The sequence below is a fragment of the Talpa occidentalis genome, unplaced genomic scaffold, assembly GCF_014898055.3.
Source record: "Talpa occidentalis isolate TD23 unplaced genomic scaffold, MPIMG_talOcc4v2.1 talOcc4.16, whole genome shotgun sequence".
Lineage (NCBI taxonomy): Eukaryota > Metazoa > Chordata > Mammalia > Eulipotyphla > Talpidae > Talpa > Talpa occidentalis.
The window spans coordinates 31151881-31296059 of NW_023601653.1; the positions used below are offsets into that span (position 1 = coordinate 31151881).

A 144179-nucleotide genomic window follows, 5' to 3' on the forward strand; every position below is an offset into this window, starting at 1 on the left:
AAAGAGAATGAAATGAGTAAAATAATTAATGAACTGAAGAATGAAATTGAGTCCCTAAAGAAAGAAATGAAAGAAACGCAGATCATCAAAAGATCAATGGAGCTGCTAAAGAGCTCTGGGAAAAGCAATGAAAACAGAATCGATGAAATGGAAGAATGGATCAGTACTCTTGGAGATACAGAAAAAGAACCAAAAAAGAAAAGGAGAGAGAAGTACAAATGAAGAAGAGGAGGAGAGAGACAAAGGAACCAAGAAATTATTCAAGGAGATAATTGGAGAGAACTTCCCAAACATGAAAAAGGAGATGAATATAGACACAAGAAGCAAGAACAACACCAATGAAAATAAAACTACAGCAAGACACATAATAGTGAAGCTTGCAAGAGTACAGGACAAGAGTACAAGACAAGGAAAAAGATAATGAAACTGACAAGGGGGAAGAAACAGATAACCTATAAAGGAAAACCAATCAGGCTGACATCAGATCTCTCTGAAGAAACACTATGGCAAGAAGAGAATGGAGTAACATATTCAACAAACTTTAAGACAGCAATGCCAACCAACAATACTTTATCCTGCAAAGCTCTCCTTCCTCTATGAAGAAAAAATAAGGACCTTCTCAGACGAACAGAAACTCCAGAAATTCATTACAACTAAACCTCCACTCCAAAAAATTCTACAAGTCCTAAAGCCAAAACTGACAGAGGAATGAATAAGAATAAAGCAAGGAATAAAATCACATTTTTCTCAAGAGCACACAGATCATTCTCCAGAATTGATCCTATACTGGGCCACAAGACAAACATCAACAGATACATTAGATCAAAATCATTCCAACTCTCTTCTGTGATTGTAAAGGCATCAAACTAGAAATAAATCAGGAAAGAAAACAAGGAACCCTCCCACTCCATGGAGATTGAAATCCACACTACTGGAAGACCACTGGACTAAAGAGGAGATCAAAGAAGAAATTAAAAAAATACTTTGAGTTGAATGACAATGAGGACAACAATTTCCAGAATGTATGGGATGCAGCAAAAGCAATAAGAGGAAAATATATAGCAATACAGGCTCACATCAACAAACAAGAAAGAACTCAAAGAAACAACCTGATCTCAAAGAACTAGAAAAAGAACAACCAAAATAACCTAAAACCAGTAAAGGAAATAATAAAAATCAAAGCAGAAATAAGCAAAATAGAAAATTAAAAAACAATCTAAGAGAAAAATGAAACTAAAAGTTGGTTCTTTGAAAAAATAAACAAAATAGGCAAACCCCTAGCCAGGCTCACAAAGAAAAATAGGAGAAAACATAAATAGGATCATAAACAAAAGAGGAGAAATCATAACAGGCTCTGTTGAAATCAAAAGAATAATCAGATTATTATGAACACTTTTATGCAAACATTCAACAACCTAGAAGAGATGGACAAATTGCTAGAATGATATAATAATCTAAAGCTAGATAAAGAAGAAACAGAACACCTAAACAGACCAATTACAAGCAATGAAAATGAAGCAGTAATCAAAACCCTCCCCAAAAACAAAAGCCCAAGACCAGATGGCTTCACAAATGAATTCTACCACATGTTCAGAAATGAATTAGTGCCTATCCTACACAAACTCTCAAAAAATTGAAAAAGAAGGACTACTACCAAATATGTTCTATGAAGCCAGCATTACACTAATACCAAAACCAAACAAAGACAACACACAAAAGAGAAAATTATAGGCCAATCGCCCCACTGAACACTAATGCAAAAATCTTCAACAAAATCCTTGCCAACAGAATCTAACAATGTATCAAAGAGATGATACACCACAATCAAGTGGGAATTATCCCAGGGGGAAAAGATTAGTTCAACATATGAAAATCAATTAATGTAATACAACACATCAATAAAAAGAAAAATAAAAACCATATGATCATATCAATAGATCCTGAGAAAGCATTCAACAAAGCCCAATATCCATTTATGATGAAGGCCCTTGAAACTCTCAGGATAGAAGGAATATATCTTAACATGATAAAAGCCATATACAACAAACACACAGCCAATATTATTCTCATTAGTGAAAAGCTGAAGCCCTTTTCTTTAAGATCAGGAACAAGACAAGGATGTCCTCTTGCCACTGTTCTTCAATACAATTCTGGAGGCCCTAGCCAGAGCAGTAAGACAAGAAAAAGACATACAAGGAGAAGAAGGGAAAGAAGTAAAACTATCACTATTTGCAGATATGATAATATACATAAAGAACCCTTAAAAACTCCACAGAAAACCTAATTAAAATAATCAACCAGTTTAGTAAAGTAGCAGCATACAAAATCAACACACAAAAATCAGTAGCCTTCCTATACACAATCAATGTGAAGAAGAAATCAAGAAAAACATCCCTTTTATAATTGAAACAAAAAAAAATCAAATACTTTGGAATAACCCTAACAAAAAAGGTGAAGGGCCTATACAAAGAAAATTATAAAATTCTGTTAAAAGTAATAGAAGAAGGCACAAAGAAATGGAAAGACATTCCGCTGCTCATGGATTGGAGGAATTAACATTATTAAAATGGCCATCCTACCAAAAACAATTTAGAGTCAATGCTATTCTTATAAAAATCTAAGTAACATTCTTCAAAGAAATAAAATACTGATGAAATTCATATGGAACCACAAAAAAACACAAATAGCCAAAGTCCTACTGACAAAAACAAAGGAGAATGGAGGTATCACAATTCCAAACTTCAAGCTATACTACAAAGCCAGAATAATTAAAGCAGTGTGATACTGGAAAAAAAATAGACACACAGACCAGTGGAACCAAATAGAAAGCCAAGAAATAAAGCCACACATATATGGACAACTAATCTTGGACAAAGGAGCAAAGAATATGCAATGGAACAAGTACAGTTTATTCAATAAATGGTCCTGGGAAAACTGGACTAACACATCAAAAGAATGAAACTAGACCCCTACCTCTCACCGTGCACAAAAATCAACTCAAAATGGATAAAAGATCTGGACATAAGACCTGAAACCATAAAATACAAAGAAGAAAATATAGGTAAAACCCTACATACATACATCTCAGTAACATCTTTAAAGACTCATTGCCACCTTACCCCAGTGAGAATGGCACATATCAAAAAAACTAGCAACAACAAATATTGGCAAGGGTGTGGAGAAAAAGGAACTCTCCTACATTGCTGGTGGGAGTGCAAATTGGTCCAACCACTATGGAAAGCTGTGTGGAGGTTCCTCAGTCTACTAAAAATGGAGCTACCATACCACCTGACAATTCCACTGTTAGGGATCTACCTAAAGGACACAAACAACATTGATTCAAAAGCACACCTGTACCCCTATGTTTATTGCAGCACTATTTACAATAGGCAAAACCTGGAAACAGCCCAAATGCCCAAAAATCGATAACTGGATCAAGAAGATGGGGTATATATACACAATGGAATACTATTCAGCAATCAAAAGATAAATTAATGCCATTCACAGCAACATGGATGACGCTAGAAGGAATTATGCTCAGTGAAATACGTCAAAAGGAAAAAGAAAAATATTGGATGGTTTCACTTACAGGAGGAATATAGGGGGACTAAGTAAGACATTAGGGAAAAAAATAATACAGAACAAAAGAGACAATTATAAACCAGAGGTATCCTGCAGGGGAGGGAGAGTGATCAGAGGGAGGGACAGAGTAGCATAGGGGATGGTGGTGATGGTGCACGGGGGAGTTGGTGGAGGGAATTCTATGGGGACTACACCTGAGCGGGGAGGCAAACATTGTTTAAAAATGAACAGTGATGTAAAATATATATAAATAGTTTTTTAAAATGCAGAGTTAAATATATAGGGTTATAAAGGAAACTGCTTACTTTGATCATTAAAATGTGATAGAAGTCTAATTTCAAAACAGTGAACAAAAACTTGGAGATCTGCAGCAACTAGAACATAAAATGAAAATATCTGACATTTGGGCCTCCCTGGTAGTGCAGGAGTTAAAGATGGCACTATCAAGCTATCCCCAGCCACTAAAGCATGAGTTCAATCCTCAGCCAGGCAGGAAGCTACCCACATGGTGTAGCAGACCTCTCCTTTCTTGCCCCCTGCTCTCCTCAGCAGTGTATTTCAGTAGATCTGCCTGTTCTGCTCTCCATTCTCGTTGGTGAATCCTACCACCCCCTCACACCTCTGGCTTACACCCCAGTTCTTTATATGTATAAATAAGTCTTTAAAAAAAAGAAGAAAATATCTGACACTTACAGAGATCCAGGTAGTGCAAATGCAAAGTCACAGGTATTGCAATCATGAATGTGGAGTGTTTTCTTCATTTGTAATGAAATATATTCAGTATGGATTAGTAAACATCAAGATGTAACTTTAGGACCTCTCTGGTAGCACAAGGGGTTAAGACGCAAACTGTGAAGCTGTCCACAGCCACTGCAGCACGAATTCCATCCCCAGTTGGCCAGGGAGCAACCCACATGGCACAGCAGACCTCTCCTGACTCGCCTGCTGCTCCCCTCAGCAGTGTATTTCAGTCAGTCTGCCTGTTCTATTCCCCACTCTGTCTGTGGTGAATCCTCTCACACACCTCCCACATACACCTCTGGCCTGTACCTCAGTTCTTGCATGCTTAAATAAATAAATCTTTTAAAAAAAAAGATGTAACTTTATTCTTATTCATGTTCATGGGTTCCCTTCTAGCTCCAAAGTTAAGAACTTTTAAGAGACATTACTTTGGATTGTAATTTTATTGCAAAAACATCTCATTTCCAACCCAAAACATATGTTCTAATGTCATTTCACCTCAAGTTAGTTTAGATTGCTCCAGAAATTAATAGTACCTTTGTATTTTAACTGTGTACCAGGGAAAATATACCATGGAAAATTCAAAGGAATGTAGCAGAGATTCTCATAGCAATTATGATAGATGTCTGTTATTCATTAATAGATGAAAGTTAATCATTGCCATATAGTTCATAATTAAAAAGCGTAATACTCATTTAGTTGTTTAAGTGCTACCATTTGTGAGTTCTAGAGAAATGACAAATCATCTTGGGAGAACCATAAAAATGGAAGGGTCTTCGTTCGTCTAGATGGGAGTAAAACAAGGGGTCCCAAAACATTCTGTGCAATAAAGCAGAAAGTTTTAGTGTTTTCCCCTCTGTAGGGTAAATGGTTTTCAGGCTTTTCTGCCCTCCCACCATTAGGAGTGCCCTAATGCAGTTGTTACATTGTTGTAAGCTGTGTTGTTTACTTCTGTTGGCCATGGGAGGAGTATGGAGATAGTCACCAAGAGAAGCAGAAGCAGGAGAGGAGGCAGGAGAAAGGGGAGAAAGAAGCCCAGAGTGAAGACTTGCCCTGGGTTTTGAGGCCTGCCAGCCTCCTGGCACCCCCTGCACCCCTGCCTGCCATGTACCCCTGCCATGTACCCCATTGTTGCACTACATGTAAAAGCTCAATAAAAGCCTGAGAAAGCCACCAAAGGTTCCAGAATTCTCCTTTACCCGGTCTGCTTGAATCATAGAAAACCTGCTCTGTGGCCATCCTGCCACTATATCCTGGTTATCTGAGAGATAAAGGATTGGGGCCTAAGATTCTGGAAATGAAAAAAGATCCTTTCAAGGAGAGGACAGGGGTCCCGAAGGCAGTGGTGGCCTAAGTACTTAGGTACTGCACTAGGGTATAGTCGAGGTTGTCATTTCCTCTCTTCTAATTTACTCTTGAGGGAAGGTTTATGATACATTGTAGCTTTGCTCAGTGGGTCCCAAGGGAATGAAGAAGAGAGCCATGTATCTCAGATAAGGAGTTTCACAGAATGCAGATCAGAGAGATTGGAAGGAGCCAAGAGAAGGTGACAAAAATGTCCTCAAGAGTCCATGACTCCAGGGCCTCCCCTGGTGGCGAAGGCGGTTGAGCACCGCGCTGGGAAGCTGTCTGCAGCCTCTGCAGCGCCTGTTTGATCCCGACCAGTGGGCGAGGGTCCCACGCGGCGTGGCAGACCTCTCCTGTCGCGCCTGCTGCTTCCCTCAGCAGTACTTTCAGTCCATCTGCCTGTTCTGCTCCCTGCTCTGTCTCTGGTGAATCCTCTCACCCTCCTGCGCATCTGGCCTGTACCCTGGCTCTTGTATAAATAAATAAATAAATAAATAAATAAATAAATAAATAAATAAATAAAATCTTTGAAAAAAAAGTGCATGACTCCAGAGCTTGAGTTACAGGTGACTGGGGAATTAACCACTCCACACTCCATTGTGATGAAATCTCAGAAATATTGGGGAAGATATTGTACTTAGTGAACTGAAAAGATGTAATTAGAAAAATAAGCAGGCCATATGATTCACAGAAGCAATGGGGGCTGAAAATGTTTTGTGTATGCAAGAAAAGAGAATCTTAGAAGTGTCTGTGTATCCTCCCCCTAGGCCCTCTAACCCATTTTCCATACCTCACACAGAACGATCCCCAAATTTCGAGCAAGTTTTGCCACTTCTTTGCTTAATACTTGGATGGTCTCTCCTGTGATGCGAATAAAGTTAAACTTGCCACGGACAAGGCCTGCAACATCCAAGCTCCTCCACAACCCCCGTCTCATTCCTTGACCCCAGCACCCCATCTTCTCTCCAACCCCGAATCCTTGCATAAGAGCTTTGTTGCTCTTTTCCCCATCAGAGATCAGTTCCTGAAATGCTTTACCTGTCTGGTTCCTTTTCATTCTTATTTCCTAAGTTTAAATACATCACAGGAAGCCCTTCCCTGATCATTTTATGTCAAATAAGGACTTGCCTATTCCGCTCCCCTCCCCCAGAGCAGGAACTATGTCTGAGTTGTTCTGCAAAGCTCAGTAAACACTGACATTAAATGCCTGAGGTTGTGCATTCTTTATAGAAACAATGTAACTTTGGTTATAAGTTTTTACAATTTAATATTGTTTATAACTGAAGGCAAGGAAAGTGAGTCTACACCAGAAGAATTCACATTAATACCCTGTAGGGTAAATGGTTTTCAGGCTTTTCTGCCCTCCCACCATTATGAGTGCCCTGCCTGATGGGGCTGCAGTTGTTACACTGCTGTATTGTTTACTTCTGTGGGAGGAGTATTGAGGTAGTCACCAAGAGCAACAGAGGTAGGAGAGAGAAGGGGAGAAAGAGGCCAGAGGAACCCAGAGTGAAAACTTGCCTGCTGGCCTCCTTTCACCCCCCCTCCCCACATGTACCTGGCTCTACATGTAACAGCTCAATAAAAGCCTAAGAAAGCCACTGAGGGTTCCAAGACTCTCCTTTACCCATCTGTCAGATCAGAAAACCTGCTCTGTGCTCATCCTGCCCCTACATACCCCATAACAAAAATAATCACCATTGGCAGGCAATGGTACAATGTTGTGGTATTATTACCATATTCAAATAATCTCTGTCCCTGAAGACATGTTAGTCTTGATATTCTTAATATGTATTTTTGTGTGTGTATTTATGTAGTGTCTATGAAGCTTGCACATATATAGAGACACAAAAACTCACCCAAAGAAAAATTTACCAGGATGGTAATGGAGTAAATCTTGAGCAGAGCAACTAAGGGTAATATTAATTCTTATACTTTGTTTTAAAGATTTTCTATAATGAAAATAAACACTTCCAAAATAATTATTTAATATTTAGAAAGACTGATTTGGGCGGGCCTCCCTGGTGGCGCAGGCAGTTGAGCACAGCACTGTGAAGCTGTCTGCAGCCTCTGCAGCACCTGTTGGATCCCCGCTGGCTTCGGAGCAACCCACATGGCGAGCAGACCTCTCCTGTCTGGCCCGCTGCTCCCCTTAGCAGTGTATTTCATCCGTCTGCCTGTTCTGTTCCCTGCACTGTCTCTGGTGACTCCTCTCACCCTCCCGCGCATCTGGCCTGTACCCCAGCTCTTGTATAAATAAAAATAAATCTTTTTTTAAAAAAAAGATTGATTTGGATACTTACGCTGGTCCGTAGTTGCATATAAAATGGGCTGCATTGGAAAACGGAACACCAGAAACTCTAGGACAAAACTGTACTGCACAGCCAACTTTGTAACTATTTGCCCAAACAACCTGAAAGAAAATAGAAAATAAAGATTTTTAACAAGGGGAGACAATAAATGAACATTTGAGTATGAGTAGGCCTTCATAGACATCATCATGGAGCACTTAGGATTAACCTGGAAACAAGACTAATTATTAGGGCAAGGAAGAGGGAAAGAGACTACCATAATTTTCTTAGGGAATCAGGTACACAGGCTCACCAGGCAGGGAGGCTGTCATGGAAGGAGGCAGGCATAGGTCCGCAAGGGGTTTGGGCTGGGTGGTAGGCAGGCAATGGCGCATCCCAGACCCCACAAAACTTTACATTTTCTCTGGGCTCTCTCTGGTGTTCTCTTGTGATCTTGCCTCTTCTGTAGTCACAGAAGAGACTAATCCTCTCATAGCTGTCGCTGCCACAGCTTTTAGCATTGCCCCTAGGCTCAGGTGTGCACACTTGCACATGCATGCACACCCATACTCCAGGTGTCCCCAGTCAGGCACGCATGCCCATGCCCACTCTTCTGCATCAACACCACCAAGGCCACAGGTGATAGCCCCAGAAACTAGTGGCGTATAAAGCCTAATTGTTTCATTTACCCTACACATTATAGAGCAGCAGAAAGGCAATTAGAGCTGGGATCCAATGAGTGGGGGAGAGATGGGGGCAACAAGGAAGGGATTGTGGAGAAGCAGCGAGATCAGTGAATGATATGGGTCATTTTCATCTTAAATCACTTCGGTTGTTTGGAAGTGAATGATCTGCAGAGAGCAAGAGAAGAGAGGGAATTTGGGAGGTGATTTCAATGGTACATAAAGAGAGAAGAACACACTTTCCTGATGGTAGTACAGACCCTGAGAACAGATCAGGTTCATGGTTCTGCTTGGACATAATGCTGGAAGGATTTGCTTTGCTTTTGAGCATGGGGTAAGAGGGGAAAAAGTCAAGTTAGTATTTTGGGCTTGAGCAACATTTACATTAAGGGGGTAGATTAGGGTAGGAGGGTCAGGTGGGAGCATGATGAGGGATTCTGCTCTGCTGAGGTTGCTGTTGAGCTGTCTAATAAACATCCACCTGAAGATGGGCTTTGCTGCTGCAATAACCTCTGCAGGTCAGAAGACAGGTGAAGGCTAGAGAGAAAAATATGGCATCACAGGGCTAGATTAGATCACTTAGTCAAAGAAAATAAAGTTAATAAGATCATGGGATGAAGAAGAAAGGATGTTCAGCCAGTTTCCCGAAAAGGGTCAGAAAGGTTTTCCCCAAGTTGCCCAGAGAAGGCTTTTTCCAATGTGTCACCTTGGTATGGGGACCCAAGGTGAATTGAATCCCAAGTTTCCTCCTCTGGGGAAACTTATTTCTTAAAGAATGCAATTACTGAGTGTAGTGGGCAACCAGGCGCTGGGCAGGCAGGGGGCGGGGACAATGGGGGAAGGTGGCACAAGGGCGGCAGGCCTCCCAGACCCCCGTAAATCCGTGCTCTTTTCTCTTCGGGCTCTTTGGTGTCATCTCTTGCTCCCGCCTCTCTGTAGTCACCCGTCCTCTCGTAGACTTTCTCCACCACAGCTGTCTCCCACTGACTTAGTGGTTATAGCCTCAGGCCCAGGGGTGCACACTCATGCATGCCCACATCACACTCCAGGTGTCCATCAGGCACACGTGCCTCACGCCCACACTTCCAAGCACCTCCTGTATTCAAGGCCACAGGTGGTAGCCACAGAGGCCAGTGTCGTAAAAGCCTGACCAATTCACTTACCCTACAATCCTACCACCTGAGGGTTTTTCACTATACAATATACCCACAAGTTTCCTTCGGTGAATGTGAACCAGCAGCCATGACCCACAAAAGTAAACGATGCAACCGAATACAACAGAATACAACCAAGTCGAGGCACTAAGGTGTTAGGGCACAAACCCAGGGGCAAAAACCCAAAATTATTAGCACCAGCAGATGATCCTTCAAGCCTGCTGCCAAAAGCAATACTCATACAAGAGGGAACCACTAGTCACTCATGGAAGCTGCCTTCACAAGCCTGGAGCCTCAGGCTTCCTGGCCTTCTCCAGCTTTGGTCTCAGCCACAAGCCATACACGTATCCACCCCTAGAACGAACTCACACTCTGAGATTGGCAACATTCTATACTGTTAAGGGGGTAATCACTCAATTACCCCAGGATACCCCAGGGATACTCTCACTGTCACTGCAACACTTGGCCTTCATAGCCACCAATGAGACAAGCAGACTCCTGCACTAAGTTGGCTTTTTTGGTACATCTCTTGCATGGCTTCAGAGTACTTGGCGAGGACTTCCTCAGCCAGCCTTGGGCTGCTCACACGTCTGCCCCCGACCCCTCCCTAACCTGCCCACAGGGGCCCTTGCCACTCCAGGCTGTGGCCCTGGGAGTGCCAGGCCATTGAGGCCCACAGGCCACCCTTGGTTTTCATCTCCTGGGATGTACAAACGGTCCCTTCCACCCCCAGATCCCAGAGACATAACATCAACCTGCCAAAGTTCTCCCACCTTCTGGCAGAACCGTTAGTCCAAGTCCATCAGTTTTTAATTTCATGTCACCACTGGGCGAGCTCCCAATGCTGAACCCTGGTCCTCTTCCCCGGTAAATCTGCTGCCTCAGGGGTCATGGGCTGGTTCTCGGGGGTGTCTTTTCCTCTTCTGGATACCTTGCCCCAAAGTTCCCGGGCCTTGTCCACCTCCTCTGCGCCTGTAGCGTCTTTAGCTCTTTCTGCAGCTCCTCGACTTTGGCCACCCCCTGTGACGCCATGACGCCTCCAGTGTTGTCCTCAACTCCATTTGCAGAGCTGTGAGGGAACTCTTATCCCCGAGCCCTGCCTCCCAGCAGGCACGGTGTCTGTCCACTGTCTTCCCCACTGTGTGCAGAGTCCTCTCTACCTGCACCGGAGACTGTGGAGGCGCCCACAGAGAGGAGGCCGGCCGCCACGCCTCAGGTCTCCCCATCCCCTGCCCGGAGGTCTTCAGAGAGCTCCATACTCATCTGTGTGGCATCAACCTGCTGACTGTGCCAGCTGTAGTGCAGGCAGGCAGAGGGGCCTGGCTCCTGACAAATCTTTATGCTTTTCTCTCTGGGCTCTCCCTGGCGTCCTCTCGTAGCCCTTCTGCCGTAGCCATTTTGTCTGAGTGACACCACCCTTCTAGCTGCAGCCTCCAGGCCCAGCTGTGGCCACTCACGCATGCCCACAGCACACTCCAGGTGGCCACCATCAGGCATGCGTGCCCCGCCCATGCCCCCAGCGCCTTCTGCATTAGCATGATCAAGGCCGCAGGTGATAGCCACAGAGGCCAGAGGTACAAAAGCCTGACTAATTTACCCTACGCTGAGATTCAGCAAAAGCTCCAAAAACAAGCTTTGTATCAAAGAAACCTGCCTTAAGGCAGGGTAATCTCAAGGCGGCAAGGTTTTGTTAGATGAAGTTCCCCTCCTCTCTCCTTGTCACCCCTGCCCTTAACTCAGAATTTATATCCTTTTCTCTGGCTGAAATCAGGACTTGCATAATTTCTCAGCCCGCCCTCCTCCCCCCTCCTTTTCATTGTGAAATTTACTTTTTCCTTTGCTAACCTCTCTGATGTGGTTTTCACTATTTGTCCAACCCAAGAAGAACCAGAGGGAGGGGTTTCTTCCTTGGCACTCCACCAGCAAAGCAGATTGAAAGGAATGGTCAGTGACATGGGAGGAAAGCCATGAACAGAGACGCTTCAGAGAGGGAGCTGGGCAGAGGTGCTCCACATGTAGCTGAATCCAGTGCTGTCACGCATTTAACACCTTTACTGGCATTTTCGCCTTGACTTTTAAACATTTTCATTCTGCATTAAAATTCCACCAATTATCCAGTTGGCCTCAGCCAAGAGTGGTCAGTGTCACAGAAGCCTAAAGAATAAATCTTTAAAATGCTAGTGTCTGGGGCCTCCCCAGTGGCGCAGCGGTTGAGTGCTGGGTTGCAAAGCTGCCCGCAGCCTCTGGCAGCGCTGGTTCGATCCCCGGCCGCCGGTCGAGGGTCCCACATGGCGCGCAGACCTCTCCTGCCGCCCGCTGCTCCCCTCAGCAGTGTCCTTCGGTCCTTCTGCCTGCTCTGCTCCCCGCTCTGGCTCTGGTGAATTCTCTCACCCTCCCGCAATTCTGACTGTACCCCGTGCTCGTATAAATAAATTAATTAAAAAAAATACTGTTTAAAATGCTAGTGTCTGGTGATAAGGCAGCAGTGAAATTACATGCCTTTTTGCAATGAAATTGCACTTTAAAAGTATCAATATTTTTATGCAATTTATTTATTAATAATTCTTAAGCAATTTTGTGCCATCAATTGTGCCAACTATGGGAGAGTCAAAGGTAAATACGGTGGAGCCAGTGGGCTCCTTCACAAACTGTAGAGCATGAAACCCTAGCCAGGAGTTTTGGCCAAGAGAAGGGAAAGCTGAGGGCGCTGAGGAAATACTAAGAGCAGGCAGGGGAGAGGCTGGAGGCTGAGGCTGAGTAGCCCCTGCCCCCTGGGCTGAGCGGGAGTCTCCAGCAGAGGGCAGACCTGAGGCGAGGCCAGGCCAGTGTGGTTGCAGAAAAAGTATATGTTTAGTAAACCAACAGTGTCTCCAGATAGCATTTATAAAAATGCTCCCGCATTTATAAACAGAGCATACGTGTAAGTTATTCTTAGTACAGTCGATGACTCTATAGCACTTGTTGAACACCGGAGAGGTTCCTGACAGTGGGAGGCGTGGGCTTAGAGGGGTGAACAAGTCAGACCCGGCTCCCTGCCCCCCTAGCAGTTGAGTATGAAAGAAAGCACAGTGCAGAAATCAGCGTAGGAAACCGAAAGAAAAACTTGTGTGTTTATAACTGTTTTTCTTATGATGTTTGGGAAAACTTGAACTTTAATAACATTTCCTGTGTTAATTGTCCTATATACATAAACTTGTTAAATTAATCTGACATAAATATATGTATATACTCACACACACACAAACACACACACACACACAAGCTGCTGGGAGGTGATAGTCAAGGAAGGCTGCTGCTCTTTGCATTGTCTCCCTGTTTGGGAACGTGGGGAGGCTATAGGAAGGAAACTTGCTGGTTTCCAAGAGAGCAGTGCTCTCTTTTCTCAAAGGATGGCCCCCGTCCTTGCTGCTTCAAGTGGGGTGTATCGAGGAAAATTTCCCTTGGCACAGACAATGCCAGGTAACCACGTGCTTTGTCTCGCTGTGAGAGCCTCGCTTTATGGGGGCATTTAACATTTAATCCTTGTAGTTTTACTTTCCAATCCTATTTGCATTTATTTCAAAATGTTCTTAATTTCTGTTCGCTGCATTTCAAAGGGTGATTTCAACTGGGATGCTCTCTGCAGATTTCTGTGCCCATCTCAGACCTGCTGAATGACAGTCACTGGCATTGTCAACATCTATATTTTCACAGGTGATTCATAGGCATGCTCATAGGTGGCATGTTTTCTGTATTCCTTTTAGATCACCTTCGCTTATTTTATGATTTTGATCCTTTGGCAATTTTTTCTGTTGGGAGTTTTGTTATATCTTAAGTATACTTACTCTTTGCATCCTCCACCTCACCCCCACCCATGTCCTTAATGATTTATGCTTATCTTTTAGTCTACTTACATATTTTTAGTCTTTTTGTTCCAAGAGTGTGCAAATATTAGTTAGCATTTATTTTGTGTTTTAGTTGGTCTCTTTTTAAAAGTCAAGTTATAATTAATATAATTAACATAAAATCCATCTTTTTGCAGTGTACAGTTCTATGAATTTTGACAATGAACATAGTTGTGTAGCCACCACCATATTCAGCATCTAGAACATTTTTATCACCCCCAAAATTTCCTGTGCCCCTTTGTGATCAATCCCACCAACCCTCTTGGCAGATGACTAATTTATTTTCTGAGTCTGTAATTTTGCTTTTTCCAGAATGTCATATAATTGGAATCTGTTTAAAGGTAGCTTTTAGAAGCTGGCTTTTTTTACTTAATGTAAGAATTTGAGATTCATTTATGTTGTCTAATTCATTAGTCGTCACTCCTTTTTCTTGCTCAGAAATATTTATTGCACGTCTGCTCCAAATTATCCAAGTTGGTGTCTTTTAAAAAATTTTGTGGACATTCAGGTTCTGTGTTAACTTGTGTGCTCTGGAGCTGCAAAGTCTGCATTCCTAGCGTAGCTCAGCACCTCAGTATGTGACCTTGGTCTTAGCTTCCTCATCTCTTAAGTGAGGATGTCAGTACCAACCCCCATATGTTTATTTTGATGTTTAAATGTGCTAATAAGAAAGTACTTAGAACAACTTCTGGAACACAGCATACACTCAGCAAATGTTCACATTTTATTCTCCTATAATTAATTTTCTTCTCCTTTAAAATATATTTTTTAATCAGGGAGAATTCTGTTGTATACTTTCTTTTCATCTTTCTTAATAAGGTAATAATAGGAACTACTCATTGACAATTTACCTCATGCCAGCACTTTACATGAAACATCATGTTAACCTCATAACAAGTCAATAAATAGTAATTGCCCACCATTTTATAGTTAAGAATTGCACCCTGATTCTATTTGATGGCAAAGTCCTGTGAGGACAGTCTACACCCTCAGGAAGTTGCTTCAGATGGCTTCCCTTTTAACAGAACCAAGAAAGAGTCCCTATACCTTTTTCACAAAAACACTGTAGTTGGGAATAGGCATATCTCTCCCTTCTAGCTAAAAAAATTTCAAAAACATGGGGGTAGGGTTCAGGTGGGGATGAAAACAAAACTAAGATTAATATTCCAGGGCCTCCCTGGTGGCGCAGGTAGTTGGGTACAGCGCTGTGAAGCAGTCTACAGCCTCTGCAGTGCTGGTTCGATCCCCGCTGGCCTCGGAGCAACCCACATGGCGAGCAGACCTCTCCTGTCTGGCCCACTGCTCCCTTCAGCAGTGTATTTCAGTCAATCTGCCTGTTCTGTTCCCCGCTGTCTCTGGTGAATCCTCTCACCCTCCCGCACATCTGGCCTATACCCCGGTTCTTGCATAAAAAAAAAAAAAGATTAATATTCCAACTACATTTTTAGAAATATCATAGTTCATTTTAACACTCTTGTACACTAATGCCAGTCAAACAGGTTCAGTAATTTAATCTGTTGTTTCAGCAATGATTGCTAGGCAACCACAGCAAATAAGCAAGATGTGGCCAGGACAGGAAGCAGAAGACAGACTAGAAGACTGTGAAGCTGCTGCCTGGAGACTGGTTTCCATCATGGTGCCAACCTGAGTTAGGGTGAGGAAGCTAAAACCAGCTTGAGTAAAATCATTTGCTCTGAAGCTCTGAAGGTAGCTAATGAGTCTAATATAGATTTGGAGAGCAGAATAGCCACAGGATGGCCTGTAGAAGTTTCCATGTTGACCTATCCAGCGGAACTGGGACTACGTTTTTTGTTCTTCCTCCTTTTGTGGCTTGGCGTAGGATCTCAGCCCATCATTGAAAAGAAAAAAAGCTATGGAAGCATCAATTATTATAATAATAATAAGCCTCTGTCTGAGAGGCTTATTTTTCTAGGGTTTATAGACCCAAAACAACTACCTCAAATTTCATACTTGTAAATCATCAGTCATAATGCTCTTTGATTGTTTATAAATGGAACCAAGTCTATAGGAAGAGCACTTTTTTTTTTTTTAATATTTAATGATGCATACAAGGACTGGGGTGTAGGCCAGAGGTTGGGAGGGGGTGGGGGGGCTTGAGAGGATTCACCAGCGACAGAGTGGGGAACAGAACGGGCAGACTGACTGAAATACACTACTGAGGGGAACACTGGGTGAGGCTGGAGAGGTCTGCTGCGCCATGTTTGTAGCTCCCTGGCTAGGGATCAAACTCGTGCTGTGGAGGCTATGGATTGCTTCATAGTGCTGTGCTTAACCCCTTGCACCACCAGGGAGGCCCAGAAGAGAGCTATTTTCACAATTGTTCCAAGTTAGTCTAGACTGGTGTGTCTTACACCAATGTCCACATAGCTAAACTCTGCTAGTCCTATCTGTTCTGGTATGAGAGTCTGTTCCATTTATTTTGTTTATTTTAATCAAAGAGCCGCAACCTTAGCTTTATTAAGGACAAATAGAATCTGAAACAAATATATCATTTTTTCATTATATTTTGGAGTCTTCCAATGCAGTAGTAAACTTCCCCACATAGCAACACTATCAGGTAGAACCTGTCATCATTTCACAGAACAGGAAACACTGTTTCAGAGACTTTGATTTGACCAAGTTTGCATACTAAGTTTAACCCTTACCCTAGTGCTAATTAACATTAATCCTAACCTAATTCAAGCTTGGATTATAGCCTTAGACTTAAATTTTATCCTTACCTAACACTAGGTCTACGCCGAGACTTAATCCAAATTCTACTCTTAACCCTAAAGCTAACCTTCCCCACACCTGAGTTCTTGGTCAAGCACTAAAGTAGGCTTAATTCAACTCTAGCCTTAATTCCAGCTCTAACAATTTATTTATTTTAAAGTGTGCCTGTAACCCCTAGCGTCTCATATTCACATATGCACTGGCTTACTATATATTTTCTTAACATTGGATTTCAGTTTTCTTCTCATCCTTCAAAAGATGGTTTCAAGAAGGGATAGGGCAAATACTTACCTGAGTATAATGGCCACAGACTCTGGTGCATTTTCTATCTTCGAAGTCATAGTATTCAACTTCACTGTACCAGGATGTGATGGCTGATGACACAGAAAACGCAGATAGAGACCCAGTCCAGATGTTTTCACCCAGTGTATGGAAATTTGTATGTAGCTTCTGGGATAAACGTGGGTTATGTTTAAACAAACATTCTTTTGCCCATGTTTTTGCAATTTGAGCTAAAGCTGGGTCCCAACTCTGCAAAAATAAATATTAAATAATAAGAAGGTTAAGAATAGAAACTATTGGGGTCTCCCTGGTGGCACAAGTTGTTAAGACGCAACCTATGAAGCTATCTGCAGCCACTGCAGCCTAAGTTCGATCTCTGGCCAGGGAGCTACCCACGTGGTGCAGCAGACCTCTTCTGTCTCGCCTGCTGCTCCCCTCATCAGTGTATTTCAGTAGATCTGCCTATTCTGTTCCCCACTCTGTCTCTGGTGAATCCTCTCAGCCCCACACCTCTGGCCTGTACCCCAGTTCTTCTATGCATAAATAAATAAATCTTAAAAAAAAAGTACTGACTGGCACTGGTAAGTAAGACACATGACAATTTTGTTTTATTGAATGTAGAATCAGGTGAGGGACATAGCCTTTACTTTCACTGAAGGCCTATGTAAAACTCTGTGTGCTGTTTTTAATATTTTTATAATTTAATAACCACAATGCCTATATTCTAAGAAGATCAGTAAGGGTAAAAACCAATTCAGAGCCACAGAGCTGAGATTCAAACTCAGGCCTAACTGAGTCAAAATCCCATCCTTAGCCTAGATGACAGGCCGTGTTCCTGAGAAAGTCAGTACTCTGCTGGTCACACACACAAAAAAATTAAGAGATAAAACAATTAAAAACTTCACAAAATATGAGATAAAACAAAGTCACAAAAAAAGTCACAAATTTTAATCACACACACACACACACACACAAATGTATCTATAATCAGAGGAAATGACTTGTCCAGAAACGAAAATGCACTTTTGAGCTTGCTTCTAACAAGAGTTGAGTAGACAGAGCTAAGTTGGGTATGTTTTGATCAGACTGAATTTATTACACACATTAATCACAATGAAAAAGTCATTCAAGATTATGAAGGATTTGCTTCCAAAATCAAATTACATTATAATTGTTTCGACTGACTTATCACAAATACCGATATTTGCCTTACCATGTAGAGCATATCACTGGCTATCGGATTCACCTCTGAGCGGAACTTGTTATGCATTCGAACACAGTCTTTGATAAAATCTTCATTTTCAATATCTGGCAAAGTATTTTCTTTGTGTGCATAACTGGAAGCTAAAGAAATCACCCCAAGTATCCAAACACCTGTGATGTGCATGCTCAGTCAGGCAAGGAGCTGGGAAGCTGGAATCCAGAGCCACTGTAGTTCTGAGTCAGCCTGTCCCAGTTTTGAAAGCACAGTTCACTCTGCTTTGACAAAAAGGAAGCCAGAACGTGAGTACATCACAAGTTTGAACAAACGGTTTTGAACAAACCATATATGGTTTGCAGCTCATTTGTGCTCTTAACCCTATCTCTTCAGTGATTCCCAGTGACACAGCAACTATTGCAACACAGATTTTTACAAGACTGCATCAGCCTTTCTTTAGTTGGGGGATGTTTCCCAAGGAAATTCTGGCATTTCTAGAAATAACAAACTGAACGTTCACAAAGATTTCAGTGGTTAAATAAAAATGTATCTCTTAAATCTACAAATGTCTTACAAAATGCTTTTTGAAAGAATTTTTTAGAGACATATCAGCACTCTGTGGTTAAAATGTCTGGTTAACATTAGAACTTAGGAAAAAAACAAACATTAAAACTTGACGTGGGTCTCCCCGGTGGCTCAGTGGTTGAGCGCTGGGTTGCGACGCTGCCCGCGGCCTCTGCGGCGCCGGTTCAATCCCTGGCTGCTCCCCGGCCACTGGAGGAGGGTCCCACATGGCGCGCAGACCTCTCCTGCCGCCCGCTGCTCCCCTCAGCAGTGTACTTCGGTCCTTCTGCCTGCTCTGCACCCTGCTCTGGCTCTGGTGAATTCTCTCACCCTTCCATGCTTCTGACTGTACCCAGTGCATGTATAAACAAAACAAACAAACAAACAAATAAATAAATAAATAAAACATGCCTCTATTAAAAAAAAAAAAAAAAAAAAAAAAACTTGACGAGAATTCATTCATAGTGGCATGCAGGAGCATGTGTATATGAGTGTATGAGTGTGAGTAAGGGGGTGTGTGTGTGTACTCATAGGAAATCTAAGTGGGATGGGGAGTGAGAGAGAAAGGGAAGAAAGAAAGGAGGAAGGAAAAGAGGAGGAGAGAAAGGGAGGCAGGGAGAGAGAGAATAGTCAAAGAATACAGGTCTCCATTTTAGATTTTAATTTAAGTTTGTTCCTAACTAGCTGTGAGACTGTTACAGGGCAGGGAGAGGCGCACCCCAGACCCCGCAAACCTGCCTGCTCTAAATAGGTTCTGCCATCCTCTGCATCAACACAAAACAAATGAGACTTCAGTGGAAAGGAACTTTAATACAATTAGTGAACAATACAGAAAAGACAAAAAATATGGTTTCTAAATCAAGCACCCAAAGCTATCCGTCCCCTCGGGGGTAAAAGTCCATCCAAAAATGGGATTGGCCCAGAGCAAGGCCCCAAAGCCTGGGGACCCACAGAAAAGGATCAGTACCAACCAGACAAGTCTGAAAGGAAAAGATCAAAATCAAGACAAAAACCACCATTGTCGCCTTCCCACGGGTCTCTCACCCACATCTGTGTCAACCAGGCCACGGCCAAAAGGCAAGTGCAGTTTCTTCAGGCTTCTCAGGGCGCCATGTGTCCTCCAGGTCTCCTCCTGCTCTCCATCCAGCTTCCTTCCTCAATCTCCTCTGCAGCTTTTTCTCTCCCTGCTCAGCTCCACCCTCCTTTTGGGTGGGGCAAGAAACCTGGAACCTCCCCCTTTCCTGGGCACCACCCTGTTACAAGACCTTGCACAAATTACAAAACTCTCTCATAGGACCTTTTGTACCCCCTTAATTGAGTGGGCTTTGGAGTATCAAACGAACTAGATAATATATTAAGTGAGCACATTAAACTACTGTTCTGTGTATTCAATTTTTAAAAAAGATTTATTTATTTATGCATGCAAGAACTGGGGTTAGAGGGGTGGGGGGTGAAAGGATTCACCAGAGACAGAGTGGGGAGCAGAACAGGCAGACGGACGGAAATACACTGCTGAGGGGAGCAGTGAGTGAGACAGGAAAGGTCTGCTGTGCCATTTGGGTCACCACCCTGGCAGGCTGGGGATCAAACTTGCGCTGCAGTGACTGTGATTGCTTGGTAGCGCTGTCTTTAACCCCTGTGCCACCAGGGAGGCCCCTGTGCATTCAATGTAGCATCTGCTGTAACAACCTAGTCAATGCCCTCTAGGATTTCATGGTAGTAATGTCATAGGGCAGCCCTGAAACAAAACAGGGTGCCTGACTGTGGGTCCTCACCCGTGCGCTTAAAAGGACTTATCAATACTCTACTGCAGGCACACACTAAAGGTTAATAAAAGGTTTATTTACAAGGGAAGGGCAAATGAGGAAATGTGCAGCTCGGGGAGAAAAATGGGAGACTAAGTTTTAAATGCGTCCTACCCGATCCGCAGATCTGCAATCCCAAATGGCGCCCTGAGAGCTGGCCGCGAGCCAGGAGCCGGAAGCCAGGAGGCGAGCGAGAGACCCCAAGGCCCACGTGTTTGGTTTTTATACCAAACCTGGCTGCTTAACTCCACCCTCAGGTCCCAGCCACCTTCCCTTTGGTGGTGACAGGATTTGTCTTTCCCAATTTCCTGATGGCTTTGGTCTGGAGTGGGGGTGGAGTCCACAAGGCCTGCATGGGATTAGCTCAGAACATCCTTTCCCCCTAACAGTAAGAGCTGGAGATGGCCATAAAGACAGGCAGAGCTGAGGATCTGGACAGAGGACAGCATAAGGAGCTAAGGACTTATAGGCAAGAGAGCTTTGCCCATTCAGGAAGAGTAAAGATGACTTCCTATAAACTGCCACTGAACTAGAATTAGATTCAACTGAAAACTGACTGGAGAGATAAGGGAACCACATAAGATAAGCAGCTGCATACCTAGTGGTCAAGTTGGTAATACGTTATCAGGGCAGGAAGAGAGAAAGAAGGTATTGTTCCTGGAACAGAATCGGTGTAGACTGGTGGTGTGGGGATGAAAGAATTCACCAGAGACATAGTGGATTTATTGAAATGCATTGCTGAAGGAAGCAGCAGGCAAGGCAGGGGAGGTCTGCTGCCCTCAGAGAGGGTCCCCAGGCCCTATTTACATTCATGGGTTGGTGAGGGTGGCTAATCTCAGGTGGGTCCCTACTGATGATCTGAATTTGCATAACTTATCATCAGATTAAGGGATCATCAGCTTGATGGCCCAAGTTTTCCAGGGCAATCCTCTTCACTCCCTTTATCCATTCAAGCCTCCGAACCCTGCCTGCCAGGCAAGGAATGGTGGCTTAGTTTTTAAATTTAGTAATGATACCAAGACAGGCATTAAAACAAGACAACAATCCAAAGAGAAGCCACCTGTGCCAAGCCCCAGGTTATGAAATGGGCTCTTACTACCTAACTTAATCATCAATTCGGTCTCTCCCTGGAATGGAATCTTAAACCCGTCAGTCTGGATCACCTGGTGAGCACTAGTGAGGTAATCTGCCTGATAGACCCTTGTTGTCCCTAAAGAAAGGTGACCTTGCCACAACCAATCTACTCAGTGGAATTTTGATTTTTGAAAAACTGTTACAGGGCAGCCCCGATGTAAAACGGGGTGCCTGACTGTGGGTCCTCACCCGTGCACTTAAAAGGACTTATTAATACTCTACTGCAGGCACACACGAAAGGTTAATAAAAGGTTTATTTACAAGGGAAGGGCAAATGAGGAAATGTACAACTCAGGAAGAAAAGAGAAAAATAAAGTCTTAAATGCGTCCTACCCTTTCCGCTGCCTTGGAATCCTAATGGCACTCTGAGAGCTGGCCGCGAGCCACCAGCCGTGAAGCCAAGAGGAGAGAGCGACCCCAAGGCCCACGTGTCTGGTTTTTATACCAAACCTGGCAGCTTAACTCCACCCTCAGGTCCCAACAACCTCCCCTTTGGTGCTGATGGGATTGGTCTTTCCCAGTGACCTGATGGCTTTGGTCTGGATTGGGGGTGGATTCCACAAAGCCTGTATGGAATTAGCTCAGGACATCCTTTCCCCCTAACAAAACCACTGCATGTTGTATGTTGTTTATGGTCAGTCTCCAAATATTGCTTCAGGCAGGTAGGAAAACTGAGACCTGCTTTCATGGAATTTAGAATCTAATTTTCTTTCATTCTAAGGAGAAAATAAGAGATTAGGGAGAATTTTTGGATTCTGCCAGTGATTTGGATTTTGTAACAAAGATGATGGAAAGTTATAGGAGGGTTTTAATCTGTTGGCGGGGTGTGATTTTTTTTTAAAAATAACGCCAGTGTTTTAGAAAAGCAGTCTAGACACAGACCTGAGTCTAAATCAAATTTAGAAAAAGCCTTTATGAGCTGGCCAGCGGCCGTCCCTCTCATGGGGAGCAGCCCTGAGCAGGGGGTGATAAGGTTTTTAAAGGCAAAAACCATACCTGGGTGTTTGCAGCTGCCGTAGCAAGCGGGGGTACAGAAGCCAAACTGTGCTATTACAAGCAGCTGAGCTTTTCACCACATCCCATGTTTGAGGTACAAAGGGTGCATACATCTTATTTTTTTTTTTTTAATTAAGTTTCTTTTCTTTTTTTTTTTTTTTAAGATTTATTTATTTATTTATTTATACAAGCACTGGGTACAGTCAGAAGCGCAAGAGGGTGAGAGAATTCACCAGAGCCAGAAAAACAGGCAGACCGACGAAGTACACTGCTGAGGGGAGCAGCGGGCGGCAGGAGAGGTCTGCGAGCCATGTGGGACCCTTGCCCAGCGGCCAGGGATCAAACTGGCACTGCAGAGGCTGCGGGCAGCTTCTCAGCTCAGTACTCAACCGCTGCGCCCACAGGAGAGGTCCCATATCTTATTTTTGACAGGAACCCGGACTCTATTGTTTTGGCCTGGAATTTTCCCACAGCACTTACTTGTCCTCCTGAGCTAACTCAAGCTTAGGCCTTGTGTGATCGGCTACATTTCGCATTGCCTTCAGTTCACATTATGATACCATAATTTCAGGTTTTCAGGCCTAGTCTCCCAGCCAGGAATGGATTCCAGGCTGCAGTGGCAGCGCTGAGTCCCAGCCACTAGGCCACTAGGCCACCACGGGTTGGTGACTCACAGAGTCACAGCAGGAACTTCATTGATGCTCAGGCAAGTGAGCGAAAAGAGGCAGATTTGCTTAAAGAAAAAGTTTTTTGAGGAGAAAGGGACCAGAAATAAAGTGGAACTCCCAGGCTGGTGGAAACAGGGAGAGCTGAAGTGGAGTTGTGCCTCAGCGAATATGTATCTCTTTTCCCTAATTATTCTTTTTTTTTTTCTTTTTAGAGATTTATTTATTTATTTATATTTTTTTTCCTAAATTTTATTTTTATATTTTTATATTCCCCATACAATTACAATCCCCTTATTTTGACCAGCCCCACCTGTCTCTTTGTGATTGGTTAGTTCTCAGTGGTCTCACTCACTGCCCTAATGTCTCTGTACCCAGAACTAAGTCTCTGTTTCCCAGCCCTTATCTTAGCATACTTTTCTTTTTCATTCTTGTTCCAGAATATCCTGTTGCCCCTAGTCCTGGGGTGTTTGATTAGTGCCCTTTGGTATTTGTTTTTCTCGTGTGTGTGATTAATAGGCTTCAATCTGCGGTTGGCTCTCAGAGAGTATTATTGTAGTTGTACAAACACTCAAACTCAAACGGGTAAGCCAACCCAATGTTCCCCAAGTACTTTTGACTGAAGACACTAGACGTGATGTGTCTTAGTTGGATCTTCCTCCTGATACCGGAATTGTCAGGCCTAGTCTCCCAGCCAGGAACGGATCTCAGGCTGCAGGGCAGAGCAGAGCCCCAGCCACTAGACCCCCCAGGGTTGGTGTCTCACAAAGCCGCAGCAGGAACTTCGCAGATGCTCAGGCAAGCAAGCGAGAAGAGGCAGGTTCGTTTATAGAAAGAAAAAAGTTTATTGAGGAGGAAAAGAGCAGAAATAAAGTGGGACTCCCAGGCCAGGGAACCAGGCCTGGGAGGGGCAAGGAAGCCAAAGTGGAGTCGTGTCTTAGGCAATATATACCTTTTTCCCCTCATTATTCTAAAGCTGCCCCAGTCTCTTTGTGATTGGTCAGTTCTCGGCTGTCTCACTTAATTTGCTACTGAGTGGGGGTCTTCACATTCCTTATCTAACAGCTTTCTCTTTCCCCATTTGTTGCATCTTTAAATTTATGGCCCAGTCTTCTGGATGGGCATCCCTGCATTGAAGTTAAACAGCTGCCCTTCTAATGTGACCATAAATTAAACCACTCTCCATTTCTCCAATCTCCGCCTCCCTTTACCACCTGAAGGAAACCAGGACCAGCATTAACAATGTTCTCCTTGGTCCTGGCATGTTTGTTTTTCCTAATGGAATGGGTTACTTTTCCTTGCTTGTCCTTATCTCTGAAGCCTCCCTAAATTTTTCAGAGGTCCCCTCCTGCACTATCCCTAAAACTGCCTAATAACCCTAGCTTGCCCTTTCTCACTCCTAAGTGAAAGTCTTCCGGCTGTGGAAGTCTCTAGGCTCGAGGGTCCAGAGTCTGAACGTTCACGCAGGATGTCAAGCTGGTTTGCTGTGGGTCAACCTGGGGAGCGAGAGGAAGCTCAGTTTCGAGAGCAGCCTGAAATCCAAACAGAGCAGCAAGCTAGACTCAGAATGAGTAGCCTACAGCAAGTCCTTGGAACTTCTGGTCTCTTGGAACTGCTTTGAGTTTGCTTCAGAAATCTGCTCCTTTTATATACCCTCATCAGGCTCGGATTGGGACAACACCTGCTTTATCTGTCTTTAACCCTCAGGATGTGGAGCAACCACTTTTATACAAGGTGTTCACAGGCACCTTAGTATTTTTTTAGTTTCACTTTTGGTCTACATGTTTATATTATTTGTAAGACTTTATATGTTCATTAGAGTTTCACTTATCTCTGGATCCCTCCTTATTCCTCCGAGGCTTTTCCTATTTTATTCTAACCCTATGAGCCACTTGCCCTATGACTCATTCCCCCCTCTATGGACAGAACCCCTAACCACTGCTAGGGGAAGGGGCATTGATCTGATCTATAACTGCTTCCTACTGAACATGGGTATGGAAGGGGGAGTAGTCAGTGTTTCATTGCAGGATGATCTGAGGGATCTTGGAAGAAGGACGGTGGAGGTCCTTCCATTTGAAGGACCTTTTGGAGTTTGATGGCCTCCAGATGATCTCAATGAGGGCATTGAGGATGCAGGGCCAAAGCAAGAGAAAAATGAAAAAAAATTAGTAAGGGAACGATAAAGGGGAGCCGCCAGGACAGAAGTTGTTTTTTGAAGGCTATAAAGTGGCTAAGCCCTTGTCTGGCTTTGCTTTTAAGACTTACTTCCTTAGAATTGTTAATCCAAAACAGTTAAGTTTTATTAGGGAGGACACAAAACTCATGAGCAAGTACAGGACTCTATGGTATTACACAACCCTGGTGACTAGGGAATTTAAGGAGCATTGTTGGACTTTGGCTTGAGGGATATTGTGTAACAGGGTGGTACCCAGGAAAAGGGGAGGTTCCAGGTTCCCTGCCCCACCCAAAGGAGGTTGGAGCTGAGCAGGGAGAAGAAGCTGCAGAGGAGACTGGGGAAGGAAGGTAGCAGGATGGGGAGCCAGAAGGAGACCTGGAGGAAGCACATGGAGCAGAGAGACACATGAAGAAATTGCACTTGCTTTTTGGCCCTGGACTGGTTGAAACAGACGTGGGTGAGAGATCTGTGGGGAGGATCACAATGGCAGCATTTATCTTGATTTTGGTTTGTCTCTTTTCCTGTCTGGGTGTTTCTGATCCTTTTCTGTGGGTCCCCACTAGAAGATGCTTTAGACTTGTGGCAGGCTTTTGGGCCTTGCCCTGGGCCAATCCAGTTTGGGTGGACTTTTACCCACGAGGGGTTGGGTAACTTTGGGTACTTGATTTAGAAATGATATTCTTTGCCTTTCCTGTATTGTTTACTAATTGTATTAATGTTCCTTTTCATTAAAGTCTTATATGTTTTGTGTTGATGCGGCGGATGGCAGAACCTATTTAGAGCAGGCAGGTTTGGGGGTTCTAAGGTAGCCCTCTCCCTGTCCTGTAACAGATTCATAGGAAGATATGAGGTTCTTTTAATTGTACCCTAATAGGGGAGGCAAAGATACCTCAGCTGGGAACTGTAGTGTCCCAAACACCTGGAGGTGCTGTACCAAAATGACAGAATCAGTGAGAACTAGGGCTTCTGTACTATTCCTTTTGCAGCAGCAGCTAGAAGAGCCCATAGTGGCTGGGGAGACTGCTAGTTTGGAATTTAGTACAATGTCCTGTCCCAATGGAAGAAGTTAGGGAAACAAGACTAAAAATGTATAAACATGTGGCCTTGTAGTGAGCAAGGTAGCAGGGCTGTAAAGTGTCCTGGCTCAAGCTGGCCATCAGGACTAGTAAGGGGTACGATTGTCCAAAGAATTGAAGCAAGGCAGAGTAAGTGGCCCCTTCTTCACTGTGGGTCTGCTAATCCTAAGTGGCCTGTTCGGCCACCCTTTTCTTACCTGCAGTTCTGCATTCCTATACAAGGTCAGAACTGCCTGGTCAATCAGTCATATGAGCCAAATCTAACAACGTGCCTTTCAAAATCAACCAAGAGCTTAAAGCTTGATCACTCTGGGAAGGCTATCCATCACGAGGTATGACCAGGAATGCCCGAGGGCTGAGGACTGATGCATACATCAGTCCTTGCATACAAGGGGCCCCAGAAGCTGATCAGTGGAAGGCCTTGTTGATAAAAGATTTTATTGATAGAAGAATTATACAGCATCAGTTGTGAGGGGAAGGAGGACAAACAGAAACGCCTGGGGTGAAACTAGAAAAAACCGTGCTCTGTCATCTCTGGTATCAGGGGTTGTGAGTCTGCCCTCCAGGCATTTCTCATCTGCTGGATGACCTGGTGTTGTAATTGAGATCAAGCTCTAGATCCCCAGCCATGGTTTCAATCCTGCAAAGGGTTCTTCATAGTCAGAGGCAGCTGATGATCAAGCCTGTCCTCCCATTCTGTCCTGTGGTTTGGGCTGGCCCCCTCCCTCTCTGGAGAGCGGGACAGTCCCTCTTTCAGTACACTGTGCGATGGTGTTGTAGAGCAACCCCGATACAAAACGGGGTGCCTGACTGTGGGTCCTCACCCGCGCGCTTAAAAGGACTTATCAATGCTCTACTGCAGGCACACGTGAAAGGTTAATAAAAGGTTTATTTACAACGGAAAGGGAAATGAGGAAATGTACAGCTCTGGGAGAAAAGTGGGAGACAAAGTTTTAAATGCGTCCTACCCGATCCGCCGATCAGGAATCCCAAAATGGCGCTCTCAGAGTTGGCCGCCAGCCAGGAGCGGTGAAGCCAGGAGGCGAGTGATCGCGAGCCAGAGAGAGAGCAAGGCCCACATGTTTGGTTTTTATATCCAACCTGGCTGCCCAACTCCACCCTCAGGTCCCAGCCACCCTCCCCTTGGTGGTGATGGGATTTGTCTTTCCCAATGTCCTGATGGCTTTAGTCTGGAGTTGGGGTGGAGTCCACAAAGCCTGTATGAGATTATCTCAGGACATCCTTTCCCCCTAACAATGGCACTGAAGGCTTGGCCTGGGGACATCTTCTTTAGGAGCTTGCTGCTGAGGTGTCCTGGTTGCTGGCAGTGGAAGCAGCCTGGCAGCCCATTAAGAGGTTGAGGTCCCAAATGCCCTGGGGCGCAAGGGGCCTTGGGTGAATCTGAGGTGGCAGGGCACTGACTATGGTGACTGCCATATACTTGGCCCTTCTTTTGTTTTTCTCCCTTTCTTTTTCTTAGTCTAGCTAGTCCCCTCCATGTCATTGTAGACCTTGAAGGCTGTGTCCAAAACTGTTAAAATGGTCTTGTTAGGGGGAAAGATGACCTGAGCTAATTCCATGCAGGCTTTGTGGACTCCACTCCCACTCCAGACCAAAGCCATCAGGACACTGGGAAAGACAAATCCCGTCACCACCAAAGGGAAGGTGGCTGGGACCTGAGGGTGGAGTTAAGCAGCCAGGTTGGGTATAAAAAACAAACACGTGGGCCTTGGGGGGTTTGCTCTCTCACTCTCTCGCTCACCTCCTGGCTTCATGGCTCCTGGCTCGCGGCCAGCTCTCAGAGTGCCATTTGGGATTCCAAATTCCATTTGGGATTGGGTAGGATGCATTTAAAACTTTGTCTCCCACTTTTCTCCCTGAGTTGTACATTTCCTCATTTGCCCTTCCCTTGTAAATAAACCTTTTATTAACCTTTCACGTGTGCCTGCAGTAGAGCACTGATAAGTCCTTTTAAGCACGCAGGTGAGGACCCACAGTCAGGCAACCCATTTTGTATCGGGGCTGCCCTATAATAGTCTTAGATCCTTGATTTAGTGTCTGGAGCCTGTGCCTGATGTCAGGGCAAGACTGGCTAATGAAGGAGACCGCTAAAATGCTTATCCTTCTGCAGTCTCTGAGTCTAGATTAGTGTACCTTTCATAGCCTCAGCAAATCCAACCTGAAAGGATGTGGGATTTTTGGGCTTCTGAGTGACTTCCCTCAGCCCTTTTATAACTGAATGGCTTAACAATTGCCTTTTGCATGCCCTTGATACCGGAATTGTCAGGTCTAGTCTCCCAGCCAGGAACGGATTCCAGGCTGCAGGGCAGCGCTGAGCCCCAGCCGCTAGACCCCCCATGGGTTGGTGTCTCACAAAGCCGCAGCAGGAACTTCGCAGACGCTCAGGCAAGCAAGGGAGAAGAGGCAGTTTGTTTATAGGAAGAAAAAGTTTATTGAGGAGGAAAAGAGCAGAAATAAAGTGGGACTCCCAGGCCAGGGAACCAGGCCTGGGAGGGGCAAGGAAGCCAAAGTGGAATTGTGTTTCAGGGAATATATACCTTTTTTCCCTCATTATTCTAAAGCTTTACCAGTCTCTCTGTGATTGGTTAGTTCTCGGTTGTCTCACTTAATTTGTTACTGAGTGGGGATCTTTACATTCCTTATCTAACAGCTTTTTCTTTTTCCATTTGTTGCATCTTTAAATTTATGGCCCAGTCTTCTGAATGGGCATCCCTGCATTGAAGTTAAACAGCTGCCCTTCTAATGTGACCATAAATTAAACCACTCTCCATTTCTCCAATCTCCGCCTCCCTTTACCACCTGAAGGAAACCAGGACCAGCATTAACAATGTTCTCCTTGGTCCTGGCATGTTTGTTTTTCCTAATGGAATGGGTTACTTTTCCTTGCTTGTCCTTATCTCTGAAGCCTCCCTAAATTTTTCAGAGGTCCCCTCCTGCACTGTCCCTAAAACTGCCTAATAACCCTAGCTTGCCCTGTCTCACCCTGAAGGAGGCAGGTAATCATATGGTCCCTACTTCTATGACCAGAGTCTTAGAGTTGTGAACCCCACTGGGGTCACACCAGTGTCCAGAATAAAATAGCAAAAGCCTTGGAGGAATAAGGAGGGCTCCAAAGATAAGGGCAACGAATTCCAAAGGGGACTAATCAAACACCCCAGGACTAGGGGCAACAGGACATTCCAGAACAAGGATGATAAAGTATACTAAGATAAGGGCTGGGACACAGAGACTTTAGAGCAGTGAGTGAGACCACGGAGAACTAACCACACACACAGAGACTGGGGGAGCTGTAGGATAATTAGGAAAAGACGGAATGTATTCCCTGAGGCACGACTCATGTCAGCTCTCTTGCCCCCCCCCCCCCCCAGCCCTGCTTGTTTCCACCAGCCTGGGAGTCACATTTTATTTCTGTTCCCTTTCTCCTCAATAAACTTTTTCTTTGTCTAAGCAAATCTGCCTCCTTTTGCTTGCTCACCTGAGCATAAGCGAAGTTCCTGCTGAGGCTTTGTCTTCGTGAGACACCAACCCATGGGGGTCAAGTGGCTGGGACTCAGTGCTGCCACTGCAGCCTGGGGAGATCCATTCCTGGCTGGGAGACTAGCCCTGAAAACCTGAAATTTATGGTATCACTATGATGAGAATTGCCTTCTCTGGGGCTCAGTGGCGATCTTTTATGAAAGGAAAGAAAAATAATGTTCCATTCACCTTTCTAGGTTTTTGCCTGACATGCCTCTGTAATAAAAAGACAGATTAACAGAAGAAAATAATAATTTAACGGTATTTATACTTCCCAGATACATGGGAGATAGCCAGGAAAACTGAATAACTTCCTGAAATGGATAAAATAACTGGACCAAGAACATGACACTAGTAAGATACTGAGGTAGTGTCCATCTGATTGCAAATCCTTTTTGTAGTTGTAAAGAGGACAAGTTCTTTGAACTGACTGGGTTCAAGTCAAGTCCTATGTGATGATTTTGTGACTGCATCTTACTTCTCTACACCTCCCCTTCCTTATCTGTAAAATTGGAATAATAATAGCACCATCTCATTGGATAGGTATGAAATTATTATGAGGTTAATCTTAGAAATTGCCTGGCACACAGTAAGCCCTAGTTATATTAGCTATTATTATTACTTTCCTTCTATTACCCTAGGTATGTATGTATGTATTTAACTGGGACAGCTAAGACTATATTTAATCTAGATCTTCTTCATAATTTATAGCATTACATTTAACTAAGTTAATTTTGGGGAAAAAAAATCTTGAGACTATAAAAATTACTGCTATAGAGTCACAATAAATTTTAATGCATGTTATTCAGAAGGGATTTGGACTTGTTTCTTAATAGATTCTTTCTCTTATCATTTTTCATGCCAGTGCATTTGATATTCATTTGGACTGTCTAAATAAATTATTTTCCTAATTTTAGAAATAAGTGGATGGAATTATATGTTATAATACTCTCTATTTTATTTTCTAAAATTTATGTATTTATGCATACAAGAACAGGGGGATAGGCCAGAGGTGTGGGGGGATAAGAGGATTCACCAGAAACAGAGTGGGAAACAGAACAGGCGGATTGACTGATATACTACTGAGGGGAGCAGCAGGTGAGACAGTAGAGGTCTGCTGCGCCATGTGGGTCAGCAACCTGGCTGGGGATCGAACTTGTGCTGCAGTGTCTGCAAGTAGCTCATAGTGCTAAGACTTAATCCCTTACGCCACTAGGGAAGCCTCTAATTATTTTTTAAAACTTTTGGGAGATTCAGCTAGAAAATGATAAGTAAATGGTCTCCTTATACAAAGACTTTTCATACAAAGACCAGAGAAAAACTCCTATTAATAAATACACTAATTTCTTCTAGAATAATGTAGAATACAGGAATATTGGCATTTTAAATTATTAGATTGAAATACTTCTTTGCTGCTATGCTTTGAACACTATGCTAATACGCTATTTTTAACACTATGAAATATTTCTCTTTTTTTTAAAAGATTTATCTATTTATGCATACAAGAACTAGGGTACAGGCCAGAGGTGTGGGAGGTGAAAGGATTCACCAGAGACAGAGTGGGGAACAGAACAGGTAGATTGACTGAAATACACTGCTGAAGGGAGCAGCGGGCGAGGCAGGAGAGGTCTCCTGCACCATGTGGGTATCTCCCTGGCCAGGGATCAAACTCATGCTGCAGTGGCTTCAAATAGCTTCATAGGTTGTGTCTTAAGCCCTTGCACCACCAGGGAGGCTTAAATATTTCTTTTCTCTACTTGGAAATTGAAGAAGCATTTTCAAAATGCAATATTTTAAATGCTTTAAAACACAACATTCAGTGAAATTTAAAAAAATATTTATGTATTTTTTGCAGCATTGTTCATTTTGTACAATGTTTGATTTCTTCCCTTAGGTATAATCCCCATATAATTCCAACCACCAAATCACCTGTGAATTGTCACCATAGTCTCTTGTGCTCTTCCCTTCCCTGTTTTGACAGTGATATAATTTTCCTCAGTAACACCTAATAGAATTTCCCTTTTCTTTTTCCAACTTCCCTTGTCCTAGCTAAGTTATTTAACATGGTATCTAAAACTGCACCGGCAATTTAGTCTTTCCCATGTGTACAGGAGCTGTACATGCTGTTTATAGCTTTTTTATTTATCAGTTTCTCCGATGCTTGATTATTTACCAATCTAAAACTCATAGGGCTATAGGATGATTATCTTTGTATCCTGACAGTGGCAACAGATATGTACAGCTTTGAAGGGATTTACAGATATTATATATTCTGAAGGATATTTGTTTGACTTCCACTAATGAGTCCCTCACAAATTGAATGAGCCACCAATAAGTTTCAAGTGAATAATATTTATCATGTATCACACACTAGAAGAGGGGAGGCACACAACTTCCCTGAGCCATGCTCTTGGCCTGTGAGGGGTGGAGTCGTGATTTATGGGGTTGGTTAAAAGGGCAGGGAAGCAGGAGCAGCATCTTAGGCTGTTTTAGGTTGGGCTACACTGCGGAACGCGCCCACAGGTTACATGCTTCTTCATACTTTACATGGCTCATTAGCATCTTAAGTCTTCACCCAAGAGTGTGCATTTGGACATGCTAATGAGTCGTCAGGCAAAGTTAGGTCAGGTCCATTGCCATCTACATCTGCACAGCCATCAGGTTCAGCTGCTTTTGCTAGAAAACAGGAAGCTTCAGGGTGGAGGGTCTGCTTCTCATTGGTGATTGATTGACTGGCTGGGGTTTTGTGCTGTTTCTGTTGTCCTGGGGTCATAATAACAGGAAAGTTAGGCAAGCAAGGTCTAGGTCCGAAGCGTCCTGTAATGCAGTGAAGGAGCAGTGTTGGGGAGGGAGGGTATTGGTGGGTGAAAAATTACTAAGAACAAGAGATTAATAAGATCTCAAGCATAAGGGTGGGGAATTGATTAGGTGTGGGGAGAGATCAGCTATCACTGGTAGGGGAGATTCTATCTAAATTGACTTACTGGGATACTTGCTAAGACTGAGCTCTGTGGGTCTGGCAAGGATGGAGGGAACAAGATTGAGGCTTAGTCAGGAACAGGAATTAGAGAAATCTGACTAATTTTGGTCAAGGAAGGTGCCTTGTCAAGATACATATTTAACTATTTACTGTTTCCTCTTCCTTTTCATGCTAGTTAATCACCTCCTAAGCTCGCTGAACTTGAGACATAACATTTGCCTTTGTTGTACTATGACACAGAGTCAGCACCCAAACCAAATACGTAAGTGCAGAATCATTGCTGCTCTTACTTATAGTAGTCACTTTATAAAATATTAACTTGAAGGTATTAATATGAAAATGGAGTAATGTGCATTTCTAAACTCTGACACATTGCCAAACTTGTGTTTCTATAAATATTTCTAAATATTTTCTTTTGCATATTCATTTATTTTTTAAATATTAATTTTTACATGCATTTTTTTGATAAATAGCTTTTTTTTAATTAATTTGTTTATTTATTTATTTATACAAGCACCGGGTACAGTCAGAAGCGCGAAGGTGAGAGAATTCACCAGAGCCAGAGCAGGGAGCAGAGCAGGCAGAAGGACCGAAGTACACTGCTGAGGGGAGCAGTGGGCGGCAGGAGAGGTCTGCGCGCCATGTGGGACCCTCGCCCGGTGGCCGGGGAGCAGCCGGGGATTGAACCAGTGCTGCAGAGGCTGCGGGCAGCTTCGCAACCCTGCACTCAACCGCTGCACCACCGGGGAGGCCCTTTACATGCATTTTTAAAAAAGCTTTATTTTTTTTATTTATACAATAGCTGGGGTGCAGCCAGAGGCGCGGGAAGGTGAGAGAATTTACCAGAGACAGAGCGGGGAACAGAACAGGCAGACGGACCAAAAGCACTGCTGAAGGGAGCAGAGCGGGACAGGAGAGGTCTGTCTTGCCATGTGGGAATCTCCCTTGACAGCCGGGAATCGAACCTGCGCTGCAGCTGACAGCTTCACAGCGCAGTGCTCAACCCACTGCGCCACTGGGGAGGCCCTGCATAGATATTTAAGAGAAAAAAAATTTACTAATTCATATAATTTCGTGAGTCCAAATACGAGTTAACTAAATTTCAGCAGAAAGTGAAACTGGTGGTTAACATTTCTGTTTTACTGTGGAGTAATGTGAGAAGTTCCCTCAGTGATTCTCTGCTAAGGAAACTTCAGAAAATGAGTCATATGCTTCAGCAGTTATGCTGGAAATCTCTCAGTAGCTGAACAAATATCTTTGAACACAAAAGGGAAATTGTGTTTGGGAAAATCAACTCTCATGTGGAGATGCTGGAAAGTGGACAGGCAGTTGCCATAGCAACAAACCAGTTGCATTAAGCTTGTAACCAGACACCAAATGCCAGAGTTTTCTGTGAGTCAATGTGTCTGTTAGTTTTGATCCAAATCAAAGTGACTCAAGAGTTTCACTTCTTTTTTGATCAAAGTCCTACTCAGCCTTACACTCCAACTCAACTATTGCCCTTTTAGTCTTGCATTTTATGACTTCCCTAAATATCCCCATTCTTCTGTGCTCCTTTATTTCCTTCACATACATGTCTTCCTTTTCCATTAAAATATGAGGCAAAAGCAGTCTTTCTTCATTATACTACCTCTTATCTTTCCATCTTAGTCAGCTCTGGCTGCTATAACAAAATATCATAGACTGGGTGACTTAAACAATAAAATGCATTGCTCATACTTTTGGAGAATGGTACATCCCGCCATGTGGGGGCTGGTTGATTTGGTGACTATTGAGGACCTTCCGCTTGGCTTGTTGAGGCTGCTTCTGCACTCTTCATATGACAGGGAGGGGAGAGGGAGAGACTGTTCTGGTCCACTCCTCTTTTTATAAAAACATTAATCCTACCATGTGGGCGGAATTTTCAGGTCTCATCTAATCCTAATTACTTCCCAATGCCCTACCCCTGGATGCCATCACATTGAGACTTGGGACTTCAACATGTAGGTTTGGAAGGGATAGAAACATTCAGTCAATACACCCTCCAATTTTGAATCTCCACATCAAATCATTTTAAATAAACAGAAGCTTACTTGGATAAGATATGTTCTGGTGCTTTTAGTCTTGCATTTTATAACTTCCCTAAAAATCTCCATTCTTTGGTCTGTCTGCTCTGTCTCTGGTAAATTCTCTCACTGAGACACTTGGAAGAGCTCAGTCTTTAAATATGTTTGGTCTGATGTCATAAGTCCTAGCCACAAGGGGTTAGCAAGCACGGCTAACCCTTGAAATAGGGCTCATCTCAGTCGGAAAGTCTTTCAAGTGTAAAATATGCACTGTATTTTAAAGACTTGGCATGGAACAGGAATATTAAGTTTCCCTCGATATATTTTTTATATTGATTACATGTTGAAATATTTCATATGTTGGATTAAGATTTATTTTAAAATTGACTTCACCTACTCCTACTTTTTATTTTTAGCATAACTATGAGAACGTTTAAAATAACATGTGTGGCTTGTGTTATATTTCCGTCAGACATGATGTCTTACATAATCCATGATGTTCAGTATGAATAGTGACCAATACACAAGTATGGACTGAGAGATTTTATGAACTTTGTGTACTAGCCTGTACTTACAGGAATATTATGGCTTTTATAATTTTCCAAACTATATAGTAAATTCAATTTTCTTATCAATATGAAATTAGGATCAGAAAGCAGTTGATGACAGCACTACCCCTACCCAAATGTTTATATAGGTTTTGTCCTAACATATTCTTGTATAATGTTTAAATATAGCCATTCTCTGATCCAAATATTTATATTCAAGTGACCATCGTTACAAGGTGGCATAGAGCAGTCAAAACTCTCAATACACACACACACACACACAAATTCATTAATAAACCTATATATAATTACTGTGAATGGAAATGTTATGATTTCTTGATCATCAACATCTAATCTTTTCAAGGAGTGTTAATATCTGTAATTCTTCCTAATTTTGTAATGCTGTCAGTATCCTGTAATACTAGAATATACAATAAAATAAGTCAATTACAAAGTGAATTTGCAACTCATCAAAGATTCAGACTTTTAGATATTTATTCAAAAACTGATGACAAATAAAATGCTGACCAAAATTAAATCAGTTAACATTTGAAGGAGAATAAACAAAACAAGTACTCCATTCATCCTTAAAAAGTAAAAAATTAAATTTCAAAGGACTGTAAAAATTCTTGGGAAAATTGATAAAAAGCTCTCATATATGCATACCAACTGTGTGTGTGTGGTAAATATATATGTACAAATGTATATATACACATATAAGTTTATATAATTATTCTCTTTACTTTGAAATGTGAAGTGAATTATACTGTTTTGTGTTACCACATAACTTTACTAAAAAATTATCTTGGTTCCCTCAATCAACAATCATTCTATCCTTTTTCATTTCTCAAATTAGTCTATACTTGCAAATCCCAATTAAAAATTTGACAAATGTGAGGGGAAAAATTTTTCAAATTTTCACATTTATTTTTCAAAAGAAAATCCCATTAAAATTGTTTTATCCACATTTCACTTTGAATTTTTGGTGCCCATAAAAAGTATATTTGCTTAAAATAGTCCTTTTCTAATACCAATTATCCTAAATCAGTTGTGCTTGCTAAATTTTAAACATCACTATAAATTCAAACCAGTTAAGTGTGTTTTCTAAATTAGTAAGCATGCAGAAATGAAGAAATATGAATAGATTAACACCTGTGCTTATGAAGTGCTTATGTCATCTCAATAACACTACTAGGTTTAGTTTATTCAAGAGTTAAATTTATTAGGCATCTGAACAAAACCTGACTATGAAACTTATTACACATTTTGAAAATTGGACACGCAGAAAACCACTATAAACGATGTCAGGCAGCTAGAAAGGAATTCCTGCCTATGTACAATGAGCAAACTGTAGGAGCCAGTACGCCAGGCATCTTCAAAAGGAAGTGCTGCTACTTCCCTAGTCCAGCCAAAGTACGTCAGAGATGCTTTTAGCAGAGTCCTCTGCAGATGCTACATGAGGGTGTGTTGGCTTCTCATCGCGGGGAGGGGAGGGTGTACATATGTCTTACTATACTTTCTGAGACTGTTCTTTCTGAAAAACACCATTATTTGTTGGTGGAGTAGCTGATTGCTTTGTATTCGAGGTCAACAATGGTAGAAATATAAGATATAAAGAGCTACTGTAGTCATTGTAATCTGACAGAATGGAGTTTCTCATCAAATATTCAGTCATGTTTACACTACTCAAATACCTACACATTTTAGTCCCATCGCTCATTTCTTTTTTTTCTTTTTAAAGATTTATTTATTGGGCTTCCCCGGTGGCGCAGCGGTTGAGCGCTGGGTTGCGAAGCTGCCCGCGGCCTCTGCGGGGCCGGTTCAATCCCCGGCTGCTCCCCGGCCACCGGAGGAGGGTCCCGCATGGCGCGCAGACCTCTCCTGCCGCCCGCTGCTCCCCTCAGCAGTGTACTTCGTTCCTTCTGCCTGCTCTGCTCCCTGCTCTGGCTCTGGTGAATTCTCTCACCCTCCCGCGCTTCTGACTGTACCCAGTGCATGTATAAACAAACAAACAAACAAACAAATAAATAAAAATACATGCCTCTTTGAAAAAAAAAAAAGATTTATTTATTTATGCATACAAGAACTGGGGTACAGGCCAGAGGTGCAGGGGGTGAGAGGATTCACTAGAGACAGAGTGGGGAGCAAAACAGGCAGATTGACTAAAATACACTGCAGAGGGGAGCAGCGGGTGAGACAGGAGAGGTCTGCTGCGCCATGAGGGTTGCTCTCTGAGTGAGGATCAAACTCGTGCTGCAGAGGCTGTGGATAGCTTCACAGTGCTGTGCCTAATCCGTTGCACCACCATGGAGGACCCATTTCTCATTTCTGAGAAAAAAATGACTGTACTTCCTCAAACCAAAGGAAACTGCATTTTTAAACAGCAATTGTCGTTTCCTGTGAACATTTTAGTTCATTTTTTTTTTCTTATTTTATTTTTTTTTTAAATAATGTTTGCGGAAGTAAAATTTTTTGCACTTTTTTGGCTGAAACATCTTTAAGAGCATGTCCTTTCAGCTGCAATTTCAGGAGCAACTATATTTTTATTACATGGTTTTTAAGATTACTTGATTTATTAAATTATGCATTTATATATATTTAATAAGAAAAAAAATATTTTATTTATTTATTCAGATTAAAATAAAAATTTATTTGTAGAAGAACCAGGGTACAGGCCAGATGTGCGAGAGGGTGAGAGGAGTCAACAGAGACAGAGCGGGGAACAGAACTGGCAGATTGAAAGACACTGCTAAGGGGAGCAGAGGGCGAGACAGGTGAGGCTGCTGCACCATGTAGATCAGCTCCCTGGCTGGCCGGGATCGAACCTGTGCTGCAGAGGATGTGGATAGCTTCACAGTGCGGCGCTCAACTGCCTGCACTACCAGGAAGGCCCCCCCCCCCCCCCCGCAAAATGTTTTTAACATCTTCAATACTATCCTTTGTCCATGACCCAGGATCCTGTATCTTGTGTTAGTACCCTTGAAACTGTGGTTTACTAGCTTGTTAGCTTGCAAAAACACAAGACTTCCTAACGTGAGATGATTTGGACTTCTTTATCCTCATGTTCATTTTTGAAGTGAACTTAGTAAAATGTTTGCACATTTCATTTAAATATGACCTTTATTGACAAAATTAGTCAGTATTTTCATTTGCTGTTCTTTTACTTTCTTTAGGACCTCTAGTAAGTGTCCCTTATTTTATTCTTGACATTGGCATCTTTGCTTTTTTTCTTGATCAGTCTTGCTAGGTGGTTACCACTGTTATTAACCCATCCATATACATGGGCTCAGCCAGGATTCCATAGGGCTGACAGTTGCAAAGAGGTTTAAAAGCTTGGGCCAAAATCAGTGAACCAAGCAGAGGGAAAGGATTGAAAAAAGCAAACCAAATCATAACCTAAATAGGAAACTTGCTAATGGTCAGTGTCTGAGGTCCTTTGATATCTAAAATTTAAAGTCTGCAAAGAAAAAGTCAAAAATAACCACAGGCAGGGCCTCCCTGGTGGTGCAGGGGTTAAAGATAGCACTATTAAGCTATTCCCAGCCACTGCAGCACTTGAGTTCCATAGGCTGGCCAGGGAGAAACCCACATGGCCCAGCAGACCTCTCCTGTCTCCCCGCCTGCTCCCCTCAGCAGTGAATTTCAGTACATCTGCCTGTTCTGCTACCCCACTCTCTTTGGTGAATCCTCTCACCATCCACACCTCTGGCTTGCACACCAGATCTTGTATGCATAAATAAATAAATCTTCAAAAAAAAATCACAGGCATGAACAAGTGAGTTTGTTTTATAGGCCTTTTCTAAGGAAGATACCTGTCATCTATGAGACTGAACTTACAACTTCATGAACAGATGTGGAAATGTAGAAGATCACATGTTGATTTAAATGAAAAACAAGAAAATAGAATAAAATAATACTATTTGTCATTTTAAGAAAGATATCTTCCAGTGTTGAGTTACTAAGATGCCAATTTTAAGTCACTGGTTAACATGATTGACTCTCATAGCTTTACACGAGCAGTTAGGACTGGGGTTAAGCAGTCCATTAAACACTATATTTCATTTTGAGTTTCACTATTTTTAGATTGTCTTGAAGGGAGGGAAAGTGTATTAATTGTACCAAAACTCATCTACAGTGACTTGACTACAAGACTTAGTTAAGAAATGCAAAAGTTTGGAGTCTAACAACTTGATTTCAGTATTACCAGCTCTTCTTATTTTCCTGCTTCATAATTCTTAACATGTGATTTTTCCACTCCTGCTTCTTATCTTGTGGTCACAAGACAAGTGCTCCATCAAGGACCTCATGCCTATACCCCAAAGATGAAGAAGGAAGGGATTGTGTTTTTACATCAGACTAGGAAGACAATGGAAATAACTAATTTCTATTTTGTGTAGGAGGCAGGAAAATAAGTCACCTCAAGATCTGTCATTCAGAGAGATATCAGCATCGCTGGTCAAGGCATCTATTGTAGGTGAGGTTATGTTCATCCGAAAGACATGTTTAGTTCCTAACCCCTTGTACCTCAGAATGATCTTTGGAAATTGGGTTCTTGTAGATGTAATCACATTCAGATGAGGTTGACTAGTACCCTTATAAGAAAAGGAGAAGAGAATGCAGAAACAGAGAGGAGACCATGTGAAGGTAGAGGGGGAGGTTGGAACCAAGGACTCTTCCACGGCCATGGAATGCCACAGGCTATTAGAAGTTGAAAGAGACAAGAAAACATGTCACACATGCTCAGTGGGAACAGTGTCAACCAGCACCTTGATTTTGAACTAGGGAGCTCTAGAACTCTAAAAGAATAAATTTCTCTTGTTTGAAGTCACCCAGTTTGCAGCACTTTATTTACATTAGCCCTGGGAAGTAATAAAGCATGTACCCTAGATTTACAAGGGGTATTGATTTCTTTTTTTTTTTTAAGATTTATTTATTTATGCATACAAGAACTGGGGTATAGGCCAGAGGTTCAGAGAGGTGAGAGGATTCACCAGAGACAGAGTGGGGAGCAGAACAGGCAAATCTACTGAAATACACTGTTAAGGGGAGCAGCAGGCAAGACAGGAGAAGTCTGCTGCGCCATGTAGGTTAGTCCCTGGCCGGGGATGGAACTTGTACAGCAGTGGCTGCCTATAGATTCATAGTGCTGAGACTTAACCCCTTGTACCATTAATTTTGAATTGCAGAATTTAAGAGGACAACAAACAACTCTGTATTCAGATCTTAGCTGTCATCCTGGGGAAGTAACAATTTTCCTCTCTGGAATCTTAAAAGTTTAAGTAAGATAGGCTACAGATATGCTTTGATCTATGTAAAATGTCAGGCACTGTAGGTGAATCCTTTCTTACCCACTATGACAGCATGTAAGTTGTCACATGTAAGTAAATACCTAAGATTTCATTTTAAAGTAGAAACTGCCATGAGGAGTGCAATTCACTGATGGCCTCCAGCTGCAGTGCCTTTGGGATCTGCTACAACATCTCAGCCAAGGGTGTGCTTTTCCCCGGCAACCCCAGTCAATGACTAGACACAACAGCCTTACCAAGTAACTTCTGTCCAATATGTACATCTTCCAACACAAAAGATTTCCATGGGGATTTTTGCAATCATAGTCTGAAATAACCTAGAGAATATGTTGAAGAGTAGATGGAGAAGTTATACGTGTAGATTCCTAAAAAGTTGTCATAGTGGGAACTGAATGTGGTATCATGAATCAAAAGACAATTTTCTCTTTTTAACAGCAGAAGCAATACTAACTCCACACAGTGGTTTTGAATATTAAATAACTATGTGAAAGCATTTAGGAGACTGGGTAGAAAGGAGACTGACTTCATAAAACTATATATATATATGTCTATATATCTCTCTCTCTATATATAAGACATATATAAATATATATATATATCAATATATTTAGAGCAGAGCTTTTGGGGGAAAAAACAAAAAAATAAAATGAAAACAAACACATAAAAAGCCCAGAAATTACAAAATCCAAGAGGATGGTTCAGGACTTTTTGTACAAGTTTATCTTGTCTCATTTATGGACAGGCTTTTAATATAATAAGTTTACTAAATGTAAAGTTTCTAGCACTTTATGTATTTTTGTACATTAGATATTTTTATTCAGTTCATTTATTAGTGTTAGAAGTAGTAAGTAGTTAATTTGTGAGCTTTTACTATACTTATTGAATAACTATATATAAATAACTATTTTTAAACATGAAATTTATTTTTCCACATAAATGATAGCCAGATTGCTCAATCACAATGAATTGATTTTTGACATTTATTAGTCTTTGGCAGCAACACATTATATAGTCTAAAAGAATTACAGCAAAGCTTTCGTGAAATACTGAACATGAAGTAGACATAATAAATTTGTCCTCTAACAGCGTACACAAGTACCACTCAAACTATTCCAAACACAAATATTACAAAGATAAATAAATAATGATATTAGATGCCTTGATATCACATGGAAAATACCACCATCACCAATAGCGATAACAACTATAATAAAAATGATTAAAAACAACATAATCCAAACTTATTAAATGGTTGTTCTGAAATTGGAATGGTAGTAAGCATCTTATATGATCTTTTTTAATATTTGAGAAGCTCATTTAAAGATATTTAAAATACAGATGTAGAAACATACAGATAGAGACATATTTAAAAAATGGAAATTCCCTCCCTTATCAGATTAACATAGTATCATCTTAATATTAATTAGACTGTCAAATCTTTTTAGAATTTTTATCATCACATCTTTAGCTATTCTTAGGGGCCAAGAGTTTGCCTTACAACATATACTATAAAATACATTTTTTGCTTCTTTGTTTCATTTAAATTTGCTGGATAAGGATGGGAAGAGAGAGGGAAAAAAACGTATTGCAAGAGTAGTTCTCGTTTGCTAAAATTTAGTGTTTTTTATTTTTTGCTTTTTAAAAAATATTTCCCTTTGTTTATTCATCAGTGTTAATCTTCACAGTACTTTTCTATGTCTCCTCCTTCTCCCGTACCTCTTGCACTTTATTCTCCACCTCTTTTGGCTCTCCTTCAGTTTCCCCAAGCTTGTTTAACATTTCTTCTTCTAATAATATATTTGGAAAGTGAGACTGCACTATCAAAACAGCTGTAGTACATAGCGACAAGCATACCAGTCTTAGTAATAAAGTAAGTATGCACATTGGATCACACACAAGAGGCCGGGGTACTTCCCATTTTGGATACCAAAATTTGTAATCTGTAAATAAAGAAGCGATTGAAAGCAAGATTTCACATAAACTAGTAAAATCATTGAAGAAATAAAGGACAATAATACATACATGTGGCTTGGTCACGCTCTGCGTTACCTAGAAAGAAAAAGACCGTAAAGAAATTTTGTCATTTCACCTTTTCTCTAGACTATAAGATAATTTGTCCAACAACCATGACATCATTCTCTGAGTTCTTAAGCAACATGGTATCATCATTGCTGCTCCTCAAACTAGTAGCCTGAATTAAATACATTATATTTGCTTTTCATAAAAGTTAGCCTGCTCTGCTAGAGAAAACATCGATATATAAGAGAAATTGTGGATTCTGGTATTAATTCTTTCTCTAAATCCTTTTTTCACCTTATCTAATTCATTTCACTTCTGTACTCAAAAGATTGTTGCAGCTTCAACATTTTAGGATTTTATAATATCTTATTTTTATCTCTCTTCCCCACCCTTCTACCCCCAATCATTTCCAATTAATCTTCTGAATCTACTCACTTTCTTCAAGAATTTTTATTTTCAGAAGCTGTCCGTTGTTCTTCCTTCCCTAGATGGCAAAGTTAACTCTCTAACCTGTCATTCAATCATTTTACTATGTAGCCCCCTATACTATTACAATCCTTTACAGGAAATAAATTTCTATACTTTACAGGAAATACATTTCTTTTCCTTTGCTCACCTGGGCAGAGAGGCCCACACAAATATTCCTAGATGTCACTAGGAAGGAGAGTGGGAGCATAGAAGAGTTCTCACACATAGACAGCCCAGTGAAACCAGGGGCTTTTTCTTGTGTTGATACTAACCTTAGAGGAAAATCAGAAATTGCTATTCAGGTACCTTGGAGAGTTAGTAACCTTCTGTTGGATACTTGAAGCTTTTAGCCTTTTGTGCGTGGTCTTATTTATTGTTTCATATTTTATGTAATGATTCTGATTTTCTAGCCCCTTTTAAAAATATCTTTTATCACGTCATCTGTATTTTTTCTGCTTCACTCTGTATATGTAACTAATGATAGCTTAGTAGAGCCATGATATAATTAGTACATTTACTCTTCATTACTAATTTTCATTGATTGCATTCTTGTTTTACTTTTGGTTTTGATTTAGTATTGAAATACATTTATATTTACTTAAATCTCTATTGTTTGATTTATCAGCTTTAAATGATATCTCTAGGACTCTGGTTATAAAAGACAAGAAAATTGAGTACATTGTTCTTTTTATCCCTCTCTTTTCATTAATTATGCCATTTGTATATGTTAGCAAAATTTGTTATGTTTACATTTTGTTTTTATAACCATAGCCTTTAGATTTTAATCTTGATCAATTAAGATTTAAAGCATAGAGAGATGGTGAATATGACATTAACAGTGTTCTCTGCTTTGTTTCCAGAAAGATAATCTAAAAGTAGCCCAGAGGGCAACTAGTTTGAGAGGGTCCAGTGACGGGGCAAAACTAGGGTACTTGTTGGACATCAGAGGCAAGCATTGAGCACACAAGAAGGAATACTGAGGAAATTCAACTCCATACAACAAAAAGTGGGTAGGGAGAGTTGCTAGAGACTATGGCTAGGGGTGGCAGCATGCCATGCAAAACTCAGAATTGTACTCTCAGATTTGGGTGACAGCTCTGAGAAAGGTTATCTGAGTTGCATGGAGGCACCCTCTTAACTGAAGGGATATTGTGTGGAGGAGCTGGGGTGTGCCAGGCTTGCCAGGTTCCCAGGGAAGAGGATAGGGAAGTGGATGTACATCCCTTACCCACCCTGGCAGGACTGGTGCTAATCTGTGAAGCTCTCCGATAACAGACAGATGCAGGCACACAGGTCTGGAAAGCCCAGAGTGGAGTGTTTTCAAAGGTGCCACAAACACAAGCCCACTTCAGTACAATTTTCACCAGTAACTGGACCCCTTCAGAGATCTTACACACCTCCCTTCTCCAGCTACAAGTCATTTTCCCCCAAAACACAAGATACTGACAGGCCAAGCCAAAAAAAAGAAAACCTACAGTGCCATCTGCTGGAACAGTAGAAATTCAGCATCCTTAGAACATTTGAAAAGATGGCGAGCTGGAAAGCTACACAGTGGGCTGACAGAAAAATAAAATACATGGCACCTCGCATCCCACAAATCTCCATAATCTAACCACAAAGGCATTAGAGCCCTTTTCTTCCTATCAGATACAGATTTCAAAATTGCCATGTGAAAGAAATTCAAAGGAATAGAAAAAAACACAGAAAATATGATCAATGATATACAAGAAAATACAGAAAAGCAAATGGATGTCCTGAGAATTAAAATTAATGAACAGGCGATAAAATTGAAACATTAAATAAGAAAATAAAGGAGTTGCCGGATGTAAAACGATCATTAGACGAGATAAAATAATTCTTTGAAAGCTATGCAAATTGAATAGACCAAATGGGAGATTGAATCATTGATCTCAAAGATGGTAACACACAAATAATCCATGAGGAAGAAAAAAGAAATATAAAAGAAAAACTGAAGAAACACTATGAGAATTATGACTTCATTAGGAAATGTAAGTATAAAAATAATAGGTATCCAAGAAGAGGAAGAGAGAGAGAAGGGAACAGAAACTTATTCAAAGAAATTAATAGAGGAAAAATTCCCAAACCTGGGAAAGAACTAAATATATGAGTGCACGAAGCTAAAAGAACACCAGATGATCTCATCTCTCTTGGTCTTCACAGAATTGAAGAGTTAGGGCACAGGGCTAGATTAGTCCTTGGCTAAAATGTTATGGCTAGTTGGTCTTCTAACCACACCACTCAACTCTCTCCTTATCTGCAATCAGGCTGTTTTGCTTTTGCTTTTTTCATTCATGTATTAATTGAAGCACTACTTTTAATTTCTTTCAAGAACTTTTGCTTTGTGAACACAACTTGGCTAACTGGGCTCTTCAAAAAGAAAAAAAAAAGAGGCTGTGTCCTTGTGGTTACATGTCTCTATATTCTTTAAGCATTTCTTGCTTTTGGATATAAAAAGAAGTTCTGGATTTCCCTGCCTCTGTCCTAGATATTTTCTTTCTCCAATGCTCACTTTTAGTACAGACTGAAATTTAGAAATCAAGGTATGGGCGCTGATTGTGTTCATTGGGGGGATCGGTGATGGTAGAATGGGGGTTGGGGGTTCTGCTCCAAGGTCATTTCTGAGCTTAGGGAGTATATGTATATAGATAGATCATATACAAGTATTTCCATCTATGTTTAGTTGCATGTTTTGAAATCCTTACATGCTAATACCTGTACTTCGAATTCATAACCACAAGGTCCATGCTTATTTTCCTCCGTTATGTATTTGTATTCCATCTTCTGACAGAGAACTGATGCCTATTCTTTTTTTCCCCATTGTGGCTCTCATTATTCTTAATCTATTTGCATATTTGATCAAACCCCCAGTGTGCTTCCAATCTCCAATTGTTAGGGGGAAAGATGTCCTGAGCTAATCCCATATAAGCTTTGTGGACTCCACCCCCATATTCCAGACCAAAGCTATCAGGACACTGGAAAAGACAAATCCCATCACCACCAAAGGGAAGGTGGCTGTGACCTGAGGGTGGAGTTAAGCAGCCAGGTTTGGTATAAAAACCAAACACGTGGGCCTTGGGGTCTCTCTCTTGCGCTCGCCTCCTGGCTTCAAGGCTGGTGGCTCGTGGCCAGCTCTCAGAGTGCTATTTGGGATTCCAGATTGGCGGATCGGGTAGGACACATTTAAGACTTTATCTCCCACTTTTCTCCCTGAGTTGCACATTTCCTCATTTCCCCTTCCCTTGTGAATAAACCTTTTATTAACCTTTCGCGTGAGCCTGCAGTAGAGTATTGATAAGTCCCATTAAGCGTGCAGGTGAGGACCCACAGTCAGGCAACCCGTTTTGTATCAGGGCTGCCCTGTAACACTATCATTGCCTCTACTTCATCCCTTACATGGGTACCCTCTTCATCCTGTATAAGCTGTCACAGCACACACCAGGTTGGTAGAGCTGTCAGATTTAGGAAACAAAAATATAGGCTATACAGGTAAATTTTAGAATGTAACAATCTTTTAGCTTAAGTATATCCCGTGCAATATTAACATGACAATAACTAGTGTACAGTTCATTTTTCTTATTATAAAATGCATTATACTTATTTTGATCTTTAAGTTATTTTCTTTATCTTACTGCATAGAAGATCTGTGCATCTGTCATATCTGTCACATCTAGAACAATGCCGTCCTGGCTTGTAAGGCTTTCTTTTCTGAGTTCCTCTAAAACAAACAAACAAAAACAAAACCATTTAGTTAGAAAATGTCTCAAATCCTGTGCTATTTAAATTTATTGTCATCAATTTTTAGTTTATAAAGGCAATTGAATTAAGAAAATGGGCTCAAGAAAGTCTTAAGCAAGAGACACAATATTTCCCTTCCCTCCCCCCCTTGGAAAACATTGTCTTTTGAAACTATTTCCAGGTCTTTCTTTGAAAACATTATTATTTAAGCCTGAGTTTTAAAGCACTTTTATTTCACCTTAGTTTGCAGCAAAATTTCCCCTAAATAGAATGCTATAGAATGTTTAGTAATTACTTGCTCTCTAGTTGGCATAGGTATATAAAAACTTCAATAGAAGTGATATATTTATTTTCTGAAGAATTCACAAAATCCTGAAATGCCTATTGTCTCAAAGACCAAGATGTATGGATTATTTCAAGGTCCACTCAGAAAAAACGTAAATATATGAACAGTGAAAAAAATCTAAGTGGTATTTTTACAAAGATGTTTTAATCCACTGCCTACAGCACAGGGGAGAATTGAGTAACTATTACATCAACTGTGCAGAGTTAAGTAAGGAAAATAGGCCCAAAAGTAGATATGAAAGCTCTATGATAAGAAAGATACGGAAAAATATTTTTGAGTGAGGGGAGGGTCATTAATATTCATCATTTAAATAAGATTGCTTATTAATTTACTCAGTGCACTGTTAGACATATAAGCAAGCATCAGGCATATAAATCTCAGTTAGGCCATTCTGGACCATGTAAAAGAATGGCCAAACAGAAGAAATACATATACAAATATGTGAATATTAAACTTCTGAGTCATGTCTTTTTTTTTTTTTTGATACCCAATTAGCTATCTGATACCCTTGAAAAGCAAGTTTTTCAGTCTATCAAGGACACTCAGAAGTTTGTGGTTATTTGTAGATCGCATATCACTTCTCTAATTTCACTTTTTGCTATCAAAACACTTCAAGGAAAAAAAAATACATTTTTGTATTTTTAGATCCCTGTTGGGTCAGGAATGTGCTAACATGACCCTGGGGACATGCTGAGGGACGAGTCGTGGAGCAGGTTTGCAAGGCAAGACTCTGCTGCTCAGTGAGCAGCCCTCTTGGTGTTTATTAGCAGTAAAAAATAGACATGATTGTTTATGTGACAATGGCAGGAGGAGCAGTGCCCAGGGAGACAAAGGGAAGTCAACTTTATGGGGAACAGGAGGGGGCATGTTGGCCACATATACAGGGAGGACTTCCCACGCAGGTACTTGGTTTAATTTCTGAGCTACTTCTAGACCACCTGAGGCCATGGCCACACAATCAGTCAACAACAACCTAGGCGTCCCAGGCTGCCTCGTAATGTGGGCCATTGTCTTAAGGCGATCATGCAGGGGTGCCTTATCCAATTCTTTCACACATACACAGGTGCAGAGAGAGGCCATATATACAGGTGCAGAGGCCCCAAGTGTTAGAGAGGCCACAGATCCCAGCTAGAACACTAGCCTTCCAAAAATGTAAGAATTGATCTGGCCATATTTACCTATGTCCTAGTATACTTTTCCTGCCCTAAACCTTTATCACTGAAACACCTCCAACACAAAAACAGAGCTTATCCTACCTATCCCAAGACCCAAGGGATAGAGGACCACAACCTCTATACCTATGCAAAAAACTACTCACTATAAACACTGTCTTTAAAACCGGTAGCACAAGCCAATCACCCTGTGATCATAATGTCTGATAACTGTAGCCTGGAATAACTCTGAAAAGGCAAATAAATAAACAAATAAATATATAAATATTAGTCAACCAATCAATTAATTTCATACTGATCTAGAATACAATGGACCCTCTTTCTCCAAGATTTAAAGTTTCTGTTAGTATCTATATTGAATAGCCAGAAATGCCAGGCTATACATTGTCCATGATCAAAGGGTCAATCCATTTAGAAGCTTTAACAGCCATTAATATTTATGCCTCCAACACAGGAATACCTTCATACTGACCACACAATGTTTATAGGCCTTGAATAATTCCAGGTCAGTGAATATGATGGGCTCTATTTCCATGTTTAATTAGGCTATATAGCATAGTTGACCTTAAATTACAAATATTATCCAGGTGGACCTGATCCAATCAGTTGGGTAACTTAAAAAACAGAGTTTCTCTGGCTGGTCACAGAAGATAAACCAGGGATTTGAAACATTAGAAGGATCTGATGTGTCTTTAGTGACTTGAAAATGGTCAGAGACATGCATCAAGGAATGTGGACAGGCTCTAGAAGTTGAGAGCAATTCTTGGCTGGGACTCACAAAAGACATGGGGACCTGAGTCCTATAGTCACATGAAACTGAACTCTACTAACAACCTAAATGACCTTGGAAGCAGATTCCAGATAAGAATTTAGTCACTTAGTCCCACTTAGTCAGGGTATATTATTCTTTTTCTGTGTTTTTGGATTTGGTTTGTTTATATTTTGTTAAGAATTTTTGGATCCACATTGATGTATAGTTATGTTTGCTTGTGCTATCTTTTGTCTGGTTTGGATATTAGGGTAATGCTGACCTCATAAAATGAATTGATTACAGTTTCCTCTTATTTTTTAAAAGCGTTTGTAAAGAATTTGTATTAACTATTTAAATGTTTTGTAGAATACAATGATAAAGTGAAAAAAAAAAAAGAATTTAGTCAATACTTTGATTTGGCTTTGAGACTCTAAGCAGAGAATCTAGGTATATTGTGCCTAAACTTATAACCTACAGGTCTATTTGATAATAAATGGGTTATATTTTAAGACACTAAGTTTGTGGTAATTTATATGTAATAAAAGAAAACCAATCTGCATGCTCTAAACTTCATCCAAGATACCACAGTCTGTGGGCCTCCTTGGTGGTGCAAGGTGTTAAATCAGTACCATGAAGTTATCTTCATCACCAGTTCAATCCCTGGCCAGGGAGCTGACCCACGTGCCGCAATAGACCTCTCCTGTCTCACATGCTGCTCCCCTCAGCAGTGTAGTTCAGTAGACATGCCTGTTCTGCTTCACACTCTGTCTCTGGTGAATCTTCTCACCACCACCCACCACTGTACCTCTGGCCTACACCTCAGCTCTTGTATGCATATATATATATATATATATATATATATATATATATACACACACATATATATGTGTATATATATATGATACCACAGCTGTACTACCACAGAAACAATTGTTAAGAAGCAAGTTCTTGCTTCCACTTTGTACTCTATTTTTCCTATATTCCATTCACAACACAATAGTTAGATTAATATTTTTGCGTCTGTATGTTCTTTTCAAAACACAGATGTAATATCACACACTTGTTAAAGATTTTCCAATGGTTTTGCCATTACTTAGAATAAATTCTCAAGTCCTTCATATTTCCTGTGATCTTCTATTTGGTTAAGCTGTCACATAATTTACCTCAACTAGTAGTTCTAACCACAATTAATTATTTCTCGAACATGTTAAACTCAGTCTAAGTTCAGAGATTTTATACAGGTTGTTATTTCTATCTGAAACATTCTTTAGCCACTCTTTTCTCATTTGACTTTCAGCTCAAATGCCACCTCTTTTTTTAATCTGTATTTGATTTTAGCTATTTATTTGTTTATCTTAATATATTTTATGGCATATTTCAAAACCTAAGTAAATAGTATTTATTTATGTGTTCATTTATCATCTCCTTCTAAAACTATAAACTAAATATGGTAAGCAATTTCTTTTTGTCTTATTAGGAGATAGAACAGGAGATAGATTGTACATAGATGCTGAGTACATCAATGAATAATGGTACCTTAGACGAATGAATCCATTCTCTCCCTCTCCCACCAGTACCTAGTTCTCTAAATTTTCAATATTAATTGGTAGTCAATTTTCCAGTTTCTCTACATAATAGATAAATTCCAATGCTTCTAGTGTGTAGGAATGAAAGGAGGCTTAAAAATTTTTGCAGGGCCTCCCTGGTGGCGCAGGCGTTTGAGCGCCACACTGTGAAGCTGTCCACAGCCTCTGCAGCACGGGTTCGATCCTGGCCGGCCCCGGCAAGAATCCCACATGGTGCCGTAGACCTCTCCTGTCTCGCCTACTGCTCCCCTCAGCAGTGTATTTCAGTCAGTCTGCCTGTTCTGTTCCCCGCTCTGTCTCTGATGAATCCTCTCCCCCTCCCGCACATCTGGCCTGTACCCCGGTTCTTGTATAAATAAAATAAATCTTAAAAAAAAATTTTTTTTGCAATGGCTCTCCCAAACTTGTTTTGAGGTGCCTATGTTCAAAGTCTGCAAAGTTTTACAGCAGGAAGGGCCTTTCTGAGTCTAATTCAATTAGATCATGGTTAGGTTTTTGTCCTTATCTCGGGACATACAGTCAGTAATCAATATTCTTTTTCTTTTGGGTTTAGTCTTGAAAGCATTTTATCAAACAGAAATGCATTCTTAATTCTAACATGTTTTTTAATTTTTCCTGTTTACCTGACATACTAATTAGGCTATTTCTTCACATAGCTGGACATTATACTGCTACTACTTCTGTTATCATATTGGCCAAAAGAGAGCTTGAGATTTTCTAGACTAGGAGGCTAGATTTTCTATCCTCCAGACAGACATGGAGGCTATTCTAGAAGGTAGTTATTTCTCACCACAGAAAGGTATTCAAATAGAGAATATTCACATGGTAAGTAAAGTGGAAATAATTCAAGTTTTGTATGGAAAACTTGACAAGAAGACTTTTGAAGTACTATTTCAACTCTGAGATACTATAATGACTCACATGTGTGAAACTAGTGCCAATTATTAATGTAACTTCTAAAGGATAATCAACTAAAAGTATGCTTAAAGTAATAAGACTGATGTACTCCTGAAACAATTATTATAGCACATCTAACCTTATTTTCTTTTGCCTTTTTTTTATAAGGGAATAATCTATTTTGGAAAGTAATTTAAAAATAAATAATTTAACAATCCTATGCTAATTAGGCTAGATTATGAAGTAATACTAAAGTTAAAATCTTTTAGGAAGTAATTGATTTGTTTATATACAAAATGCCCATGTTACATGCCCGTATAAGACTCATTTCAAGATATAATGGAAAATATCTCAATATCCAATCTTTAATATCTTATATTTAACTTATAGCTCACAGAGACATTAGAAGACTATATTGAAACCTAGAAAAGTTTAATATTGAAAAATATACAATTTTAATATATATTTATTTTAATTTAAAGTTGCTTACCCTGGTGCGTAGTTACATATGAAAAGTGCTGCATCTTGAATACGTCCTATTCTTGGACAGGCAGTAACAGCACAACCAACTTTGTAAGTGAGATCCCAAACAACCTAAAATAAAAATTTCAGAGAAAACATAAAATATAATTCCAAACATTTATTTTGTATGCTACAAACAATAGTATATTGAATCCACATAAAACTTTAATCAAGCAGTTTGAGAATATAAATTACTCTTCATTGGATGCAGGTAGAAAATTGTCATGAATTAGGGAAGAAGTTTTAAAACTTTATTTAGAGAAATATTTTAATAGGTTTTGGCAATTCTGTATTCACAGGAGAAAGAATTTGAGAAACACTAACCCAGAATGATATTGTAGAGCCAAAGGAAGGCATCCCTGCTCAATAAATTTTCAACTTCTGGTTGAATCTGAAAGTTCTATGATATTGGTAGAAAGAAAAGGGAAAAGAGAGGAGAAAGATTTTGGAAGAAAAAAAGTTGTGAATAGAAGGGCGAAGAAAGCCCAAGATTATAGAAGAGAGGGAAAAGAAATATAAGATAGAGAGTAATGGAATGTTATTAACATTTCTCTTTCTACTTATGGAGGAAATTCCATTATAAAATAAAAGGGCTGTTCTTAAAAAATAAAAAAGATCAGGTCTATAAAAGGAAAAGCAAGTCTTGATATATGAAAATATGAGAATAACTGAAAGTATTCTTGAAATTTTCTGTATGGCTATTTCCATTAATTCCAAGTGGAAAAAAAAAACCAAAAACTTGTTTGTTAAGCTCTGTGGAAGAGACAGGAGTCATTTTTGTTTTTCCTTTTCTCTTTACCACAACCTTAGTGGTTTTAAACATGTGATTCTTAAAGAAACAGTGATGCATTAAAAGACTAGCTAGTAGAATGTCTATAGCAGTTAATGTGAAGTCAAATGCTGTAAACAAAAGTGTCTAGGAGAATAGAATTGGGGAATAAAAAAGACAGAAGAGGGTGATATGTAAAATAATTAGTGCATATATAGGAAATAAAAAATGGTTCAAAAGAGTATAAAGTGACAGGGTAAATTGTTAGACCTGAGGCAGGGAAATAAAACTATTAATTTGAATTAAAATATTTTAATCAATCAGTTATTTAGTAGTATGTATACTGAACATAAAAATACCAAATCTTTTCTTTATATTTATGGTCAGTGTTTTTAAAATAATTAGTCTGCTGGTTGCTTACTTCCTTTTCCAAATGCACATTCTTTTTAGAAAAACACCTTTCACCTTTGGATAGGGGATCCAATTTACTAGATTTAAAGGATTGTTTTAATTGCATGGTTCACATAATAGATGAAATTATAGACATCTTGAAGATTTAGAACTGCTTAGAATTTTTATTCTATTAGAAGTGATAATTTTTACCAGTTAAGTTTATTTATAAAATTGAAACATCATCAATAAAAACTTGGCAGTAAAGCAATTAAGACATCTATTAAATTAATAGTATAAAAATTATATACCTGCAGATAATTAGAACACTCTGATTTGCAAGTGTCATTTTCAAAGTCATAATTCTTCCTCTCTTCATACCAACTTCTAATGGCAATAGTTGCAGTGAACGCATTTTCAGGGCCGACCCAAATATTTTCACCAATACCGTTAAATACAGGATGGGCCATCTTTACTTCTTCTAAATGACTATTATGCTGAAGCAAACATTTTCTCCCCCATGCTCTAGCAGTCCGAGACAAAGCTACATCCCAAGTCTGAAAAAAATGCAAAAAGCAAAGAAAACAACGTAATGAGTTTTTTTGTGTGTACTCAAAATTATTTCCCTTGCGTGTTCACAGTTAAGTTTAAGGAAAACACATTTAAATTTGTGCAGATGGATCTTGTTTGCAGAATTTCTATGCAGGGAAAGTTTTTGGAGATAATCAAAAGTCAAACTACTACACCTTGAGAGAAAGGACTATGCATATATTTATAATTAAATCAGATTGTTAGATGATGCAAATGATTATAATAATCTTGTAGTCTGTTCAAAACAGTATAATCTTACATATAATCTGTTCAGAATATGTATTTTTAATCTCAAGCCTTTTCATATATAGTAATAATTTGAAATATTTATCTAAGAACTATCTTTTGAACACGGACTATATGCAAACTATTGTGAGGAGTAAAATAAGAAGTAAAACCTAAATTTTGTCATCTGATTGTCTACTGTTAGACTACCAGGGAGAGTCTATGTCCCCAGAAATGTGTGCCTTTGTCATTAGAGTCTCATTGAGTCCACTGTTTATAGTTAATCACAAGAACAAGAACAAAACACATAAAAAATCAATAAAATCAACAAATTAAGTTGCAAAACCAAAATATTGTGGTCCTATGTTACAGTATATCTAAAAAGTAGCAGCAAAAAGTTCAGGCTTTGGGGTGAGAACACCATGAGGGACAAAGCAGTCTTGGAGCAGGTTTGCAAGGCAAGACTCTGCTACTTGAGCAGAAGTTCTTGTGCCACTTATTGAAAGCACACAGGCCAGTAAAAGCTGATCACGTGACAGTTGTATGAGGAATAAAGTTCGGAGGGTGGGATTGGAGTCAAAGGAATTGGAGGGTGGAGGAATGAGAGACAAAGTTTTACGAGGGACAGGGAAGGGGACATCATGAGTCAAGAGATATTTGCGTCAGCAAAGTATGATGTTATCACAGGCAGAGTTATCTGAGACCACCATGGAGACAGTCACGTAATCAGATCAAGAGCGGCCTAGGGTGGTCCCAGGCCTGCCTCCTGATAAGGACTACACTCCTGTAGGTAGTCAAAGAATGCTCTGCTGTGATTAGCATATAGGAAATAGGTCACAGTTGCCTGTGAGTGCTCAGCTCATAGGAACCCACACCATACCAAGATTCCCTTAGATTATTTTATTTTCATAGATTATAAACAAATAATAGAAAATATATTATAGAAGATAAGCAAAATCGGCCTTTAGAACATCATTTGTAAAACAACTGCTTTGTACCTGTATATACACACACACATCAAACATCAGAAATGTTTAAAATGGGTACTTTATGATATTTTTCCCTTGCACTATTATAATCATAACACACACACACACACACACACACACACACACGCCCCGATATAATTGGCTTGTTAACTTTTGGTTTTCACTTGGAGATACTATTCCAAATTGGCACAATTGCCAATTGCACCAATCCAATGTTTTACAAACTCTATGTGATACTGAATACTATAAATTGCATATTATGTTAGCATTCCACTAGTAATAGCCTATTAGATTGCTTCTCATTTGCAAATAATGCTCCATGGACTATCTTTCTACTGCCTTATTTTGCATATTGTTTACACATCATATGTTTACTATTTACAGTCACTATTCTAAGTATTTTTGTGCATTATTTCACCTAATATTCACAATAACCCTATGCATTATTATTACTCTTTTGGTTTCACAAAGAAATTAACTAAAGCACAAATAAGTTCAATAACTTACTTCCAGCTACTTAATACCAGTATATTGTGGAGCCTGCATTTAAATCTGGAAAGCTAAATCTCATATCCAAGTTCCTAAGCAACTTTCTTCACTGTTTTCCATAATAGTGTGTATACATATAAGATAGTTCCAAATTCCTTTGTTCAAACTTGAATAAAGAAAAACCCAAGCTAAAAGTGAAGTTCTCTGTGATCTTTGACCCTAAAGATCAGTGGCCCAGACTTTCCGAGGCTGAGAGCTAGGGTCTATAGTGACAAAGGTTATCAGAAATTGGGGCAAAGACCCTTAGGACCTCACCATGAAGCGCAAGTTAGACGGTCGGGGATTGGCTTGGCCCCGGAGCTCATTGTGGATGTTCACGTACTCATTGATAAAGTCCACATCCTCTTCATCAGGCAAGAATCCCTCGTTCAAACCTGAACCCAGAAGTAATAGCCAGAACTCAAAGAGCCACAGCTTCAAAACGCCCCCTCGCGGCAGTAGGTGAGACGGGGCGGCCCACTCCCGGGCTGACCACCTTCGGGGCTCCATGGTCTACCGGCCACAGACAGGCCGTGGTCACGCGCACGCCGGCCCGGGTGCCCTGCCAAGGCGCGCGGCGGTGCTTGCCTAGGAGAAGAAGCGAGAAGTTGGAGCAGAGCCAGAAATGCGGGCTGGTAAAAGCTTGTTTTTAACTGTCTAGCCAAAGAGGCGTAAGTTAAGTGGGTGCAGGCTTTTCACTGAGCTAATGTAGCTCAATGTTATTCAGGGTGGATTTCTGCCATCAAATGCTGTGTCACCGTTTATTAATGAGCCATTTTTAAATGTCAATTGCTAAGTTATTAACATGTTATTAAAGTTATTAAAGGTCAATAGCTGAGTTATTAACATGTCAGAGGAACCTTCTAGTTATGGAAGAGCAAATGATCATTCTTCAGCGATACTGACGAAAATTCCATTATTTTTTCCCCTTCTTACTTGTTGGAAGTTTGATGCAGGTCACATCCTATTATTTTCCTTACGAACAACAAGAAAATATTCTAAAAAGGACTTCCTCATTAACTGAGATTTTTTGCTTACTTACTTATCGAATCCACAAGATAAATGGAAGAATAAAAAGCTCAGCATTTAGGGGATAGACTAGTGATCATTGATTCTCATAAGGTTGAAATATATCCATTTCTTCTCTCACTAGTACTGTATAATAGCCTGAATATCAGGATTCATCTTATCTGACAAATTGTCCTGTTCCTAACAAGGTTGAATTCATTTTTGTGTTCATGTCTTTCTTTCAATGACCTGGTGTTTTTACCTTTTGCTCAAAAAAAGCTTGCTTTGAAGAATATACCATCTAGACACAAAATAAAAGAATTTGTTTTTTGGGAACACATGTGCTTTGCATTTATAACATTGTATTTAATAGCATCAAAGAGATACTCAAAGTCATTGATACTGGGACAGAATTTTGCTACAAAGAAAGCATTTCAACTGTTGGCCAAAAATCTTAAATGTGCTTTGAAAAATGATCTATGTTGGACACAAGTTAAAAGCAGGAGGCCTGAAAAGATGGCTTCATTTATGCCCTTATTCTTTTAGTAAGTATTTACTAGGCAATATGTTAGGTGGTTGGGAAAGACCAGCCGGCAAGACACAGACCCTTTTTCCAAGCAGATTACAGTTTAGAGAACTAGTACATAGGTAACTTTTATTCCATGACATAAATACAAAATCAAGACACTTTTGCAGCATGTTCGGTGCAATACTCTTTTTGAGGATCAGGGAGGTCTTTCTAGAGAATATGACATCAAGAAGGTGAAGCACACAGGTGAAACAGCACATTTTATTTTATTTTTCAAGTTATTTATTCATTTGCACAAGATCCGGGGTACAGGCGAGATGCGCGGGAGGGTGAGAGGATTCACTAGAGCCAGAGCGGGGAACAGAACAGGCAGACTGACTGAAATACACTGCTGAGGGGAGCAGCGGGCATGGCAGGTGGGGTCTGCCATGTGGGACCCTCGCTGGCAGGCTGGGATCGAACCAGCACTATAGAGGCTGCAGACAGCTTCACAGCGCGGCCCTCAACTGCCTGCGCCACCAGGGGAGGCCCAAACAACACATTTTAAACAAAGGGAAAGCTTGTAATAGGCTAAGAGTTTTAGTATAACCGGAGCCTATTGCTGGGGGTGGTGGTGGCAAGTGCTGAAAAATGGGCTTCCTTTTTTATGTAGTGTTGTTAAACTTTGAACATTGCTCATTTAAAGCACAAGATAAAGAGAATAATGCAATTATAGGGGGAAATGTTAGACACTTTTACTAGTCCCGTGTATTAGGCATATTCTCTGACATTTCATTATATATGGAGTAATTTCTTTAGTAAACTATTTTTTTTTATAGAGGCATATTTTATTTATTTATTTATTTGTTTGTTTATACAAGCACTGGGTACAGTCAGAAGCGCGGGAGGGTGAGAGAATTCACCAGAGCCACAGCAGGGAGCAGAGCAGGCAGAAGGACCGAAGTACACTGCTGAGGGGAGCAGCTGGCGGCAGGAGAGGTCTGCTCTCCATGTGGGACCCTCCTCCGGTGGCCGGGGAGCAGCCGGGGATCGAACCGGCGCTGCAGAGGCCACGAGCAGCTTCGCAACGCAGCGGTCAACCGCTGCGCCACCGGGGAGGCCCTCTTTAGCAAACTATTGCTATTAGCTTAACTATTGCATTATGAAAATTAAATGTCATTTATTCCTTGTGGTTTGCAATAGGCTAAGGTAAATTTGCATATATAGGGTATACTTTACTATATGTTGTATTATTTTCTTAGATTTTTAATTTAACTTTTTCATTAATAATTAAAATAGCCTCTGATTTTAAACATTATTCTATGACTTCTTCAGATGTCTCATTCATACAAAAGCATATGTTTCCTCAAATCAGATAAATTGAAATGTGTTACAGAATACATGAAAAGAAATTGTTATAGAATTATGTTGTCTGATTTTGAAGAACTATTTGTCAGAGTATTAAATTGGCACTTGCTAGTAATGGTGGTTCTCAGAAAATGGGATCTTGTAGAATTTTCTTTCCTTCTTTCCTTCCTTCCTTCCTTTCCTTCCTTTCTTTCTTTTCTTTCTTCATACAAGAGCTGGGGTACTGGCCAGAGGTGTGGGGGTGGTGGTGAGAGGATTCACCAGAGACAGAGCAGGGAACAGAACAGGCAGACTGACTGAAATACACTGCTGAGGGGAGCAGCGGGCGAGACAGGAGAGGTCTGCTGCGCCATGTGGGTTGCTCCCTGGCCGGCTGGGAATCGAACCTGCGCTGCAGAGACTGCAGACTGCTTCACAGCGCTGTGCTCAACCCGCTTTGCCACTGGGGAGGCCCTGTATGAATTATTTATAGATCTTGGCTATTACCTCCTTGATGGATGTATGATGTGCAAATATTTCATCCAGTTGGTGGTCTTTGTTTTTATTGATAATTTCTTTTGCTGTACAGAAACTTTTTAATTTGATGTAGTACCAATTGCATGCTTTTGTTTTCTTTCTCTTGCCTTGGAGTCTCCAGAGACATCACTGAAGCCAATGTCAAGGAATGTTTTATCCATGTTTTCTTCTATGGATTTTATGGTTTCAGATCTTATGCTCTGTCTCTAGTGGATTCTCCCACCCTCCCACAGCTCTGGCCTGTACCCCAGTTCTTGTGTAGATGGATCTAAAAAAAAAAAATTATAGCTGAGGGAAGATGGTGGTTACTTTAGTTGAGAAGAAAACAATTTAGATGACTTAGTTCACAGGAGTCAACAATTCAGTGTAAGTGGTTTTTGAAACTGGATTAATTGAATTGTTTGGGTTTTTAAAATTTGTTCTTCAGACCAAAGAAATGCTAAAACTGACTAATTCTTTGCTTTGTGGAAATGTTGCTAACCACTAACCACACTACAGATAATTTTGTATAGGTTTTAAAGGCCATAGTATCTGAACCCTGTTATTTTACACAAAGCATATTTAAAAATAAAATATCCTCAAGGAATGTGATTTTAATTTTCAGAACATATGCTTACTTTTCAAATATTAAAATTTCCTTTTTGAGTTTAGTTGATTATGACCATAATACAGCATTGCTTGTTATCTAAAACTTTTCTTAATAACATTTTGTTTCTGAAATATGTTGATCATATGTATTCTTTAAGGAAACTAATGGCATATAAAAAGATATCTCAAATGTTTTTTAATCTATTGTAATTAATATGATAATCCAGGATATTAGAGAATGGAACTGTTGTTATATCTGAAATTATGATTAAAAATTAAGATTTTTTTTTACTGCTACACTTCTACTATGCTACACCTTTTGAATTACAAAAACATTAAATTTGGATACCAGATAAGGGTGTAGAAGTTTTGATAATTAAACAGATGAAAGTTATATTTTGTCATAGACTGTTCTTTTATTGTCATATATGAGAAATTATTTTGCATATACATGCTGATTAGAATACCCTCAGAAGATTGTAAATTAGGCACATTGCTGTATATACTATGCACTGAGATGCTGAATTCCACTTTGCAGCTGCGCCGCCTATAAAAAAACACAAACACACATAAACACATACAAACATACACAACAGTTCAGAGCTCAATTTAGTTTTAAGGGGAAGAAATAATTGAACCAATACAGAAGTATTTTGATGTACACTTTGATGTTTATAAGCTTCTTTGTTTTCTAAACTACAAAAAATTTATAAAATTATAATTTTGTAATAATGTCCTGCCAACAATTTCACACCAAATATTTCTTGCATGCCTCCTAGACTGAAAGCACAAAAGTCTAAAACTGGCAAAATGATATTTTTGACATTCTGCCATTCTTATTTAAAGTCCCTGGAAAACAATGTTGAGTTTTGGGGATCCAGATATTTCTATTAAACATCACACTCACTTCCACACGACCTCTCGAGCAGAAGAACATGGATTTCTTGAGATGCTGGGGGGCTTCCGACAAAGCAAAAGTCAAAACTGTCAGCACTCTTAAATTTGACAAAATCAAGGAGAGGAGAAATAGTCTCCACTTCTTGATGGGAGGAATTGTTGGTGAAATTAAAGACAATTCACCATACCAAGAAACTGGGCATATTATTACAATCAAGAGAAAACTAAACATAACATTCTCAAAACTAGAAACAGACCCACAGGTGATTCAGATGCTGGAGCTAGAGGAAAAGGTTGGTATATTTGAGGGTGGTGATGTTGTAGCTTATTATATCAAAGGAAGGTTAATAAAAATTTTGATAGAGAGGGGGAAGAGCCAGACCACACTTGGGTTTGCCAGCCATGTAATGCAGTCAGATTTTTCTATAATTGCAATAAGAGGCAATTGAGGAATTAAGAGAAAAAGTGATTTGACCTGATTTTCTTCATATTTAGCATAGAGCAGGGAGTGAAATGAAATGGGAGACTACAGTAAGTCAGGTGAAATGTCAGTGTCTTGGATACTGGAAAGGGGAAGTAAAATAAAGAGTATATTATTGTTAATTTTAGATCCCTGTGATGGGAAAACAGAGTTTCCGTATAGGGTGTATACAATGTATTTTTTAAACTGCTTCGATTAGAATCTGACATTAGAGGGATCATACTTCCAATTCATTCTCTAATTGAAATACAACATGAATACAAACATGGATACCTCATAAGTGGGAAAACTGATAAATCCTGTTATTATGATCTTTTTATTACACTTTTCTATTACAAAGTGAACACACCAAGTTAACCAAAACATAGGCCTGGAAAATCCTGGTGTCTTCTAATTAGTAATCCCTCTTTTCTCTTCAAAGGAAACTGTGACCTGACTCCAGAGCTAGATTAGGTGTTGCCTGATTTTGAACTTTATATGAAGTGAATAATTTAATATGTATTCTTTTTGTGTCTGTCTTTCATGTCACCACTTCTTTTCTCTTTTTTCACAAATTTCAAATAATCTCTTCATCCACTTCACTGTCCTCAATCAAGAATTTATATATTTGTCTTTAAAAAGTTATCTTTAGTTTGAGGAACAAAGGCTGATAACGAAGAGAAACCTATTAGTTTTAAACCATAATTAATTTGGATATAAATTAATGTATTACTTCTGAGTGGGCCACTATTTTAATAATATATAATAAAAGGAGGTGAATGGACACAAATACAAATAAGAAACATTTCAATCAATAGTTATTTCGGGCATAGAGTAAACTAGATTATAGTTTTACCTCACTCCTTTCTCCTCTTTAGTCTGAGAGGGATTATCTGAGTTTAAATATGATATTTATGACAAATGGTTTATGTCATTATAAAGTGGCAATCAAATTTTGACTATAATCTAAAAACTTGAACCAAATTTTAAAATACAATGAATTTATGGAAGATTTGCTTTCCAAATAGAATGTTATGCTTATTTTTTTTTTCCTTTTTACTTACTGCAGAGATTGTTTTCACAAGTATCGTTTACTTCACACATAGAGCAGGGTGTTCCTTTAGTGTAAGGGGGCGTATTTGGATAATTTCCTCTGTAAAAAAGAAAGATTGATTAGCCCATATAGATATTAATTTCTCTAATTTTGTGCATGCATTAATGCAAATTGTTTTAGTTACTAAGTCATGAGTTTTGAAAGGAGAAAAGAACAACATTGTCACAATTTATTTAAGCAGAAATTGCTGGACTCTTAAAACTCTTCCTGACTGGATGTCCCTACTCCTTGTGGCAGTTATATTCTTGAATATCCTTTAGGACACAAATTAGATGTGAACCCAATGTAATTATTAATGTGACAGTCACAAAGATTTTGCAATCACTATTACTATTTGATTTAATAAATGGAATAAACAAAATTTAAATTGCAAATGAAAACTTATGGTTTAATCTAAAATTAAAAATACAATATCACAGTCCTTAATTAGCTCTATTTGGTGAGGTATCAAAAAGATTTTACAGGGCCTCCCCGGTGGCACAGCGGTTGAGCACTGGGTTGCGAGCTGCCCACAGCCTCTGCGGCACCGGTTCGATCCCCGGCTGTTCCCCGGCCACCGGAGGAGGGTCCCACATGGCGCACAGACCTCTCCTGCCGCCCGCTGCTCCCCTCAGCAGTGTACTTCAGTCCTTCTGCCTGCTCTGCTCCCTGCTCTGGCTCTGGTGAATTCTCTCACCCTCCCGCGCTTCTGACTGTACCCAGTGCATGTACAAACAAACAAACAAACAAATAAATAAATAAAACATGCCTCTATTAAAAAAAAAAAGATTTTACAGCTATTATGCCTGCTTTTCAATAATACAAGTGGATGTATTTTAGCAAATGCCTTATTTTCCATCTGTGTCTATGGAAGGCTTAAAAAATGTTACTTACCTAGAGTACATAAAGAAAAACATTAGTAACATGAGTAATATTAAGGAAATACTAAAATTGATATTTAGAATTAAAGAAAATTCCACAATTTATTTATCCGTTCATGTGCTTATGGACAATTGGGTTGTTCCAGTAGTTGCCTATTACAAATATTATGTTACTAGGCACATTTTTGTTTTTGTTTTTGTTTTTTTTTTTGGGAGTGTGGGGTAGGTGCCAGTTTTACTAAGCAAGGAAATTTTTTAAAATTTCTATATATAATTTATATAAATTTACATCATTGTTCATTTTTAAAATATATTTACTTTTTATTTTTTACATTATTGCTCATTTTTAAACAATATTTGCTGCCCCCCACCCTCTCAGATGTAGTCCCCATAGAGTTTCCTTCACTAATGCACCATGCACCACCACCTCAGTCCCTTTTGCTCCTCCCTCCCTCCCTCTCATCCTTCTCCCTCCTCTTGCCCTGCAGGATGTCTCTGATTTATAGTTGTCCATTTTTGCATCATTGTGTTTTGTACTGTTATTATTTTTTACCAGGCACATTTTGCACAATCATATGTAAGTCTTTATATGGACGTACATTTCCTTGTACAAACACCTAGGAGTGGAATGCATCATACATATGGTCCATGTATGTTTAAGTATTTAAGAAACTACCATATTGTTTTCAAATTGCAGTTGTAAAACTTTAGCTTTCCATCAGTAGCATGTGAGAATTCCAGTCTCTCCATGTTCTCCTTGGGTTTTGGAATGGCCAGTGTATGGCAGTTTTATTTCTTTTTAAAAAAAAATATTATTATTATTATTATTATTATATTCAGTGTGGCTTTAATTTATATTTCCCTAATAATTAATTATATTGAACTCTTTTTGATGTGCTTATTTGTCACCTGCATATCTTCTTTGTTAATCTTTGGTCCAGTTTTAAAAAACTGGCTTTTAAAAAAGTTGTCTTGAGTTTGAGCATTCTTCCTTTATAGTTGCTCCCAACTTACAATGGGGTTACATAAAATTAACCTGTTGTAAGTTGAAAATATCCTGTGTTAAAATTGCATTTAATACACCTAACCAAGCATCATAGCTTAGCCTAGCCTATCTTAAATGTGCTCAGAACAGTTACATTAGCCTACAGTTGTACAAAATCATCTAACACAAAATAATAAGTGTTGCCTACCTCATGTAATTTATTGGCTACTGTACTGAAAGTGAAAAACAGAATGGTTGTATCCATTCTCACATTGTCATATACTTCTGAAAGCACAGTAAACCTGAAGAATGTTTGAAGCATTGAAAATATAACACAATATCCAGGAAACAACATCAAACAAAAAAGCCAACAAACACTATATCATGGGGTTTCCCTCAGTTGGGTCGGGAATGTGCCAGCAGATACATGCGTGGGACAGGTTTGCAAGGCAAGACTCTGCTGCTCAGTGGGCAGCTCTTTTGCTATTTATTAGCAGTAATAGACAATCATGATTGATTATGTGACAATGGCAAAGGCAGCAGGGCCCAGGGAAGACAAAGAGTAGTCAACTTTATGGGGAACCGGAGGACAAAACACATATACAGGGAGGACTTCCCATGCAGTTTCTTGGTGTAATTTCTGAGCTACTCCCAGAGCACCTCAGACCATGGTCACGCAATTGGTCAATGGCTTCCTAGGTATCCGTGGCTGCCTTGTGATGTGGGCCATTGTCTTAAGGCAGTCATGCAGGGTGCCTTATCCAATTCTTTCACACACTCAGGTGCAGAGAGAGGCCATACAAACAGGTACAGAGGCCCCAAGTGGGAGAGAGGACACATCCCTTTTTTACCCTGGTGTTCATGTGGCTGACTGGGAGCTCAGGCTCTTCTTGATCAGAAAATATAATTAATTGTGTATTGCTAGTCTGGGAAAATGTCAGAATTCAAAATCTGAATAGTTTCTACTGAATGCATATGGCTTTCATAACATTAAAGTAAAAAAATTGTCATTTGAACAATCATAAGTTAGGGATTGCATGTATTCTCAGCATAAGTCCTTGACTCGATATAGATGTGTTGCAGAGATTTCCTTCCAGTCTGTGGCTTCTCTTACCAGTGTCTTGGAACAGTAATAACTTTTAATTTTAATAAAATACAATTTGTTAATTTGTTCTTTTGTGGATCATGCTGTTGATGTGGAAGCTAAAAAATATTTGGTGACAAAATATTAAGCTAAAAATTTAAGGTGACACAAGTTTTATTTATGTTTTCTTCTAAAAGTTTTCTAGTTTTAGTTTGACATGGTGTGTGATCCATTTTGGGTTCATTTGTGAAGAGTATATGTTGTATAGACCCAAGTTTATTTCTCTTCTTTTATATCTGCATGATAAATTCTTCCATATAATTTAATGAAAAAAAATTTTTTCTGCTTCATTGGCTTTGCACATTTGTGTAAAATCAATTGAAAGTATGTGATAAATCATAGGTGGGTTTATTTCTATACTCTGTATTCTATTCCACTGATTTTTTTGGTCTAACTTTACATAAATTTCTTAATGTGATTATTCTACCTTTAATAATTCTTGAAAACAATAGTGTTAGTCCTTCAATTTAATCTTTCAGAGTTGTTTTGGCTATTGTATGTCCTTTGTGTTTTCACATGAATTTTATGATCAGCTTACTGATTTCATTAATAAAAGATTGCTAGGATTTTCACTGTGATCGTATTGAATCTGTACATCAATTCAGTGAAAAATTGCATCTTAACAATACTGAGTCTACTAACCCACTAACCAGGTATATCTATCTGTGTCATTGTTAATTTCTCCCTTGAACTTTATGTAGTTTTCTGTGTACATGCTTTTTGCCAGATTTATATCCCTTTGAATTAGTGGTTTTATATTTTTTAGGTAGAATTGCTGGATCATATGGTAGGTCTACATTTAATTTTTTTAATTAATTTTTTACTAATTAAATTTTTTCTTACATCATTGTAGTCCCCATAGTTTTCCTGTCATCTTATCCCCCATGAACCATCACCATATTCCCTTGTGTTCTTACCATGCCTAATTTGCCACCCCTCCTGTCCCTTCCTTTGCTGTATGAAAGTTTATTATGGAAAAAAGGAACAGAAATCAAGTGGGACTCCCAGGCAGGTGGAACCAGGCCAGGGAGAAGGAGCAAGGAAGCCCTGCCTCAGTTCTATGGTTACAGAACACAGCAAAACCAAAGCAAACAACCCAGTCAAAAAATGGGCAAAAGAACAAAAAAGACACTTTTCCAAAGAAGAAAGGCAAATGGATAACAATTACATGAAAATATGTTGACCATCCCTAGTTATCAAGGAAATGCAAATCAAAACTACAGTGAGATACTACCTCACTCCAGTAAGAATGGCTCCTATCTTGAATATTTTGAGGAAACTTTACACTGTTTTCCATTCAGGCTGGAGAAGTTTGCATTCCCACCAATATTGCACAACTTTTCCTTCCTCCCTACATCTTCTCCAATACTCATTGTTTCTGGTCTTCTTGATGTGGGCCTTTCTCATAGGTATGAGAAGTTCCCTAATTTTGTTTTTGATTAACATTTCCCTGATGATGAGCATTATATAATTATCTTTGGAAAAGAATAAAATAATATGAAAAATATCCTACATTTTTACCTATGTAGTTATCTCTCCTGGTGGTTTGCAAATACTTTATTGAAAGCTATTTTCATAGGATCTAGAAATCTCAGTTGATGGTTTAAGAAACTACTGTCTTCTGTCTTGCGTTGCTTACAGTGAGAACTCTCTTGTCATCCTTATCTTTGCTCCTTTGTTTTTAACATGCCTTTGTCCTTTAGCTGCATTTATAATTTTTCTTTTGTTACTGGCTTTGGAATTTTTTATTATCAGGTGAATTTGTGTAGGTTTTTTTTTTAAAGATTTATTTATTTATGCATATAGGAACTGGGTACAGGCTAGAGGTGTGGGGGGTGAGAGGATTCACAGAGACAGAGTGGGAGCAGTGGGCAAGGCAGGAGAGGTCTGCTGCACCATGTGGGTAGCTCCCTGGCTGGGAGTGAACTCATGCTGCAGTGGCTGTGGATAGCTTCATAGGTTGTAACTTAACCCCTTGCGCCACCATGGACTCCCTGTGTAGTAGTCTTCAGGCTTCTTGTGACTGGGACTTGTTAAGCTTCTTGAATCTGTGAATTTATAATTTCCTGAGAGCTTGAAAAATTACTTCAAATATTTTTTGGCCCCACCTCTTTCAGAATATTAATTTCCACTGAAGTTGTCGCATAGCCAACTAATGTTCTTTACATCAATTGTGGAGTCTTTTCTCTCTGTATTTTATTTTAGATGATAATAAGCACTGAGTAGTTCTTCAGTCTCTAGTATTTATAAAAATTGTACTCTGCTCCAAACTTTAAGACCATTAATTTGTTGTTCTTGTTTTTGCCTCTAAGAGAGGATGAAAAAAATATTCAGAAAGATATTTACACACACGTACCTCTTCACAACAATTTTGACTTAGCTTTTGCTTGCCAGTTCTTTATAATTATTCTTTGACTGTGTTTTCATCTTTTGTACATTTTATCCTTTTTAATTTTTGTTAAAGAGTTGGATTATTAACTGATTTTATCTTTTTTTCCTTGTACAGCTCTATTGGGAATAGAGTTCCAGAATTTCATTTTTGGAACGTCTTTTTAGGTTAATATTGTATTTCCATTTACATGTACAATTATCAGAAAGGCAATTAAAATTATGGACTTCTTTTCTTAGAGGAAGGTGCTTTTCACCACCTTTCTAAATAATTGACTCATTCCAAGTTATGTTTTCTTAGAGAAGCCTCTGCCAACCTATTTTGTATTCCACTATTTAGCTACTACTGTGGCAATACATTTTCTGTTATCTCTTTTTTTCAATTTAGCAGTGTCTTCCATTTTCAAGTTTAAATGTTTTATAACAATTATAATTCTTTACACATGTAACATTCTCTTATCATTTACTGTTTTGATCTCTTTCTTTTGATTAGTAATGTAGAGGCAGACTTCTTATATAAATAATATATTATCTCTTTAGTATAAGATCTTACTTTGGGAAATGATTCTTAATATGTCTTTAAAACATTAATTGAAACATAAATTAAAAATATTTTAACATCAATTGAAAATATATTTTAATTGCAAATAACTTACGGAGGTGCATAGTTGCATACAAATATTGACGTTTGACCGATTCCCAAGTTAGGGCATAATGAAATTGCACAACCAACTTTCTTTGAAGTGGCCCAAACTACCTATAATGAAAGGAATTTTAAAATAAAATACCAAAACAACTCTATGCCAATTAATGCATTATAAAAACAGGAACAATATTGTCATACTAGGAAAAATGAATATATATCAATATCTATTATTTGGCTTAAAACAATTATTTTGTGAAGGCTACTCTCTCTCTCATGACAGTGACTTCACTAGTTTTTCCTTATTGATAAATTCCTAGTCTCATAAATCAAAAGGCGAATATTATCTATAATAAACAACAATAATTCTTCTAGATGATTTATGAGATGTATATTTTAATTTTATCCATGGGCATATAATATCAGCAATATTAAAAACAGCTTATAAATATAAACAATTGACTTTATTGCTTTTTCTCAGAAAGAACATATTTATGATCACATTAAAAATTTTGTGTTTTTTTTTAAAGATTTATTTATTTATGCACACAAAAACAGGCCAGATGTATGGGGCGGGGGGTGAGAGGATTCACTAGAGACAAGAGTGGGGAGCAGAACAGGCAGACTGACTGAACTACACTGCTGAGGGGAGCAGTGGGCCAGACAGGAGAGGTCTGCTGCACCATGTGGGTCACCTTCCTGGCTGAAGTGGCTGCTGATAGCTTCATGGTGCTGTGCTTAACCCCTTACGCCACCAAGGAGGCCCCCAATATATTTTGGTCTTAACCATGTTCTTATCTTTGTTAAATCATAAGAGACAAATAGAAGACAGATAAGAATATATTGTTTATTGCCAAAACATGTCTGCCATGGAGATGGTGAATCTCTAGTTTTGTTTAGTTGTAAAGGATAACAGTGCTATGCAAAGTAAAAAGACTTCTTAGGAAAAAGAGCTACGGGGAGAGAGAGAAAGAAGTGAAGAATATTACTATTTCTTTGTGACAATGGCATATTTTTTTCTTCATTCCCCCCCCACAAAAAATGCTGATTTACTCCATTTGGAAAATGAAATCCAAGGAAAACTGATATAAATCTTGATAACATAAATCTTTCAACTTGGAAAATATATTAAAACATATCTTATAAACTGATCTTTTAGTAATTATTTCCCATGGTCTGGGTTTAGCCAGTTTTCCAAAATATATTTTGATATCTCTTTGTATTGCAACAAAAGTACAATGAACAGAGTTTTGCAACAAAATTTTGCAACTAACCATGGTGACAGATGAATTCTGAGTTAATTTCCCACTTAATAAAATCAAATTAAGCTAGATTCTTTAAAAATCCCTTTCCATTGTGATGTTTAGAATATGAATAAATTGTATGGCTTCAAGTTTATATATTTTAAAAAATAAACCAATGTTTAAAATTTTGGTTTATGAATAACTGACTACGCTATGAAATCCCATTTGTTTAATATATTTAAATCATTCTTTTTTTTTTTGCTTTGGGAATGGTAAAAATATTGACTATATATAAGTTTAATACGTATTGCTTTCATTGAAGGGGTTGAACATTGGTTATTACTTCAATATGAACCTCTGTGGATGGTAAATGAAAGAAACCTTTAGCTCATTTTGTTTAGAATACTAAGCAAGACGTAGTAGCTGCAATAATGAGAATAACTCACCCACTCCAAGTTATTTAAGCATATGTGTAAATTAGCCCTGAGGAATGAACTTCTGTTTCTGATGTAGCAATGCTAGGAGAAAGGGAGTAGTGTTCCTTTTTTTCTTGCAATAAAAGTGAAGACAAGGGACTGTGTTAAGCTTGTGACCCGGCCTTGATGCCATATTAGGAATGTTGCATTCTGCTTGTTGTTAGGACACCTAACATTTGATTCTATTCTTTCATTTTCTAGCAATGACCAAAATATATTCTTTGCAAATATCTATCCTCAAAAGGGTTTCCAGATTTACAGTATCCTGTTTTTGGGCAAAGAGTGAATTGAAGGGAGTACAAGAGCTGCTAATTTCTTTGTTCACTGCACCTCTGGCAAAAACGACTTGTTGGGCCTCCCCTGGTGGCACAGTGGTTGAGTGCTGGTTTGCGAAGCCCCAGCAGCCTCTGCAGTGCCAGTTTGATCCCCGACTACAGGCGATGGTCCCACAAAAAAACAAACAAACAAACAAAAAACACTCAATGTTAACTCAGCTTACACAGGTGAGTAAGTTTGGAAAAGAAAGTTAGCTATCAGTATTGTTTGAAGGGACTTTCCTGTGAGCTCAATGCCATGTTTAGGATTAGTTTGGCTAAATAGTGAATTCTACTTCTTACCAAAATTATAAGAACTAATCTTTTTCAAGATAGTGGATATTAGGTAACAAATGATAATACTACTTGAGTGTTAGCAGAAAAGAATATGAGCTATACAGTTGTCCCAGCTTACTTCTTTGAGAGAGTTTGTAGGACATAGCTGTTGAGGGTGGGGTGTGGGGAAGCCAGGAGGAGCTTAATGGATTCACATAGTTGAGAGACAGTCTGTGGAGACTGGAGAGGCAGGAGATTAGAGAGTGTAATACTGGAGATGTGACATAACTGTAATGATTACAGATGGTCCTCATCACCACAGCACTAACTAGAGCATGCATGTGAAGAAATTAATCTAGAAAGAACCTCTGGGAAAGAACCTCTTCTAAAAACTGGAGGAAACAATACTGAGGCTTGTGCATGGCCAGGGATAAGCTTGCTACCAGCAGCAAGCAGGAAGCTCTCATAATATCTGGGGCTTTTGGGAGACAATACAGAAAAAGCTTACCTCACTGGTAGATAATTCACTGCAGAATAAAAAATGCTTTCCTTCCACCTGACACTTTTTAAAAGCAGGAGCCAAAAGGATCAAACAAATTCCAGATAACTGTATGCCAGAAGACACTTCAAGAACATTTTCATGTACATAAATAAGGCCAGCATCCAACAAGGAAAAACCCAATGTGATAAGATAGAAAATTTTGGCCCATAAAGAAGAAGAAAAATGAAGCCAATGAAAATAACCCAGAACTAATATAAATGCTAGAGTTAGCAGGGAAAACAAAATCATGATTACAACTGTATATCATATGCTTTACCAGATAGATGAAAGATTAAACATACTAGATATAGTTATTGACAATATAAAAAAGACAAAAACCAAAAGTTTAGAGATACAAACTTCAACATGGAAAAAAAATAGTCATTTTCAGTAAATTAAAATTACCGAAGAAAAGGTTAGTGAACTTTAAGATAAAGACACCGAAAAGGGGCCTCCCTGGCGGTGCAGGGGTTAAAGACAGTGCTATCAAGCTGTTGCCACTGCCACTGTCACCACTGCAGCATGAGTTCCATCCCCTGGGAATTCCATCCTTTGCCCTGCCAGGGAGCAACCCACTTGAAGCAGCAGACCTCTCCTGCCTTGCCCGCTGCTCCCCTCAGCAGTGTATTTCCGTAGATCGGTCTGTTCTGCTCCCCACTCTGTCTCTGGTGGATCCTCTCACCTACATCATATCTGGAGCCCGTACCCCAGTTCTTGTATGCATAAATAAATAAATCTTAAAAAAAAAGTTCAAAGGAAATGCTAATAACATTGTAACTGAAATGTGCATAAGTAAGAACTAATTAATAAAATGTCAAATATTCACCTGTGTATAATGGCCACAAACTGAGGAGCATGATAGCATATCAAAATTATAAACTGCATTTTCACTATACCAAGATTCTATAGCAAATTTTGGTGAAAATGTTCTCAATCCACCTAACCAGATATTTTCTCCAATATGTTGAAACATTGCATGGCATCCATATGGTTTTGATAAACAGCTGTTGTGTTCAAATTTGCACCTGTCTGCCCATGCTTTGGCAACCTTCGCTAAGCCGGCTTCCCAAGTCTGAAAGATAAAAATAATTTAAAATTGTGAGTGTTTATTTTGGATTAATGATACTTGTAGTCAATTAAATTTTATTTTAACAAGAATTTTTCTTTGACAGTATATTCATAGTTGGTAATTTCTTTTTGTCTGTGCTTCAGAAATAGTCATTTAGTACTCTACATATGAGAGTTCCTTTTTGTATTTGCAGAACTTAATCTAATAAAATTATCTTAAATATTTCTTCTACATGCATTAAGAACCATTTATGACAATGTTACAATTTTTGCTTTAGCTGTCAAATGTAACTTGGTATATATAAAAGAAGTATAATTTATTATATTTAGCCATATTTTTACTCTTTTCTTTGTTCCTTCTTCATTCCTGTTGTTGCTGCATTGTCTTACTGACCGAAGAACCTTCCTTAGCTATTCTTTTAGAGAAATTTGGCTCATGATAAGTCATCTTAGTTCTGATATTGGCTATGTCTTAGTTTCACCTGAGTAGAATTAGTTGTCTTAGTTTCTCTGGATAGAATTCTTAGTTCACACTTTGAAAATGAAGTTGAAATTTTATATGTTGTGCCACTTTGTTCTGGTTTCCATAGAGTTGGATGAGAAATTTGATGACATTGAAATTGTTTCTCTCCTATAGGTAATCATTATTTCTCTCCATCTGTTCTTACAGATTTTTTTTTTTTGTCTTAAAGTTGTTGAAGTTTGATTATGACGTACTTTGGCATGAATTTCTTTGTTTATGTCTTTACCCAAAATTTGGAAGTTCAGCCAGAATGCCACAGTCAAGGTAATAAATATAAAAAGACCTTTCAAGAGTTTCCTTATGTCTCTTTTGTTTTGTTCATTTTTGTGTAAGTATATAAATTTTGAAGTAAACCATTACTAATATAGTAAACTATATTGCACTACGCTATATGGAAGATCTCTAGAAATTATTTATTGAACATAACTGAAACTATATAATTGAATATAACTGAAATTGAATTGAACAACAGTGTCCCAATTTCCCCACCCCTGCCCCCTAACCCCTGGCAATCAGCACTTTATTCTTTGCTTCTGAGTCTGACTATTTTAGATACTTCAGATAGGTGAAATCATGTTGTACTTGTTGTTCTGTGACTGCCTTATTTCACTTACAATGTTCAGCATGCTTTTCCATGCTGTTACAAATGGCAAGATCTTCCTTCTCATGGCTGAATAATATTCCATTGTTTGTATATATGTATATATACATATATACCTGTAGGTGACCTTTCTTTCTATATATGTATACATATGTATACAAATGTATACAATGTAATTATATGTGTGTGTGTATATACAATGTGTGTGTATAACATTTTCTTTATCCATTCATTTGTTGATGGATATTTGGGTTGAGTTGTTTCTGTAGCATGCCTGTAGTGAACAGTGCAATGAATATGAAGGTGTAGATATCGCTTTAAGATTCTCTCTTCAAGATCCTTATTTCAATGATTTTTGGATATATCCCAAAAGTGAGATTCTGGATCACATGATAATTATATTTTTTAATTTCTTGAATCATTGGCATGCCATTTTCCATAGTTGCAGCACAATTAACATTCTCACAAACAGTGCACTATTGTTCTAATTCCCTACAACCTTGTGAACATTTACCTTAAAATTTATTTGTATTATTTTAAATCACTTCTGGCAAAACAAATATTTGCAATTAAGAACAGCAATTTCTTAATAAAATTTCTAATATAAAAGTAATATTCAATGATATGTGGTGAAGAGATGACAAGAAAATAAAAGGACGGAAGCTATCTTAGAATAGCAAGAAATTCATTAGATACCCTCTTATGCTTCATATTGGGAGCCCTTGTTATTGCCTATCAATGAACCTGCTAGGGATAGGAAGCCCCCCCTTGTCTCAGAAGAACTGAATCCTAATCACCTTCTGTACAGCTGGCACAAATAAGAAATTAAACTTTGTTTTGCTAAGCTACTGACATTTCAATGTTTATTTCATACTATTGCTTAGACTGACATCTTATAAAACTTAGTGCTGGAAGAGGGGAACAGCATAATAAAAATATGAACTCATGTTCCCCTGAGACCTAGGCAGGAGGGATTCTAGCCTTTATAAGATATCACATCTCTCTTTCTCTCTGTAACAACAACCCACTCGCCCCCACCAAACACCACACACAATTTATTATTAAAAGTTTCTCAGCACAGGTTCAGGGTGACCCACAACGCTGGACATTTACATCTTTTGCCACGTGTTCTTAAACCAAAAGGCTTCTTTAACTGAATGGTAAATAGATCTATGAATATTGTTGTTGATATTATATAGGAATACTCTTCAGAGTCAAGAAAAATATGAACTGTGCAAACTTTGAAGAAAATCCCCTGTGCAATCCTCTAGTCTTAAAGTTGACTCTGAAGAACATGAGTTGGTGTGATGGAACCAGGATATAATCAGGGAAGGCATTGCATGGGGAAGAGGTAATATGGAGAATAGTGTAGCTGGTATTAGACTTTGTGAGAGTGAAATAGTAAACCTGTTTTAAGTGAAACAAATACTAAGTGAGACAAATAGTGTATGATTTCATTTAAATGTGAAATCTAAAAAATAAGCCTGAACTAACAGGAACAGGCAACAGATTGGTGGCTGTTGGAGGTGGAGCTTGGGGGGGAGATAGATAAAATGGGTGAAGTTGGTCAAAAGTTACAGCTTTTAGTTATAAGATAAATAAGTTTGAGGAATGTAAACTACAGCATGTCCTTTCAGATGTAAAGTATGATTATAGTTAGCGATATTGTGCTGTATATTTGAAAGTTGAAAAAATTCACAAATTTGAAAAAATTCTCCCCACAAGAAGAATAAATGTATCTGTGTGTGTGTGTGGGGGGGGGAGATATTAACTAAACTTATGGTGATAATCATTTCACAGTATAGGCATATAGCAGACTGTTATGTTGTACACTGTAATACAATGCTGTATGTCAATCAAAAAAGAAAAATATTTTAGGGTTTGTTTGTTAACACAACATAGTCTATACTGGCATGTAGAAATTGTTATGAGGAATGAAGTGCCTAGTTTTTCTGGATGATTCAGTCGTGGAAGACAGGAGAAACTCCTGTTGAAGAGTTAGCCAACATTTGGCATTTCAGCTCTGGCCAAGATGGAGTAACAGGAGAAGGTTTATCTTAGCATTTGAAGAAACAAGACTAATGGTATGGACACTTACGATTTCTTGGTATCAAATGTACATGAAAGAAAACATTATAATGCAAGGGAAATTCCCAGCAATAAATACCTAGTCAAGAATTTGTTAAGTTTGTAAATTTTATGAATGATATTAATTATCCAATGTTTTATCTGCTCACTTCAATAGACAAATATTCTTTTGCCTTACTGTCTGTGTGATGGAGGCCTATAAAAGACAAAATGAGTTCAATGTTTCTTGGAGTTAAACTTCACATATTTATTATTTTTCATGAAAAGGAAAGTCTGATATTTTTCTAGTGCTGATTTCAATATTTACATCCGTGTAGAACATTTTTTCCCCAAATGAATACTACACAAGAGTGTTATTTCAACTGCAAGTTCATAGGATTTAAAAATAAGAAAGAACAAGAGAATCTTCATCCCTGTGCTACTTATTTAATGTGTAGTATATTGGTTGTGTGCCTGGGAAGTGCTAGCCAAAATGTGAGGGAGAGGAATTTATAAGAATTACACAGGAGCCTTAGGGATGCAGACCAAACAACTTCCACTCCTGCCATCACCCTCCTCTTCTCCCCTCCCCCAAAACTTCCCCCTTCCCCCCTCATCTCTCTCCCTGCCCCATCAAAAGGTAGCTGGGTGTAGGCAAGGAACAACTTCAAGTTTTCCTTTCTCATCCACTCCCTGGAGACATCCAAGGGGTGATTTTGACAGCATGCTGAATATGCAGGCCAAATTCATGAATAAGTCCGGGTAATTTACCATCCAGATACCTTAGATGTAACCACAGGTGTAAGACCTCAGCCGGGTTCTCTCACCATGTATTTCATGTCGGCTGCTGGGGGTGAGACTTTGCCACGCAATTCATTGTGGGTCCTGACACACTGGTTTATAAATTTCCTGTCTGTGATGGATGGTATCTTGGGGGAAGAGTCGCTAACTACCGGAAAGAGAATTACGGTCCATAAACAACTCAATTTTCCTGTCAGAACCATGGTGGGATGCTGAGACAGCACAACCAGTAACGGCTGTGTGAGTCAGTCTTCCAGGCCCTTGGGGACCGCGCTCTGGCTGGCTTCATCCTCCTGCACCCGGCAGTGCGCGCGGCAGCATAGACCCTCGTAAAGCACCTTCATATCAAATTATTTAACATATAAGCATGTGTTTATTTTTTTTTTTCTTTCTCCAGATCTCAGCCTGGGAAAGGAATACCCGACAACGCTCTATAAAATATGCTACACGGAATTCATTTAAATGAAGAATAAACACCCCCCACCCCCCCCACCCCCGGGCCAGGCTTTGGCTGTCCTCTGCTTAGGATAATCCGCGATGAGTGAGTTCGTTCCAGATCCTCGCCGGGATTTGGAGGCGCTGCAGAGCTGTTGTGCAGAGTCTCGGGCGGCTGCACCTGTACCTTCACCTGCGGCTGTGGGGTGAGTTATCCCGCTGTGGCGGCGGGACTGGCGCCTCAAATTTAGGAGTCGGGAGCTGGCGTGGACGGAGGGAGAGACTAAGGCCAACGACCGACCTGCTGGTTGAGGGGCTTTAAAGGCCCTGAGCGGAGGCTTTTTTTTTTTTTTTTTTTTTTCCTGGTGGTTGAGAGGCCTTAGAGGACTTGCGCGGAGACTCTTGTTGCTAGGCAACCTGAGGACGCCTGTCTGGATTAGTGGAGCATTTGCCTGTTGCTGTCCCCTTCCAGCTTGTGTTGTGTGAAGCTGTCCGAAGAGTGTTCTTGGTAGTGTAACTCTCGCTTATGCTTTTTCCAGCTCTGCCATTCTGATTCTGGGTTCACTCAGCTGGTTGGGCCTAGTCACCCGGACTATCCTTCTGTCCCACCTAGATGGTGAATCCCAGATAGGGGGAGGGTCGAGCGTTCATTCTGGTGCGTTTGCAGATGCCCTGAAATTTGATCACAATTTTGGGGTGATATGGGGGTAATTACTCTGCTTTGTTTGAAATTAGAAGTGTACTCCTAAATAACTGTACTCCAAAATAGGCTTGTCACCCCCCCCCATGCTTTAATACTAAAATATATCACAAATCGCTTTTTCCCTGTCTTTGATTGTGGGTTAGATTTGGTCAATTTATTGTTTGCTTTGATTTCGTGTAAGCAAATTAGAGCTACTGATACAACTCACCAAGAGAGAGAGAGAGAGAGAGAGAGAGAGAGAGAGAGAGGTGGTCCTTGGAATTGGAAATAACCCTCCTTTAAAATGGGCATGAGTTCAGTTACTTTTGGTTGTACCAAAAACATGGTAAGAGTTGGATCTGTTAGTTAACAGCGTTCATCATATGCTAGAAGTAATGTCTAGTAACTTGCTGCCCGCCATTGAGTTGGAGACAGAACGATTTGTATTTCGGTGTAGTTCTGAAATAACATTGTCAGGATTGGTGGAATTTGCTTATTTAAGAAATATTTATTAAGTTCCTATTGTTTTCTAGGCTTTCTGCTAAGTGCTGAGAGATTGGACAAGCAAAGCCAGTGGTGGTTGCCTTTATGAGGCATCTAGAGTAGTGGAGAATAATAACCACTGAGTATCATTCTTGCTTTAAATGCTTTCACTAGTTGTTTGAAGACAAAATTTAAATGTGATCATGTCATTCTTGGGTGTAGAGAAATGAAACTAATCAGAATATGTTTAAAATGTGTACAGGTATTCAACTTATTTATTGAATAAATAAATATTAAGTATCTGGTATAGAAAGGAGATGAGATGCCAATTTTCATGGGCTGTTAGAGTGTTGAAAAAAGTGGTGTTGTCTGTCATGCCGGTGGAAGTGATAGGACTTGGACATTTGAATATTTAAATTTTGCTGTTTTTATGATTTGCACATAAATTATATGATTTTAAGTGATGGATAGTGGTTTGAAATAGTTACTGAAGCATAAATAATGAATTGTGTGGCTGATGTGTGGAGTTCACTTCGCAGATGACTCAGCATCCCTCTCTTGGTCTCTCCAGCTTGGGTTTGCTTGCTGACCTCTCATCATCACGGTGAGTACAGCGCTTCTTGTATGTGATAAATCCCTCTCCCTACACCAAACCAATAAGAACTGTAAAAAGTTCCTTCTTTGTGAACGATATCTCTGAAAAGAAGCCATCTGCTAGAACTGTAGGAGTATTTTCAAATCTAGTAAATTGCGATGACTTTAAAATGTGTCTGTTATTGGTTGATAAGTCTTCCTGAATACTCTCCTAGAAGAATTCCAGGCTTAGGGTATGGGATTTCTCGGGGCTAGGGCTATGAAAATGGGGTGAAGGGAGCCATTTAGATAAGCTAGTAAGAAATTGGGACTCTTTCAGGTAAGAGGATTTCATTGTGCTTTTTAATAATAATAATAATGATGATGATGGCTACATGTATTGCTTAACCATTTTCCACGTGATATGAGAGGATGAAAAAGGTGTTAGCATTAAACTAATTTTACATATAAAAATATTAACTCAGAAAGATTCAATTTTTTTTTTATTTTTTTTATTTTTTGTGGGACCCTTGCCGGTGGCCGGGGATATGAACTGGCACTGGAGAGGCTGCAGGCAGCCTTGCAACCCAGCACTCAACTGCTGTGCCACCAGGGGAGGCCCAGAAAGATTCAATTCTTAACCAGCAAAGCATACCTTATGGGAAAGCACCAAAAGTGAGGATTTTAACTCAGTCTGTGTGATTCCAAGCTTGCACTAACTAGCGCATGCTATCTTTATATAAAAACAAAACAAAAATATTTTACTATTAGAATAATTGCAAGTCTATAATAGAAAAAGGATATGTGAGTGAAATATAAAAATGTATCCTTGGTTACAACAGATTGAACTATAAGATATATAAAATTTGGATGACAGAGATAATCATCTGATTTTTATTTTATATGTGCTTGCAAGTTAGTTCAACATCCACTTGCAAACATTTTTCCCATCATCCCATAATTACTAATCAGAACATTCACTCCATTTTATTCTTTGCATATATAAAGAATACTGTTTATTAAAAATATTTTCATCGCCTCTTCTGGCAAAATCAAAACTCATAAAGGTTTAGGAAGAGTAAAGAAAATAAATATACATTACTTTGTGTGAGGAAAGAGGTACTTGCATTAGTTTCCTGTTGCTGCTATAAAATATTACCACATATATGCTGCCTTAAATGAAAATTGATTATTTTACTGTTTTGGAGGTAGGAAATATCAAACCACCCCTAGAAGGCTAGAATCTAGATGTCAGTAGGGCTGGCTCTTTCTCAGGGATCTGGAGGAGAATCCATTCCTTGTTTCTTCTAGACATTTCTGGAGATTGCTCATGGCTTCTACATCCATATTCAAAGCTAGCTGAGTAACATCTTTACTCCTTTCTGACCTATGAATCCATTCTTGTGTCTTTTCTTTTTCAGTCTGACCATCTGTCTCCTTTTTATAACGACTCTCTGGTGTTTACATTAGGCTTACCAGTTAATCCAGGTTAACCCCTACATATTAAAATCCATACTTTAACCATATGCAAAATGTCCTTTTTGTCATATTCACAGAGTCTAGGGGATTGGGTCATGGAAATCCTTGGGGAATCATTATCCATATTTGTATTTGCCCCGTAAATATTATCCCACATAATGCCACTGCCCTGCAAAATTTGATTTGGTGAAAGATGAGTAAACCATGTTTTCTTTCATGTGCTTTTATTATATCATTTGTATGATATTTAAAAGTAGTAAGAATTATTTCATATGTATTTTACCTTTTTCAAAGTATACTGCATAAAAATACATGAATTTGAATGGATTTAGAGGTTAAAGGAGTTGCTGCTTCTCCTACAAGTCAAACACAGCCTTTCTCTGGAAAAAAGAAGCCATTACATGTATGTATGCTATATAATTTTCCTTTTCTATGCAATCCATTAATTGATTTCTTTCTTCATGACCACTTATGCTCACAAATATTTATGATCATTATTTCCTAGAGTTGAAAAACCGAACCACCAAAAGTAAAAATAACTATTTAAAATTGACCACTGCTTCAGGTGGTTTTCTTTTTCAAAATTAAGCTTAAATTATTATTGTTTTCTTATCTAAAAAAATCTTCAGAAAATATAAAAAATAAAAAGCATAGTAGAAACTATCAATATATATTTTGTTTTAGCTAGATAGGGAAAGAATAGGAGCTTATGTTGTTAGGACTTTTATTCTCAATGCTCATAACATCATTGTTGAATCATGACTTAGTTAAGTGTGAGTTTAAAACTTCTTTGTCCTGTTACCTGCCACATATTGAATAAATACAAAACTTAGATTAGAAATTCATTTAAGTGATGTGTATTTCCTTGTTGTTTTGTTCCAAATGTTGAATACTTACTGCTATTTAACAATCATGTTTCTATAATTTTTATCATTTAATTCTTACAACAGACCTCTGTAGCGGGCATTAGCCTGCTTTTAGGTATGGAACAAATAAAATGAAGCTTCTAGAGATTAAGCGATTTTGACAGGGTTTTGAACTCATCTGACTTCAAGATCTGTGCTTTTTACTCTGTTTTCAGCTGACTCCCAATATGAATAAGATAGTGCTTTGGGACTCTTATGGTTCATAATATTATGGGTTAAATTTGAATTATTTGATAATTTGAATCAAACCAACCCTTCCTTTCAGTCAAACCAATAAGTACAGTATTCTATCTTCTCTCATGGATAGTTTGGTTACCATATTATGGAGCCTTCCACTTCAACAGATACGTTAGTTTTTTCAATTAGCATTGATTCATTGCTTTCTTTTAATGTGTAAATAAAGGGTTTATGCCTACTGATTCTTATTTTTTTAAACTTTATTTTAAGGAAGGATGGAATTCCAAGTCACGGTTATTCCACGATCCTTGTCTACCTGTGTAAGTCACATTACTTCACATTAAAACAGTTTAATAGTCAAATATTTATAATACATTGACAAGGAAAAAAATGAAGATTATCTTTCTGTCAGTCTACATATATATTGGTGCAATATATAATCTTTAGAATATAGATAATAGTGAAGTACAGTAAAATTACATGTATGTGTGTATGTACATACATTAACATACATATATGTGTATGTGTGTATAGTGAGAGAGAGAGAGAAAGTGAGTGCGCAAGCGTGCCCATGCACTATCCTTGTGAACTATGGAAAAATTTGTATGCATGTGAATGACCTGAAGATTTTTACATCAAAATTAAAGTAGCTCTTATGGTAGGATGGTAAAATTAAAGTTAATACTTCTCATTTCATATTTTCTTTAATATTATTTCTATGTTTTATTGAAAAATATTGCTTTATTTATAAAATTCAGTTAAATGCATTTACTAAAGAGGTAGAATTTTTCCTTTTATAACGGGGATAGTTAAAATGAATTTAATGGTAAGTATATCTATGCTTGAATCTTGAATATCCCATTTTTTTCAATACTAGTATAATGCTTTTATTTATTTGTTTATTTATTTATTTATTTTAAAGATTTATTTACTTATACAAAGCACTGAGGTACAGGCCAGAGGTGCGGGAGGGTGAGAGAATTCAACAGAGACAGAGCAGGGAGCAGAACAGGACCCAAGTATACCACTGAGGGGAGCAGCAGGCGAGACAGGAGAGGTTTGCCTGGCATGTGAACCCGTGTGCAGAGGTGTGTGCAGAGGCTGCAGCAGCCTCACAGAGCAGCGCTCAACCCGCTGCGCCATTGGGGAGGCCCTAGTGCTTTTATTCTTAGGCTAGAAGATATTATGTTTTATACTTAACATTTTTACATTTTAAAATTTGGAAGGATTTTTTTTTATAGTCTTTCAAGTGTTTTACACTGCAAGGCTTCTTTGGAAATAGTGATTTGCTGGTCTGAGCCAATTGACATTTTTGTAAATTAAGAATGGGCAAATAGTCGCCATTTCTTGTCAGTCTACATAATAGCTATATTTATACTTGCTTAGACATAGAGTTAGATGCAAGTGCTAGATACAAAATACTGGCTGTAATACAGTCTGTTTTATACTGATAAATGTATAACACATGGTTTTCTGAAAGTGCACTATAAATTTTACTTGTTATTATAAATAAAGCTAAGTATATTTTAAGTTGATTATAAATTTTACTGATATAAAGATATGTGGCAAGAAGTTTACAAATACTGATAAAATGTTTTATACTTCACTCTTAATTGTAAATTTCATATAGCTAATAGATACAGGATGGTTTCTTTATTTTAGCTAAACTTTTCCATCTGTAGCCAACCTATGATTGCAATTGATAAACCAGTATAGTTCCAAAAGGAATGTTGGTTGACATTTACATTTATTGCAGAGCAATGTGAGTGATTTCTTTGCTGAATCAAATAATAATTTTGAACACCTATGTATTTCTTTATCTCCAAAATGGGCATAGCAATCTTTTCTCTAACTTTTGAAAGATTTTATTGGTAGACCTTAAACAATAAAATAGTAAAACATTCAAGAAATTTTTTTTCTGGCATGCAGTCTTATAACCACAACAGCGTACAAGACTCAAATAGACAATTCCTCTGCTGAATCTCATAGTTTAGAAAGGAGAAAGGCATTAAACAAGTTACAGAAATCAACATGCTATTTATGAATTTGGATAATCCTGATTTATTGTTTAAAGGTGATAAGGGAGTAAGAAGGCTAAAACATTTAAAAGTTGGCTGGGGTTAGCATTTGAACTCTCAGATATTCCTGATGCTGTCCTTAGTCAATTGCTGTCTCTATCATGGCTTGTACAATATTATATTTGGTTACATTTTTCTGTCCTCCAATGTACTATATTTAAATATTTCCTTAAGATGAGACAAATTGCATTAAGTAAAAGCACTAACTTACAAAGAAAATACTTAAGGTCTGGAGATTAGATTTCCTGGAGGAAAGATTTACTTTAAACATGTAAGAGTAGATAGCACTCCAGAATTCAGATGGCATTTAATATGTAAGTTACAATTTGAAAATTTCAAACTGTTTTAGGCATTTGGAAATGATGACATTTGAGAGACTTACCTGGCATCAGTTTTATAGCCCAGTTGGGAACAGTAAAGAGGGTTGAAAGAGATTAAAAATGTAGGATCATTAAATGAAACCTAGAAAAGAAAACTACAATTTTATTTGTAACATTTAGGTTATTTTCATATTGATAAAGTGAGACTTCATTTCCCTATATTTAAAATACAACACTTCTACCACATAGTGGTGCTGTAGTTCTAGGGTATTTACATGTGGCTTTATCTATAAACCTCTTTCTAAAGCATTCTGTTTTCTAAAGGTTTTTGCTTGTCATGTAAATGATTTGGTTGAATAGTCACATTCCTTATATCACTTTCATCAATTTTAATTTTCTTATAAGTGAGACAATTGCAGTGTGATCCATTTGTGCATAGGAGTTCTTAGTTTCAACTTCTCTTCTTAAACAGATGTGCTAAAAGAACAGCTACATAAAAGAGGCGTTCGTATTTTGACTGGATTGGGAAAATACCTGCAACAGTTGGACAAAGAAGGAAATGGACTTTTAGATAAGGCAGATTTTAAGCAAGCACTAAAAAGGTTTCACTTAGAAGTGTCTGAAAAGGTATGTACTGCAGATCACTCTGTGGAGTGGATAATATGTCATTCTTAGGTCATGTTTTTCATTTTTCTGAAAGGCAGGCATTGTTCTAAGCTCTGAGAAGATCTACTCTGGACTCTCAAGGTCTTCATAATCAGAGAAAAGAAGATAAATGATTATAAATATATGGTACATGTTAAATAGAGAATGCTTTCAGAACTCACAGGATAAATTCCAAGCTAGATATGGGAAAAGATCATGGATGAGTTCCTGCAGAAAGATATAACTGAGCTGAGTTTCAAAGGATGAAGAGTGTGGATTGGATCATGTATACTTCAGGGAAAGGGAAAACCTGGAGGCTTGGAGGGGAGAGGGTGTGGCCTGTTCCAGGAATTGCACATGGGTCATCCCTCCTGTCTCCCTGCCCTGAGCTCTCCCACGCCATCCCCTCTGCTGTGAATAATCTTCCACCAGACCTTTGCATGTCTGGATTTTTCCATCAGACATGTTTTCTGTACTGAGAGCCCCAGCCTGCCACCCCCTGTCACAAGGAACATCCCTGTCTGATCCCGGGTCTTCTGTATACCATTTACCCATTTTATTTTATTTTATTTTCTCCACGCCACACTCAGTGTTGTCTGATCCTGCCTGTAAATAGAATGTAAGTCCTGTCAGTGCAGGGACCAGTTGCTTTGGGTTTCTTGCTCTATTTCTAGCACTTCAAATAGAACCTGGCATACAATACAGCAAGTACTGAATAAACAGACACTGCATTAGCTTAAATGGAAGGAAAGAAAAGAGAGAAATGGAGAGAAATAAGCCTGGCAGGGTCCATTATGTCAAATCCTTGCATGGCTGTGCTAAGAAATTTGGATTTTATTCTGAAAGTATATGAATTTGAAACACATCTACCTCAAGGGTTTCAGATAAGGGATTTTTTTTTTGCTTCAAATGGTTTTGCCACAGTATATTTTGTGGAAGGAAGACGAGATTGAATTGATGAGATGTAGGTTCAAATTCTCACCTCACTACTTCAACTGAGATCATGAAATCTTTGAACTTTTCTGATTGACAGGTCCTCCCTGCACAATCCCAAGATAATACCTACTTAGAGTTGCTTTGAAGCTTACGTGAGATAATTATGTGAAAATATGCCTTAACTCTAAAATTCTTCTTTTTTTTGATTTATTTATTTATGCATACAGGAACTGGGGTACAGGCAGAGATGGGGAAGGGTGAAAAGATTCACCAGAGACAGAGTGGGGAGCAGAACAGATGGACTGACTGAAATACACTGCTGAGGGGAGCAGTGGGTGAGGCAGGAGAGGTCTGCTGTGCCATGTGGCTCGGCTCCCTGGCCGGGATTGAACTCATGCTGCAGTGGCTGAAATTGCTTCATAGAGCTGATGCTTAACCCCTTGTGCCACCAGGGAGGCCCCCTCAACTCTAAAATTATGTGCCAAAGTGAGGTTGCTTATAGTTGTGACATACCTGTTTTTTGTGTTTTTACACAGTCAGCCTTGTGACCCACCTAGTGACACACACTGAAGGTCCTCAGGATCATCTCAACTTCACTGCTTCTTTCATAAATTAAAAACAAGAAAGCAATAGGAAATTAAAATCCTCAGTGTCTTTCTCTTCACCATTAGGCAATTAATAACTAAGCAGAGTTAGACCCAGATAATCTGGGCTAGTCTAGTATACTCTTTTTGCTTAACTGCAATACTTCCCTTTTTGATTGACATGCTAAACTTTTATGATTGGATTCAGTAATGAAAACTAAAATAATTATGGAAGAAATCTAACATAGGATACGTATTATGAAATTGGAATAAGCTTCTACTTTTTCTCATTTAAAAAGTAATATTGCCTTTTTTTTGCCCTGTAATGTCACTGGAGACTTCCCAGGCAATGAGAAGCAAAAAGTACATAATCCCCGACCTGGGTCTAATTGTGGGACTAGTTTGCAGGAAGGCATAGTCATTGCCCCTGATTTTGAAATTAAAAAAAAAAAAATGATATGCAACCTAAATAGTCTAATTTGCATAGAGATACTATCAATGAATTTACTGCAGGTCTTTTTTTAAAAACTGAATTAGCATATTCCATTCTGTGCTCTGTCTTAGGAAGTTAAATAATTTTTTTTTCTGTTTTTCAATTCTTGAATATTATTTTTTTCAACTTCCAAATAATATCTTTTTATTCTAGCCCTCCATTATTTGGTACTACACTTGATCTTAGCCAAAAGGCGGAGAAGCGATAGTCCTTCATTATTTGAATGAGCAAATTCATCTTCTGTCTGTGCTACTTATGCTTATAAAAAGGTCAAGTTCATTTTTGTACTTCAAGCTTATTTACAGACACTTAAGGTCTGTGTCATGTACAGGCATCATGACAAACAAACAAACAAAAAAAAATGGTATCCGTTATTTAGATTTAGGAGGAAGCAGGGCATTTCAGGATTTAGATTTTGGGGCTTCCCTGGTGGTGCAAGGTGTTAAGTCTCAGCACTATCAAACTGTCTCCAGCCACTGCTGCATGAGTGCCTGGCCAGGGAGCTACCCACATGGCAAAGCAGTCCTCTCCTGTCTTGCCCGCTGCTCCCCTCAGCAGTGTATTTCAGTAGATCTGATTGTTCTACCCACTCTGTCTCTGGTGAATCCTCTCACCCTCTGCATCTCTGGCCTACACCCCAGTTCTTGTATGCATAAATTAAAAAAAAAACTAAAAAAAAGATTTAGTTTTTCTTATTAAAGCTTTAATTTAAAAAAATTAAGAGGAAGTAGAAGAGAATATTTTTTTGAGTACCCATTACTTGTCAGTCACCTTGGTAGACATTTTATTTACATTCTCATTTATAGCTAGCAGTGACTGAGTCACTGAAAATGTAATTACCTGAATTTAAGAAAATGCCAGGCTGTAATTTCTTTATGGTTAGGAACTCTTTGAATTGAGAATTCCATTAAAAAGGGATTTGTCAAAGAAGTAAATGGTAATGGTAAAATGAACAAACTGGCATAAGGGATTTAATGAAAATAAACCTTTCAGTGTAAATTAATGGAATAATAGAGGGTCATTCAAATTTCCTATACTTTCAAGGGTGAAGAGTAGCAAATATACAATTTGTGATCCCAATGCTATTGGAGGTATTCCAAACCTGAAGTGACTTTTTAATGGTCACCGATATATTATACATTAAAAATAATTAAATGTTCAAGTCTAAATAAGTGATAAACATTTTTTGGGGGCCATAGTAAGGAACTGAACTTAAAAATATTTATTCATGACTTATTGCCATTTTTACATGATTATTAACTTTACAGAACTTTCCAGCAGAGTTCCTTGAGTAGCTTTCTTAGTGCTTTTGCATTTATATATAACTTTTTGGGGATTTTCTTATTTAGTCTGCTACTTTGTCTAGGGTAAAAAATAAAAAGATGTACCAAAATACAATTATGGTGATTGTTGTTGAGGCCATGTAGAACTTAGAGGTGTAACAGTGGTCTCTATGTGATTATTTCCAGGATTTTGAATCTCTATGGCTAATTCTAAATGGCAATGGCAAGGTTGATTATGGAGAATTCAAACGTGCCATTATTGGTGAATGAATGAATATAGGAAATCATTTGTTCGAAAGGTAACTTTGTTAGGTAATATTTCAAATAAATAATAACTTTTAAACAGTTGCTAGTTTTGTTACTTAAACACTTTAATGAATTATGATTGAAAATACTTTTAAATCCCTTTATCTGTAATATTTTGGTTTAGTAAAGCACAGAGAATTATATATACATACAAATCTTCCCAGATAAAGTAAAATATGTATATTTTAGGGAAATAAAATCTGAAATAAATTTTGATTCAAAAATTACTTATTCCGGCTCCATAGCTCAGGGGTTAGAGCACTGGTCTTGTAAAAATTACTTATTCCATAAATTTCTGTCTCCATAAATTACTAGCTTTATATAAAACTATTTGTGTTTTTAAATATCTGAGTTTCAGTTTATTATAGAGTTTGTATAAGGATTGAATAAAATAATGCATGTGAACGCTTGGCTTTGTGTCTGACTCAGGGTGAAGGCTCATTATGTATTATTTTAGTATGGTGACTAAAAGGTGTTTCTCTGATTTTTACAATAAATGTGGCAAATATTATAGTGAAGATTATAATGACCACATTGTTAGAATTTAAAGTTTGCTTTGATTTTTTAATTTTTTTTTATTTTTATATTCCCCACACAGTTACAACCCCGATTTTGACCCCAATCCCTCTTTTCCCCCCACCCCCCTAAAAAGTGTCTCTGGTTCATAGTTGTTTGTTGATTTTGATTTTTTTCTTTCTTATAGTTATTTTTCTTCCTGGTCCATGTTTAGGTTTTCTAGATTTCTGTTATGAGTGAGACCATCCGGTATTTTTCTTTTTCTTTCTGGCTTATTTTGCTGAGCATGATCCCGTCCAGCTCCATCCATGTTGCTGCAAATGGCATGTGTTTATCAAATGTTCACCGTCATTTGCAATCAGGGAAATGCAAATCAAAACTACAATGAGATACCATCTCACACCAGTGAGAATGGCACATATTAAAAAAGCTAGCAACAACAAATGTTGGCAAGATGTGGAGAGAAAAGAACTCTCCTGCACTGCTGGTGGGAGTGCAAACTGGTCCAACCACTATGGAAAACTGTGTGGAGATTCCTCAACCTACTAAAGATAGAGCTTCCATATGATCCAGCAATTCCACTCCTAGGTATTTACCCAAAGGACACAGAAACATTAATTCCAAAGAGCACCTGCACCCCTATGTTTATAGCAGCACTATTTACAATAGCTAAGCTTTGGAAACAACCCAAATGCCCAAAAATAAATGACTGGATCAAGAAGATGTGGTACATATACACAGTGGAATATTACTCAGCATTCAAAAAAGATAGCTTTGATTTTTTATAGGAAGCTCCAAAATACTCAGGTTCTAGTAGTCATTTTATTTTTTTCTCTCAAATTTTATTGCATTGCAATTCAATTAAATAAATACATAATTTGCAATCTTGGAAGTACAACTTTGTACCCCCGCCTGTGTTCCTGCCTCACCCTCTGTCAGGTCTCCAGTGCCACAGCCCTATCACTTACACTCCCCACTCTTTTCCCCTCCCCGCAACCCGCTCTGGTAAACAGTACATTTTTCACAGTCTAAGAATTATTCTTGTTGCTTTCCCAGTTTGATGGTTTGATTTTGGTGATTTATATTCTGCAAATGACTAAAACAATCTAATAACTATATTTTAATTGATTTCACTTAGCATAATTACCTCAAGATCCATCCATTTTGTCCGTAAAGGTACAATTTAATCTTTTCCAGTAATTGAGTAGTATTCCATTGGCTATAGATTCATTAATTCTTTTATCCAGTTGTCTGTCATGGGCATTTAGGTTGGTTTCATGACTTGGTTATTGTGAATAATGCTGTGAACACAGGATTGCATAAATCATTTTGCATCAGTGTTTTCACATTCTTTGGGTAAATACTTAGAAGTCGGGCCTCCCTAGTGGCACAGCGGGTTGAGCGCGGTGCTGTGAAGCTGTCTGAAGCCTCTGCAGTGTGGGTTCAATCCCAGCCGGCTGGTGAGAATCCCACATGGCACGGCAGACCTCTCCTGACTGGCCTGCTGCTCCCCTCAGCAGTGTATTTCATCGGTCTGCCTGTTCTGTTCCCCCTCTGGCTCTGGTGGATTCTCTTTTAGTCTTTTAGTCTTTTTTGTCTTTTTTTAGTCTTTTTTGATACAGGCCATTCTTATAGGGGTCAGGTTTTCATTTGTATTTCCTTTATAATAAGTGATGTTGTCTATTTTTCATGTGCTGTAGGCCATTTGTATGTCTTCTTTGGAAAAGCATTTATTTAGATACTTTGCCCTTTTTTTATTGCATTATTTATTTATTTATTTATTTATTTTTGGGTTATTGATTTGTCTAAGTTCTTTATATGTCTTGGATTAACCCCTTGACAGACGTGGGATTTGCAAATATCTTCTTCCAGTTCTTATGCAGTCTTTTTCTTTTTGTTGTGGTTTCCTTTGAGGTATAAAAACTTTTTAGTTTGTTATAGTCCCAATTTGTTTATTTTTGCTCTGTTTCTCTTGCATTGTAATTGTGTCCCCAAATACATCTCCGCAGTTGATCTCCAAGAATATGTCACCAGAGTTTCTTTTATGTAACTTAGTTTTAGATCTTATATCCAAGTATTTAATCCATTTTGAATTAATTTTTGTATACGGGGTTAAGTAAGGATCTAGTTTCATATTTTTGCCTATGGCCACCTAGGTTCCCAGCACTTTTTTTTTTTAATATGTATATATATATTTTAAAGATTTTATTTATTTATTTATACAAGCACTGGGTACAGTCAGGAGCGCAGGAGGGTGAGAGAATTCACCAGAGCCAGAGCGGGGAGCAGAGCTGGCAGAAGGACCAAAGTACACTGCTGAGGGGAGCAGTGGGCGGCAGGAGAGGTCTGCGTGCCATGTGGGACCCTTGCCAGCGGCTAGGGATCAAACCAGCACTGCAGAGGCTGCAGGCAGCTTTGCAGCCCAGCACTCAACTGCTGCACCACAAGGGGAGGCCCTCCCAGCACTTTTTTTTAAGAGGCTCTTTTTTTCTCATTGTATGGTCATAGCCCCTTGGTCAAAAACTAACTGTTCATATTTGTGCGGCTCTATTTCTAGACTTTCTATTTTATCCCACTGGTTTGTGTTTGTGTTTTGTTCTAATATCATACTCTTCTTCTTTTAATGTTTTGTTGTTGTCTCACATTATTGTTTATATTTCTTATTTTATGTTCCTATTTATCAACTTACTCAAGGTTTTGTGTTGTTCTGGTTTGCATTTAATTTTTTTTTTCTTCATATTGAAAAACTCGTCAGCATTTCTTGTATGGAAGGTCTAGTGATGGAAAACTACACTTTTGTCTGTCTGGGAAAGCCTTTATTGGATAATACATTTGCAGGATAGAATTTTCTTGGGTGACATCTCTTTTCTTTTAAAACTGTGACTGTGTCATTCTATTTTCTTCTAGACTTGAATGTATCTGCTGAGAAAGCTGATAAAAATATGACTGAGGTGCCTCTTTATGTTACATTCTTCTCTTCTTCCTGCAGTGTTTAATTTTATTCTTTATCATTAACTTTTGATAATTTAACAGTGATGTGTCTTGATGAAGGCCATTTTGTATTTTGAAATTTTGGTGTTCTTTTGGCTTCCTCGGTATTTATTTTCAATTCGTTTCTTAGGTTTGGGAAGTTCTCAGTCATTATTTCTTTGAAAAGGGTCTCCATGCCCTTCACTTCTTACCTTCTGGAATACCCAATATCTCTGTTTCCTCTTCGAATGAAGTCTGCTATTTCTTGTAGAGATTCTTCATTTTTCCTAAATTTCCATTTTCCTAAATTTTCATTTTTCCTAAATTTCCATTTTTCCACTTGGGTCATTTATATCTTCAATTTCTGACATTTTTCTTCCTGCATAAGTCTACTGAAAATATTTTCTATATTTTTCCTCATTATATTCAGTCTCTCTCTCTCTCTCTCTCTCTCTCTCTCTCTCTCTCTCTCTCTCTTAAATATCCTCAGTTTCTTTCCTGGTGAGTTCTTTCTATTCCTGGGTCTCTTTTCTAAGAACCTCACATGTCTTTCTTTGAGCTGCTAAGATAATGTTGATAGTTTTTTCCCAAGAAAATATTTTGTGATATTCAGTGTTGTCTTGAATTAGAGAAGCATTACAATAACTGTATTTCAAAATATGGTATTCAAAGTCAGGAAATAGAATAATAAAGCTCAATTTAAAAATGTTTTGTGGGCCTCCCCGATGGCGCAGCCGTTGAGGGCTGGGTTGCGAAACTGCCCGCAGCCTCTCTGGCACCAGTTCGATCCCCGGCTGCTCTCCTGCCACCAGAGGAGGGTCCCACATGGCGCGCAGACCTCTCCTGCCGCCTGCTGCTCCCCTCAGCAGTGTACTTCGGTCCTTCTGCCTGCTCTGCTCCCCACTCTGGCTCTGGTGAATTCTCTCACCCTCCTGAGCTTCTGACTGTACCCAGTGCTTGTATAAACAAACAAACAAACAAACAAACAAATAAATCTTTAAAAAAAATGTTTTGTTTTCTTACTGTGATGGAATATTTCCAAGCTCATTTTTTATGAATTATTTCATTTTATATAATTCTTACATAATTTTTCATTTTGCATAATGTATGCATTTTCATTTTGGTTATATTCCCCATGCAAGCTCATTTTTTGAATCAAAATTATTTACCTGACAGTTTGTCTTGGCCATTTTTCAGTTTCATGTGAATTCTGAGCTAGATGTTACTTGAGAGGTCTTTTACCCAACCCTGTACTGTGTAGCTGAGCAAAACCAAACACAGGTTTGGTTACTTTCTCAAGGAGAGAGTGCTGGAAAGTGGTAATACTTGAGTGCAGGTCTATCTTGCTCCAGTGTCTTTCTCCCTGTATTCGTAATGTGTCCTGTATATACCAGTTTAGTGCTTTTATACTGCCCTGTTTAGAGGTCAGATTAGGTTCTCATGTCTAATGTTTTCATAAAAAAAAATAACACTTCTTTTGTAGGCCTTTATGAAACTGGATTTCAACAAAACTGGCAGTGTGCCTATTATAGAAATTAGAAAATGTTACTGTGCAAAGATGCATCCTCAAGTAATTTCAGGTAATTAGTATGAGTGAAAAAGCGTTATATTTCTAAAATTTTAGTTAATAAATAAAGATATTTAAATTATATTAATTGATAGCATGGACTTTAGACCATAAGGGAAGAAATAAAAATTATTTTTTAAACCAGAAAAGTGAGAGCTGCTTGCCCCTCTTCATTTAAAAACTCTCAGGTGTGTCATCTATACTTACCTTTTTTTGAGTGAATTTTTATTTCCTGTGAGATGTGATGAATTTGAGTTAGAAAGAATCGAATAGATTTAGAGAATAGATCATAGCATATGCAAGTTCACCAACTTAGCTTTACTGTATCTGCTTATATTTGAAGACTTAAGGCAGAATAAGGGAGTGTCTTTCTCTAGAGTGGATTTATACATATAACAAACGCATGTCTATACAAATTTGATGATGTAATAAATATTGCAAAATAATTCTAAAGATTCATTTTCTACTATATTTCTTAAGACTTTAATTTTTATACAATTGATTTATAAATGAATTAGTGTTACAAAGACAGCATTTGATTACAGTAACTCCTTTCCATTACATTTCCCTTTCTATGATTATTGTTATTTAGTATATATATTTATTTATAGTTAATTCCTTGGAATTTTTATAGCTTTGTATTTACTATAAATATCTAATATTTTTGAAGGTATTTTTAACACCATAAACACATTGCTATGTAGTTTGCTGTTCATACTCAGCAATGTGTTGGAGCTCTTTCCATGTTAATCCATACTGAGACACCCTATTTTATGTTTTTAAATCACTATTCCAGAGTTTACCTAGTTGTTCTTCTGTTTTAGACTTTTAAATTTCTACTCATTGATGTGTAACCAAAGAAGCCATGGGTACAGTTGTGACTCCTTAGGTCTATTGCCTATTGTTTCTTGACAGTAAGTCCTATAACTACCATGAATGCTACATTTTAAATTTTAATTGATACTTTTAAATTACATGATAGGATTGCTCTATCATATTACACTGCCATTATTTGGAGAATTCATTTTCCTTATCTCCTGGCCAACTCCTTAGTTTTTGCCAGTCTGATAGATGAAAAAATATTTTTTTCATTTCCCTGGTTACTATGGAGGTTAAAACATATTTTGTCTATTTATTGACCACATGTAAATTATATTTTATGATAGTTTCTAACTAGTTTTGATTATATACTATTAAATACAGTGGAATGCTATTACTTAAGAATTTTATTCTTAAATATTAAAAGTGATACACCATTGTTGGCTTCTTATCATCATTACAAATGGTTTATTATTATTGTTTAGTTTAAAAAAACAGATATTGTAATAGAAATAAGGCTGATCTACACTGGCTTTCCAAATTTCAAATTATGTATTTCAAGACCAAGTAATGTAAGTTGCTTATTGGTGACTTAAATAAACTGTAATTGCTGTAAGAGATTTCTATTATTATTTAATTATTTTTTGTATATCTTTTCCCTTTACATCCATGCCACTCGTTTTCTTTTAACTAGCAACATGAAAGTTCACTTATTTCAAACTCAGGTGATAGCCATGCCATGTTTTTTTCTTTTTGTCTTTCCCTTTCTTCTAATATCAAGGAAGTTGCTTAATTAGCTTTAGTTTCACTATATTGTCCTTGTTTTTGTTATTGTTGGCTAAGCCTTTGTTAATCCAAGAAATTCCATGCTTCCCAAAGAAATGATATTTAAACTAAGATTGTTCCTTCCCTTTAAATGGTCATGGTAAAATCAAAGCCACTTATTTCAATATGTTATTATTCTTTTACTGAATTAAAATAATCAAATGAATTTTAGAAAGAAAATGGATCAGATATTTTGTTTTCTCTTTAAATTGCAATGTTTTATACAGATGTGATTGTCACTTGCATCTTCCTATGCAATAAATATATATGACACAGTGGAACTAGCCAACTTAATGTCAGAGATTTAAATGGAATGATTTAATAGTGTGAAAGTTCTTCCAGCAAAGATTTTCATAGACCTCTGAATCCTGTGTTTTTAGTAATATTTTCTTTGTGTTGTCTGGGTAGGTGATGCCTATAAAAACTAATGCTTGAATATAGGCATGCCTGTGAAAGGCATGGCATTACTGTATTGATATCCTATAAATCTTTGAAAGTATTTGATTTCTTTGCTCATATCTAATGGAAATGAAGCCAAGTCCTTCAAAACACTAAGAAATACAAGAATACCTGTAGCAGTGACTATAAGTGACTTATTTTGCCTATATGTTAAGATAGACCCTATCAGAAACTAAAAAGATTTCCTCAAATGTGTATTCAAACCATTTCCATCAAATTCTATTTGATGCAAGAAAATGTTTAAATAATATGAAAGGTAGTTGGACATAGGATTTCATATTGTTGAAAAGATTTCATTAAGTATTATCGTCAATCATTTTACTAATCTATTAAAGATATTTTTTCATAGTCAGTACTATTTTACAGACCATTCTACAGAAGAAGAAATTAAATCATCCTTTCTAGAGACATTAAAAGACGCTTGCAGCAAGTCTGATGAAGTGTCATATGGTGAATTTGAAGATTACTATGAAGGCCTAAGTTTAGGGATAGTAGATGATAAAGATTTTGTTAATATTTTACATACTCCTTGGGGGATTTAGTTTTTAAAAATGTTAACCTTTTAAAGGAGAGATTAATTGAAGGTAAAGTTTGATCCAACATTGCAATATATTTTTCCAGGACTCCAGATGTAGAGGTATGTGTATGTTCTTACACATGTATGAGTGTTTGCTTATGTATACGTTTATAAAGATCTTTTTGATTTGTTACTTATCTTGAGCATGTTTTATTTGAATATATTTTAGAAGATTCTTTAAATTAATCTTCATAGGAAAGTTACTTCTATATCAAGCTCTGCGAGACCATCTGTATAATAAACAAATTTCTTTTCCTTTGGTTTTTGCCATCAATCCCTCAAATGTAATTGACACTGCCACCATTCTCAACTTGATAAATGGAAATTGGGCCCAAAGCCTATGAAATGGAAATAATTCAGCCTGTTTCAAACATGAAAATGTTAAAGAAATTGAGGTATATGCAAGAGAATTTTCCGAACAGTGTGATTATAGATATTTTCTATAACATAAATATTTAGAATATCAATGGCCAACCCCTAAAATGTATAAGCACTAACTTGTCTTTATAAATTCTTGCTTTCTATATTGTGTGCTGTTTGTGCAGTAGAGCTGTCCCCTAAAATTAATGTATGTTATTCTAGACATCGTTTTGGTATATTAAATGACTGAGACATTTTCTTCTAAATAGATATTATTTAATGTTTAGATGTGCATAATCATTCTTTGTAATTTTTTCTGTTTCTTGCTTCTTTGTAATACAAGAGAAGAGAAAAAAAGATTTAGAATTGTTTTCAACTTCATAATTTTAATTTTGTGTTAAGATGCCATATTTGAAAAAATTAGCATTAAGAAAATAAGAAATGGTTTAAAATGAAAATATGCACTTTGTAGAATATGACTTTGGCATATAATGTTATTCATTTATAGCCTTGTCAAAATTATCAGAAATGTGTAAACACAATAAATTAAAAGTATTTGAGTAAATAAGAAAATGCACTATTAAAATATCAGACAGAAAATATAAACAAATATTTTAGTGATGTGATGTTTCCATTAGCTAAGTTCATTATTTCTTGGATATTTTCCTGAATTAGTTATTGAAATTAAAGGCTGGAAGATGTTTTGGCAGAAATACATCTAAACTATTATTTCTGAGTCACACCCTTTTTCTTGAAAAATTTCGTACAACTGTAGTCATCTGAAATCCTAAAAATTGCTCTCATGTTCAAATGATTAATATTGTGTGTACTGAGTATGCATATTAGTATTTTTCATTGATAAATTTTTATTAGGTCTCATAACAGTGTATTCTTAATTTTCTGATGAATAGCATCAGAACAAGTATCAGTTATCATTGTAAAAAAGGGGGAGGAAAGTTCTTCCAGAATGTGACATATTAATATGATGGCATGATTTTAAACCTCTGCCTACTAAATATTCATATGGTTTTTATTAGAAAGTATCTGTTTATGAAATGTAACTTTTAAAGTTAGTTTTCTATTGTTTTGCATCATTGTATCCATGTAGAGTTAGAAAATATATATTCAATATGAGGGTATTTCAGGTATATTTTGTTAAAATATAATGGGTGGCACAATAAATCATTCTTTTGAGTTTGCCTCACTGTCTACATTCTTCTTTCAATTTGATGAAATGGAATCTATTATTTTGTCTTCAATTTAATAGAATAGCATTTAATAAATGTGACATTTTCAGATATCTACAGTGTAATAATTGGCTTTTGAAATTCTATTCAAGATTTTGAAATATCTCTTGATTAATTTTAAAAATATTAAGTTATATGTTGTAATGATGTAACATGAGTTTTATAATTATGCATATTTCATGAGTCTAAATTTTTGAAAATTTTAGGTAATGATACTGTTTATTGGATTCTATATGTTGATTTTACTATTTCTATTATTACAGAGTTTTATAGACTTTTCAGGAAAAAGGCTTATTAGAAAACTAGACATATATTTAGGAATATATTTAGCTTTGTATTAATTAGGCAAGAATATGCATTTGCATGATAGAGTAATGAGTAAAATATAGCTAAAATATATGTTCCTGATTCTTGTATGCTGTTGGTGGGAATGTAGAATGATCCAACACCTATGTAAGACAGCATTGCTCTTCCTCAAAATATTAAAAATACATGACCAAACAATTCCACTGCTAGGTATCTACCTGAAAAATGCTAACACACTAATTCAAAGGAATATATGTACTCCTATGTTCATTGCAATTCTATTTAAAAGAACTAATTTACAATGTGCCAATCAGAGATGTCAGAAATTTGCCCAAAGTGTTTACAAATGTAAAGTTATTCTTCCACATGTATCATCTTGGTATTAAATTCAGGACAAGACACTGTGTTATTCATTATTTTTAACTTGTCACTTTGCTACATGTTTTTTTTTTTAAAGATTGAATTTTGTCTTAAAGCAAGCTCTTTATTTATTTATTTATTTATTTATTTATACAAGCACTGGGTACAGTCAGAAGTGCGGGAGGGTGAGAGAATTCACCAGAGCCAGAGCGGGGAGCAGAGCAGGCAGAAGAACCGAGGTACACTGCTGAGGGGAGCAGCGGGCGGCAGGAGAGGTCTGCGCGCCATGTGGGACCCTCACCCAGCGGCCGGGGATCGAACCGGCACTGCAGAGGCTGCGGGCAGCTTCGCAACCCAACACTCAATCACTGCGCCACCAGGGAGGCCCTACTTTGCTACATGTTTTGAAGGAAAAGAGAGGCTAACCTTAATACAAGATTTTATTTATTTCCTTTATGGGTTCTGAAAAAGGAAGAGAATTAAAAACCAGATATTTATTAGTTGTAGAAGGAAATGCTGCCCATTAAAATATATGTCTTTAGAAGAATGCCTCTGATGATTGCCATTTGAGATTAATCAGGAAAAAGTAAGCAAAGCTTTTCATTTATTTCCAGCAAGAAAACAAAGGAAATAAATGCACAATGAGTACATTTTCTGTAAAGCTGTATGACATGCTACCTATAGATTAAGTATTACATCTATATCTCTAAACATATCCTTATCTATATCTATATTCAATCTTCATTGTAATCTTCAGATGAAGTTAGAGACTCAGTGCTATTAAGTAGCTTCTCAAGCTCATAGAAATAAATTCTAGGAGAGTTCAAGTTTGAAATCAGTATTCAGTGACTTCAAAGCTTGTGCTCTTTCAACATCATTTATATTAAAATATTACTCTAAGGACATACTCTTACTTGATGGAATAGTAATTGAATACTTCCTCAAAATTACTTTTCCTTGACAACATATATTTTGTTAAAAGTTCTGTAAAAATCTCTCCAGCTACTATATACATGTGTGACTTTCTAAGTGGCATATAGTGCTCTCCTTGAATTGCAGTTATTTCCTTCATACTGGCCTTCTTATTACCTGAAAATCCCAGGGAAATTGACATACAGTTGAGCTGCAAAGATGAGAATCTTTTCATTTACATCTGAATTCGTTCAGCCATAACTCAGATATCGCATTCTAACTATTAAAAAAAAAAAAAAGAAAACCTTTTCTTTTTGCTCTCTTGCATAAAATTCGTCAACCAGATAGGTAATTTTTTAATTTAAATTCTTCCAAATAACTTTACCTTGTTTGGATACCCCAAAATTATACAAATCGGCCTCAAGGCTCATTAAGGAAAATGTGTATCCATTACTGTTTCTACAATCTATCCAGGTTTTTTGCTGTTTCATCTTAAATGGACAGATCAATCACCAATCTTAATTATACCTTAATAAATCATATTTTCAGAGTGGTGAGTTATTTCTCCCCTGGAATGACGTAGGTAGTCCTTCCATGTACCAATGAACCCAGTTTCCAGAAGAGATGGTTCTTGAGGTAGTATTAGAAAACAGGCATGAGTTAATAATTTAATTTTGCCAAGTGGAGGAAATAACTTTAGACAAATGTAGCAGAGCAATTCTGAAGTCATGGAAGTTTGAAACCTTACAATCATTTTAAAAACTAGTTCATAATGGCACAAGGAACATGCAGAATGATCTGAGTACAGGAAGTGTTTTACCAGTCATGGACGAGGGGTGATTGAATTTATAACTTTAAGTGTAGACACTTTGCCACGTGTTTTGGGGCACTATGATGCCTACTGCAGTCGCGGAAAGAAACTAATTTCTTAGTTTCTTTGCTACTGTGAACTGGCAACTAAATTAGAAGTAGTAAATTGTGCACAAGTAATAATTTCTTTATGGTAGTTATCTGTGACCTCCCCCTTAAAGTCTCTGAGGTATTTGAGAATTACCTAATCCTCCTAACCTCACTCTAAGTTATAATTGAAACAAGTTTCAGACCAAATTCTGCCAAGCAGACATTAAGGAAGTACATCTTTAGCAAGGAGGCACAAGGAAGCTACAAACCTATTCTGTAAACTCTGAAATTCCAGCAGTTTGTCCCATTGGGAGCTCCAATTACCACTGTGGATGAAATGCTAACACAGGAAGCAGCATTTATAGTCCAGGGGCAAAATCTGCTGACCTCATTGTTACAGTTGGGTAAACAAAAGTTATTCTAATCTATAAGTGGATCTGAGACCTAATAGAGCTCTAACAAGACTATTTTCATGAATATAAAACCCATTATGTTTACAAGGCTAATTAGCTAGGCACCAGATGTTAACTGAATTCCAGATAACAAGTGTGTATAGTAACACCTGAGCAGGAAAGCTTTGTTGATAAAGTGCTAACTGAACCTTCTCCAATCTGTGCTTTCTTTACTAGGGAAACTGTCTCTCCATAGCTGAAATTTACACTAAATAGCACATTCACATTTGTGCTATTTATATGGTCTATTCTAAAGTGTTTTAATGGAAAAGTGTTTAAATGCAAGAACAAGCATAACAGTTGCTGCTTCATCTCAAATTTATCTAGTCAATAAGTACTGATTTAACTTCTACAATATGTCACAACATTAGACACCAGAGTCAAAGTTAAATAACATGGTTCCTGTCCTCAAGGAGCTAACAGTCTGGTGGGAAAAACAGCATTTAGTGATTCTATATTTACTATACCATAAAACGATAAATGCTGAATTGAGGGCACACCCATGGTGCCAATGTGATCCCAAAAAAAGGGCAGCTATTGATAGACTGAAGTTTCTTTTATTTAGTGTTTCAGAAGGGATGGTTCTTGAGGTAGCATTAGAAAACTGGAATGGTTTAATCATTTAGGTACGCCAGGTAGAGGAAATAACTTTAAGCAAAAGTAGCAGAGGGTAGTACCAGCAAGGCACTAAGCAGTTTCTCTATGATCCAGTCAGACCAGTAAAGGAGGAGTCCTAGAGCCCTTGGTGGCTTTTTCAGGCTTTTATTGAGCTTTTAACATCATTAGTAGTGTGGCAACCAGGTACTCGGAGGGGTGGGGGAGCTGCCGGCCAGCCGGGGTGGGGCATTTGGCAGGAGGCTGACAGGCCACTGGCCCCAGGCAAATCTTCACTTTTTGGGGGCCCTCTGGCAATGTCTGGTTGCCTCTGCTCTCTCTGCTGTCGCTGGTGTCCCTGGGATGCCACCCTTTTATGCTCAGCCTCTCAGCTCAGGTGTGCCCACCTATGCATGCCCACACATTACTCCAGTGTCTGCCATCAAGCACACATGTAAGAACACAGATGTGGGTCTTAGACACCAATGGTGGGAGGGCAGAAAATCCTGAAAATTTCCACTTACCCTATACAGAGCAACTCTGAAGGCAGGGAAATTAGAAATCTTACAATCCATTTTAAAAACTAGTTCAGACTGGCAGGAGGAACATAGAGAATGAGCTGAGCAGAGGGAGACAATGTTAGGGAGACCAGATCACTTAGGTTGTATGTGCTAAACAGAGAATCTGAACTTTTTTGAAAGGTATGAGAATTTTATGAAAAAATTCTAATCATGGAAGTAACGTATATTTTAGATGATTCCAGCAGTAATATTGATCTTGTGTATATATAAATTTCAAATTTTGTCATAAACATTTTTGCATTAATTTGAATTTCAAAGCATTACACAAATTGAAAGTTATCTCGGAGGGGGCGGAGCAGCATGGCGGCGAGGAGACGCTGCGAGTAAGATCTCCCATTAAAAAAAGTGAATAGGGAGGAAAAGCGGCAGGTCCCAGTGAGAACTGGGACACGGAAGATAAACGGGTGACGCCAGCGAACTGCCCGAAGAAGAAAGTGGCCATAAAAGAGGACTAGAAGGGAGGGAAGCGCAGAACCCTGCTCCCCTCCCCCGCCCACAGAGGCGGCACTCTCTGACCGGCAGAGAGGAGGAAACAACAAACCAAAACGGCCCACAAGAACAAACGACGCAGCAAGCGGGACTGTGAGTGGAAAGGAACTATTGCAGCCACCACACCCCGTGAACGGGAGCTGAGGCGAACCCTGCAGGATCCGCCGCAGCGGTGAGCGAAATGGCTCCTGGCGCCATTAGAGAAGAACAAAGACCCCGGGAGACGCGCACACAGCCCGGGCTGCCGGTAAGCTGGCGCGGGAACGCGGCGCACTCTGCGCGCTTGAAAAGCAAGTGCGGACCTGGATCCCGGCTGCCCAGGTCCCCGCGCCTGCGACCTAGGCTTGCGGGGAGACGACCTAGGCTTGCGGGGAGACGCATGGAGGTCCTCACTGAGGTGAAGGTCCCTCCCTGAGTGAGCAGGAACCAGGCGCCCAGGCACGGGAGCGGTGCAAAAGGCGCCATTCCCGCGCCACTGAACTGGGCTACAGCCCGCATCCTGGAACTGAGGGCTTTGAACTGAGACCCGGGGCACGAAAATTCGGGGCGTGGTTTATCCACGACGGTGGGGCACAAGGCAGACACAGCACCCCAAAGCTGTTGAGGTGTACCCTACCATTCCCGCTCTGTTCTCTGTCCCACGGGGTGGGGGGAGGCGAAAAACAGCCCCCCAAGGACAATAGGAGAGATCTCTGGCGCCACCTAGCGACCAGGAAAAAAAAAAGTCACTAACACCCTATAAAACAGGACATTTCTTAAGACTGCTTGAAAAGGGCAGAAGGTTTCTGGAGGACCCAGTGGCCAGCCGGGAAGTTATTCCACGCCAGGCCCCTTCCGACCAGCAGTCTGAGCCCACAGAGGGAGCAGGCACCCACGTCCGGGGCAGACCGGGTGTGCAGAAGAGTGTGCCTGAAACCGGAGGCGCAGGGACTGCATCCCGCTTCGCCATTTGAGAACAGGGACATTTCTTCAGTAAAAACTGCCTAAAACCAGCAGAAAGCTCCCCCAGAAGACAGAGATGGCTCCTGGAAGAGCCAGAGGGGAGCGGAGAAATTCACCCAAGATGTCAGTCAGTCCAAGCAACACAGTGTCCCAACGCATACGACAAATTAGAAAACAGACAGTAGGGAGTAGAAGAACCACACGCAACCTAAAAACTCCTCAGGAAAGAAGCACACCACAAAAAGAAAACCACTCCCCAGATTGCAACGACAGCAACTTGGAAGAACTTCTGAGCCTTCCAGAAAGAGAATTTAAAATTGCCATGATTAAAAAAGTGATAGATCAGAAGAAGGAAATTGAGTCCCTAAAGAGGGAAGTAAGAGAAATGCAGGAGATCAAAGAATTAATGGAGGAACTAAAGAACTCTGGGAAAAGCAATGAAAGCAGAATAGATGAAATGGAAGAACGAATAAGTAATCTTGAAGACACAGAAATAAAAAGAACCAAAACAGAAAAGGAAAGAGAAGTACGAAGGAAAAAGAATGAAGAAAGACTTCGGGAACTATCTGACTCCATGAGGAAAGGAAATATAAGAGTTATAGGAATTCCAGAAGGAGAGGAGAGAGATGTAGGAACAGAGAAAATATTCATGGATATAATTGAAGAGAACTTCCCAAATGAGAAGAAGGAGCTGAAAATTGATATACAAGAAGCAAGAAGAACACCAAACTTCCACGACGAAAGGAAAAACACAGCAAGACACATAATAGTAAAGCTCCCAAGAATCCAGGACAAGGAAAAAATAATGAAGCTGACAAGAGGGAAGAAACAGATAACATTCAAAGGAAAACCAATCAGGCTGACATCAGACTTCTCTGAAGAAACACTACGGGCAAGGAGAGAGTGGAGGGACATAGTCAACAGACTCCAAGAAAACAGATGCCAACCAAGAATACTCTATCCCGCAAAGCTCTCTTTCCTCCATGAAGAAAGAATATGGACCTTCCCAGACAAAGAGAAACTCCGGAATTTCATTGCGACTAAACCCCCACTCCAAAAATACTACAAGGAATCCTAAAGCCAGAACCTCAGAGGGACGAATAACAACGAAAGAAGACCAAAAAAAAAAAAAGTTATTAAAAGAATAAATAAATAAAATCAAAGGAAAGACAAACATAATGGCAAATACAGATGCTAACATATCAATATTAACTCTAAATGTAAATGGACTAAACTCTTCAATAAAAAGACACAGAGTTGCAGCCTGGATTAAGAAACAAAACCCAACCTTTTGCTGTCTCCAGGAAACACATTTAGCTACAAAAGATAAAAATAGGCTCAAAGTCAAAGGATGGAAAACAATCCTACAAGCAAATGGGCCAAAAAAGAAAGCAGGAACAGCTATACTTATATCAGATAAAACAGACTTCAAACTCAAAAAAATAAAAAGAGACCCCAATGGTCACTACATTATGATTAAGGGGACAATACTTCAAGAAGAAATAACACTCATTAACATATACTCACCAAACGAAAGAGCACCAAAATATATCAGACAACTGTTGTCCTCTCTGAAAACAGACATCAGAGAAAACACATATGTAGTGGGAGACTTCAACACACCACTATCAACAATGGATAGATCAACAAGACAAAAAATAAGTAAAGAAACTAAAGCTCTAAATGAGGACCTAGAGCATTTGGGCTTAACAGACATCTATAGAACACTAAACCCAAAAAAACGGAGTACACATTTTTCTCAAGCGCACACGGATCATTCTCCAGGATCGATCACATACTGGGGCACAAGACAAACATCAACAGATACACCAAGATTGAAATCATACCAACCATCTTTTCTGACCACGAAGGCATCAAACTAGAAATAAATCATAAAAAGAAGGCAAGGAACTATCCTACCTCATGGAGATTAAAAGCCACACTACTGGAAGACCACTGGACTAACGAGGAGATCAAAGAAGAAATTAAAAAATTCTTTGAATTGAATGACAAGGAGGACACCAATATCCTAAATGTATGGGATGCAGCAAAAGCAGTAATAAGAGGAAAATATATAGCAATAGAAGCTCACATCAAAAAACAAGAAAGAACTCAAAGAAACAACCTAATCTCGAAGCTCAAAGATCTAGAAAAAGAACAACAAAAAAACCCCAGAACCAGTAGAAGAAAAGAAATAATAAAAACCAAAGCAGAAATAAATGAAATTGAAACTAAAAAAACAATCCAAAAGATCAATGAAACCAAGAGCTGGTTCTTTGAAAAAATAAATAAAATAGACAAACCCCTAGCCAGGCTCACAAAGGAAAAAAGGGAGAAAGCACAAATACACAGAATCATAAATGAAAGAGGAGAAATCACAACGGACACAGCAGAAATCAAAAGAATAATCAGTAACTACTATGAACAGTTATATGGAAACAAGTTCAACAATCTAGAGGAGATGGACAAATTCCTACAACTCTACAATCACCCAACGCTAGATAAAGAAGAAATAGAACACCTAAACAGACCAATTACAAGCAGCGAAATTGAAATGGTAATTAAAAACCTCCCCAAAAACAAAAGCCCAGGACCTGATGGATTTACAAATGAATTCTACCAAACATTCAGAGACGAATTAGTGCCTATCCTTCACAAACTCTTCCAAAAAATTGAGAAGGAAGGGACAATACCAAACACGTTCTATGAAGCCAATATTACACTAATACCAAAACCGAATAAGGACAACACAAAAAAGGAAAACTATAGGCCAATCTCCCTAATGAACACTGATGCAAAAATCCTCAATAAAATTTTAGCTATCAGAATCCAACAATGTATCCATAAGATAATTCACCACGACCAAGTAGGATTCATTCCAGGGGCACAAGGATGGTTTAACATCCGAAAATCAATCAACGTTATCCAACACATCAACAAAAAGAAATATAAAAACCATATGATAATATCAATAGATGCTGAGAAAGCTTTCGACAAAGTGCAACACCCATTCATGATAAAAGCCCTTGAAATTCTTGGGATACAAGGAACATACCTCAACATCATAAAGGCCATCTATGACAAGCCAACAGCCAGTATCATTCTCAATGGTGAAAAGCTGAAAGCAATTCCATTAAGATCTGGAACAAGACAAGGATGTCCACTCTCACCTCTGCTTTTCAATATAATACTGGAAGTCCTAGCCAGAGCAATAAGACAAGAGAAAGACATCCAAGGAATCCAAATAGGAAAAGAAGAAGTCAAACTATCACTATTTGCAGATGATATGATAATATACATAGAGAACCCCAAAATCTCCACAGAAAAACTAATTCAACTCATCAATCAATTCAGTAAAGTGGCAGGATACAAAATCAACACGCAAAAGTCAGTAGCCTTCCTATACACAAACAATAAATCTGAAGAAGAAGAAATCAAAAAAACCACCCCTTTTATTATCGAAACAAAAAAAATCAAATATTTGGGAATAAATCTAACAAAAGAGGTAAAGGACCTATACAAAGAAAACTATAAAACACTGTTAAAAGAAATAGAAGAAGACACAAAGAAATGGAAAGACATCCCCTGCTCATGGATTGGAAGAATAAACATTATTAAAATGGCCATCCTACCAAAAGCAATATACAGATTCAATGCTATTCCAATCAAAATCTCAATGGCATTCTTCAAAGAAATAGAACAATTATTGATGAAATTCATATGGAATCACCAAAAACCCCGAATAGCCAAAGCTCTCCTGAAAAAAAAAGAAGGGAATGGAGGCATCAGACTCCCAGACTTCAAACTATACTACAAAGCCATAATCATCAAAACTGCATGGTATTGGAACAAGAACAGACATACAGACCAATGGAATCGAATAGAAAATCCAGAAATAAACCCACAGATTTATGGTCAACTAATCTTTGACAAAGGAGCAAAGACTATGCATTGGAGCAAAGAAAGTTTGTTCAATAAATGGTGCTGGGAAAACTGGGTCGCTACATGCAAAAGAATGAAGCTTGACCACTACCTCACACCATACACAAAAATCAACTCAAAATGGATTAAAGAACTAGACATAAGACCTGAAACCATAAAATACATAGAAGGAAATATAGGCGAAACACTACGGGATTTGCACATCAAAGACATCTTTACAGACACATCACCCAAAGCAGTGATAGTGAAGAGAAAGATAAACAGCTGGGACTACATCAAATTAAAGAGCTTCTGCACAGCAAAAGAGACAATAACAAAAACAAAGAGAAACCCCACCAACTGGGAGAACATTTTTGCACCCAACACTAATGATAAAGGACTGATCACAAAAATCTGCAAAGAGCTGATGAGACTCAGCAACAACAAAGAAAATAATCCAGTCAAAAAATGGGCAGAAGAGCTAAAAAGAAACTTCTCTGAAGAGGAAATGCAAATGGCCAACAGACATATGAAAAAATGTTCAACATCACTTGTAATCAGGGAAATGCAAATCAAAACTACCATGAGATACCATCTCACACCAGTGAGAATGGCACATATTAAAAAAACTAGCAACAACAAATGTTGGCGAGGATGTGGAGAAAAAGGAACTCTTGTGCACTGTTGGTGGGAGTGCAAACTGGTCCAACCATTATGGAGAGCTGTGTGGAGATTTCTGGACCTACTAAACATAGAGCTTCCATATGATCCAGCAATTCCACTCCTAGGTATTTACCCAAAGGACACAGAAACATCAATTCCAAAGAGCACCTGCACTCCTATGTTTATAGCAGCACTGTTTACAATAGCTAAGCTTTGGAAACAACCCAAATGCCCAAAAATAGATGACTGGATCAAGAAGATGTGGTACATATATACCATGGAATATTACTCAGCATTCAAAAAAGATAAACACATGCAATTTGCAGCAACATGGATGGCACTGGAAGGGATCATGCTCAGCGAAATAAGCCAAAAAGAAAAAGAAAAATACCGGATGGTCTCACTCATAGCAGGAATCTAGAAAACTTAAATAAGGGACCAGGAAAATGAATATAAGAAAGTGAAAATCAAAATCAACAAAAAACTATGAACCAGAGACACTTTTTGGGGGGTGGGGGCGGGAGGGGAAGGATTGGGGTCAGAATGGGGCGTTTGCAATTGTATGGGGGAATATAAAAATAAAATTTAATATTTAAAAAAAAAAAAAAAAAAAAAAGAAATAAGTCAAAAGGAAAAAGAAAAATTTACAGGAGAAATATAGGGAAACCAAGCAAAGGGTCAGAAAAGAGACAAAACTTGCACACTGACCATAGATCTGAGCATCCAGCAAGTGTTGGGGGACACAGGGGTCAAAACAGGGGAGGGAAGAGCAAAAGTGTCTATGGTGACAGTTCACAGGTGATGTGTGGTGGGAGATTTATGGAGACTACACCTGAGGGGAGAAATAAAATATTGTACAAAAATGAGCAACAATGTAAGAAAATAAAAAAGTTTAATCGATTAAAAATAAATCAATGGGGTGTTTTAAATAGCAAAAAAAAAAAAAAAAAAAAAAAAAAAAAAAAAAAAAAAAAAAAAAAAAGAAAGTTATCTCCATCAGTGACATTTTAATATTTATTACATTTTGGTCATCTCTATCACTGTACCCTACCCTAGCCTGACCTGCCAATTCAGTAGATGGGTACTCAAAACAGGCTGCATGTGATTCAGAGAAATAAAAAAGTGAGCATTTTACAAATATAAGAGGAGCATAACCAGTGGTTCAGAATTTGATTCCCTTGAATTTAGTCCCTTGAATTTAGTCCCTCAAATCCTATCACCAATTTTTATTTTCCATTGAAAGTTCTGTGGTTAGGAAGTTTTCAGTTTATGATTTCTAACACTTTATTAGAAATGTTTTCTGTATCTACTTTAGTGATTGGTCTACCACAGAATATCAAAAGAGGTCAAGTGTATTATTATTTAGAAGGTAATAGTTGGTCAGGCATAGTAATAAACCTTAGATCTCTATTGTTAAGAAGTGTTTTTCCTTAAGATCTAAGGGGATGAATTTAGAGTTAGTATAAAGTTCCTGGAGAATAGTGGATGCCCAAAAGATGGTAATTTTATGTTTTGGATTGAATTGTGATGCTGAAAATTCCTATGTTGAAAACGTAACCTCTTGTGCTTCCAAATAGGACCCTATTTGAAGATAGGGAAATTATGAGAGAATAAAATTAAAAGTTATTAGAGTAGGTCCTAATCCAGTATGACTGGGGTCCTTATAAGACGGGAAAATTTGGGCACAGACAAGTACAGAAAGAGGAAAATTTGAAGATATAGGAAAATGCAATGTGAACTTGAAGATGCTCATCTCTAAGCCAAGGAAACAGATCTTAGAAGGAACCAAACCTGCTAAAACTTTATTTTCAGACTTCTGGCCTCCAAAAATGAGAAAATATATTTCTGTTGTTAATTTCCCATATATGGTACTTTGTTAAAGCTGTCCTAACAATCTAATTTCCAACTCCCAGTCTTTCCCCTTCTTCTTAAGACTTCTGATATGAAGGTCAACTCCTCAGAAAGATTAGAAACATTACTTGTTAACTCACATGTCTTGCCTTTGTAGCTATTTTCTTGAGTATGTTTAACATTGTCTATTACTGCATAATACATTTTTTTATCTCATAGGCAGCATTTAAGAAGAGAAGGAATGTGGTACCAAGAGCATTACTGTTGCGGGCTAGGGGAGAGAAACGTATGCTTGAAGTTTCAGAATTTGAAATACACATATAGTTTCTTTCCACATATGCACACCATTATGATCTTAAGCTTTTTAATTCTGTGTGGAGTTTATATATGTTGATAGGTATATACATATACATTATGATTTTAATTTTGTTGCTAGCTTTTAAAGTTATTTTGTTTTAAATTTTGTCATACTCCCTTGTTAGATTCATCATCATAATTTAGTATCATATACACTATACGCAACAATCTTTCAGAGCAACTGTTTTCCCAAATTGCCATTTAAATGCCTTAATGCAGTAGTGAGTCCTAGGGCAAGTGAGGGTTAACTAGGCAGCTTCAGGAACAGTGCAGGCAGGAACTTTGGGAGAGTTAAAAAAGCTTCTGAGGGCCTCCTTGGTGGCGCAAGGTATTAAGACACAACCTATGAAGCTATCCCCAGCCACTGCAGCATGCGTTAGATCCCTGGCAGGGAGTTACCCACATGGTGCAGCAGACATTTCCTGACTTGCCCGCTGTTCCCCTCAGCAGTGTATTTCTGTCAGTCTGCCTGTTCTGTTCCCCACTCTGTCTCTGGTGAATCCTCTCACCCCCCGCACCTCTGGCCTGTACCCCAGTTCTTTTATGCATAAATAAATCTTTAAAAATAAAAGCTTCTGAGATAAGGACAGAGAAATCCAGGTGGGTTAATGAGTGATGAGTGTTGTGCCCAAGATCAGCAGACTCGGTGAGCATAGCCTCCAAGAACCCAAAGACAGCCAATTCAAACACAAAAGGGAGTTTATTACAAACTCGAGTCTGGGCTCACGGCACCTGCCAATGCAGCGGCTGATATCGAGAGCCCTGAACAAAGGAAGCAGGGGTATTTTATGGGGTTAAATCATGCTGGCAGTTACTCATTGGCTACAAGGATGCGTTCTCCAACTTTGTCCAGCTATAATTCTAAGCTGACTGGCCCAGCCAAGATGCAGCTCCAATTACTGCAAGTTCGCCCTCACTGGTGACAGAGGGTGGAGTGAGGGTTGAAACTGTCGAAACTATCTCTGGAATGCAGTCGTCATTCCCGGGACAGCAAAACCTAAAATTCTAAAATGGCAGTTACACACAAAATGACAAAGCAATGACTAAGAATACTTATGCTTGGTTCCACAATGAGAAAATATATTATTGAGCAAATGAATAAAATAAAGATTCCAGCAGAACTTCCAGCCCAGGTGCAAAGACCATTCCAAGGCAGGCATAATCAACAAGTTTGCTTACTTACAGCTCCTTCCCCTTCAAGATTCATGGCCAGGGAGGGCCTCAGCACTCTTATCTACAAGGTCAGGCAGCCGACCAAGCTGGTCTCTCTCTCCAAGGCCATTCCTGAATGCCTGCATCTTTTCCCACTTGCCTTGCCCCTCTTGTTTGGGGTCTTTGCTGCAAATGGTTGTGCCTGCTGAAAAACGATGTTATCAATGTAACAGATATGGAGACAGTTGTGTATAAAAGAACCCTTGGTCTTTAAATGGGTGCTCAGACCTTATGGGGCTACCCAGGTCTGGGACCTCATGCATGTGTAATAAAGCTTCTCCTGACCTCACCATTCCTGAAGTACACGTACCACTTGTTCTTCCTCTGCCTGGACAAAAGTCTAGAATTCATTTCCACAACAAGGGCAGTATATTTTAAGGCTAATAAGATGGGTAAATTTTAAAAAGAGAACTTGACAGGGGCAGTGAAAGAAAGACTAAGATAAGAGCTGTAAAGCTGGACACAGCTGCCCAGGGAAATAGAGCCACTGAGAGAGCCAATGTCAAGGAGGATGATGAGATTTTTAAAATAGAGAAAAAAGGTTTAAATATGCCCTAGACACAGGCCCATTCAGCACCTTTTGCTCCTCCTTGGCATCGCTGCCTGGGAGTCCTTGTTTTCGTTCTTTTTCCTCTCAATAAAATTTACTTTCTAGAACAAAGTTTGTTTCTCTCTGCTTATCTAAAAAGTCTGCAAATTCCTTTTTATGGCTTTGTGGGACAAGAACTCGTGGTGGTTTAAGGGTTACTGGGGTGAGCAGCAGCAGCAGCAATCACAGTAACAGCGCACACCAGCTTGAGTAGGAAATAAAAACCGTCCCACCTATGGAATGTCAAGCAGACACCCAGGACAAGCAAAACCTCCCTATTGACTATCCCAGTGTTTTTTGGTTTCACAAAAAAAAAAAAAAAAAAAAAAAGCAAATGATTTCACCTCTTTAAAAAAAAAGCATTTACACTTTAAAAATGGATGAGGTGGGTTTCCCTCCTCCTTAAAAATGTTTCTAGAGCTACTAAAAACTTGCACTTGCAAAAAGAGTTGATAAAAATATTCCACTGCGTTGTACAAGAAGCTCTGGGAGGGAGGGAGGTAGGGAGTTCTGGGAGGACGTGTCACATACATCAGACTTGACTACTTTCTCCTGTGGCATCAAAAGTTGTGTTAGAGGGCAGCCCTGATACAAAACGGGGTACCTGACTGTAGGTCCTCACCTGCGCGCTTAAAAGTGTTGTAGAGCAACCCCGATATAAAACGGGGTGCCTGACTGTGGGTCCTCACCCGTGCCTTAAAAGGACTTATTAATGTTCTACTGTAGGCACACGTGAAAGGTTAATAAAAGGTTTATTTACAAGGGAAGGGGAAAAGAGGAAATGTACAGCTCTGGGAGAAAAGTGGGAGACAAAAAGTTTTAAATGAGTCCTACCCGATCCGCCGATCAGGAATCCCAAAATGGCACTCTCAGAGTTGGCGGCCAGCCAGGAGCGGTGAAGCCAGGAGGCGAGCGATCGCGAGTCAGAGAGACCCCAAGGCCCACTTGTTTGGTTTTTATATTTAACCTGGCTGCCCAACTCCACCCTCAGGTCCCAGCCACCCTCCCTTTGGTGGTGATGGGATTTGTCTTTTCCAGTGTCCTGATGGCTTTAGTCTGGAGTGGAGATGGGGTCTATAAAGCCTGTATGGGATTAATTTAGGACATCATTTTCCCTTAACAAAAGGACTTATCAACGCTCTACTGTAGGCACACATGAAAGGTTAATAAAAGGTTTATTTACAAGGGACGGGCAAATGAGGAAATGTACAACTCAGGGAGAAAAGTGGGAGACAAAGTTTTAAATGCGTTTTACCCGATCCGCAGATCCGCAATCCCAAATGGCGCTCTGATTGCTGGCCACGAGCCAGGAGCTGTGAAGCCAGGAGGCGAGCAAGAGAGTGAGCCCCTCAAGGCCCATGTGTTTGGTTTTTATACCCAACCTGGCTGCTTAACTCCACCCTCAGGTCCCAGCCACCCTCCCTTTGGTGGTGACTGGATTTGTCTTTCCCAGTGTCCTGATGGCTTTGGTCTGGAGTGGGGGTGGAGTCCACAAAGCCTGCATGGGATTAGCTCAGGACATCATTTCCCCCTAACAGTTGGACTCTCCTGATTTTCTGTCTCTCCATTCCCTGCAAATAAATCTTTAGTTTCTTGCTTTAGCCACTTTGACCTGCCATCCCCTCACTCCCCTTTTCCTTGCACTTTTGTCTGAAGGTTTATCCTTTCCTGCAGTTTTTTTAGAGCTTCATTTTTGGTTTTGCAGGAGCAGGTTGATCTGACCTCACCGATCTCCTCTTAGGCTCCTGCTTGGCCACCAGGTTTGTGGAACTGACTTAGTTATAGAGCATCTGTTACAGGGCAGCCCCAATCTAAAACGGGGTGCCTGACTGTGGGTCCTCACCCACACGCTTCAAAGGACTTATTAATACTCAGCTGCAGGCACACACAAAAGGTCAATAAAAGGTTTATTTACAAGGGAAGGGGAAATGAGGAAATGTACATCTCAGGGAGAAAAGAGGGAAATAAAGCCTTAAATGCATCCTACCCTTTCCGCTGATCTGGAATCCCAAATGGCACTCTTGAGGGCTGGCCACAAGCCCTGAGCCGTGAAAACAAGAGGCAAGAGCCCAACCCCAAGGCCCATGGACCCCATGGCCCACGTGTCTGGTTTTTATGCCAAACCTGGCTGCTTAACCCCACCCTCAGGTCCCAGCAACCTTCCCTTTGGTGGTGGCGGGATTTGTCTTTCCCCATGTCTTGATGGCTTTGGTCTGGGGTGGGGGTGGAGTCCACAAAGCCTTCATGGAATTAGCTCAGGACATCCTTTCCCCCTAACATCTCCACAAAAAGGGAGAAAATGGTAGCCATTTGTAAGGACAGGAATGGGACACTGAGCAGGTTTTCTATGATCCAGCAGAGCGGGTAAAGGAGGAGTCAGAGTCCTCAGTGGTTTTGCAGGTTTTTATTGGGATTACCAGGTACCCGGCAGGCAGGGACGCTAGGGGGCCGGTAGGCTGGCAGGCCTCCCAGCCCCCAGCAGGTCTTCACTCTGGGCTCTCTGGCCTTCTCTCAGCTTCTGCTTCTCTTGCTTCTCTCTCGGCTTCTGCTGGCATCCCCGTGATGCCGCCCTTAAAAAAGCACAATCTTAGCCCAGGTGAATCCCATCTACCTATGCACACAGCCTACTCCAGGTGCCCACCATCAGGCATGCATTCAGGACCGCAGGGTTCCGTCATCTATCCTGATGGCAGGGGGGCAGAAAAGCCTGATACCTTTTACCTTACCTTTTACCCTACACCATTATCTTATTTCTATGTTTGCGTCTCTCCATCTCTCCTTCTGTCCCAGACTTACTGGCCCCCTTTTGGCCCCTTCTGGTGCTTCCCCACCACAGGATACCTTAGACTTGTGGCAGACTTTTGGGCCTCAGTGGCCCTGCTTTGTGCTGACCCTGCTTGGCTGGGCATTTGCCCACGAGGGGTGAGGTAATTCTGGGTGTTTAATTAGAACACTCCTATCCTCTTTTCTCTTCCCTCTCTATGCACACTAATTCTATTAAAGATAGATGACATTAAGTCTGTTACCCATCCCTTTGATGGAGTTTTATAGAGTGCGGGGTCCTTGGGTTCACTCTGGGAAAGGTTTCACCAGAGCTCCCGTTTCAGCGGCATCTTGGCGAGTTCCCCAGGTGCATTTCTCCATGAGACAGAGACATTAGTTATATTTAAAGAGCAGGTTTATTAGGGAAAGGGACAGGTTTTGCTAAGAGGCCTGCATGGCTGCAGGTGGGCGGCCTTGAGGAGAGCGGCCTCCATTAAGGGAGGTCAGTGAAGGGAAGTCCCGGTATGGTACAGATCATGGACAGGCAAGAGGCTGCTGCCCTGCAGAGGAGAGAGTTGGTGAAAAGAAGCACCAGCATCGTCACAGGTGGGCAGTGGGAGTGCTGCCCCGAACCTGTGCAGAGACTGTACTGATACAGTCCTCTTCTCTTTGGCAGGTGTCACTCGTTGGTGGAGTGGCCTGTTTATTGCTGATTTGGGATAACTAGGCAAAACCAGGAAGGGACCAGAGATTCCAGGGTGGGCCCAATCTCCATATCTTTACCCTCAGGTCTGTGCTCCACTCCCTGTAGCATCTGATCCTGCTTGAGTCTCAAGCCTTTTGGTAAGGCACTGGTGCCTAAGGGTCATGACCTCTACAGCTGGGTTAATGGTCATGTTATTCCCCTTGACCCCCACCTCCTTGTGTGAATCAGGTTTTAGTCCTGTGAGGCCTCCTCTCCAGTTTTTCTATTCTTGTCCTCCATCACCTTCATGAGTAAATGCCCTGCCAGACACAATTGGTCCAAGGCAGGCAGCTGAGGCCGGAAAACCTGGCCGAAAATCCTGTCTAAGACACCTTCAGGTGGGGGCCCGAAGAAAATGATACTGGAATTGCAGGTTTTCAGGCCTCATCTCCCAGGCAGGAATGGATCCCAGGCTGCAGTGGCAGCTCTAAGTCCAGGTCACTAGACCACCACGGGTTGGTGTCTCACAAAGCCACAGCATGAACTTTGCAGATGCTCAGGCAAGCAAGCGAGAAGAGGCGAATTTGTTTAGAGAAAGAAAAAGTTTATTGAGGAGAAAAGGAACAGAAATAAAGTGGGACTCCAGGCCACTGGAACCAGGTCAGGGAGGGGCAAGAAAGCAGATGTGGAGTCATGCCTCAGGGAATATTTACCTTCTTTCCCTAATTATTCTAAAGCTCCACCAGTCTCTTGGTGATTGGTTAGTTCTCTGTGGTCTCACTCACTGCCTAATTGTTTCTGTACCCAGAACTAAGTCTCTGTGTCCCAGTACTTATCTTTTTTCTTTATTGTCCTTGATTTGGAATTTCCTGTTGACCTTAGTCCTGGGGTGTTTGATTAGCCCCCTTTGGAATTTGTTGCATTAATCTCTGGAGCCTTCCTTGACTCTCCTGAAGTCCCTGCACTGTCCTTGAGGCTGCCTAATTATCCCTACCTTGCCCTAGGACTCAAAAAGGGGCAGAAGGGGCCAGACAAGTATGGGATGAATAGAGCAAAATATAATTCAAGATAAATGTTGCCATGGTTAACCTCCCCCGGGTTCCTCTCACCCACATACATTTCAAGTGTCTTTTTCCATGCCCTCCAAGTCCCTGGTAGTCTTGATGGCTTTGGTCTGGAGTGGGGGTGGAGTCCACAAAGCCTGCATGGAATTAGCTCAGGACATCCTTTCCCCCTAACAGTAGCAGCCCTTGTACCAGGCCAAGGCAGAGAAGCAAGTGCAGCTTTTTCACATGTCTTTCTGGTACATGTGCCTCCTCCGACTCTTTTTTTTTTTTAATGTATTTTTGTTTAAAGATCTATTTATTTATGCGCACAAGAGCTGGGGTACAGGCCAGAGATGCAGGGGGTGAGAGGATTCACTGGAGACAAGAGTGGGGAACAGAACAGGCAGACTGAAGAAATATACTGCTGAAGGGAGCAGCGGGCGAGACAGGAGAGGTCTGCTGCGCCATGTGGGTTGCTCCCTGGCCGGCCGGGGATCGAACTTGTGCTGCAGAGGCTGCAGATTGCTTCATAGTGCGGTGCCCAACCCCCTGTGCCAGGGAGGCCCTCCTCTGTCTCTTCTTGATCTCCTTCCTTCCTAATTACCATCTCTAGTTCCCCAGCTCCACCTTTCCTTAGGTGGGGCAGGGAACCTAAAACTTCCCCTTCCCTGGAGGTTACCCAGTTAAAAAAAGGATTATTTCATAGAAAGAACTCTGAAGGCTGGGTTAAGTTTGCTCTTTTGTAAAAGGCTTGCAAAGGAAAATCTCCCTTTGTCTGGGTGTCCCTCCCTCACCCTATTGGGAAGATCTAATCTCTTTAATTATCAGTGGGGAGGGCAGCAACTTAAATCTGCATATAAAGGTCTTGCCCTAGGTGCTCTGCCTTTCCTGGAGATCTCCCTTAACTGACTTTTCCTCAACCCCCAACCCCCTTTGTTCAAGCTGAAGATAATTAAAGTGGCAGCTGGAGTCATTTTGAGTTACTCATTTTCATTCACATGTATATTCGCATGTCAATCTGTCTGAGATTTATGTGATTATTTGCCCAGCTAGAAGAATCCAGAGCCCTATGGGAAGGTTGTCCCCTGTGTCCCTATTTTGTATACAGTACATAGTAAAATAAAACATGCTCTCTATCCTTGAGAAGACTTATGGGTCTTGGAGATTGCAAGTCAAGAAGTCAATGACTGTAAAATGTAATAGGTGATTGGCCGCGTGGACTGATAGAGAAATAATACTCCAGGTGAGTACCTGTGTGCATGCATAAGTGTTTTGAAAATGATAAAAGAAACAGGGAAGGTGATGCTTGAATATTTTTTTTTGTTTTATTATTTTTTAAAGATTTATTTATTTATGCATGCAAGAGCTGGGGTACAGGCTAGAGATGCAGGGGGTGAGAGTGTTAGGGGGAAAAGGATGTCCTAAAGCTAATTCCATACAGGCTTTGTGGACTCTACCCCCACCCCAGGCCAAAGCCAAAGACACTGGGAACTCCAAATCCCATCCCCACCAAAGGGAAGGTGGCTGGGACCTGAGGGTGGGGTTAAGCAGCCAGGTTGGTATAAAGCCATACACGTGGGCTTTGGAGGGGTCCCCCATTTTGGCTCTTTGCCAGCTCGCAGTGCCCGGCCAGCTCTGAGAGTGCCTTTGGGTTTCCAGGTCGGCGGATCGGGTAGAACGCATTAAAGACTTTATTTCCCTATTTTCTCCCTGAGTTGTACATTTTCCTTATTTCCTTTTCCCTTGTAAATAAACCTTTTATTAACCTTTTGTGTGTGCCTGTAGTGGAGTATTAATAAGTCCCTTTTAAGCGCGTGGGTGCGGACCCACAGCCAGGCAACCTGTTCAATATCGTGGCTGCCCTGTAACAAGAGGACTTACCAGAGACAGTGGGAAGCAGAGCAGGCAGACTGATTGAAATACACTGCTGAGGGGAGCAGCAGGCAAGGCAGGAGAGGTCTGCTGTACCATGTGAGTCACCTCCCTGACTGGGGATTGAACTTGTGCTGCAGTGGCTGGGGTTAGTTCATAGTGCTGTGATTAACCCCTTGTGCTACTGGGGAGTCCCCGCTTGAGTAAATTTTAAAGGAATTACCTGAAACAATGGAGGGCTGAAGGCAGAGGGAGGATTGTGATATATTGCCGATTTTTCTTTTGTATTTCAGGATCATTCAAAAAGTATTGCATTTATGAAATTTCTTGTAAATAATTTAAAACATATTTTTAGGTTTCATCTGTAAAGCCAGAAACATTAGGATTCTATTGAGTCCTGGGGCAAATTAGGGATAACTATGCAGCTTCAGGGGCAGTGTGCATAGGCAGGGACTGCAGGAAAGTAAAGGAGATCTCCAGAGATAAGAATCCAATAAATTCCAAAGGGGACTAATCAAACACCCCAAGAGTAGGGGCAACAACAGGACATTTTACAACAAGGATGACTGAGTGAGACCACTGAAAACTAACCAATCACAAAGAGACTGGTGGAGCTTTAGAATAACTAGGGAAATAAGGTACATATCCTCTGAGGCATGACTCCACTTCTGCTTCCTTACCCCTCCTGGCCTGGTTCCAAAGGCCTGGGAGTCCCACTTTATTTCTGTTCTTTTTCTCATTAACCTTTTTTTCTTTCTCTAAGCAAATCTGCTTCTTTTTTGCTTGCTTGCTTGAGCATCAGCCATATTCCTTCTGTGTCTTCCTGAGACACCAACCGGTGGTGGTCTAGTGGCTGCAACTCAATGCTGCTGCTGCTGCTGCTGCTGCTGCAGGCTGTGATCTGTTCCTGGCTGGGAGACTAGACCTGAAAACCTTAAATTGTTACGGAGCAACCCTGATATAAAACTGGTTGCCTGGCTTGTGGGTCCTCACCCAAGCACTTAAAGGGACTTATTAATACTCCACTACAGGCACACACAAAAGGTTAATAAAAGGTTTATTTACAAGGGATAGGGAATTGAGAAAATGTACAACTTAGGGAGAAAATAGGGAAATAAAGTCTTTAATGCGTCCTACCCGATCCGCCTACCTGGAAACCCAAAGGCACTCTCAGAGCTGGCTGAGCTGTAAGGTGGTGGAGAGCCAAAAAGGGAATCCCCCCCAAAAGCCCAAGTGTCTGGTTTTATACCAAACCTGGCTGCTTAACCCCACCCTCAGGTCACAGCAAACTTCCCTTGGTGGTGATGGGATTTGTCTCTCCCAATGTCTTTTGGCTTTGGTCTGGAGTGGGGGTGGAGTCCACAAAGCCTGTATGGAATTAGCTTTAGGACATCCTTTCCCCCTAACAAAATTATGGCATCATCATCATCATATACCCTCCATAGCATGGCCGATCCTTTGTATTACTTCGCGACTTGCTTTTGCTTATATCAAATATTATCTTCCTTAAGAGGGCAGTTGGCCACATTTTATTGTTCATTATTATATTGTCATTGCTTTGTGCAGCTCCTGGTTTTGTGTCTGGCATATAAATATGCAATAAATATTTGTTGATTGACGTAATACATGAAATTGTCTCAACAATTCTAATACTCTGGATTATTTTTGTACCAGGTACTTTATGTTTTTTATCTTTTCTGTTTCAGTCCTATCAAATTCTTTGACTTTTGTATAAAAACTGACATGTCTTAAAGCACAATTTTCTTCAAAAAGTTATTGAAAATCCATTCCACTTTCTTGTCCTTTGGGTGTTTTTATTTTACCCTTTTTAAGCACCATTTTTTTTACTTTTCTCCTTATCATTTTCATGTAACTAAAGCAAATAGTTAGTTTACAAGACATGAAGATTTACATGGTTTGAGTGTTCCTGTAATCCCTTAGTTATGGATGTTCTAAGTATCATACTCTTCTCGGAAGAAAAATTAGCAAGTGGCATCAATGCAGGAGGGACAGCTTGAGAGGACAGTGGTGACACTCTTCTCTTTCTGGCTTTTGAAGATGTCACTTTGTTACAGGGCAACCCCCATATGAAATGGGTTGCCTGTCTGTGGGTCTATACCCGTGTGCTTAAAAGGAACACCGGTGCACTTAAAAGCAACTTATAATAGTACTCAATTGCAATCACACACAAAAAGTTTAATAAAGGATTTTTTTTTTTTTTTTTTTTTTTTTTTTAAACTTTTTTTTTTTTATAGAGGCATGTTTTTATTTTATTTATTTATTTATTTGTTTGTTTGCTTGTTTATACATGCACTGGGTACAGTCAGAAGCGCGGGAGGGTGAGAGAATTCACCAGAGCCAGAGCGGAGAGCAGAGCAGGCAGAAGGACCGAGGTACACTGCTGAGGGGAGCAGCGGGCGGCAGGAGAGGTCTGCGCGCCATGTGGGACCCTCCTCCGGTGGCCGGGGAGCAGCCGGGGATCGAACCCAGCGCTCAACCCAGCGCTCAACCGCTGCGCCACCGGGGAGGCCCTACATATAGACATATTTATAGATCACGTATAAAAATGAGTTAATGTGCGTACATCGACGTCCTTGTTCTGTCACCTGAGGAAGCCTAGAAGCAATGACACCCACATAACAATGAGCATCTTCAGATTTAGTTTAAAATTCATTCTCTATTAGAAGAAACCAGGTTTCCTTGGGGGAAATGACATTGCAGGACGAGGGTAGGAAATATTCAAGATGAGCCTGCAGCATCTTGTAGTGCTAGAAAGTGAGGAGTGCTGGAAAAAAAATATCAAACCTAAAAAACCAATGACAATACAGCCACAATGATGGGGGAATGCCTAGTGGCCAAAACTATTAGAACAATTTGAGCAACAGAATAAATGAAAACTATTTCCCTAGTTATGAAATAAATATCTAAGAGTCTATGTGAATATAAGTAAATGAATATAAGAGTCTAAGTGAATGAATATAAGAGTCTAAGTGAATATAAGTCTATGGATATAAGTAAGTGATTGAATAAATAAACACATGGGGAGGCAAATCTTCCAAGCAGAATTCCAAGTAATTTATGTAGCTACTCTGCCTCAAAGAGTTGAGATTAATATCCATTTCTTTTCCTTTTTTTTTTTTTTTTTTAAGATTTATTTATGCATTTAAGGGCTGGGGTACAGGCCAGAGATGCGGGGAGTGAGAGGATTCACCAGAGACAGAGTGGGGAACAGAACAGGCAGACTGACTGAAATACACTGTTGAGGGGATCAGCGGGCGAGTCAAGCGAGGTCTGCTGCCATGTGGGTTGATTGCTCCCTGGCTGGCTGGGGATTGAACCCCTGCTGCAGAGGCTGTGGATTACTTCATAGTGCGGTGCTTAACCCCTGTGCCACCAGGGAGGCCCTAATACCCATTTCTCAAGAGTGAGCTGCACATAGTGATTCCAAGGAACACAGTATGGAAGTGGGGAAAAAAAGAATAAATTTATGATGGAAAAATCTAACAAACATTACTTCAGCCAAGCAATCAATGTAAACATTAATAATTCTAATAAGATATACCAGTGATAGGATGAAATGAGAATGTGACTGATTTTCTCCCAGCCTAATCACTAGGGAAAAATCAGATAAATTCCAAATGAGGAACATTTGCAAAATATCTGACCAGTACTCCTCCAAATTGTCAAGGTCATCAAAAATCAGGGAAGTCTATGAAAATATGTTGAGAGGAATCTAAATATATATGACAAGTAAATATAATGAGGCATCCTACAACAGCAAAAAACATGTTATGTTAAAATCTAAGAATATATGAATAAAATATGGATATTAGTCAATAATAATGATCAGTATCATGTATCATGGCACATATACTATATTATTGTAATAGTGGTAACTGAGTGTGGATGTATGAACACTCTTCACTACCTTCTCAACTTTTCCTTATATCTAAAACTGTAACTAAAGCATTTATTAAAAAAAATCTGTCCAAGCATATATTTTTTATCTTTTTTTCCCACCACAGTAAAATGTTTTCTTTGATCTGTGATTCTATCTTGCATGTCATTTATATCGTAACCAAAAATAGAAAAGCCACCAAGATGGACTCCTACTAATGTAACTTTGTAACTGAATATGCCTGAGAGAAAAAAAAAAAAAATCAATGGGAGAAAGACTTTCCTTGTGATATTGTAGTCAGAGACCCTGTAGAAAACCATACAATTTTTGGAAATACTCCCATAAGGAGGGTACAGAGAACCTCATGAAAGTGGATAGCAGGGTGTAGGGCTCTGAAATTTACTTTTGGGGGGCAAGTCCGAAGGTTATTCTTACATTAAACATAACTAATCACTATTTTATTATGTGATGTAACACTGGACACAATATATATTGTCTCTACGTTCTCATTAATCTCTGTTCCTTGGATATATTCACTTAATCCAATATTGCTATTCAATCTAACTGAACCATGACCAGACCATATTTCTTCATTTTCTTTTTTAGAAGTTTCTATGAGGGACATTGCCTACGCCAATGAACTGCCCTACAAAGAATTATGGCCAATAAATTACCCTGATCTGGTTGCTTCGAGTATAGGGATGAAGAGGCCAGACATGCTCCTTATCCTGACAGAAGTGCCAGTCCTGTGAGAAAGACAAATAGTAAGCAAATAATTATCTATGCAAATAATTAGTTATAAAGGTAAAAAGAGGTATGAATGTAAGACTCCTATTATTATATAATAAGGGAATCTGTCCTTTATTTTTTTTCTGTGTCAAGGGGGATATCAGGAAGAATTCACAATCTGATACATGAATGATGAGTTAGCGGGATTAAAACTGTAAGGTTTAAGGAAGTGTCAAGAGAGTGAGAGGTTTACAGACAGAGGGAAGTGCATGCTCAGAGACTGTGGGAAAATTCACTAGAAAATATCAGAATTTGCGAATTGAGTTATCTATTCAACAAAAATTTGTTTTGTTTCTATAATGTGTCAGTTTTTTTGGATGACAGGTTGCTCTCTGTGGTTGGGGCAAAGAGAACAAGGAAAGAAGGAAAAATGTATTAGTTGAATCCCTTGTTTTAAATAGATGCATTAAATCCCCTGTTATTAGTAAACTTACTATTTACTGCTTATTATCGTTTAATTTCATGAGGATCATAAATTTTTCCTTTATAATCTGTTCTAGAAGTGTTCTTTTGGTAAACAGTTTTTAGAAAATTTCATTTTGTTCTCTGCTTTTTGAATATAGGAAAAACATTGGATTTTTATAGACTTACAGAGTTTGTGTATTTACCTGAACTTTACAAAGATTAAATCTATCATACGTCCATTAGAAAATTCATTTGGAAGTTATTTGATCCCTCTTGAGATGGCTCAAATGGTTCAAGAGAACTGGTCTCATTTGGAGATATTAATTTTGAGACACAGGGCAAGCTAGGAATTAGGCAGTTTTAGGGACACTGCAGGCGGGGACCTTGGAGAACTGAGGAAGGCTTCAGAGATAAGGGCAGCAAGAGGAGTGTAACCAATTCCACTAGGAAAAACAAACATCCCAGGACCAAGGACAACATTGTTAACGCTGGTCCTGGTTTCCTTCAGGTGGTAAAGGGAGGCAGAGATTGGAGAAATGGAGAGTGGTTTAATTTATGGACACATTAGAAGGGCATTTAACTTCAATGCAGGGATGTCCATCCAGAGGACTGGGCCATAAAGATAAAGATGCAACAAATGGGGAAAGACAAACCTGTTAGATAAGGAATGTGAAGATCCCCCACTCAGTAGCAAATTAAGTGAGACAGCTGAGAACTAACCAATCACAAAGAGACTGGTGGAGCTTTAGAATAATTAGGGAAAGAAGGTCTATATTCCCTGAGACACGACTCCACTTTGGCTTCCTTGCCCCTCCCAGGCCTGGATCCCGGGCCTGGGAGTCCCACTTTATTTCTGTTCTTTTTCTCCTCAATAAACTTTTTCTTTCTCTAAACAAACCTGCCTCTTCTCGCTGCTTGCCTGAGCGTCTGCGAAGTTCCTGCTGCGGCTTCGTGAGACACCAACCCGTGGGGGTCTAGTGGCTGGGGCTCAGCGCTGCCCTGCAGCCTGGGATTCATTCCTGGCTGGGAGACTAGGCCTGACAATTCTGGTATCATTTTGGGGGCTCATCTGGGATCTCACAAGATTTAAGGTAAGTGAGCAGAGAGGCACAAATTGTTTCTACCTTCAGCTTGTCTAAACTTCTCTTGCTAAACATTTTCTTTCTCCCGGAGCCATCAAAGAGGCCATAAAAAGGGCACAGGACAGTCACTAAATGCCAAAGGGCGAGTGCCTAAAATCTCCTGTGGAAGGATAAACTGGTGACCAGACCAGGTAAGGGGACTAGCCCATCTGCCAGTCAAAGAATAAAAATCTGGTTGTCGTCGTATGAGGGACTCCGGTCTCCGAAGAGCTAGGCACATACGTCATGTAGAGGCCGTCCGGGAGCTACACATAAGGGGCTGATCTCCCAGCAGCTCGGGCCATCCTCCCTTGCCTTCAGCAGAGGGGGAGCTGCCGAGACCCAGTAGAGGATGAATGGTCCCAATGTGACAGTTGGGAAAGTCATTCCTCACTAAGCACCACACAGGATCTGACACAGAACCCTACCCTGGCCTCAGATCCCTGTTAGGATTATTTGGATGGCGCCATATCTTTCCTTGTGCGCGCATGCTCTCTCTATTTCTCTCTCTCTCTCTCTCTCTTTCTCTCTCTCTCTCTCTCTCTCTCTCTCCCTATTCTTCCTTCTCTTGCAATACAACTGATTTTACTTCTCTGTTACCTGTGGGCTTCAGACAGGCAGTAGATATTTCACAAACTTTTTCTCTGTCCTTTATTTGATTGCAAAAAATTAATGGGCCTGGTAAATGCGACTAGCGTGAGGCCGCCATTCTTAAAGTCTCGGGTGAAAGGTTTCTCAGCTGGCAAGGCTTCCTGATCCCCCACTTGCTGAGTGAGAATGTCAGGATTCTCTTGTCACTGATTCCTACTTTCCTCTATCATCCATGGACTCCGAGGGTGCTCAGAACGACCAAGCTGTGACCCTTGGAACCCTGGACACCCAGGAGATCCGATGGCTCAGACAAGACATTCTGCTAGGTCGGCACCTAGGCGAGAGTCATGGAGGCCTAACAGTCTACAAAAAGAAAAGGACTTCCACCTTCTTAATCCCTCCCCTATAGGATGGACTTCTTTCAGCTTCTATCAAGGCAACTTATAAACATAAGGTACAAAATGGTCTTATAAAAATCTTGGGGCACCCCTGGGTGGCTTTTTCCTGATGTCTGTTTTAATCCTGCTGGTTGGCACAGGCAGGAGAGGCTGAGTTTCATATTATGACAGGAACGTATCTACAGTTTTGCCTCGAATCCTAGGTCCAGCTAATTAATTATACCTTTGGTATTATAAATTTGTCTCATGGCAGTTTTCCAAAAGGGAGTTTAAGACAAGTAAATATCAGGTTCTGGGCTACTGCCGCTTCAAGGGCTATGACTTAAGAAAAAGAAATCAGTTTTGTTGTCTGGCAAATGGACATCATTAAAAGTTAGGTCGCAGGACTTGGTCTGTGGCTTGTGTTAAGTCTCTACTGTTCAGGTGTGTTCAGGGTCTTTCATCAGATGAGGAGAATGGCTTACTATAAGTTCGCTAGAAGCTTGGAATAGATGCCCTTTGCACTTAAACTGGTTAGGGGTAGCCGGTAGGGTCCCACAAAGTCCGGCATCCCATACATGTCTGTTCGGTGGGAGACAGTCAGAGATACATCTGTCACACTGGAAAGGAGTGGTTAACTACAGTGGACTTTTATGCGAGGAAACTGTTGATCACTCACAGTTAGAGCTCCAAGTTTAAATGGATGGACGCCTCCGGTAAAAAGGCAAGGGAGAAGTGGATTAAGAATTGGGTTCAATTTGACCCTAAATCCATAATTTGACCTGTCTATAGGTTTTCTCCGCCTTTGGGGAAAAAAGCTGGTGTTGGACACCTGCTTTCATTCCTTTTTGCAGATGGGAGCCTCCTCGTCAGCCATGCAGAAGAGGCACGCATCTCTCCTGCATCTTAGAATTGAGACCAATTTTCAGAAGTAATTGTCTCCTATCTCACCTGTTACTTCTCTTAGTCACTTAGACCCAAGTCTCGACATCTCTCCTGCATCCTAGAGCTGAGAGCCAGTCAAGAGGCCATAATATATGGTCCTGGTCGGATGGGACGACCTCTGACTTAACTGTAGGAATGTCCCTGCTTTGTCTCTTGCTGCTATTGCGGGTACCTTTCTTTTATTGCTACAGAGACCATAAAATGCTGTATCTTAATTCCATGGGACATGCCCTTAAGCCACATTCTTAAAAACTAGCCCAATTTGGCCATAAATGGCATCTTCTCTAGCTAACCCTCCTTGGTCACAGTCAAGACAAAAAAAGACAAATTGCTGGGGACTAATTAAAGTGGTCCACTACAGCTGGCTGGTAAAAAATACTGCCTTTGCTCTCAATAAGCAGCTGCCTGGATTATTTTTTCTAGTGTTGAGATTATTGGTATGTCTCTGCTGCCTTCCAGTTGTGGGGGAACTAGACTCTCCCTTTGTCCACCTGGAAAAACTGTTTTGGTTCATGCTAGGGAAAAAAGTTCTATTTCCCTGTGTTTTTCTGATTTTAAAGTCTAGATTGTTAAAGGTAAAAACTGCTGAGTTACTTTGGACTTGCTAACGAGCCATAAAAGGTGATTTTTTTTTTGGTTAAGCGACAACTTCTAAACTGCTTATTGGACCTGTAAAAGTTTAGTTTCTTATTAAGACTAATTAATTTCTGATAAGAGTTTGAAAACAGGCAAACTGTAAAGGAAGATCTTATTCTTCCTCTTCTCCTGTCCTCCCCATACATGGTTCTGAAAAGAAAAAAATGTCTTTTGTCTTAAAAATGTGCTTGGTCTCAGTGTGACAAAACTAAAACAATGTAAAGCCAATTGATAATACTTAAAAATACAAACTCAAAATGTTTTTCTTATCTAAGAAAGTTAGTACAAACTGCTTGACTTTAAAATTGTTGTGGTTTTGGTTGGACCCTAGGGTAAGGGTTAAAATTGGGTACTTGTTCTATGTAAGAATTCTAACTTCTATGTCATTAAAAACCTGCTTGATATAAAAAGGATATTAAAAGCTTGGTTAAATGGATGTGTCAAATTAAAAAATTGTTACTAAAGAAGGGGAGTTTACTAAACGGTAGTTTCTCAGTGTCTTTGCAAATATTGGTAAAAATAACTGTTTCTTAAAATTCATGCACATGGCCAAAAATTTTAAATGGAAATCAAGAGATCTCTTTGTTCTTGCTTTTTGCCTCCGGAGGATTAATTATACATGGCGCCTATAAAATATCCTAAATTTTGAGATCACAATCTAAAATTGTGGTAAAGGGCCTCCCCGGTGGCGCAGCGGTTGAGCGCTGGGTTGCGAAGCTACCCGCGGCCTCTGCGGCGCCGGTTCGATCCCCGGCTGCTCCCCGGCCACCAGAGGAGGGTCCCACATGGCGCGCAGACCTCTCCTGCCGCCCGCTGCTCCCCTCAGCAGTGTACTTCGGTCCTTCTGCCTGCTCTGCTCCCTGCTCTGGCTCTGGTGAATTCTCTCACCCTCCCGCGCTTCTGACTGTACCCAGTGCATGTATAAACCAAACAAACAAACAAATAATAAATAAATAAATAAGACATGCCTCTAAAAAAATAAATAAATAAATCAAAAAAAAAAAATAAAATAAAATTGTGGTAAAGAAAAACTAATTCAAAATTTAATGGTTTAAAAAGCATACATGACTTAAGGTTTTAATGTTGGGTATTAATATTTTATGTTGTTTAAATGTGTCCCTAATGATAAAGGACTGATCACAAAAATCTGCAAAGAGCTGATGAGACTCAACAACAACAAAGAAAATAATCCAGTCAAAAAATGGGCAGAAGAGCTAAAAAGAAACTTCTCTGAAGAGGAAATGCAAATGGCCAACAGACATATGAAAAAATGTTCAACATCACTTGCAATCAGGGAAATGCAAATCAAAACTACCATGAGATACCATCTCACACCAGTGAGAATGGCACATATTAAAAAAACTAGCAACAACAAATGTTGGCGAGGATGTGGAGAAAAAGGAACTCTTGTGCACTGTTGGTGGGAGTGCAAACTGGTCCAACCACTATGGAGAGCTGTGTGGAGATTTCTGGACCTACTAAACATAGAGCTTCCATATGATCCAGCAATTCCACTCCTAGGTATTTACCCAAAGGACACAGAAACATCAATTCCAAAGAGCACCTGCACCCCTATGTTTATAGCAGCACTGTTTACAATAGCTAAGCTTTGGAAACAACCCAAATGCCCAAAAGTAGATGACTGGATCAAGAAGATGTGGTACATATATACCATGGAATATTACTCAGCATTCAAAAAAGATAAACACATGCAATTTGCAGCAACATGGATGGCGCTGGAAGGGATCATGCTCAGCGAAATAAGCCAAAAAGAAAAAGAAAAGTACCGGATGGTCTCACTCATAGCAGGAATCTAGAAAACTTAAATAAGGGACCAGGAAAATGAATATAAGAAAGTGAAAATCAAAATCAACAAAAAACTATGAACCAGAGACACTTTTTGGGGGGTGGGGGGCGGGAGGGGAAGGATTGGGGTCAGAATGGGGCGTTTGCAATTGTATGGGGGAATATAAAAATAAAATTTAAGATTTAAAAAAAAAAAAAAGAACTATAAAATTTAAAAAAAAAAAATAAATGTGTTTACTCATGCTATACAAAGGGGATAATAATTAACCTGGCCTATGCAAACAAACAAAACTAACTTCTAGGCTTCTATCTCTTGATAAGGTCTTGTTCCAGGAAGACTAATCTACTTGTCTTTTCCCCTTGGAATAAACAATATATTCTCCCAGTAAATGACTATATTTCTTTACAGAATTCAAGGTAACATCTAAAGCCATATGGACAAGTTACTGAAAAATGTTAATGGTATTAAGTGTCTAATTTTTTTCTTGCTTTTGTCAGTCTATCTAGTGCTTGCCTAAGAAATACTTGGTATATAAAATTGTTACAGTGGCAACTCTGCAGTTGACTTAAAATTGCAGTTCTAAGGAAAAACTAAAGCCAAACTAAGGTTTTTGCTAAGTTTAGTAAAAAATTTGTTAACCACTTACTGAAATTTCAGGTTTACATTTTGCTCCTTATTGTAAGGAAACTAAAGTTTAATGTCATCTCAACAACAACAACAACAACAAAAATTTGAAAAATGTGTCTGTAAGTTGTGTAGTCTAAAGAGATGATATTGTAACAGTTATGGTGTCTTACAATGCAGAAATTAAAAACTAAGGTGTGATAATTCTGAATACAAGTAAAGTAAGGTGTGTTTGTGTTTTAAAAGAAAGAAAAAAAAGCAAAGGGAAGTGTTAAAGGTCTGAGTGAGGGATTTTTGACAGAAAATTTTGTGTTCTCAAGTGACTTGCCATGAAATATTTTGGTTAACTTATATGTCAGTTGTGCACCTCTGTGGCACCAGGCTTTAGTTATTTTGATATATGAAATTGTTTCTTGTTGTGAAAACAAACTGAGTCAATCTGGATATATTAATACCTCATAAAAAAAAGTATTCTCATAGAATTGTTTCACCTTTTCAACATAAATGTATAACAAATAAAATTATTCCAAAACACATATGACTTCTTAAAACCTAATGAGCCAGTCATTTCAAGCTAAATTTACTGAGACTATAAAAAGATATACTAATCTAGACCCTAAAAAAAGGACAAATAATTTAACAGTGTCAGTCTCCTCCATTAGTCAGCCTTGCTCTGACATCAGGTGCAAACTCCAGAGACTAAATCAAGGGCCCAAAATCCTTTTAAAACTTTTGAACACGGCCTTCAAGGCCTACAGTAATATGGAGGGGACTAACTAGACTAAAAAAGAAAGGGAGGAAGGCAAGAGAAGGGCCAGTAAATGGCAGTTGCCATTGTTAGTACCCTGCTACCTCAGACTCACCCAAGGCCCCATGCGCCCTAGGGCATTTGGGACTTCAACCTCTTAATGGACTGCCAGCTTACTTCCACTGCCTGCAACCAGGACACCTCAGCTGCAAGAAGCTGTCCCCAGGGCCATGCCTTCTGTGCCATCACACAGGGCACTAAAAAGGGGGCTGTCCCACTCTCCAGAGAGGGAGGGGCCAGCCCAAAACATGGGTCAGGATGGGAGGACAGGCTTGACCGTCAGCTGCCTCTGACTATGAAGAACCCGGTACAGGAGAAGATCTTCTCTGAAGAAGCCCAGAGGTGAGAGAGATTCCCCTGTTTACTGTTTATATGGACAAGCCTCGGGTGACCCTAAAAGTGGCAGACATAAAAATCACCTTTTTGGTAATTAAGGGGCCACTTACTCTGCCTTACTCCAATTCTTTGGACTGACCTACTGGTCAATTGTCCCCCTCACTAGTACAATTGGCCAGCCTGAGCCAGGACACTTTACAGCACTTCTACCTTGCTCACTACAAGGCTACTTGTTTATACATTTTTAGTTTTGTTTTCCTAACTTCCTCTATTAGGATGGAGAAAATTGTAACTAAATTCCAAAGTAGCAGCCTCCACAGCCACTATTGGCTCTCCTAGCTGCTGCTACTAAACATAAAAATGGTACTGAAGTCCTAGTTCTCACTGATTCTGTCATTGTGGCTACAGCACCTCCAGGTGTTTGGGGCACTAGCCCAACATTACTCCTTAAAATCCCTAGTCTCAGTGGTAATACAAAATCGCAGAACCCTAGACCTGCCGATGGCTAAAGTTAAAGGAGTTTGTGACCTCCTTACTCTCAAACCTCCTCACTCTTAACTTTTGTGGTTTTTTTTTTCCATTTTTCTCTTGCTTGAGCTCTACATCCTCAATGCCTTCATCGAGGTCATCTCTCGCCTGAAGACCGTCAAATTATGAAGCCTCCACTGTCCTTCTTTGGAGGTCCCTTAGAGCGTCACCCTGCTGTGGAGCCCTGACTGTCTCCCCACATTGCCCACTTTCAGCAGGAAGCAGTCATTGATCAGATCGACATCCTTTGTCCTAACAGCAGTTAGGTGCTCCACTGTAGAGGGGGGAATGAGACACAGGGCAAGCTAGGAATTAGGCAGTTTTAGGGACACTGCAGCAGGGGACCTCAGAGAATTGAGGAAGGCTTCAGAGATAAGGGCAGCAAGAGGAGTGTAACCAATTCCACTGGGAAAAACAAACATCCCAGGACCAAGGACAACATTGTTAACGCTGGTCCTGGTTTCCTTCAGGTGGTAAAGGGAGGCGGAGATTGGAGAAATGGAGAGTGGTTTAATTTATGGTCACATTAGAAGGGCAGCTGTTTAACTTCAATGCAGGGATGTCCATCCAGAGGACTGGGCCATAAAGACGCAACAAATGGGGAAAGACAAACCTGTTAGATAAGGAATGTGAAGATCCCCGACTCAGTAGCAAATTAAGTGAGACAGCTGAGAACTAACCAATCACAAAGAGACTGGTGGAGCGTTAGAATAATGAGGGAAAAAAGGTCTATATTCCCTGAGACACGACTCCACTTTGGCTTCCTTGCCCCTCCCAGGCCTGGATCCCTGGCCTGGGAGTCCCACTTTATTTCTGTTCTTTTTCTCCTCAATAAACTTTCTTTCTCTAAACAAACCTGCCTCTTCTCGCTTGCTTGCCTGAGCGTCTGGGAAGTTCCTGCTGCAGCTTCATGAGACACCAACCCGTGGGGGTCTAGTGACTGGGGCTCAGCGCTGCCCCTGCAGCCTGGGATTCATTCCTGGCTGAGAGACTAGGCCTGACAATTCCGGTATCAATACCAAGACAGGTATTAAAACAAGACAACAATCCAAAATGAAGCCACCTGTGCCAAGCCCCAGGTTATGAATTGGACTCTTACTACCTAACTTAATCATTGATTCAGCCTCTCCCTGGAATGGAATCTTAAATCTGTCAGTCTGGATCACCTGGTGAGCACTAGTGAGGTAATCCACCTGATAGACCCTTGTTGTCCCTAAAGAAAGGTGACCTAGCCACAATCAATACTCAGTGGAATTTTGATTTTTGAAAAACTGTTACAGGGCAGCCCCAATATAAAACGGGGTGTCTGATTGTGGGTCCTCACCCGCGTGCTTAAAAGGACTTATTAATACTCTACTGCAGGCACACACAAAAGGTTAATAAAAAGTTCATTTACAAGGAAAGGGGAAATGAGGAAATGTACAGCTCAGGGAGAAAAGAGAAAAAAAAAATTCTTAAATGTGTCCTACCCTTTCCGCTGCCCTGGAATTCCAATGGCACTCCGAGAGCTGGCCGCGAGCCACGACCAGCCGTGAAGCCAAGAGGAGAGAGCGACCCCAAGGCCTATGTGTCCGGTTTTTATACCAAACCTGGCAGCTTAACTCCACCCTCAGGTCCCAACAACCTCCCCTTTGGTGCTGATGGGATTGGTCTTTCCCAGTGACCTGATGGCTTTGGTCTGGATTGGGGGTGGATTCCACAAAGCCTGTATAGAATTAGCTCAGGACATCCTTTCCCCCTAACAAAACCACTGCATGTTGTATGTTGTTTATGGTCAGTCTCCAAATATTGCTTAAGGCAGGTAGGAAAACTGAGACCTGATTGCATGGAATTTAGAATCTAAATTTGTTTCATTCTAAGGAGAATATAACAGATTAGGGAGAATTTTTAGATTCTGCCAGTGATTTGGATTTTGTAACAAGGATGATGGAAAGTTATAGGAGGGGTTTAATCTGTTGGCAGGGTATGATTTTTTTTTTTTTTTTTTTAACTAACACCAGTGTTTTAGAAAAGTAGAGTTTTAGAAAATCAAGAGATACAGGGATCGGAATGGGGTGAGGGTTCTAATTTCATATTTTGTGTAGGTTGCCTAATTTGTACTAGCATTCCTACCCATTTTATTGACCCATTATCGTTGTAGAGTCTCCCCCGAGATACAGACCCGAGTCAAAATCAAATGTAGAAAAAGCCTTTATTAGCTGGCCAGCGACCATCCCTCTCGTAGGTAGCAGCCCCAAGCAGGGGATGATAAGGTTTTTAAAGCCAAAAACCGCACCTGGGAGTTTGCAGTTGCCATAGCAAGTGGGGATACAGAAGCCAAACTGTGCAGTTACAAGCAGCTGAGCAATTCACCACATCCTGTGTTTCAGGTACAAAGGGTTCATAAATCCTTTTTTTTTTAATTAAGTTTCTTTTCTTTTTTTTAGATTTATTTCTTTATTTATACAAGCACTGGGTACAGTCAGAATCGCAAGAGGGTGAGAGAATTCACCAGAGCCAGAGTGGGGAACAGAACAGGCAGACTGACGAAATACACTGCTGAGGGGAGCAGCGGCGTGACAAGAGAGGTCTGCGCACCACGTGGGACCCTCGCAGGTGGCTGGGGATCAAACCGGCGCTTCAGAATCTGCGGGCAGCTTCGCAGCCCAGTGCTCAACCTCTGCGCCTCAGGGGAGGCCCCATACATCTTATTTTTGACAGGAACCCGGCCTCTATTGTTTGGGCCTAGAATTTTCTTACAGCCCTTACTTGTCCTCCTGAACTAACTCAAACTTAGGCCTTGTATGATCTGCTACATTTCACATTGCCCCCATTTCACATTATGATACCATAATTTCAGGTTTTCAGGCCTAGTCTCCCAGCCAGGAATGGATTCCAAGCTGAAGTGGCAGCTCTGAGTCCCAGCCACTAGGCCACCACGGGTTGGTGACTCACGAAGCCGCAGCAGGAACTTCATTGATGCTCAGGCAAGTGAGCAAAAAGAGGCAGATTTGCTTAAAGAAAAAGTTTTTTGAGGAGAAAGGGAACAGAAATGAAGTGGAACTCCCAGACCGGTGGAAACAGGGAGAGCAGAAGTGGAGTTGTGCCTCAGGGAATATTTACCTTCTTTCCCTAATTATTCTAAAGCTCCACTAGTCTCTTTGTGATTGGTTAGTTCTCTGTGGCCTCACTCACTGCCCTAAAGTCTCTGTACCCAGAACTAAGTTTCCATTTCCCAGCCCTTAGCTTAGCATACTTTTTTTTTTCCGTTATTGTTCCAGAATATGGTGTTGCCCATAGTCCTGGGGTGTTTGATTAGTGCCCTTTGGAATTTGTTGCTCTCGTGTGTGTGTGTGTGTGTGTGTGTGTGTGTGTGTGTGTGTGAGAGAGAGAGAGAGAGAGAGAGAGAGAGAGAGAGAGAGAGAGAGAGAGATTAATAGGCTTCAGTCTGCAGTTGGCTCTCAGAGAGTATTATTGCAGTTGTACAAACACTCAAACTCAAACGGGTAAGCCAACCCAATGTTCCCCAAGTACTTTTGACTGAAGACACTAGACGCGATGTGTCCTAGTTGGATCTTCTACCTAAGTGAAAGTCTTCTGGCGGTGGAAGTCTCTAGGATTGCGGGTCCCGAGTTCGGATGTTCACGCAGGATGTCAAGCTGGTTTGCTGTGGGTCAACCTGGGGAGTGAGAGGAAGCTCAGTTTGGAGAGCAGTCTCAAGTCCAAACAGAGCAGCAAGCTAGACTCAGAATGAGTAGCCTACAGCAAGTCCTTGGAAGTTCTGGTCTCTTGGAACTGCTTTGAGTTTGCTTCAGAAATCTGCTCCTTTTATACACCCTCATCAGGCTCGGATTGGGACAACACCTGCTTTATCAGTCTTTGACACTCAGGATGTGGATCAACCACTTTTATAAAAGGCACCATAGTATTTTTTTAGTTTCACTTTTGGTCTATATGTTTATATTATTTGTAAGACTTTATATGTTCATTACACTTGCACTTATCTCTGGATCCCTCCTTATTCCCGCGAGGCTTTTCCTATTCTATTCTGACCCTATGAGCCACTTGCCCTATGACTCATTCCCCCCTCTATGGACGGAACCCCTAACTACTGCTAGGGCAAGGGGCATTGATCTGATCTATAACTTCTTCCTGCTGAACATGGGTATGGAAGGGGGAGTAGTCAGTGTTTCATCGCAGGACGATCTAAGGGAGCTCGGAAGAAGGACGGTGGAGGTCCTTCCATTTGAAGGACCTTTTGGAGTTTGATGGCCTCCAGATGATCTCAATGAGGGCATTGAGGATGCAGGGCCAAAGCAAGAGAAAAATGAAAAAAATTAGTAAGGGAACGATAAGGGGGAGCAGCCAGGACAGAAGTTGTTTTTTGAAGGCTATGAAGTGGCTAAGCCCTTGTCTGGCTTTGCTTTTAAGACTTACTTCCTTAGAATTGTTAATCCAAAACAGTTAAGTTTTATTAGGGAGGACACAAAACTCATGAGCAAGTCCAGGACTCTATGGTATTATACAACCATGGTGACTAGGGAATTTAAGGAGCATTGTTGGACTTGGGCTTGAGGGATATTGTGTAACAGGGTGGTACCCAGGAAAAGGGTTCCCTGCCCTACCCAAAGGAGGTTGGAGCTGAGCAGGGAGGAGAAGAAGCTGCAGAGGAGACTGGGGAAGGAAGGTAGCAGGATGGGGAGCCAGAAGGAGACCTGGAGGAGGCACATGGAGCAGAGAGACATGTGAAGAAACAGCACTTGCTTTTTGGCCCTGGACTGGTTGAAACAGACGTGGGTGAGAGATCTGTGGGGAGGATCACAATGTCAACATTTATCTTGATTTTGGTTTGTTTCTTTTCCTGTCTGGGTGTTTCTGACCCTTTTCTGTGGGTCTCCACTAGAAGATGCTTTAGACTGATGGCAGGCTTTCGGGCCTTGCTCTGGGCCAATCCTTTTTAGGTGGACTTTTACCCACGAGGGTTTGGGTAACTTTGGGTACTTGATTTAGAAACGATATTCTTTGCCTTTCCTGTATTGTTTACTAATTGTATTAAAGTTCCTTTTCATTAAAGTCTTATATGTTTTGTGTTGATGCGGTGGATGGCAGAACCTATTTAGAGCAGGCAGGTTTGGGGGTTCTAAGGTAGCCCTCTTCCTGCCCTGTAACAGATTCATAGGAAGATATGAGGTTCTTTTAATTGCACCCTAATAGGGGAGGCAAAGATACCTCAGCTGGGAACTGTAGTGTCCCAAACACCTGGAGGTGCTGTACCAAAATGACAGAATCAGTGAGAACTAGGGCTTCCATACGATTCCTTTTGCAGCAGCAGCTAGAAGAGCCCATAGTGGCTGGGGAGACTGCTAGTTTGGAATTTAGTACAATGTCCTGTCCTAATGGAAGAAGTTAGGGAAACAAGACTAAAATATGTAAACACGTGGCCTTGTAGTGAGCAAGGTAGCAGGGCTGTAAAGTGTCCTGGCTCAAGCTGGCCATCAGGACTAATAAGGGGTGCAACCATCCAAAGAATTGAAGCAAGGCAGAGTAAGTGGCCCCTTCTTCACTGTGGGTCTGCTAATCCTAAGTGGCCTGTTTGGCCACCCTTTTCTTACCTGCAGTTCTGCATTCCTATACAAGGTCAGAACTGCCTGGTCTATCAGTCATAAGAGCCAACTCTAACAAGGCGCCTTTCAAAATCAACCAAGAGCTTAAAGCTTGATCACTCTGGGTAGGCTATCCATCACGAGGTATGACCAGGAACGCCCATGGGCTGAGGACTGATGTATGAAAAGGGACCCCAGAAGCTGATCAGTGGAAAGCCTTGTTGATAAAGGCTTTTTATTGATAGAAGAATTATACAGCATCAGTGTTGAGGGGAAGGAGGACAAACAGAAAAACGTGGGGTGATACTAGAAAAAACCGTGCTCTGTCATCTCTGGTATCAGGGGTTGTGAGTCTGCCCTCCAGGCATTTCTCATCTGCTGGATGACCTGGTACTGTAATTGAGATCAAGCTCTAGATCCCCAGCCATGGTTTCAATCCTGCAAAGCATTCTTCATAGTCAGAGGCAGCTGATGGTCAAGCCTGTCCTCCCATTCTGTCCTGTGGTTTGGGCTGACCCCCTCCCTCTCTGGAGAGCAGGACAGTCCCTCTTTCAGTACCCTGTGCGATGGCATGAAGGCTTGGCCTTGGGACAGATTCTTTAGACACTTGCTGCTGAGGTATCCTGGTTGCTGGCAGTGGAAGCAGCCTGGTAGCCCATTAAGAGGTTGAGGTCCCAAATGTCCGGGGGCACATGGGGCCTTGGGTGAATCTGATGTGGCAGGGCACTGACTATGGTGACTGCCATATACTTGGCCCTTCTTTTGTTTTTCTCCCTTTCTTTTTCTTAGTCTAGCTAGTCCCCTCCATGTCATTGTAGGCCTTGAAGGCTGTGTCCAAAACTGTTAAAATGGTCTTAGATCCTTGATTTAGTGTCTGGAGCCTGTGCCTGATGTCAGGGCAAGACTGGCTAATGAAGGAGACCACTAAAATGCTTATCCTTCTGCAGTCTCTGGGTCTAGATTAGTGTACCTTTCATAGCCTCAGCAAATCCAACCTGAAAGGATGTGGGATTTTTGGGCTTCTGAGTAACTTCCCTCAGCCCTTTTATAACTGAATGGCTTAACAATTGCCTTTTGCATGCTCTGAAGGAGGCAGGTAATCATATGGTCCCTACTTCTATGACCAGAGTCTTAGAGTTGTGAACCCCACTGGGGTCACACCAGTGTCCAGAATAGAATAGCAAAAGCTTTGGAGGAATAAGGAGGGCTCCAAAGATAAGGGCAACGAATTCCTAAGGTGACTAATCAAACACCCCAGGACTAGGGGCAACAGGACATTCCAGAACAAGGATGATAAAGTATACTAAGATAAGGGCTGGGACACAGAGACTTTAGAGCAGTGAGTGAGACCACGGAGAACTAACCAAACACACAGAGACTGGGGGAGCTGCAGGATAATTAGGAAAAGAAGGAATGTATTCCCTGAGGCACGACTCACTTCAGCTCTCTTGCCCTCCCTGGCTTGTTTCCACCGGCCTGGGAGTCACAATTTATTTCTGTTCCCTTTCTCCTCAATAAACTTTTTCTTTGTCTAAGCAAATATGCCTCCTTTTGCTTGCTCACCTGAGCGTCATCGAAGTTCCTGCTGAGGCTTCGTCTTCGAGAGACACCAACCCATGGGGGTCAAGTGGCTGGGACTCATTGCTGCCACTGCAGCCTGGGGAGATCCGTTCCTGGCTGGGAGACTAGGCCTGAAATTTATGGTATCACTATGATGAGAATTGCCTTCTCTGGGGCTCAGTGGTGATCTTTTATGAAAGGAAAGAGAAATAATGTTCCATTCACCTTTCTAGGTTTTTGCCTGACATGCCTCTGTAATAAAAAGACAAATTAACAGAAGAAAATAGTAATTTAATGGTATTTATACTTCCCAGATACATGGGAGATAGCCAGGAAAACCGAATAACTTCCTGAAATGGATAAAATAACTGGACCAAGAACATGACACTAGTAAGATACTGAGGTAGTGTCCATCCTATTGTAAATCCTTTTTGTAGTTGTAAAGAGGACAAGTTCTTTGAACTGACTGGGTTGAAGTCAAGTCCTATGTGATGATTTTGTGACTGCATCTTACTTCTCTATACCTCCCCTTCCTTATCTGTAAAATTGGAATAATAATAGCACCATTTCATCGGATAGGTATGAAATTATTTATTATGAAATAAAGCTTAGAAATTGCCTGACACACAGCATTATTATTATTACTTTCCTTTTATTACCCTAGGTATGCATATATGTATTTAACAGGGACAGCTAAGACTATATTTAACCTAGATCCTCTTCATAATTTATAGCATTACATTTAACTAAGTTAATTTTTGGAAAAAAAAATCGAGACTATAAAATTTACTGCTATAGAGTCACAATAAATTTTAATGCATGTTATTCAGAAGGGATTTAGATTTGTTAGATTTGTTTCTTAATAGATTCTTTCTCATATCATTTTTCATTCCAGTGCATTTGATATTCATTTGGACTGTCTAAAATTATTTTCCTAATTTTAGAATTAAGTGGATGGAATTATATGTTATAATATTCTCTAATTTAATTTATTTTCTAAAATTTATTTGTTTATGTAGACAACAACAGGGGGATAGGCCAAAGGTGTGGGGGATAAGAGGATTCACCAGAAACAGAGTGGGAAACAGAACAGGCAGATTGACTGATACACTAGTGAGGGGAGCAGTAGGTGAGACAGGAGAGGTCTGCTGTGCCATGTGGGTCAGCAACCTGGCTGGGGATCGAACTTGTGCTGCAGTTCCTGCCAATAGCTTCATAGTGCTGAGACTTAACCCCTGCATCACCAGAGAGGGGAGGTCTGCTGTGCCATGTGGGTCACCTCCTTGGCAGGCTGGGGATCAAACTTGCGCTGCAGTGACTGCGATAGCTTGGTAGTGCTGTGTTTAACCCCTGCACCACTAGGGAGGCCCCTGCGTCACCAGGGAGGCCCTGCGTATTCAATTTAGCATCTGCTATAATAACCTAGTCAATGCCCTCTAGGAGGTCGTGGTAGTAAGAGCTGGGAGATGGTGATAAAGACAGACTGAGCTGAGGATCTGGACAGAGGACAGCACAAGGAGCTAAGGACTTATAGGTGAGAGCTCTTTGCCCATTCAGGAAAAATAAAGATTATTTGCCAACCTGGAACTCACAGGGCTACAGGATGATTATCTTTGTATACTGAGAGTGGCAATAGATATGTACAGCTTTGAAGGGATTTACAGATATTATATATTCTGAAGGATCTTTGTTTGACTTCCACTAATGAATCCCTCACAAATCGAATGAGCCACCAATAAGTTTCAAGTGAATAATATTTATCATGTATCACACACTAGAAGAGGGGAGACACACAACTTCCCTGAGCCATGCTCTTGGCCTGTGAGGGGTGGAGTCGTGATTTTATGGGGTTGGATAAAAGGGCAGGGAAGCAGGAGCAGCATCTTAGGCTGTTTTAGGTTGGGCTACACTGCGGAACGCGCCCACAGGTTACATACTTCTTCATACTTTACATGGCTCATTAGCATCTTTTTTTTTTTTTTTTTAAGATTTATTTATTTATACAAGCATTGGGTACAGTCAGAAGCGCGGGAGGGTGAGAGAATTCACCAGAGGCAGAGCGGGGAGCAGAGCAGGCAGAAGGACCGAAGTACACTGCTGAGGGGAGCAGCGGGCGGCAGGAGAGGTCTGCGCACCATGTGGGACCCTCCTCCAGTGGCCGGGGAGCAGCCGGGGATCGAACCGGCGCTGCAGAGGCTGCGGGCAGCTTCTCAACCCAGCGCTCAACCGCTGCACCACCGGGGAGGCCCTCATTAGCATCTTAAGTCTTCACCCAAGAGTGTGCATTTGGACATGCTAATGAGTCGTCAGGCACAGTTAGGTCAGGTCCATTGCCATCTACATCTGCACAGCCATCAGGTTTCAGCTGCTTTTGCTAGAAAACAAGCTTCATGGTGGAGGGTCTGCTTCTCATTGGTGATTGATTGACTGGCTGGGGTTTTGTGCTGTTTCTGTTGTCCTGGGGTCTTAATAACAGGAAAGTTAGGCAAGCAAGGTCTAGGTCTGAAGCGTCCTGTAATGCAGTGAAGGAGCAGTGTTGGGGAGGGAGGGTATTGGTGGGTGGAAATTACTAAGAACAAGAGATTAATAAGATCTCAAGCATAAGGGTGGGGAATTGATTAGGTGTGGGGAGAGATCAGCTATCACAGGTAGGGGAGATTCTATCTAAACTGACTTACTGGGATACTTGCTAAGACTGAGCTCTGTGGGTCTGGCAAGGATGGAGGGAACAAGATTGAGGCTTAGTCAGGAACAGGAATTAGAGAAGTCTGACTAATTTTGGTCAAGGAAGGTGCCTTGTCAAGATACATATTTAACTATTTACTGTTTCCTCTTCCTTTTCATGCTAGTTAATCACCTCCTAAGCTCGCAGAACTTGAGACATAACTTTTGCCTTTGTTGTACTATGACAGAGTCAGCACCCAAACCAAATACGTAAGTGCAGAATCATTGCTGCTCTTACTTATAGTAGTCACTTCATAAAATATTAACTTGAAGGTATTAATATGAAAATGGAGTAATGTGCATTTCTAAACTCTGACACATTGCCAAACTTGTGTTTCTATAAATATTTCTAAATATTTTCTTTTGCATATTCATTTATTTTTTAAATATTAATTTTCACATGCATTTTTAAAAAAGCTTTTTTTTTTTTTTATTTATACAATAGCTGGGGTGCAGCCAGAGGCGCGGTAAGGTGAGAGAATTTACCAGGGACAGAGCGGGGAACAGAACAGGCAGACGGATCAAAAGCACTGCTGAAGGGAGCAGAGCGGGACAGGAGAGGTCTGTCTTGCCATGTGGGAATCTCCCTGGACAGCCGGGAATCGAAACCGTGCTGCAGCTAACAGCTTCACAGCGCAGTGCTCAACCCACTGCACCACCGGGGAGGCCCAGCATAGATATTGAAGAGAAAAAAATTTACTAATTCATGTAATTTCATGAGTCCAAATACGAGTTAACTAAATTTCAGCAGAAAGTGAGCCTGGTGGTTAACATTTCTGTTTTACTGTGGAGTATGTGAGAAGTTCCCTCAGTGATTCTCTGCTAAGGAAACTTCAGAAAATGAGTCATATGCTTCAGCAGTTATGCTGGAAATCTCTCAGTAGCTGAACAAATATCTTTGAACACAAAAGGGAAATTGTGTTCTGGAAAATCAGCTCTCATGTGGGGATGCTGGAAAGTGGACAGGCAGTTGCCATAGCAAGAAACCAGCTGCATTAAGCTTCTAACCAGACACCAAATGCCAGAGTTTTCTGTGAGTCAATGTGTCTGTTAGTTTTGATCCAAATCAAAGTGACCCAAGAGTTTCACTTCTTTTTTGATCAAAGTCCTACTCAGCCTTACACTCCAACTCAACTATTGCCCTTTTAGTCTTGCATTTTATGACTTCCCTAAATATCCCCATTCTTCTGTGCTCCTTTATTTCCTTCACATACATGTCTTCCTTTTCCATTAAAATATGAGGCAAAAGCAGTCTTTCTTCATTATACTACCTCTTATCTTTCCATCTTAGTCAGCTCTGGCTGCTATAACAAAATATCATAGACTGGGTGACTTAAACAATAAAATGTATTGTTCATACTTTTGGAGAATGGTACATCCCGCCATGTGGGGGCTGGTTGATTTGGTGACTATTGAGGACCTTCCGCTTGGCTTGTTGAGGCTGCTTCTGCACTCTTCATATGACAGGGAGGGGAGAGGGAGAGACTGTTCTGGTCCACTCCTCTTTTTATAAAAACATTAATCCTACCATGTGGGCTGAATTTTCAGGTCTCATCTAATCCTAATTACTTCCCAATGCCCTACCCCTGGATGCCATCACATTGAGACTTGGGATTTCAACATGTAGGTTTGGAAGGGATAGAAACATTTAGTCAATACACCCTCCAATTTTGAATCTCCACATCAAGTCATTTTAAATAAACAGAAGCTTACTTGGATGAGATATGTTCTGGTGCTTTTAGTCTTGCATTTTAAAACTTCCCTAAATATCCCCATTCTTTGGTCTGTCTGCTCTGTCTCTGGTAAATTCTCTTACTGAGACACTTGGAAGAGCTCAGTCTTTAAATATGTTTGGTCTGATGTCCTAAGTCCTAGCCACAAGGGGTTAGCAAGCACGGCTAACCCTTGAAATAGGGCTCATCTCAGTCGGAAAGTCTTTCAAGTGTAAAATATGCACTGTATTTTAAAGACTTGGCATGGAACAGGAATATTAAGTTTCCCTCGATATATTTTTTATATTGATTACATGTTGAAATATTTCATATGTTGGATTAAGATTTATTTTAAAATTGACTTCACCTACTCCTACTTTTTATTTTTAGCATAACTATGAGAACGTTTAAAATAACATGTGTGGCTTGTGTTATATTTCCATCAGACATGATGTCTTACATAATCCATGATGTTCAGTATGAATAGTGACCAATACACAAGTATGGACTGATAGATTTTATGAACTTTGTGTACTAGCCTGTACTTACAGGAATATTATGGCTTTTATAATTTTCCAAACTATATAGTACAGGGCAGAGGTGCGGGGGGGGTGAGAGGATTCATCCGTCAGAGACAGAGTGGGGAGCAAAACAGGCAGATTGACTAAAATACACTGCAGAGGGGAGCAGCGGGTGAGACAGGAGAGGTCTGCTGCGCCATGAGGTTGCTCTCTGGGTGGGGATAAAACTCGTGCTGCAGAGGCTGTGGATAGCTTCACAGTGCTGTGCCTAATCCCTTGCACCACCATGGAGGACCCATTTTTCATTTCTGAGAAAAAAATGACTGTACTTCCTCAAACCAAAGGAAATTGCATTTTTAAACAGCAATTGTCATTTCCTGTGAACATTTTAGTTCATTTTTTTTTCTTATTCTATTTTTTTTTTTCAAATAATGTTTGTGGAAGTAAAATTTTTTGCACTTTTTTGGCTGAAACATCTTTAAGAGCATGTCCTTTCAGCTGCAGTTTCAGGAGCAACTAAATTTTTATTACATGCTTTTTAAGATTACTTGATTTCTTAAATTATGCATTTATATATCTTTAATAAGAAAAAACATATTTATTCAGATTTAAAAAAAATTATTTGTAGAAGAACCAGGGTACAGGCCAGATGTGCGGGAGGGTGAGAGGAGTCACCAGAGACAGAGCGGGGAACAGAACCGGCAGATTGAAATACACTGCTGAGGGGAGCAGAGGGCGAGACAGGTGAGGTCTGCTGCACCCTGTAGATCAGCTCCCTGGCTGGCCGGGATCGAACCTGTGCTGCAGAGGCTGTGGATAGCTTCACAATGCGGCGCTCAACTGCCTGCATACCAGGGAGGCCCCCCCCAAAAATGTTTTTAACATCTTCAATACTATCCTTTGTCCATGACCCAGGAATCCTGTATCTTGTGTTAGTACCCTTGAAACTGTGGTTTACTAGCTTGTTAGCTTGCAAAAACACAAGACTTCCTAACGTGAGATGATTTGGACTTCTTTATCCTCATGTTCATTTTTGAAGTGAACTTAGTAAAATGTTTGCACATTTCATTTAAATATGACCTCTATTGACAAAATTAGTCAGTATTTTCATTTGTTATTCTTTTACTTTCTTTAGGACCTCCAGTAAGTGTCCCTCATTTTATTCTTGACATTGGCATCTTTGTTTTTTTCTTGATCAGTCTTGCTAGGTGGTTACCACTGTTATTAACCCATCCATGTACATGGGCTCAGCCAGGATTCCATAGGGCCGACAGTTGCAAAGAGGTTTAAAAGCTTGGGCCAAAATCAGTGAACCAAGCAGAGAGAAAGAATTGAAAAATAGCGAACCAAATCATAACCTAAATAGGAAACTTGCTAATGGTCAGTGTCTGAGGTCCTTTGATATCTAAAATTTAAAGTCTGCAAATAAAAAGTCAAAAATAACCACAGGCAGGGCCTCCCTGGTGGTGCAGGGGTTAAAGATAGCACTATTAAGCTATTCCCAGCCACTGCAGCACTTGAGTTCCATAGGCTGGCCAGGGAGAAACCCACATGGCCCAGCAGACCTCTCCTGTATCCCCGCCTGCTCCCCTCAGCAGTGAATTTCAGTACATCTGCCTGTTCTGCTACCCCACTCTCTTTGGTGAATCCTCTCACCATCCACACCTCTGGCTTGCACACCAGATCTTGTAAGCATAAATAAATAAATCTTCAAAAAAAAAATCACAGGCATGAACAAGTGAGTTCGTTTTATAGGCCTTTTCTTTTTTCTTTTTTCTTTTTTAAATAGAGGCATGTTTTATTTATTTATTTGTTTGTTTGTTTTTTCGTTTTATACATGCACTGGGTACAGTC

The 144179-nt window shown here is 39.7% G+C and overlaps 4 protein-coding genes across 6 annotated transcripts in view; 1 reads left to right on the forward strand and 3 right to left on the reverse strand.

The window, feature by feature from the left end:
- Positions 1-19618, reverse strand: part of GLIPR1 (GLI pathogenesis related 1) — a 22771-nt gene extending 3153 nt beyond the window's left edge. Inside the window, exons 1-4 of one of the 3 annotated variants that reach the window (XM_037513958.2) lie at positions 19508-19618; positions 17911-18173; positions 16707-16946; positions 7974-8083 (exon numbers count right to left, since the gene is read on the reverse strand). In XM_037513958.2, coding sequence (XP_037369855.1) covers positions 7974-8083; positions 16707-16946; positions 17911-18084 — 524 coding nt within the window. In that variant the 5' untranslated portion in view covers positions 18085-18173; positions 19508-19618. Of the gene's footprint in view, positions 1-7973; positions 8084-16706; positions 16947-17910; positions 18177-19503 lie in introns of all 3 variants that reach the window. The other 2 variants (XM_037513956.2, XM_037513957.1) reach the window with 2 other exon arrangements.
- Positions 19619-41672: 22054 nt separating this feature from the next.
- GLIPR1L2 (GLIPR1 like 2) lies at positions 41673-56267 on the reverse strand. The gene is made up of 6 exons (XM_037515246.2): positions 56013-56267; positions 53715-53960; positions 52213-52316; positions 46865-46950; positions 42750-42776; positions 41673-42667 (listed from the first exon to the last, which is right to left on the reverse strand). Exons 1-6 carry the CDS (start codon positions 56244-56246, stop codon positions 42420-42422), a joined length of 945 nt encoding a protein of 314 aa, XP_037371143.1. The 5' UTR covers positions 56247-56267; the 3' UTR covers positions 41673-42419.
- Positions 56268-60113: 3846 nt separating this feature from the next.
- LOC119247492 (GLIPR1-like protein 1) lies at positions 60114-76411 on the reverse strand. The gene is made up of 5 exons (XM_037513959.2): positions 76153-76411; positions 71893-72138; positions 68229-68329; positions 62146-62234; positions 60114-60271 (listed from the first exon to the last, which is right to left on the reverse strand). Exons 1-5 carry the CDS (start codon positions 76327-76329, stop codon positions 60183-60185), a joined length of 702 nt encoding a protein of 233 aa, XP_037369856.1. The 5' UTR covers positions 76330-76411; the 3' UTR covers positions 60114-60182.
- Positions 76412-76619: 208 nt separating this feature from the next.
- LOC119247494 (calcyphosin-2-like) lies at positions 76620-95865 on the forward strand. Its single transcript, XM_054696213.1, is given in 8 exon segments — positions 76620-76767; positions 80073-80181; positions 81156-81201; positions 83752-83906; positions 87407-87482; positions 87485-87519; positions 92496-92592; positions 95049-95865. Coding segments are annotated over 7 exon segments (666 nt in total). The 5' UTR covers positions 76620-76767; positions 80073-80100; the 3' UTR covers positions 95225-95865.
- The last annotated feature ends 48314 nt before the right edge of the window (positions 95866-144179 follow it).

Excerpts from the sequence above, each read along its gene's own strand:
- GLIPR1L2 (XM_037515246.2), bottom strand. The coding sequence starts at position 56,246 with ATGGAGCCCCGAAGGTGGTCAGCCCGGGAGTGGGCCGCCCCGTCTCAC. Across the intron at positions 53,961-56,012 it reads CGTCTAACTTGCGCTTCATG|ACTTGGGATGTAGCTTTGTC; the intron begins GTGAGGTCCTAA and ends CATTTTTTTCAG. Across the intron at positions 42,777-46,864 it reads ATGCACAGATCTTCTATGCA|GTAACGCAGAGCGTGACCAA; the intron begins GTAAGATAAAGA and ends TTTTCTTTCTAG.
- LOC119247492 (XM_037513959.2), bottom strand. The coding sequence starts at position 76,329 with ATGGTTCTGACAGGAAAATTGAGTTGTTTATGGACCGTAATTCTCTTT. Across the intron at positions 72,139-76,152 it reads CAGCCGACATGAAATACATG|ACTTGGGAAGCCGGCTTAGC; the intron begins GTGAGAGAACCC and ends TTTATCTTTCAG. Across the intron at positions 62,235-68,228 it reads GTATGCAACTATGCACCTCC|AGGAAATTATCCAAATACGC; the intron begins GTAAGTTATTTG and ends TCTTTTTTACAG.